Genomic DNA, 144,179 nt, shown 5'->3' on the forward strand with positions numbered 1-144,179 from the left:
CATAATATTCAAGGGTTCAAAAGAGTTTGATAGGTAGACAAAAATATTAAAATATTTTTAAAAAATATTCAACCAAGTTAAACTCTTTCTTAGAGTTTTACAAGAACATCAATCAGTCTCTGACATGGGATGAAACTATTGCTCTCCTTTGGCTAGGGAGTGCTCAATGCTTCTTATCCCTCTGTACTAATTGGTAAAGTTTCAGGATATTAGAGAAGGCCCCTATCATAAAGCCCTTATCTCTGGGTAAGTCAAAGAGATTAAATTTTAGAGGCCCAAAAAGAGATAGTGTCTTTGGATCTGTTTCCTTCATGGATACTGCCCAGATAGATGGTAAGAGACTATTTTTTTAATTCTTGCTCTGTACTCTCTATCTCCAGGTTTTTGTTTGTTTGCTGCGTCTTCTCTCTCACATTTACTAAAGATATCAAAGACATCTGGGAAGAACCTCCTTTTCCCCAGCCTGTCAATCTTCCTGAAAATCTAGTGGTAAAAGAAGAAGACATGAAGAAAGGAGACCTAGGCTTCTCCCTATTTGTGGGTTCCCATGTATCGTTTGCCAAGTTTACTTGGTCTAGAGTTCAAAGCCTTGGTTTGTTTAGATTTGAGTTAAGGTTTAGCTATTGAATGCATATTAATGAAATATAATTTGTTATGAATTTCACAGAGGTAGTGGAAACTAGAAAACTGAATAGAATTATTCCTACATCTATCTCCTCCAGATCCCTTCTTTCAATATCTTTATAACTCCATAAATGTTCTACTGAGACTTCAATTGCTATTATTAAATTTAGAGAAAGAATTTGCATTTCCCATAAAGTTAACAATTTTAATTTAATCCTCAGGTTTCCCATAATGGAGAAGGTTAAAAAAATCATTTTCATAAAGTTTTAATTCAATTCCTTGATAATTTTATTTGCCTCACTCTGTTCCGTCTCCCATTCTAACACTCCCTTTTCTAATCAACAGAGCTAAACTGTAAGAGCCCCTGTGTGTCTGAAACTGTCGATATTACCAAATTATCCATATTGTGTTTTTTTATTCCTACATTACTATTATAAAGTTTAATCTATAAATTAGACATAATAATAGACTGTATTAGGGTTCTCCAGAGGAACAGAATCAACAGGAAGTATAATTACAAAAGGGGGACTTGTGAGGTTGACTTATGCCATCAGAGCTGGATAGTCCACAATGGCCATCTCCAGGTTGGAGGGCTGAACGAACCAGTAGCTGCGCAGTCCAAGAGGCTGAAGCCCCAGTACAAGAGGGGTCAACAGTCCTACCCTAGTTGGAGACCAAAGGCTTCTGGAGAATCACTGGTAGAGTTGGCTTTAGTAAACTGAAGAAGCGAGAGTTTGATATCCTCAGACAAACCCAGCAGCAATCAAGAACCCGGTGGAGAAGAATGGAGCTTGCTGCTTCCTTGTTCTTCCAACTTTTATTACATCCAAGCCGTCCAATCAATTTGACAATTCAAATCAACCATTACATAGACTAATAACAAGAACTAATATATTATTATATGCTTTTAGTTTGTTTGTTTTTGGTATCAAAGATTGAACCCAGAGGGACTTAGCCACTGAGCCACATCCCCAATCCTTTTCTTTTCTTAAATTTAATTTAATTTATATTGAAATACAGTATTGCTACTTTGTTTTGGGCTTCACTAGGTTGCCTGCTGGCTTTGAACTTGCAATCCTCTAGCCTCAGCCTTCAAAGCCACTAAGATTATAGGCATGCACCACTACACCCGGTTTATATACTATTCTTATAGTATATAAAATATACTATAAGTTTTATGTGAATATAATCTTAATTTCAAAGTGTTTCTTTTCGCTGTACTCATCTTTTTTTCCTCTTGTGATGAAGTAAGATAATGCAGTGCCTACATGGTGAGATGTGAGAGGATGACACAGGCATTTTGAGGTAGTGCTGGGCTACCACCAGTGGTATTATGAATTAGGTGTCCCCCAAAACAGACAGTGCAATAAGGTACAGAGGTAAATGATTATATTATGAGAGATATAACCTAGTGGATGCATTAATCCACTGATACAGATTAACTGGGGGTAGGTATTGTAGGCAAGTGAGGTGCAGTAAAGGTACTTCATTGGTGGTGTGCCTTTGGGGCTTATATTTTGTCCCTGATGAGTGGAACTTCCTCTCTCCTTCCTGGATATCAAAAACTGAGTTTTCCTCCTCCACTGCCCTTCAGCTAGGATGTACTGCCTCACCTCAGACCCAGAACTATGGAATCAGCCATCTATGGACTGAACCTCTGAAACCGTGAGCCAAAAGTAATCTTTTCCTCCGTTAAGTTGATCTTGTCAGGTCTTTTGGTTGTAGTGAGAAAACATTGACTAGAATAGATGGGTTAATTAAACACAAGCGCAGTGATACTGTGACACTCTCACTACCTAGAGGGCTACTAAGGATGCATAGCATCTACCTCAGTGGATATGGAATGCTGGGCAAATGAATGATTCAGGTTCTAGGTATGACAGCATATACGTGCAAGATTTCACAATGCTACTCAAAATGGTGAACAACTTAAAACTTTGGAACTGCTTCATTTGGGAATTTCCATTTAATATCTTTAGAACATGGTTGATGGTGGATAACTAGAACTATGGAGACTGAAACCACAGATAAAAGGGACAACTATATATAATTCTGATTGTTCAGAGAAAAGAAACACAAAGAGTTTTACATGTTTGAATACATCATAGTTTTGCCCAAAGGTAAAATATCTTTCAATATGTGAATGTCTATCTTGGTTCGTCTGCAGTACGATACAATTTTTTATTCAGGAGACACAATTAAGAGGTCAAAAATGAAAGATCCATATCATCTTGACTAGAGACACATAAACACAGCCTGAAAATCATGTTTGTAAAATTGCAAAATTTTGAATAGTTCATTTCTTTTTTTTTCAGTGATATTTTAAAGCTATTTTTCAAACCATGCTGTGATTGATGGCTTTCTTGTTGAATACAGCTCATTTTGGAGGTGCTGCTTTTTCTCATTTTACACATTCTGCTATCTCTTAGATGGAACCACTCACAGAGGTCGATGTGTAAATGAAGCATGAAGACAGAAAGCAAATTCTCCACTCTATATTCAAGGGTTTAAATATTCAGGAGAAGAAAATACCGAAAATAACATTCATTTTTGTCTTGGTCTTGCAAACGATCCCAAGAAACTTGGTGTACTGTTCAATACCTACCATGCTTCTCATGTTTGAATCTAAAATAGAACAGAAACTGAAAAAATTATGACGACTTTTATGTGTGTACTTAAATATATACATCTGTTTGAAAATCATACTATTTATTTTATTTTTTTATTGTTTGTTGTTCAAAACATTACATAGTTCTTGATATATCATATTTCACACTTTGATTCAAGTGGGTTATGAACTCCCATTTTTACCCTATATACAGATTGCAGAATCACATCAGTTACACATCCATTGATTTACATATTGCCATACTAGTGTCTGTTGTGTTCTGCTGCCTTTCCTATCCTCTACTATCCCCCCTCCCCTCCCCTTCCATCCTCTCTTCTCTCTCTACCCCCTCTACTGTAATTCATTTCTCCCCCTTGTATTTTTTTCCCTTTCCCCTCACTTCCTCTTGTATGTGATTTTGGAAGGAGACCTGAGGGTCTCCTTCCATTTCCATGCAATTTCCCTTCTCTCTCCCTTTCCCTCCTTTCATCCCTGTTTAATGTTAATCTTCTTCTCATGCTCTTCGTCCCTACTGTGTTCTTAGTTACTCTCCTTATGTCTTCTTTGACATTTGGCATTTGTTTTTTAGGGACTGGCTAGCTTCACTTAGCATAATCTGCTCTAATGCCGACAATGAATTACATTAACAAATCCAAGAAACTATACATACTATGTTAATAATTCTATATGTAGCAAGGATACATCTATATGATTCATATACACTGAATAAGATATTTAAAAAATAATGGTGCCACATAACCAGAGCAGCAGGTTTATCCTACTGATGTATTCCAAAGCAAGAAAATTTCACAACCACTCTAATTCTCCTTTACAAATCATTTATCACTTATGCAAAGAAGTTAAAACAGTCAGGTTAGCTAAGAAAGTGAAGAATAATCCTAGCTCAATTCCAGAAATTACTCCTCTTATCTTCACCATATTTGATGAGGCTGTTAAGGAGGATTCATTAGATCTCAGTAGATGCAAACTGTTTATTCTCAATAAATAAGCACCATGCAATGCTATTAAAGCAGAGACCCAAAAAAGTATTTTCTGAATGAATATGTGAATCAAATAAATTGCCTTAAGATATGAATAGGAAAGAATGGGGCTCTAACTTGTGAATGTTGGCTTTGCAGTAAGATAATAATAAGTACAGAGAGAAGATGATAAAAGTGTAGTCCATTGGAATTTATTAAAACTCTTTTTTTCTATTTTTAATTGATTTTTTAAAAAATGATAGCAGAATGCATTATAATTCTTATTACACATATGCAGCACAATTTTTCATATCTCTGGTTGTATATAAAGTATGTTGACACCAGTTCGTGTCTTCATACCTGTACTTTGGATAATGATGCCTATCACATTCCACCATCCTTGCTAATCCCCGTTTTTGTCTTGGTCGATCCCGAGAAACTTGGTGTACTGTTCAATACCTACCATGCTTCTCATGTTTGAATCTAAAATAGAACAGAAACTGAAATAATTATGAGTTTTATGTGTGTACTTAAATATATACATCTGTTTGAAGATCATCCTTTCCCTCCCACCCCTCTGCCCTATCTAGAATTCATCTATTCCTCCATACTCCCCCTTCCTACCTGACTATATGTCAGCCTCCTTATATTAGAGAAAACATATGGCATTTGATTTTGGGGGATTGAGTTTCCAATCTGGACATGCCTGTGAATGTTGATATGTCCTCGAAGCAAAAGTTCTCTACCATGCATTATCAGAAAACTAACTGGCTACTCTCTGGTAACTTAGATGCTACCTTTGAAAATCTAGAGACTTGTATCACATTGGATATGTCATATCATACTTTGCAGGAATCTGAAAACCAAACTAAAACAAAAAACACTATGGAATCACCAACAGAAGACAGCCAAATGCCATTTGGCTGTCCTTGCACAATGATTTTAAAGGTAACAGCAACTAATGTATTCAATCAGTATGTACCAAATTGGTTCAGGATATATAAAGCACAGGAAATTTCTCTTCATCTTCAAATACCTTGCTAGGACTTTCCATACATAAAGTATATATTTTTTTCAATCAGAAAATTTGATGGGAAACATTTTAAAAATATGCAGGAATATGATTTTATTAATTTGAAAGAGAATAAGTATGATTCTGGAGAAACTTTAACAGAAATATCTATAGCATCTACTGTTGTGTAAAGGAAGATTGGAACCATGTCCCTACCTATTATATTTACCGACAAACTGAATAGCATACCTTGCTGTTCTCAACATTAATACTTCTGAGCTCAGGTATGTTTTTCTGCTTTTTCTTTTATTATTCATCTTCTTGCTCCAGGAGTACTAAGGAAGGTATGAATCTGCATAGGCTAATTATCGGGAATGTCTTGCTTATCAAGACTCAAGATCCTCACCTCGCACACCCAGCTACTCATTTTTTAAATCGTACAATTTCCCCAATGCCAGATAGTTCCTCACCATGTAACATGTTCTTTAAACACATTGAGCCCAGTGTCTAAAAGCACGATAAATTACTTCCCAACTCTCCCCTTTGAGATCTACTCAAGATGTCAAGGTCTGATAAGTTTAGCTTCCCTGTCCAAAAGGCTTTTCTGATGATATTTTGGTGAGTTGATGCTTGACAACCTGAACCTCAAGGTCACAGCAGTGTCCTGTTAAAACAATCTTGTTGTTGCAGTTCAAGATCCTTGATTTAGAAGAGTTCAAAAGTTCAGGTTCTGGAGCCCTTCTGCTCAAGGAGGTCTGTTCCAATATAAACGAGTCTGCATTTGCTCTGAGCTCCAATGTTGCCTCAAGCTCCTAAATGATAAATTTATTTTGTCTTCTAGGAATGAAAAAAAAAATTTATCAATTCTTAGAATATCTTAAGATATTGAAAATTATTATCTTTGATAGAAATTTGCCTTGTCACTCATAGCACTAGGGCTTATATCTTTGTCCTGGCAACTTTTGTTTGTAAGTATGCAAAAGAAATTTCATAACAAAAAGAGGGAAACTACCTATCACTATGGCTCATGTCTGTAATCCCACTCACTTAAGGAACTAAGGCAGGAGGATTCAAAGTTCGAAGCCAGCCACAGCAATTTTGCCAGACACTGTCTCACAAACAAACAAAAAAAAAAGGCCTGGGGAGGTTGGGGAGGTTGCTCATTTGTAAAATTCCCTAGGTTTAATCCCCAGTACCAAAGAAAAAAAGAATAAAAAGTGAATCTAGAGCTAGTGAGTTTATGAAGATTGGCCCTGAGAGCTGACAAAGATCAGCAGTTCTCATCAGAGGGGCATTTTAATGCAACAAATTTTGTGTTGGATCACATTCTCTAACTTTATGAGAACTTCCCTCAGTCTTTCTCATTTTATCTATGACAGGCTTCTTCATGCAGATATATCTCCAAACTCTCCCTCAAGAAGAAAATGTCACTGCAACTTGGAGATGACTATTAGCTTAGGGCCCTTTCATAGGAACATAGTCAACAGAAAATTGCCCTACTCTGAGTTTCATCTTGGTGTGATCTGTGCTCAAATTGGGCCAGATTCCTGGAACTTAAATTATTTTGTGCTAAAATCCATGTGCTTTATTGATCCCATAATGCCATGAAGGGTAATTTAGAGCTATGGTCGCAATTGGACAAATATTGATATGCATAGTATTGTTCATTTAAGGAACTATTCTAATGAAAATGGATTAAAACATCTAAATTTCCCAACCTCTAATATTTTCCATTTTTATTTGAATAAGGACATTTTCAAAACAAATTCAAACAAAACTTTTCTTCATAAAATATTCTTAGCCATTCCACAAACAATTAAAGACACTTTATTTCTCCTTCAGATCATCCCAGCCACAGTCTGAACCTCAGTGCCTTGATCTTGCATCTGTACCCTGACCTTTTGCTCTCATCCATTTCTTCTTCCTTCTGCTAAAAGAAAATCCCAAATTCTCCACTGCCTCTTAGTAATTGAACCTGTTTGGAAAAAAAAAAAAGTATGAATATCACGGGGGTGGAGTTGGATTTAGGCTCATCAATTTGTCTTTTCAAGAAAGAAAAAATAATTAAGAAATTTAAAAAGGAAAAAACAATTTGAGTTCTCTCTTTTCCTTTTTTTGTTGCAATTTTAGGACTGAAAGGGGAAGTTTAGACTTTTTTCTGTTCCCAAGCTTCTCTTTTTAATCTTTTATAATTATCTTGAAAATTAGGGATATTCCTAATGCTATAGTTCAGACTACACTTTGAAAATTAGTAAGTGTAAAAAGTATAAAATACAAAGATAGTCAAAACATGTAATCCTACCACCCAAACAAACACTGATGAACACTTTAATGAATTTCCTTTCAGTTCTTTAATGTGTTTGTGTATGTGTGTGTGTGTGTGTGCGTGCATGTGTGCACACACTCACATCTACCCATACACATACAGGGATCTATAGTCTAGGATCTGTTTCAAGGTGTCACTGTTCTATTGCTGTGCCTGCCAATTCCTATCTCAGGACTAGAGTGCTCCCTTTGCTGTTTCATAATAGATTTTAATTCCTGATGAATTAAATCCTCCATCAGTACTTTTTTTCAACTGTTCAGAAGTCATTTACATCTATTTCTTTTTCCTGATGAATTTCAGATTCATGGTGATAAATAACTAAATAAGCTCATTTTGGATTGCATGTTCATTCAACTTATAGATTAATTGGATAAAACTGGCATCTTTATAACATTCACATTGTCCACCCAGAAATAATGCATGAGGGCTATGGATTTAATCAAATCTTTTTAAAATGTCTTTCAATAAAATTCAAAGTTTCCTTTCAAATGGGTCCTATGCAATCTTGTTGAGGTTTCAAAATATATTTTACTTTTGGGGGACTATTGGAAATTAGGATCTTTTTTCTCTAAATGCTTCTAGTATGAACTATTGATTTGAAAAATACATCCTGCATCTACTATTATCTTACACTAATCTAGTGTTTTCAGCTGATTCCTTCCTTTTTCTGGGAAGATAATTGTACCATATACAATGATAATTGTATCTTCTACTTAACATGCATAATTTTGTTTCATGAATAAATGTACTAATTTTAAAAACAAAACAAAAAAAAAAGACCACTTAACTTCTTCCATGAAAAATTCTGCTTGTAGATTCTAAATGCAGATCATAGTTCCAGTTTCAATTTATATATAATCAGGTATTTTTGAGATAGGTTACACTAGGGGAAAATTTTTGTTTGTACATCCCTGAAGGTCTCTCTTTGATCTTCTCATAATGAAATGCCTTTTTGGCTAATAGCACCACTTCTCATTCTGTGAGTTCTTTGGATTGAAGATGGTTTATTATGTTAGTTATCATAGCCTTATTACAAATTACCACAAACGTAGTGACATAAAACAATATACACTTATTAGCTTATACCATGGCAGCATGCTTCATCAAAGCCAGCGGGGCGGGGGGGGGGTGGAGAATCTGCTAGCAAAAGGGAATTTACAATGTCTTGTAATCTAATCACGGACTGACATCCCTTCAGGATTGATGTATTCTATTGATTAGAAACAAATTACTCAAGGGGAGAAGATTGCTCAGTGTTGTAACTATGAGGCAGGATTTTTGGGGGGAGATATTTTCCAAACTACAAGTTCCGGTACTTGCATTTCTTTGCTAAATGATGATATTCTTGGCTATGACTTATAAATAGTATGTGAATTCTTATCATCTTTCTTATGGTCTTTGACTATGTTGCTTTCCTCAAATGTATAATTTTAAGGACCTTAACTTATATAGTGCAGCTGGTTCCAAATGAGGGTTCAATTGACCAATCAAAGAAGAAAATCTGACACTTCCAGATTGGAACAACTACCATTAGAAACTCCTTCTACAGCCATCACACACATAAAACAGTAGTGATAGATGTATTGATTATGATACCATGTAATAATGATTTATCATTGGCAGATTAAGGTAGGTAAAAATGAGAGAGAGAGATGGATTTGCTAACTGAAATTAACATAATTTCTTTTTTTCTAAGATAAACAATTCAAAACCAAACTAGCATGAGTGTCATGGGTTAAACCGTTCTCAGACTGAACCTTATTTCTATGAGGAGTTTTGAATGAAGCAGAGATTGACACACCGGAGTACTAAAACCAACATATATTTCAGTTGTTGTATTAACATTTGATGACTAAACATACATTACTGTATTTATGCTAAATAATAATGAAAATCAGGCAAAATAAATCAGGCACTTGATCTGACCAAATCTGATCCAAGAAGTGAAGGTTTTGAACCAAGTGGAAAGCATTTTACTTTTTAGCATTAATAAACCACTCAACACTCTCACTTCAAGATCCTCATTTTACAGGGTCCTCTAACTCAATGAAGCCATGGTATAAATTGTACCAAATTGTGGAAATCAATTGCTCACTTTCACAAAATAAAGTAACATCTCTCAGATTAGACTCTAAAACCCGTTTTGCTGACAGGCTTCATGAAGCATGTGACCTGGGTAGCTCCATGTGTGCGTGCTATAATGTTTCATTGTCCTATTTTGAATTTTTAACATCTACAATAATTTTTTTTTACACTGGGCTCAGGAAAATATTGATGATGTCTTCCTTTTAATATCTTCCTTTAATTATTTTATTTTATTGAGGTACTACAAAGACTGAGACTTTTTGAGATGGTATTCTCCCTTCCTATACAAAGTCCAATATTTTTAGCTTTGCTTGCATATTAAGTTATTTTTCCTCTCAATGCTCTTCTGAGCAGGTTATGATTAATATTTCTGTTAGCATATGATGCCTTATCTTTTCTTACTTATAGTAAACTTTGCTTCACATAGCAAGATAAAAGTGTTAAACACTTCCCATGAGGCAGAATTCATGTTCAGTGTAACTACATAATGGAGAAAAGGTTCCTTATTGTCTCCACTTCTTCAGCTCTCATTGTGGTCTCAGTCCAATTCAATGAAGCCTTTGTTTGTGCTGTGTAGTCAGCAGGAGGTAATGCTAACACTCTGGAATGGTGATGTCATAAAGGGATCAGAAGGAAAGCATGCTCAGACTGGATTATATTTATACAGCTGGAACTGTACAGAAAAGCTCTTACTGGAAACAGTCAGAAACTTAACTGTAACAGATTTAGATAGCTTTGAAGTTGGGTACACATCTTAGAGAAAGGAAATTTAATGTAAGCTCAAAAGTTTGCCTCCCATCCACCTCAAGTAAATGCATAGAAATTATTTTGCCAAAAGTGTTGCTGTGAATGTTATTTAAACCAGATAAGCAAAAAAAGCAGGTTTACTTTGTTTTAGTCTCCAGGAAATATTATTTTAGAAATACCTAGGGAACTTTTAAGACAGGGCTTTGTACAGGTTATGTGCTTTTTCTCCTGGCTCTAGAAGACGTGGAGGATAATGCTAGTTAAAATCATATTAGTTTTCATTTAAAGAAACTAGAAATGAGTTAATTTTACCAATTATTTGTCTATTATATCAAGTTTACAATTAACAAATTAATGTAGTACAATATTAACTGAGAACCAAACCAGAGCTTAGAAATAGTGGAAGACTATTGTGAAAATAAAGAATGAGGACAAAGGTCAGTGGGGAGGTGCCAATAACCCCACAAGAGCTCTACAAAATCTGGGATGAGTCAAATAGCACTGTGCAAGCCAGTAGAATAATAAGTGTTTAGTTTTTCTCTATTACTACAGAAAAAAAAAAAATGTTTGGCTAGCTCCTGGAAAGAAAAAAAAAAGAACTATTTTAACATGAATTCTTTCTCTTGTTCTGTACCACACCCTCCATGGCTGAATTCTGTCTCAGAAAACAGCTGTATGTGTCATATCTCACCAGAGGTTTTAGGTATGGAGACCTTCCTTAGAATGACATCTCCCATGGCAATGATAAACCCTGATGACAATACAGGAAAAGAAAGCCAGGTGACCCAAGATGTGGAGGGAAAAAAATGGCGGGGGGGTAATGTACTGTGTGACATAGAGGAAATGAGTAGCTCAGTCCACAAATAAGATGGGAACTTCTAGCTTCAGAAGAAACCTCGGACTGAACTGATTGATATTGCTGTAATGAACCTGATGGTGCATTCACTTGAGGAATATTAGTGTCATTGTGTGTCTCACAAGTACATTTTTCTCCCCCATTCTGTTGTCAGAAACAGGTTTATATGTATAAGATTTTCCCTGAGGAAACTCAACATGTAGCTGAGAAAACAAAGAATTTACATTTGGAGAATAAGTACTCAAGAGCAACTTGGTAATTGTTTAATAAAAGGATTGAAGCAAACATTACTAAAGAAATGTGTAAAACTTTATATGAATTTTTAGTAAAATAGATCACTGGAGAAAAGGAGAAATGTTGTAGGTTTGTAAGGAAAAGTTGTTTTAAGTTAACCACTGTGATGAAAGTTTTTATGGAAAAATGAAGAACTATTTTTTTAAATGTTTGCCATAATGTTTAATTGGTACATTATGATCATACATAATTGTGGGGTTTGTTTAAATATATATACACACACACACACACATAAATGCATACACTATAACAATATAATCTGGCCAATATCATTCCCTAATATTTCCCATTCTCTTTTCCTTCCTCTGGTCCCTTTCCTCTATTCTACTCCCATCTCATGGATTTGCATGAGATTCTCCCCTTCTCTGCAACTTTCTTTGCTAGCTTCCACATATGATAGAAAACATACAACTGTTAACTTTCTGTTGGCTTATTTCTCTTAACCTAATATTTCCAAGTTCCATCCATATTCCTGCAAATGACATAATTTCTTTATAGCTGAATAAAACTCCATTGTGTTATATATAAAACATCTCCTTTATCCATTCATCTGTTGACGGACATGTCAATTGGTTCCATAATTTCACTATTGTAACTAGGCTGCTACAAATATTGATATGCACGCATTGCTGTTGTGTGCTAACTTGACTTTTTAGAATAAATCGCAAGGAGTTATATAGCTGGGTCATAGGGTGTTTCCATTTCAAGTCTTTTGAGGAATCTCCATACTGATTTCCTTAATGGCTGTACTAATTTACAACCCCACCAACAGTGTAAAAATGTTACTTTTTCTCCATATTTAGAAGCTATTTAGATTCATTGAGGAAAGAAGTATTCAGATACAATGAAGGTACAAGTGATACCGAAGGTTATCAGTGAGGAGACCTGATAACCCCACATGTTGAAGTTTTAACATTAGAGAAACATGCTGAGGCAAGCATATGAAGCAGGGTTTATTATAAAGGGGTAACATAGACTTCTCCCGTGAGGGAGAAGGGGCCATAGCTGATATCCTGGTATCACAAGAAGCAAGGTGTTCTGCCCTTTTTATATGTCCTAGGCTTCATTTGTTCTCCTGCTTTCCCCCCCTTATCTTTCTCCTTCCTGCGGGGGAGTAGGCCCAGGAATGTTCGGTGGGATAGCCAAAAGGTGGCAAATAGGTGGGCTGAAGGGGGAAGGGCAGGATGAAGTAGATAAGGACACATTAACCTTACAACTCCCTGTAGGCTGGGGAAATTCCTGGGACAGGTTGCCTTGGCAACAGGTTGGAGCAGGGGCACATTCTTGATAAAAGCCCTCAGGGGACAGTCTCCAACTTCCCAGACTCACTCAAAATTGGCCTCCATGACCGACCTGCCTTGGTTTATCTATGTAATTCTGGCTTCACAAGTATGGATTTTTGGACAGCTTAGGCAGCAAAACCTTCAAAATAATATTTGTTTTAAAAATGCCACTCTGTGAATTGTTAGAAAAAGGAGTTTCTCTTCCTTTGCACTGTCATTTGCAGATCTCATCTTCTCAATATCTGTCCGGGTGAATCAGAGAAGTTAAGATTATGGGAAAGATCCATCATTAGCAGTGTGAAATATTTGCTTTAGATGGAGAGGAAAAGAAAAAAAAAATGAATTCTCTTTATTTGGCTGACTGATGCTTCAAGTAATTAATAGATCTGTCAATTAGCTATATTACTTCTTTTTTTTTCTTTAAAAATTTTACTCATTTGAGAAAAGCAAAAATATTTTGTAGTATTGAATTTTGATTTTTCTGTTTTAAAATGTCTACAGCTTTAAGAGTATCAAGGGAATTTATTTAATATTTGGAAAATGTTAAAATATTAAACAAAATATATTTGTGCATATATCCATAAACTATTCCTTAGTAGTTGTCCTTGCCAATAGAGTGAAATGCTGAACTACAAAATAGAACACCAGCTAAATGTTTTTAAAATACTTAGTACCTGCTACTGAAGGACAGTATCATTGTGGCTAGTGGCTTAGACACCAGGGCCAACCCACTGACTAGGTATGAAACTTTATTGTTTTAAGATCTTTAACCTAGTGTCTTGATTTCTAAAATTAGGACAATGATCATACTTACTTTTGGGGGTAAAGTTGAGGACTGAATTCCTTAATATGTTCAAGATTTTTAGAGTACTCACTGACATAAAATTCAATAAGTATTCTTTTTAATTATTATTACTTGTTATCTACTAAATGAATAATTTATTTTATGCATTTCCAGTCACATAAAAAATCTTACCCAAATAGATGAAATATCACCCTGAAGGAAAAAAAAAAAAAAACTTAGTAAGTTGAGGGATAATTTACTAAGGTTAAATTATAGTTAACAGTATTCTATTTTAATAGCTTCTTTTAATCACCATCAATATTGTAACCATTTTGAACACCAGCACCATCACCATTGTCATGAATTATCATTATAATCATTACCATAGTAACAATTACATTGCCTGAATCTTTACATTGTACCAGATATTCTTCTAAGGGTAAACCCTCTTAATCTTATTTTGTGTGTCTGAAAAGGTATTCTGATTTCCTGTTTCTGTTGTTTTGAGGATTAAATGCATATATTATTAACTCATTTAATTTTTGCATAAATCACTCATTATTGTTGAGAGTACTGGAATATATTAAGTATATTTAATTAGTAAATGAAGAAGCCAGGTTTTCAAATCAGATATTTTGTCTCCGGATCCTATGCTATTATAAATATTTGCATATATATTTACTGCAAGAAAAATCACTGAAATATTAAATATTAAATATTTTACAAAGTGAAAAAATAATATCACATACATGGGGAAATTTTAATATACTTATTATGTAAAATAACTTTAGAAATAAAAAAAATTCACAGATCAACATAATTGATAGAGTCTGAAGGTAGGATCACCAAGGAAAAATGTAAATTATGGATATAGTAGAAAGCTCAATATCATTATAAATATTAGAGATCTTTGCCTGAGTGGTACAAAGAAAATGTTTAATTAATTTGCTTATTTTTTTCTCCCATTTTTCTGAGTTTACTTAACTTAGAAAATAACCAAGACATTCCATTTTACAAAAAATATATGCAGATTCTAGGATGCAAGCTGTTGTCTGAAGTTTATGAGTTTTGTGAAGAATTTAGTGATTGGATACTGATTGAGTACTTTATTTTACAAAAAAAATGGAAGTTTGTTAAAAGTCAAGGGAATTGATCAATATTTTAAGTAGTTTAATTTCAAAGAAGTGGGCTCAAGAAAGAAGTGCTTCAGGAGAGCAGAGAAGATGTTATTACAATGGCCATGGTGTTAGCTATCAATCATATGACCACTAAAATAATAAGGGAAAATTTGAAGAAGCAATGGGCAGAATTTTTTTATTTATATTTTATTTTGACACACTAAATAACACAGATTTATTTGATATAATGTGATATTTTGCTGCATGTTCAGCTTGCACTCTTCTCAATATCCAGGTGAATCAGCTTAAGTGTTCCTCATTGGTAGAATGGATAAAGAAAATGTTGTGTATAGACACAATGGAGTTCTTTCAGCCATTAAAAAAAAAGAATAAAATAATGTAATTTGAGACAAAATATTTTGTAACATTAATGAAAATTTGTTAATCTGAAATTATAAATAGTTTGTGACCACAGCTGATTTTGAATCTAAAGTATTCAATTCAAGGTCTCAATTCTAGAGCTGTGACAACTTTCAATAATGTGTTTTCCTCATTTCTGAAAAAGTGTCCAGGGACCATGACAACAGATGAGGACACTGCATGGCAGTGACAACTTTTCAACATCTTTTTGAGAGTTCTTCTTTTTAATCTATCTTATACATTGGAATTTTACTTGTAAGAAAAACAGGATGGGTTCTGCTGATGTTAAAGTAACAAACATGTGAGTTTTCCAAAAATAAACAGGTGTTCATTCACCCACACACCTACCTTTTATATCTACTTGCTACACTCTGATCTTTAAGTCACTGCTTAAAAATAATGATCTAAAGCAGTCCATACTTAGAAGTGGTCCTTAGGACAGCAGGTATCTTAAAAGGAGGCATGTGGGCTTCTGTGAGGAAGAAACCTAATATAGGAAGAAACAACCAAAACTTTAAATTAGCTAACACTGTACCTGATGTGTCAGATTTTGATTAACTAAATGTTCTATTTCATCCAGTCACGAGATATGATGACATAATTTGTTGAAAAAAAAAAAAACAAAGTTATCTCTGGAAATTTAAGCAATACTCAATTCTAGGGATTTTTTTTTTTTTTTTTTGATAGTGGGGATTGAACTCAGGGTCACTCAGCCACTGAGTCATCTCCCCAGCCATATTTTGTATTTTATTTAGAATTTAGAAACAGAGTTTCACTGAGTTGCTTAGCAGCTTCACTTTTGCTGAGGCTGGCTTTGAACTCACGATTCTCCTGTCTCATCCTCCCAAGCCACTGGGATTTAAGGTGTGCACCACTGTGCCCAGCAGGGATTTTTTTTTTTTTTTTTTTTTAAAGAATGGTGACAGGGAGAAACTGGTAAACTCCATTTGCAATTAAATTGGATGCTACATAGAGTCACACTGTCCACTAGAAATATTATGTAATCCACATAAATGATTTTAGATTGTCTAGTAATCACATTTAAAAAGGCAAACAAGAAATGGCTGGTGTTATTTAATTTAATATATCCAAAATAGCATTATTATAATGTGAAAGCCACATACGCATAATTAATAAGATAGTTAACAAAGCAAATCTTACTTCATATACCTAACTTTCTTTGCAAATACTTGATCTGATATTTAGATTTCATGAAATTTGCCACTGGAAATGTAAATTCACATGCCTAAATCATTCGAAAGATGCTAAATTTTCTAATTATTAAACCTAATACCATATTTTGGATTTATATTAATTGAATAATATGAGTCTTACTCAAATTGAGGTGGGACCAGAAGGGTAATAGATTTCAGTTTTCTTTTTCAGATTGTAGAACATATGCATATATATGCATGTGTTTATATGTATCTTTACATACATATATACACACATATGTATGTGTATACATACGCACACACACAGATGTTTTGGTGATATGATCCAATTCTATACATGAAATTTACTTATGTATCATATATACACCTCATACACTTTGCTTCATGGAAACTAAAAAAAATAATATCTTCAGTAGTTTTGTACTTGAAACAAAATTTGCATACAGTGAAGTACCAGAAAACAAAAGCGTCATCATCTCTAGTCCCCAAATGTGGACAAGCTATTATACGGCATCACTATTATTCTTGCCTCTGAATTTCTATGCTACCATTATACAACAATTTTATTATATTTATTCACCTAAGTATTTAACAGTGAAAAATGACACATCATTAATACAGTGAAAAAAATGACATACTGCTGTGTTTTGACCAAAATATTACTGTACACTGTATTCTTTTTAGGTAAGAAGAAACAGATAACACGAGGGGCCAGGAGGTGAGTCCTCTAGAGATGAGGAGGTATTCTGCTGAATGGCTTTATTAAAAATTAATTAATTTAAATTTGGTATATATGACAGCAGAATGCATTTTGATTTATTGTACAATTGCAGCACAACTTTTCATTTCTCTGATTTTACACAATGTGTGTTTCCTACACATTCATCTGCTTCATTAACAAGTTTTTGTGTTAGAAGTATCTTTGCCTTTAATAAAATAGCATGATTAATTGTTTGTTATGATGTATTTCACTCTGATCCTTCAATAATCCCATCGCACATGTCCAACATGTTGACTATAGGCACTGTTTAAGTGTTAACTATCTCATTGTCATCATCACTTTTAGCAAGATCACCTTGATTTGGAACCATTTCATCTGCATCACCATTGGTCAGTTTATGGACAACTGGTGCCTCATTATCAATGTTAAAATATTCTTTAATATCTACTGTGCCAGCTGATGAACAGGCTCTGAAGTTATATATTTTTGCATATATGAAGAGGCCAGATATTATTTTTTCCTTACTTGATAGGAAATCCTTCAGGGTTACCACTTACTCATCATGGTGGCTGAACATAGTAGCAGGCAAAAGGTAGTAGCAGCAGGAACAACTATGTCTTAAGTTGCTGTTGCAGGACTGGAGACATCATTTATAGCATCCTTCATGGTAAATTCTTTTTGAAAATATTCCATCCAGGCTTCTGTTTCACTCTTCATTGATCTAAGGATACTCTACTTATATGGCTGAATTAATAAAGTCACATTTGGGGGAAAGTATATGGCATAAACATTATTTTCAATAAGAATTTCAGCTGGAAGATGAGCAGAATAGATGTCAAGGAATAACAAAATTTTGCAGTTGTAATCCAGTCATCCTCCCTGCAGGGAGCATAAGACACTGCTACAAAATGCTTGCAGAACCAACCAATCATTTTTTAGCATAATTACTCCTTTAAAAGAGCAAGAATTGCTTATCACAGGAAGTTTACACTCAAGTATGCCTGCTGTATTAGCACATTTCAGCACCATTATTCTCATCTTGGCATCCTTAATGCCCATAGTGTCATTACTTGTAGTCAGTGACTTTCTGAGACAATAGCACAAAATGATTTTGTTTCACCATTATTGTGGACTTTGTAGTCATATAAGGTTTTCTTCACATCAATTAATATCTATACTGTCTCATGATCAGCAGATACTTTATCACCATAATTTTTTTTTTTTTTTTGCAAAATTAATGTTTTTTCTTTACTTAAGCTTCTGCAACCAGATCATTGCATATTCTGGTTCATTTCATGATCAGTATATAATTCATCAGGTTTGGTCAGCAATGCTGACAAATTAATTCTTTTAATGCATGGTGAAGATCTTTATTTTTAGCTATATGCACTGTTTTTCTATTTTTTAATTGATTTTTTGTTCATCATTTTCAGCTTAGAATTTCAACAGTTTATCTCTGTTTCTTCAGGTCATATATGGTGGTTATTCTAACACCAAACTCTCCGTGTAAGACCATTTTCCACTACACTGTTTTCCAGTTTCTACATCAGCATATCTTTTTGTGCTATACATAAATATAAATTCTCTCTCTTTTTATTAACATTGTTACCTATTTTGACAATCTCAGTTTTGTTTTTGTTTTTCATGACAGAGCAGAGAATAAGCAAAAAACACCTGGTCAAATGCGTGGCCTCTTGTGGGCCTTATGGGGACTGCCATAGATGTGTATGATCTGCACAGTGCTATTTTTGCAACACCATGTGGGTATGTTTGTGTGGGTGACATGGGCATGTGTGAAAAAGATATCACAGGTAAAGGGAGGTTTTAGGATCTACTTTTCCTTAGAGATGCTAAATAAACTATGAGTTTTGTGTTTACATTTTGACAATGACCCATAACATAATGTCAAGTATGGAATTTTCCATTTGTGGAAGAATGACAGTGCTCCAGAAGTTCTGGATGTTGGACCATTTTGCATTTTCAGGGTAGAGATGCTGACCTGTACTAAACATTTAATTTTTTAGTAACATTAACAACATTTAAATAGTTAATAGCCTCTTGTATTGAACAACACTAACTTGGAGGCACAAATGTCTGTAGATGTTTGAGTAACAATGATAAAAGAATCTGTAATCGTCAATTTTTTTATGTCAAATGACATAAAGAAAAAGATCTGTAGTTCTTATGCTTATTACTAAAAACATTTTGGATTTGGTGGACTTATTTTTTCTGCCTTGATATAGCCAAAGTCTCAGGAATTTCAAGGAGTTAAATATTTGCATTGTTTAAGGTAGTAACTGGAGATGAAAGGTACATACAAGATTAGGAATAATGAAAAAGTGTCACATATACTTTTATTTGCTTATTTATACCTTTTTTTTTACCTTAGTAAACCTTGAAACTTAGCAAGCTTATTTATCTTTTATTTTTATCTCCAAGAAATAAATAACAGCTAAATCTTTCTGCAGAATGGAGTTGTATGATATTTTTTAATTTCTATTTAAAATATTTCCTCCATAAGTAAAATAATACTTTACTCTGAATTTATAAAGTCCTCTTATTTTTAATGTACTATTAAGGGACACTTTTCTTCCATTCTGTGTCGTGTTATTTGATATAGTATCATTGCAAAAGAAACATGGAGCTCAGATTGGAAGATGGGGATTTTTCCATTTCATTTACTTCTATATGCATTTCAATTTTCCCATGGGCTACTTTTTTTTTTTTTTTTAGGACAAAATGACTAATAGTATTGACCTGTGAACCATAATGTATGATCTCTGCTTTCATACTAACTTCTCTGCCTTGTTAATTGCTACAGAAATTATGGTGCTAGCACAAACTCCTTCCCAAATTCTTGGGTTATTCTTTCAGTTATGAAGATTCTTAAACAACATACATTGTATTTCCTTCTGTGGTTATATTTCTTATAGGTAAAATAACATAGAAAATCAATATTTAATAATAATAGCTGATATTTGGACTTCACATATTATAAGGGAATCACTGTTTAAATGTTTGTCTGAAATAGCTGCTACACTCCTTACAAAAACCCATAAGGGAGGTATCACTAACTATGCAGATGAGGAACAGTGAAATTAATACATTGTCCAATATCACATAGCTGACTAGAAATTGATGGGTTCAGGATTTAAATAGGACCATATAATTGTGGGACTTGCATTATAGACCCCTGTGTTGTTACATAAGTCCTATTATAGACAAAGCCATTCTCTAAATTAACTGAAGATCTCACTGGAAAGAAACCACCAACCTATTCAAAATGAATTTTTTAAACATAAGTGCAGTTAGATTGTATTGTATGGAAATATGGAAATTATAGTAAGTAAACTATAATTTTTTCTATACTTAAAGTAAGTATAAGAAAAAAAGCCTATAAACAAAAGATTTGCATGAAATTCAACCTGTGAGGAGCCAGAAGGATGAGGTAGATCTGATTTCAGGGGAAGGAAAAGATAAAAAATTAATAAAACATATAAATGCATGCCTTTGTGGGTTAATGTGGGAGAATGGCTAATTATATTATAGCAGAGCTATAATTTGGGAAAATGAATATTTTTAAACACTAATTACAATCCAGGTTCCCATAGAACACTTCTTATTGTGAGTATAAAGTAGCATCTATTATGGATTCATTGGATTTTTTTTCTACCTAAGATACTGAAGCAACATTAATGAGAGACATAATAAACAGGTGGACAGGTGGAGGGTGCTGAAATCCCTCATGACCTTTCCCTCTATGATAATATATATTTCTTTACCACTGTCCTTGCTATGTCTTTTTTCTTTTTTTAACCTAAGGGGCTGGCACATTGAATGAAGCTACTTTTAGAAATTATATCAATATAGGTATCCAGTGAATGACAATCTTTCTTCACATTGTATAGTCGAAAGTGGCTAAGGTGGGTGTATCTTTCTAAGGTTATCCAAGCAAGAGCATCCAAAACAAACAGTACACTCAAACTAAAAATGACAGGTTCATTAAATATGAGCTAGTTTTTGAAGGTCTCTTTTTCATAAAAAGGCAATTTTCTAAATCTGCTTGGGAAAATTTACATATATTAAGTTTATAACAAATAATGAAATGAATGAGACAGCTTTTCATAAAACTGATGAAATGCCTGGAATTTAGCATTTTGTGTATCTGATGGGTTTGATACTTGAAATATAATAAAATAGAGCCTATTTAATGAAATTTTAAGAATTACTTATTAGTTGTAGTTGCACATAATACCTTTATTTTATTTATTTTTATGTGGTGCTGAGTATCAAACCCAGGGCCTTGCACGTGTCTAGGTGAGGATTCTACCGCTGAGCCACAACCCAGCCCCCTAATTATGTAATTGTGAGCAACAATCTTATGTCAGTTTTATGCAGAAATCATGCTAATCCCATTCAATAGGAATCCAAATTAGTAGAGGCAGGAATCTGAGAACATTTTGTATATGTGACCTTTAGTAAATAATTTCCATTAAATTTCACTTCCACAAGTTAATTTGAAGGAGCTTAGTTTAGAATGTGTTGTTGAAGAGATGAAAAGTGCTTGCCAGGCTATAGAAAATGACTAGAGGGCAATGCATAAATCAATCACCATGATAAAATGTCAGGGAACACAAGGCAGGCTTTCTATGAATTCAGGTCTTATTTAATGTCTTCATTAAGGCCTTAGAAAAAAGAAAAGTTGATCTGTCTGCACAAAACTATTTAGGTAACAAAAATGTTTGAATTATTGTACATCCATTTATTTTCAAAGTAGGAGAATATTAGAACAACTATTTTGTAAGATATAAGAATGAAGTAGCTGGATTTAAATGCAAGTTTTCAATTTGATGTAAATAAATTTTGATGCTATTCATTTGAACTTTCCAAAGATATTAAAAATAATTCCACGTTGAGGATCCCCCAATACTGCATACATATCTTATTTGATTTGGCAGTCAGGACAATGCTGTGCCTACATTAACTCAAAATCAGTATGAATTTCCTTCAAATACATTTGTCATATGTATCCCTATCTTTGTATTTTATGTACCCTAACCCTGACTCAAAATGAATGATGGAAAAATGGTGAAATTATACAAAACAATTTAAGCACACACTAAACTCTACTTAAAAACAAAACAAACAAATATATAATGATAATAATAATAATAATAATAATAATAATAATAATAATAATAATAAAACAGAACCCACAAAAATAAAATAATTGTTCAGCTAAATAATTTCATTTGATATCTGGAGATTTAATGCCTGCAAACTTTTGGCCTAGGATTAGGTACTGAAAATACAAAGATAGAAGACAATCCTCAACTTATATGAAAATGAATTCATACCTATAGTAAACGAAAAGTGTTCGAAGTTTTTTTTTTTTTTTTCTTTTCCTGTACTGTGGATTGAACCCAGGGGTGCTTAATCACTGCTTTATCACTAAGGTACATCCCCAAACCTTTATAAAAAATATTTTGTTTAGAAACAGGGTCTTGCTGCGTTGCTTGAGCCCTCACTAATTTTCTATGTCTGGCTTTGAACTCAAGATCCTCCTGCCTCAGCCTCCTGAGCTGCTGGGATCACATGTATGCGTCACCACACCTGGTTTCAGAGTCTTCATTAGAGGGATCAGCATTGTAATCTTGACACTTTTGCTCTCTCATGCCCTTTCCAATTAATGACTTCTTTGGAAAGCTAAACTGGTTCCCCAGACTATTCCTTTTGTTCCCTGAAAAGAACATTCTCCTGAGGTATTTCAGATGATATATCTGCAGTTCTCAGGAGTTTATAGTCCAGCGAGGGAGAGAGTTGCCTCTCCTGGGTGACTTAGCTAAATCATCTACATAGTATCAAACAAATTTTCAATTTTTATCTTTGTGTCCAAAGAAAAAATGTGCACAAACATTAATGAATTACAAATAACTGCATAGGTACACCTTCTGCTCTTCAGGACACTAAAAGGACACCAAATTTAACTAGTGCTTTAAAGGTGAGACATTATGGAAATAGTTTGCTTTTTATTCTAGAGAACACAGCCCTCTTTCCTGAACATAAAAAAAAGGAAAAAATAAATAAATAAAGGGTGGGGGATTGATTTGGTTAGCTTTATTGTCATTGTGACCAAAAGACCTGAGGAGAAAACAAAGAGGAGGAAAAATTTATTTTGGCTTACAGTTTCAGAAGCCTCAGTCCACTGATGACCTGTTCTACAGTTCTGGGCCTGAGGTGATGCAGAACATCATGGCAGAAGGGCATGGGGGAGGAAAGCAATTCAGGAAGCAGGAAGTAGAGAGAAAGAGAGCTGCACTCACCAGTAACAAAATGTAAACCCCAAAGTCATATCCCCAGTGACCTACTTCCTCCAGTCACCCCCAACTGCCTACAGTTACTGCCTAGTTAATCCATGTCAGTGGAATTAGTGTATTAATTCACCTATTAGGTTATACCTCTCCTAATCTAATCATTTCACCTCTGACAATTCTTTCATTGTCTGATGTGAGCTTTTGGGGGACATGTCATCTCTAAACCACAATGGCAGACAGTTATAAATCTGAGCTTTAGATTTGGAGAGATTATTTCCACATCTATGTAATTGTTTGCATATTTCATTGCTGGACACGTCAGGAAAAGTCAAATCATTCACATATTCACAGGATAACTTTAAAAATATGCTGTATCTGAGGCAATATTTTAATAAAATTAAAATGGCTAATTTCTCCGGATTGTATAAATGATACAAGTTAATCATTTATAAAACTTAAGTCAAAGCAGATAATTGAGGAAGAATGTAAAAGTTTACTGAAAATCTGTGCACTCAGATAAATACTAGTGCCATTTTTTTGTGTAATCATTCTTTAATAGCTATGTGTAAGCATAGATTCATAGCCAAATCTATAACTTTAACAAGGATCATATTACTCAAGTACCATAGTAATTTACTAATAGTGATTTGTTAGTGCCCTCTTCCTTCCTTCTGCTCTTCCAGCTCATGAAATCCCATAGGCCACACATTCTACATATTCAAAGTTAAAACATCATTCTCCATGACAGTCGTGTTATTTATTTTAATGCTATCATATATTACAATGCACATTTGTTTATTTTTTATTTTTATTTTTTTGGTCTTAAACACAGTTCTGAGAATTTCTTTAGGCTAACTAGTCAAATGCTAATTCTCTATTTTTAACAAATATATAGAGATCTATGATTGGGTATAGTGAGAAGTAGTGTTTCATTTTTAATTCAGTTTCACTTTCCTGGTTTCTAGAGAAAGCTCCACAGCTTTCAGGAGCTATGTTACACACTGCTTTTTCGATAGTTTATTTATGTCTTTCTCTTTATTTTTCTCCCATGTGCCATTTTTCATAATTTTTCAAATCTTTGTAAAATTATTGTTTTTATTATTTGCCATATGCTTCAAAAATATTTTGTATTCTATTATCTGTATTTTTAGTTTCTGATTAACAGACATTGTACAACAAAAGTTTAAATGTTTATAGTCACTAATAATTAGGTTTCTGAAGAAATGTTATTTTCTTAGGGCACTAACACTGGTAAGTGGCCACTCTGGGCAAATGTAGAAATTACAAAGAAAATAATTCAGATACTAGGAAAGCACCATCAGACTTTTATACATATAGATTAGCATAAGCACAACTACAAAATTTGGACAGAATTTCACAAAAATTTGTACAGAAAGGTTGTACAGAGAAAAATAAAGACTCCTTTGAAGTACCTTATGATTGTCTTATGCACAGATTGTAAGACACTGTTGAAATGATTTTGAAGAATTTTAAAGGTCAGAGGCCCATGAGCTTGCATTATAAAATAAAAAATTCCCCATTTTTAAAAACAATACCTACTGTATTTGTAGGTCAATACTTATACAAGAAAGCAATAACCTAATTTAACCCTAAAAGATGTTTTCAAAAGTGTTTCAAAGATATTTTCTAAGCTGTTTTATGCATTAAATTATTTATCATTGTATGATTCATTTATTCCTAAACAATGGCTTATAAACACATGACTAACTAAGCATCATTTTTATAAACTGTTTTCATGTCTTGATGTGTAACATGAAGTAAGTTGAAATAAACAAATATTTGTGAAATTATTGTTACAAATTTTTAAAAATGCAATAAGCATTGAGGCAAGTTGGTGGCTTCAAAGTTGTCATTCTGTGATAAGCAAACTTGAAATTTTAATGTAGTCACATTTACAAATTACCCTTCTAAATGTAGGCAAGGGATATGCACATTTAAAGAATTATGAATTATTGAAAAAGTGCTAAGGGCTAAATTGGCTAAGAGTGCATTCTAAGTGGGCAATCAGGGGCTCTGTCACACAAAATAGCTCAGAGCCAAAGGTAAATTATTTTCGAAAGTGAAACTGAAGAGTCAGTTGAATTGCAGACCATTGTACATCCTGTGCCAACACATTTTTTCATAACTTATAACCTCATGTTGTGAAATGAATAGGTTGCTTTAGGACAATATTAGAAAGTATTTCACCAATAAGATGATGAATCATAGAGTGGACATGATGTTTCTAATGGTGACTTTCTTCTTCTGTTCTTAAAGTTTATCATAAAATAATCAATCTTCTAAGTTTAAAAAGCTACTACAAAAAGTTTGTATTTTTGAACTTACAATGATCAATAGCTATGAACCCTTTTCCAATTAAATTATTTCACGTGTAATTTGAAATTTTCAACCCTGGAGAATGGCATGGGAGTGAAAGAAGTACCAATTAAATTTGCAGTCTAGTGACTTAATCTTCATAAATACCTTTTTAATTGTTTTTAAATTTGATATAGATTCTTTTTGGACTGGGTTGCCAGAGAGTATTGAAGTGAGTACATAACAAAAAGACAGTTAGAAAAACATGGAAAGGTAAGAAATGAAGTTATCTTTAGAAAGATTTAGTCCCAGAAAAGCTTGGAGATCAGCTCAGGTGTTATTTGTATTACTCGAAAGGACATTAACAGGGCTCCGTGTGTGTGTGTGTGTGTGTGTGTGTGTGTGTGTGTGTGTGTGAGAGAGAGAGAGAGAGAGAGAGAGAGAGAGAGAGAGAATTGTGAGGGAAGGGAGTCAGAGAGATGGAAGGCTAAAATGGACACATTTAGTTATCACTAGACCAATCCATTACCACAGTGTCAAAATAATAATGGGTCAGGAGGGAAAATTAATTATTGGAAGCAGGAAGTTTGAAAGCCTGGAAAGTATATTAGTCAGTGGGTTAAATTAGTGAAATAAAGCAAAAATATTCATAAAACTAGGAAAAGACTGTAAAATAGTAGACCTGAAAGTTTGGAACATTATAATAACTCTTCCAAAGACATCCATTATCTGGAATTACTTTGGTGCAAGAGTGACAGTTTCTTAAAGTGACCCCATTGCCTTGGGAAATTAGACCTAAGTAATTACACAAATTCATTCAATGATAGATACTTCATAAGTTTTGCCACAGGTATGTATCTCTGAGACTGAAATTGCCATTAATAAATTCTTACATTAAATTGGTAATCACCAATATTTTCATTAAGTTTAACAGCATGAATTGTTATGCACCTCTTCTGAATTATGTCATTTCTGACACTGAAATATTGAAATTCTTAATTTTCACAACAGTAGTAAACTGCCATAAAAGTTTTCATTTACAAAGAATACTTTGTTTTAGGAACTTTTTTTTTTTAGAGAGAGAGAGAGAGAGGAGAGAGAGAGAATTTTTTAATATATTTATTTTTTATTTTTCGTTGGACACAACATCCTTGTTTGTATATGATGCTGAGGATCGAACCCGGGCCGCACGCATGCCAGGCGAGCACTCTACCGCTTGAGCCACATCCCCAGCCCTGTTTTAGGAACTTTATATACTTTACTTTTTCATAGAAAAACACATTAAAACTTGATAGAACCCTAGTTCAGTCCGAAAAGAATTTATTCCCCAAACTGTATGTTTCTAAGTAGGGTCTTGAGTTTATTGTCCTATAACATCAAAAGTTCAGCAGAGATCCACATTAAAAATAAAAAGAGATTCAGAAAGTGTTGGCATAAGCTCTTAGAGAAGAATGTATAACAAGCAAAAATGGATATGGTAAATCATTCCCAAATTCTGAAACTGATTTTGGGGAATAAAATGACTCCATAACAGGAGCATCAATAAAATGTCCCTTGTTAGTAGCAGTGTTAGAAACTAGCACAGGGAAGAAATGCCTAAATTATTTTTCTCTCTTTTTTTTTCTTTTATTCAAGTTCATCTTTAAAAGTACTAGACTAACCTGTGTTCTGATCCATAATTCTAAGAGAAAAATTCAAAGTATGAATGGATGTCCCGAGGAAAATAAGGCTGACAAACTCATCCTGATATGTCTGGGCCATTCCCTGTTTGCTGAGACTTTTTCTGTTTTAGCACTGAGAGGCCCATCTTCTCAGCACGTCTTTCAGAAAACAAAGTGATTGATCATGCTACCAGAGGAAGGATATTAAGTGTGCAAACGAAAGGCTACAATGTCTAAACAGAAGACAACTCAGAGAGGGGCTATCGGTGCTTTGAAGTTCACAGAGTGCAAACTGCTGACAGTTTACAAATAACATGCAATATCTTTGAGTTAGCATATATTACAATGATGAAGAAAAATAGAAGTACTGTATAAAGAACATTTCAGTTCTGGACTACCAAACACCTATACAGCTCAATCTCTTGTATATACTAAGAAACATCCTGCTGGACCATAAATGTTATGTTTAATAAACAAAGCTTTGTCTATAAGTACCTGAAATTTGAAAAATTTCCCCCATTAGAGTTTTCTGCACATACCCCTTTAAATATACAGCCATTACTCAAGCATGTGATATTATGACTCAGACATTTTTTTTCTTTGAGATGCTATTGGAATGCTTTCTCCATGGCAGAAAAAGCAGACCAAACCTCTAGAGCAAGTTTAGAATGCTGGGAATCTATACAGCAAGGAAAAGCAGAAAGGAAAAAAAATCAGAACAGCGCAAGTCAGTGATGGCATCTGAAGGAATCTTTCAGAAGACAATGATTTTTCCTTATTGGACAAGAATACATTCCTAAATCTTGATGCTTATCCAAAGTGTAAAGATCTGGAGACATAAAAAACTTAGGGGCTAATTTAAAAATCATGAAGAAAAGATAAAAAGCCCATTTACTAGAGACATCACTTTCTTCTCTATTTACATGTTCTGTATGGTATATTGTAGACCATAGAAAGATTAAATAGTTTACTCTCATTAAATCCTGAATTCTAGTGAGCAGGAACTTATTTCATTGTAGAGGGTAGAGCTAGACGCATGCTGTAATTACTGAGTAGTTTCATAGAATCTCAGATACACCAGTTTATACTTAGTAAATATCCATGCAGAATTTGTGTTATCTTTTACAGAAAACAGAATGATTACATCACTAGGAAAAAAGAAAATCTCTCAAGCCATGCACTCTTCAAAGCAATAAATGAGTTTATGTCTTATTCAACAATCATGGCATACCACCTAATAGGGTTATTTGTTTTGGGGGCCTACTTTGTTCACTCAGTAGTGAATCATATTTTTCTTGCATCAATTTATCTGCCTACATATGTACAGAAGAGGGATTAGGTATGTACAGTCTGAATGTCTGGTGGCTTTAAAGCACCACCTGTGACATGTGGTCTTGAATTTAAAGTGACAGCAATTTCCGTGGTTATATTTTTCACCACTTAAATAAATCCATATAAGAGTAAAATATAAAACCTGGATTTAATTAGGGTTATGGTGCTGGCAAGAAATTTGATTAATCGAGAGGAAGGAAAATTCAAGACAACAACCTAGATAACAAAGGAACCAATGTGATTTATCTTGGATTTGAGCTAAATAAATAAAAGATGGAGTATATGAAGATCTATGAACATTTTTCTGATATAGTCATGGGTTATTGTAATCAGGGTCCTGCAATATGAAGGTTGAAATCCTGGAGATGCTACTTGAAGAATAGGATCTATAAAATTGAGATAATGAACCAATTGATAGTATTAATAATGAGATTGTAGGCCTTGTCTGAAGTAGGGTGAAGGATTCAATCCCGGGAAGACATGAGCTCAAGAATGTGAGAAGAATGATCATTGGAAGGATCATTGGATATAAATAGAAATTCCCAGAAATTCAGTAAAACCATGTTAGTATTCATTTACTTTTGCATACGCTCTTCAACAAAACTGAATAACCTGGCTGTGATTATACTGATAGCAGTATTGAGGATAATGTAGTATCTTAGTGCTAATTAAAGGTCTTTTATGAAATACTGAGTAAAAGATTATGGAAAATGTTTAGTAAATTTGTATACATATATCCTGTATAACACATTTTGAAATATATATACATTGTGGAATGGTACAGTAGAAGTAACTAACATATGCAACACACCCCATATTTATCAGTTTTATAATGAGGATATTTAATATCTGCTCAGTAATTTTAAGAATATATTATATTGTTAATTTTAGTCACCATGTTGGGCAATTACTTTCCTGCACAGAAAGAAAGATGCCTCATGATCTCACATTTGGGATTGGTGAAAGTTGACCTCAGAAATAGAGTAGAATGGTGGCTATCCAGGATCAAAGGTTTGGACAGGGAGTGAGAAGATATTGGTTAAAGGGTGCAGAGTCTTTTTAGAATGAATGAAGCCTATAAAAGTCACAAATTTGTCTGCTTTAAAAATGTGCCCAGTGGGACCTGGTGGCCCAAGCCTATAATCCCAGTGGCTCTGGAGGTTTGAGACAGAAGGATGTTAGTGGTTCAAAGCCAGCCTCAGCAAAAGCAAGGCAGTAAGTAACTCAGTGAGACACTGTCTCTCAACAAAATACAAAATAGAGCTGGGGATGTGGCTCATTGTTCAAGTGCCCCTGAGTTCAATTCATGGTATCTCCCCTCCCCCCACAAAAAAAAATGTGCCTGATCCAGTGTCTGTTTAGGTAGTGTTTCTATCTATAGGCTTCATCCCTGATGCCTGATAGCAGAAACCAAGGCCTCAGACGCAGCCTGGAAATTAAGAAGAGGACTTGGTTCTCTTTAAGACAGAGTAGAAATGAGAAAGAAAAGCAACTTAAGACTTCCTTTCTAGAAAAATGAGTAAGAGCTCAGGAGGGTGAGATAAGGAACAAACAAAACTGGGTCCTCAATATAAAGACCTGCACAAAAGTCAGAGCAAAAGAGGACCAAGCCTGCTTGTAGAGGAAGCCCTTTGTTCTTTTTCTTTTTTTTTTAAGCCGTAGATGAACACAATACTTTTATTTATTTATTTTTATGTGGTGCTGAGGATTGAACCCAGTGCCTTATACATGCTAGGCAAGGTCTCTACCACTAAGCCACAATCCCAGTCCCCTCTTTATTCTTTAATAGGCACTGCTTTACTTTAAAATCTGCACAGGAATTCAGGATCCCAACTTCACCATTTTCCACGTGTGCAACCTTGGACACATTATTAAATTACCTAACTTCATATCACTTCTTTTATTTTTAAGATGTGAACCACAGAAGCACCTACACCTTAGACTCACTTTGTATAGAAAGTTAGTTGATTTGCAAGGCTCCCAGATGAGAGCCTGGCATGTATGGATTCTATAAATATTGATTAAATAACCCAGTCAAGCTAAGGACAGAAAATGGTTTAAAAGCTTAAGTCTAGTTTGAAATTAAAAGCACTCTACATCTGAATTTTGATACCATCTTTAACTCCTGCATTATAATTTGGTGTTTTAGTATTCCCAGAGCAAGTTCATTGGTTTAAATAATTTGCAATAAAAAAATTGTTTGTAGATATTTAATGTTACCCCAAAAAGAATTATGTGATTATGACCTCCACTTGGCTATCAGGAAGCAGTGAAATGTCCTCTAAGGATATAAAATGTTTAATAAAGAGACTGCTTATAAGAACTCAAGTGGGTAGAACAGTCAAGGGGAAAAAAAGTCTTTCTTTGAGCTTAGGGGATTTGAGGTGGTAAAGGCAATTCAATTTACCTGTGTTCATGCTGTTACCCGCATTTGAAACTCTAGACAGGTTTTGAATATGAAGTCTGTGGGGACTATGGGTTAAATGGAAAGGTAAATGGATGCTGTGGTCAGGCAGTAAGGACTCAGATTATTTGAATAAGAAGAGAGTAATATTAATTATATTAAGAGAGGCAAAATTTTAAACTGAAGCTATTCAGAATTAGATGAAGGCATGCTGTGTAAGTCAGAAGCAAATGAACAGATTCAAAATTTTCAATAAAGTGGGGGAAGTTTAAGGGTCCATTTTAGCATGGGAATTTGTCTGATTTACAAGCCTAACCAACCATATCAAACTCACACCCATGCTTGGATGAAAGAAAATGATATCAAATTGAACTCTATGCAGAGCCACAGAAAGGATCTGAAGTGCCCCCTGCAAAAAGTCTGCATTTCTTGAATTTACATTCTCATTATTGTTGCAAACCTCCTTCTGACCTCATTATTCAGCTCCCAGGCTTGCTATCTGATTCAGTGCATATTTATATTGCTTGGCTCAAACCAACTTTATGCCTGAAGTTTAAATTTCTCCTGGAGAGAAGATGATCTCAGCCCAGAGGCAGCCGCATTTCCTTTCATACATTAGGAGAAAGCAATATCAGGCATCGGCACAGGGCATACAGGGCAGTGTGCTTCCCTTAAAGTTCACATTTTCATTGATAAGCTCCACTAGTGCTGTACTGGGCTATCACCCAGGCTAGACAAGAAATGTAATAATACGACAGATGGAACCAGAGGACACATCTGATGGGGTCCTGTAGCAAACTCAGTAGAAAGGAGTCAGTTGTAAAAAATCATTCCCACTCTTCACATTTCCCAAAACCACTTGCCTGTGAGGAAAAAGGACAAGAATTTCAAGGCATTAGAAAGCAAGGGCACAGTATAATTACATCAAAATTGATTCTGCTGTCATGTATAACTAAAAAGAACCATAAATAAAATATAAAAAAGAAGCAAGGCACAGTTTTTATAAATAGGAAAGAAAGGAGAATGGTTAAGTTGGAATTAATTCATACTTATATTCATCAAAATACTTCGTTAAGAGAAAGAAAAAGAAAAACCACAGAAAATATTTGCCATACATACCTGGGGGTGTGATTCGTTGTGCATATGAACCTCTTCTGAAAATACTCATATGCAGAATGAAACCCACTCCTATTACACAAAAGGAAAAAGAATAAAATATGAGCAAAAATGTGAAGAGACATTTCTTTCACACAATTATATCCAAATAGTCAATATATGAAAAAGCATTTAACCATATTCATCAGAGAACTATGAATAAAATCAAACTGTGATTATGTAACACATTCATCCAAATAAAATTGAAAAAAGACAATTCTAAGTGTAAAGATTGAAACAACTGGAATTCTTATATCCTGAATGAGGGAATGCAAGAATTTTGGAGAACTGATGAATACTCCTAAAGTTGAATATCCTAGTTATTCCAGCCTTAGGCATAATCTTTGCTAAAAAGCATACATACTTTTATAAAAAGATAGAGACAAGAATAGGTACAATTATATTATTCACAAGTACCCAAACATCCTTTATCAATGAACTGGACCAATATATGGTGATGTAATCAAAACAAGACTCTACAATAATGCCACTTGAATAAGCAAAATAATAATTAAGTCACCTAAGTATTGAGAAAAGGCAAGCATCAAGAGTTCATAGTTCATGACAGCATTTAGAGTATTTTCCAAAGAAAGAAGTAGTAATTGATCACAAAGCTCAGAGTAGTAATCCAAGTGGTGAGCTCCTTTGGCCAGAAGTAGGAGCTGAAGGTTTCAAAGGTGCTGGAAATTTTGTTTGTTGATCTATTACTTAATCTGAGGATGGTAAAAAGGGTTGTACTGTTAACTATGTAATCCATATCTTAATAAAGAAAATTTATTATAAAAAGTTCAAATCAAAAATTCCTAATAGTTCAAAAAGGGAAAGAGGATGTTTAATGATAGTTTAGTTCTACAAATTTAAGCCAATCTCTCATTGTAACTATCTCAGTTTGGCCTTGGCCATTAAATGAAATTGAATACTTCAGGTCAATTTATTTACATTGCTTTGCCATCCATGGTTAGGTAATAAATTGGTCAGTCACAGTAGTAAACTAACCCACTAGTGAACCACATGATAAGTGTCGAGTTACTTATGTCTTGTGACTTCCCTTTTTTATTTATAAAATAAAAGTTTAAACTATAAAATATAATTTGATATAATAGAAGTACAATGTTTTATATAACAGAAATATATTGAATGTAATACTATTCTCTCATTTAAATACCTACTGCATTATAAGATAAATTCTCCCTTCTTTACCTTCTTTATATCTAACAGGAGACTAACTTAGTAGAGTGTGTATGGTGTGGGGAATTTGCAGTCAAATTACACTGGCACATATTAGTAGTCATTAAAGGGTGATTTTGAACACACACAACGTGTTGCCACATCATTCTGAGCTCCGTTTCTACAATTCAGTGGCTTTTTCTTTTGTCTTAAGATTTTAGTAAAGTAGTAAATGACCAGATAAATTTAAGAATTTTTCTTTGTTTTAAGTTTTGAACCTTTTATTGAAAATGAATTTTAAACTTAAAGAATAATAATCATAGCATATCTTTCACTCATTTTCATCTATTTTTGACATGTTGCCTTGACTTGCTGTTTTTCATCTCTTTTCCTCTATGGTGTGTGTGTGTGTGTGTGTGTGTGTGTGTTTCTTCTTAACCAGTGAGAGTAAGTTGCATATATTACAGCCTCTGACCAATAAACACCTGTATGCATCTTTTCTATAAAAATAATGTTATCTTAATCACAGTGCAATTATCACAATAAATTTAAAATTGATCTATTTTTGACCAGTTTATCAGCTTTATTTTACTTTTTTCAATTGCTCCTATAATTTAATTTGTAAGATATTTTTATTCTCCAATACTGGAAGTTTTGAATTTACTTTTCTTGCTTCTTGAGAGTTTTTAAATGTAGAGTATTAATACAACAATTCATTGAGGATTTTGAAGGATATATCACATTACTATTATTATGTTCATTTTTTTTCTGTTGTTTCCTCGTGATTAGATTAAGGTTTTAAATTCATGTCTTTCCAAAGGATATTATTCTAAGAACACTCAATGAATATCTGTCCCTGATTGATGATGTTATTTTGATCATCTGTTCAGGATTATATGTATTTTCCATTGTGAACTTATACTTTGTATCCTTCTAACAAGTAAATAGTAAAGGTGATAGTAGTCTGGGTGTTATTTTTTTGTTTGACACAGGAAATTGACTAAGAAAATATTGCTTTTCTACTTTAAATAATACACATACTTAAAATAACTTCATAAGAATTGGATAAATTTTTGTAGATGTCATTTAGAAATATGAATCTGAATGTAGATTCAAGGGCCTTCCACTGGTAGAGCTCTTTTAAATTGCAAAAAGAGTATGTACACATTATGGTCATAATATTTACACTCTTTAGCGGGGTGCAATGGCACATGCATGTAATTACAACCCCCTTGGGAGGCTGAGGCAGGAGGATCCTGAGTTCAAAGCCAGTCTCAGCAAAAGCAAGGCACTAAGAAACTCAATGATACCCTGTCTCTGAATAAAATACAAAATAGGATTAGGGATGTGGCTCAGTGGTTGAGTGCCCCTGAATTCAATCCCTGGTACCTCCCCTCTCCCCCCAAAAATATTTATACGCCCTAAAAATAATTTATACACAAAAGCCATCACCTCTAAGGTAGTTATAACAGGAGGACTTTTGGAGGTGTTAAATTATGGGGGTGGATCTCTTATACATGGCATTAATACCCTTAAAAAGGGACTTCAGAGAAATCATTTGCCTTCTTTGCCATGTGAGCTTAGAGTGGGATAGCTATCTAAGAGGAAGTAGATCATTAAACACCAGATCTGCTGGCACCTTGATCTTCATCCCAGCCTTCAGGACTGTGAACAATAAATCTTTCCTATTTGTAAGTCAATCCATACATTGTATTTTGTATTAGTAGCCCAAATAAACTAAAACCTCGTATCTGTGATTCAAACTTCAGCAATGGTTATGTGGGCAGGATGGAACTATGCAAGTTTTGCTTCTAAATAACAAGTATAGGTATTACGAGTAGGTTAACAGTGTGTTATGTTAAATCAGATCAAATTGGAATGTATAGCTGCAGTGATGTTACCTGATCAATAACTAATAACTGATTACAGAATATTTGCCCAAAAAGTGAAAAAATGAAAATGAATCTCTGTATCTCATTTATCATTTACAATTCAACCTGAAGTTGTGTCTTAGTTTCCCCCCAAATCCCACAAATGTTTGTCAATGAATCACAAGATTAATCAAATCAGTAAAATCATATTTGGAGCTATGCTCTTGTCTTAGTGTGAGATAAAATATTGTACTTGTGTATTATATCTCAGAATTCTACCAACTGTAGCACTTTATTTACTACTAATCAAAGTATACATGAGTATTAAAATCTATCTACAAAATCAGAGTTTGGAGAGAAGTTTTTCCATCTACAAATGGTTATTAGTTGGACTCTGCCTGAATATAAAGAAATATTTAGCTTACTACCTCTGACATCAGATATGTAGATTAAGTATACCCACCCATATATAACTTTCAATAAAACATCAGTTAGTGGTAAAATAATGAAATTGTGACATACTGAGGGTGTATATTGATGAAAGTGACATTCACGTTATTTCACTTTTGGCATCACTAATAACCACTTCTAAAGCATATGAAAGTGAGCTCATCTCAACGTGTAAAAGTGATTCTGTCAACTTTTGCCAAATTCATATATTTGTTCATCATTTCCATCTGTCCATCTTTCTTCCTTTCTTCCTTTACATTACAGGTCATTAAATAGATTGCATGGATTTACATAAAATTTACTTTGCTCATCACTTTTGTAAATTAAAAAAAAAAACACTAACCACATTTAGAATACCATTAAAGGACAAACGAGTGCGTGGAAGACAAAGGTAGAAGACAAAGTCAAATAAATAAACAAAATAAATAAACAAAAAATAAAATAAACAAAAATAAATAAACAAAAATAAAATTTTTGTTTTTGTTCACAGAATAACTTCAAAGAGTTTAGATAAACATGAGGTTTTTTTTTAGTCAAATCAAATGATACATACTCAAATGCATCCTACAGAGTTGTTCGGTCTATGCTTTATTATATCTCAATTGTGTCAGATACCTAGAATGATTCAGAAGAGATGAAACTTACAGCCTAGACCTTTTCTTTCTTTCTTTCTTTCTTTCTTTCTTTCTTTCTTTCTTTCTTTCTTTCTTTCTTTCTTTCTTTCTTTCTTTCTTTCTTTCTTTCTTTCCTTCCTTCCTTCCTTCCTTCCTTCTTTCTTTCTTTCTTTCTTCTTTCTTTCTTTCTTTCTTTCTTTTGGTTGTTTCTTTGTGGTTGATTTTTGTTTGTTTGTTTTTCCTTTTCTTGGTACCTGCAATTGACTTTATGGCAGCTTAACCACCTAGCCACATCCCCAGCCATTTTTTATTTTATTTGGAGGCAAGACCTAGCAAAGTGGCTTAGGGCCTCACTAAGTTGTTGAGTCTCGCTTTGAAGTTGTGATCCTTCCTCCTGAACCTCCAGAGGTTCTGGGATTATAGGAGTGTGCCACTGTGCCTGGCTAAACATTTCTTGAATAAATTTAAAATAAACTCAACAAGACATTGACTCTAAAAACAAACAAAATGCTTTCACTTTTCAAACAACTTCTTTTTTTTTTTCATTTTTAGACTTAATGGGTGACATGAAGAAGAGTTTGGAGTCGGAGGAGGACAAATATAACATAGCCAAGAAGGATTTTATATAATAGCTATCAACAAAACTAAAGTGAAAGTTGCTTAGAAGAGACTTCCCCCAACTATTGTGCATAGAAGTTTCCACCAGAAGGCACCACCTGTGTAGAACAAAAGAGATGCATAACATCACCATATGCTTACTATGAAAAGACATTTCAAATAACAACCACCACTTACATGAACAAAGGAAAGTCTTTTTTTTTACATATTCTATTTATTTTGCCTCACACCCCCTTCTTGTTGGTGTGATAGCAACTTTACATTTTTAAGTTTCAATCCTAGTACCAACCTTTCTATTTTCCCACATAGATATCTTCTTGTTACCACGAAAACCTATACATGTCACCATTGCATTTGCTCTAGTTTTCAGTTGCAGTTTTTATTCTCAGCTGGAAGCTGGTAAGCTCCCTGCCTAATGACAAACATGTTTACAATGCATATTCTCATAACAGGTACCGTCATACAATAGATGCTCAGCAAATATTTGCTTAATAGATAAAAAGATTCAGTTCTAATACAGACTCTTGTGTTCATTCACTCTTAGGATTTGATAGTATACTCAAGATGAAAGGTGAACATTTTCTTTAGACCAGTCTCAAATGGTGATGCTTTAAAAGGGCCTCTTATTAATTTTTATTTATATATGACAGCAGAACGCGTTACAATTCTTATTACACATATAGAGCACAATTTTTCATATCTCTGGTTGTATACAGAGTATATTCACACTAATTCATGTCTTCATGCATGTACTTTGGATAATAATGTCCATCACATTTATTTCACCATCATTTCTAACCCCATGCCCCCTCCCTTGCACTCCCACCCCTCTGCCCTATCTAGAATTCCTCTATTCCTCCCACATTCTCCCTCCTTACCCCACTATGAATCAGCCTCTTTATATTAGGGAAAACATTCTGCATTTGGTTTTGGGAGATTGGCTAACTTCACTTAGCATTATCTTCTCTAATGCCATCCGTTTACCTGCAAATGCCATGAGTTTATTCTCTTTAATTGCTGAGTAATATTCCATTGTGTATATATACTGCATTTTTTTGTCCATTTATCTATTGAAGGGCATCTAGTTGGTTCCACAGTTTAGTTATTATGAATTGTGCTGCTATAAACATTGATGTGGCTGTGTCCCTGTAGTATGCGGTTTTTAAGTCCTTTGGGTATAGACCTAGGAGAGGGATAACTGGGTCAAATGGTGGTTTCATTTCCAGCTTTCCAAGAAATCTCCACACTGCTTTCCATGTTGGCTGCACCAATTTGCAGTCCCACCAGCAGTGTATGAGTGTACCTTTTTCCCCACATCCTCACCAACACTTATTGTTGTTTGTCTTCATAATAGCTGCCATTCTGACTAGAGTGAGTTGAAATCTTATAGTAGTTTTGATTTGCATTTCTCTAATTGCTAGAGATGCTGAACATTTTTTTATATATTTGTTGATTTATTGTATATCCTCTGCTGAGAAGTGTCTGTTCAGGTCCTTGTTCCATTTATTGTTTGGTTTATTTGTTTTTCATTTATTTGTTTATTTGTTTGCTTGCTTACTTAGCTTTTTGAGTTCTTTAGTGCTCCATCTAATGTGTGAGGGGTAAAGATTTGCTCACAAGATATAAGCTCTCTATTCACCTCACAGATGTTTTTGTTTGTTTGTTTGTTTGTTTGTTTTTGCTGAGAAGAAACTTTGTAGTTTGAGTCCATCCCATTTATTGGTTATTAATTTTAATTCTTGTGCCAAAGGAGTCTTACTCAGGAAGTTGGAGCCTAATCTCACATGAAGGAGATTATGGCCTACTTTTTCTTCTATTAGATGCAGCGTCTCTGGTTTTATTCCCATCCCAGGTCCTTGAGTTGAGTGAGAGATAGGGGTTTAATTTCATTTTGTTGCATATGAAGTTCCAGTTTTACCAGCACCATTTTTTTTGAAGAGGCTATCTTTTCTCCAGTGCATGTTTTTGGCACTTTTATCTAATATACAATAATTGTAATTTTATGGGGCAGTCTCTGTGTCCTCTATTCTGTACCATTGGTCTACCAGTCTGTTTTGGTGCCAATACCATGCTATTTTTGTTACTATTGTTTTGCAGTACAGTTTAAGGTCTATACTTATGCCACCTGCTTCACTCTTCCTGATAAGGATTGCTTTAGCTACTCTGGATCTCTTATTTTTTTCCAGATGAATTTCATGACTGTTTTTTCTATTTCTGTGAGGAATGTTATTGGGATTTTGATCAGAATTGCATTAAATCTGTATAGTGCTTTTGGTAGTATGGTCATTTTGATAATATTAATTCTGTCTATCTAAGAGCAAGGTAGATCTTTCAATCTTCTAAGGTCTTCTTTGATTTCTTTCTTTATTCTGTAATTTTAATTATATAGATCTTTCACCTCTTTTGTTAAGTTGATTCCCAAGTATTTTTTTTTTTTTGAGGCTATTGTAAATGGGGTAGTTTTCCTTTCTGAGGCTTTGTCACTGATATACAGAAATGCCTTTTATTTATGGGTGTTGCTTTTATATCCTGCTACTTTGCTGAATTCATTTACTGTATCTAGACATCTTTTTTTTTTCAAAAATAAAAATTCTTTGGATATATCAACCTACACTTGTTAATACCTAAATGAACAATAGAACAAAGTCTGTTATTTACATATCAGACTGAAATGAAAGAGTCACTAGCTACTTGCCTAATATATTCAGAAACTTACCTGTTTTTTCTATGCTAATATAGTAAAACATAAAATACAGTCCTCCCTACTTAACTTATTTGTTTCCTGCTTTATTTATTATTATTTAAGAATACCTAGTCGTGTCATGGATAGAGTTAATGAGAATCAAAGAGAGGATTTGACTTTGGAAAAGAGTAATTTTTCTGGAAATAAAGTATGAGTATTCATTATGTATATGCTGGCATACAAAATGAACCATTCAGCCCAGGATTATTGTGAAATTGTAAAGTAAAGAGAGGAAGTCTTAAGAGACCAAAGTAGGTAACACCGGTAATCTGGAATGATTCAAAGAATTAAAGGTGACTCACTTTAATATCAGGATGTTAAATTGGGTGGAAAGATGAATATGAAAGATATGCAACTCCTCATCAATTTCAAATATATTATCAGAATTGTCTTATTTATATCAATAAATATATTTCCGGTCTTTAAACGTTAAGTCAGTTTTATTGAGATTCTTGCTCTATCAGCTAATAACCAAATCACAATATTTTTTTTTAGGAAATTGAATGTAACTCCTACCAGGTTAGCAAGTATATTAGAGAAGCCAGTTGTAGATAGGATATTGTAAAAAACAGGTTTGTCAGTTTATTGGTGTAGATTTCAGTTCTTGTGCCATATTATATGAAACAACTATAAAGACAATAATAGCTACTAAAATGTTAAGATTTATTCTTAAATAAAAGTATATGTTATCCAGTCAAATGAGTAAAGATACAGGCAGGTCTAGGCACACACAAAAAAAGCACATTATTCACGCCTGGTTTTAAGGATATTTGCTTCTAGAAAAGCTGAGCTTTGCTATGCTGTTTCCATTTTCTGGGGATACATATACAAACCTGAGCTGAAATGGTGAGCAGAGCCTTCACAACTGCATCAGGAGGCAGTCCCCCTTTAAGAAACTGATGATAGATATAGTCAGGAAGGATGAAGTAAGTAACAAGGAGTATAGAAATCAATGAATAAATATAATAGGAAATTATTGGATGAGAAAAAAATATTCAATCCATGCTCTCTACCTGCGTAAGACCTACATTCAAACCAAATCGCAAGTTATTAACTATCAAACAGTAAAATGTGTGTTCTAATTAAAATGCCAACAAGAAGCTCAAAAACTACCTGCAATTTAATTGTGTATGTGCTGTTTTTGACAGAATCTCTAAGTTCAAAGTTTTCTTCATTTGAAGGCTTAAACAATTATTTCATGTCAACATCAGTGTGTATTTTGATCCTCAGAGAGCAGAAATTTGTCATGCTTAATAATGTAGTGACAATATCTTGGGGATATAAAAAAGGCCATAGACTTGACTTAATCCAGCCTCTCTTATTTGTATAAAGGACTTTCAGGTTGAAAATGTTTGAAGTCCCACATAAAGTCACATAGTTGAGAGGCAGTATTTTAGCTAAGATTCACATCATACTAATTGCCAAAGACTCTTCTTCAAATCAACCTTGTGTCTGACTTACCAGAAAAATAAAACTAATGATATGGAAAATTCAAATTGTGATTAAATCTGTTGTTTGCTCTCTTTCCTCCTGTATTATCTTTCATATTTAAGAGGATAAGCACATTCAAACAGCATTATAACTGACAATACTTACTATGAATCAAACACTTTCTCCATACTTCTTTGTTTGTTTGATTCATGTAAACATATATGCATAATATGGGCATATTATAATAGATCTTTAACACCTGGGAGTTCATCTGACATAAAAGACACAAAACTTTATTTCTGCTAATTTGATATAACAGTGTACAGCATGTTTCTGTAATTAATCTGAGCTATAAGATAAATACAAACTAATTTTTTTGAAATGATAGTAGAATGTTTCCAATAATAAAAAACTGGATTTCCACATTTTGTTTTATTTTATTATATTACTAATGCAAAATTATAATTCAGGGAGCACAGTCATTAAATTGTTTCTTTCTGCCTTAAAACTACAAGGTATTCATATTAGGCAGGGTTAACTTTTAATGATTTAAAGCTAGAAATAAAAGCAGTACAAGAGCCTTCATATGAAGGAGAAAAGACATTCACACATTTTCTAAAGATTAAATTCAACTTTAAAGAATTTTATTTTTATGCATTACATTTGATTACTATATTTGAAATTTTAATACTACAAAGAGACTTACTTAGAGGGTATAATCCAAATCTCCTGGAAGATTACTGTATGAAATGGTGCTTAAGAGAATAATGATGTTTAATCATTGATCAAACTCACTCTGATGATTATACATGACTCTAAGTTAAAAAGTAAATGGTGGCAAAAGGTTGTCAACATCCAGTCTTGATAAATGACCTCTTCAGACAACTCAAATATTAAAATCAGAAACATTAGGCATGACAAAACACATTTGCATAATTTCTAGAAAGAAATGGTCTAGACTACATTGCTTCTTGTATGTTTGACTCAAGACAATCATTTCATGTGATTAACATACTTGTTATTATGAGTATGATAAACATGTTAGTTTTTACTTCCTACTTCATTCCTTACATACTCACCATAATGATGTCAAATGTCAATCTAACTTTGTTCTTATTTGTATGGGGTGTCCAATAAAGCCTGGGCCCATACTTGGGTGTAGAGTGATTTATCATAACTGGGTTTATTGGATAATAAAACTGAAAGCAAAGCAGTTTTTCCACTATCATCCATATTCCTTGAAAGTGTGATATGTAAGATATTTTTTATCTACTGTCTTTCACTACTTTTATAATTCCCATAATCCTTTTTAAAAACATACTTTAATTAAATTCAGACCCCAAGGATCATTAAAAGAGATGCTGGTCTTAGAAGTAGGTTAAAATATGATGCTGAAGTTTGATCAGTTAAACAGGTCAATATATTATACTATGCCCTAGAATAAATAGGGGTTCAGAAATATACCAATGCCCTAATCCCCAGAATTTATGAATGTTGCCTTATATGGAAAAATGATTTGGGAGGTCTGTAAGCTAAAGATCTTGAGATGGGGAAAGTGTTGCACATTATTCTACTAGTCCCAGTGTAGTCATAATGGTTCTGATAAAGTGAATGAGTAGGGGTCACTCTCAGAGAGAGCAGGGTTTGGAATGTGTCAGCTACAATCCCAGGAATATAAAACACTGGAAAACAAAATCAAGACACATCATTCCTGGGATACATAGAAAGAAACAGCTTTGAAAATATATTAATTTTTAAGCCCATGAAACTCATTTCAGACTTTTGACTCTAGAATTGGAAGATAATAAATTTAGTGGCTTTGAGCCACCATATTGTGATAATTTTCTCTGTACCAAGCTAACTAATGAAACCATCAGTGTGCCTCTTTATTCCTTCAAATTCAAATCTGAATTATAAGCCTCTGGATTTGCATCCTCTGGGGATTCCCTTATCTTGTTAGCCTTTCCCATGGACAGCCTAAGATCATTCTAGCATGTCTGCCTCTTTCTCCCCTCATAAGTCACCCCATCCTGAACAAACGCCCATTATCCTAGATCATCCCCTTGCTTGGACATAGGTTGTAGCTCCAAGAAGAGAAAGAGATGACAAACTCCAAGGCTAGGGCCATTTCAGAGTTTCCACTGTGCACTCTGTTTAATGATATCAAATCTCTTTCTCTCTCTTTCTTTCTCACTCACTCATGCACACACTCCACCAAACTCCAACACATATAGACAGTTTATAGGATCTTTTGGTAAAATGTTTTTATTTTTGCATATTTTATCAACAGTTGGGTTTCAGATATAAACTACCAAGAACAATAAAATGTAATTACCAAATAGCTTAATTTCCCACACTTAAACACTAACCCTCCTTACAAACCAAGGCAAACCATAGATTCAGAATTGATAGTTCTAAATGTGAGGCAGGAACTCTGCTAACTTGTTGCTGCCTTGACTAGAGTATAAAAATATTCTAGGTCCATAATTATGGTCTCCTTAGAATGAACAGAGTGGTCTAAAGAATATCAAAATAAAAAGAAATTGGGAAAGAAACATTAGGTGTAGTCCATGTTATTTTTTTTTAATTGGGAATGGTGTTTGGACAATTCTCTAGCACAAGTTTTCCTAAATATATACCAAAGTACTGGTCATATTAGAATAACTTTGAGATATATTTATACATGTAAGTTTCCAAAGTCCAGAACCGCATATGCTATTATGTAAGCTGCTAGGATATTTTTGTGTTAAATCACCCTTGGCAACTTTGAAACTTAGTAACATTTGAAAGAAATCAGTTCTCTGGAATGATAACTTTCTCTGTATGGCAATGTTCAAGAGACATCTATATAAACAAACCCTTATTTTGGTTCAGTATAAACATGAATATATAAAAAATAGAATCAATTTTGTAAGTCTGTGCTTGAAGTTTTCACTCATCTCAACCTATTGATCCATATTTACATCACAGCATTTTTAATGAATTCCTCTATAAAATTTATCTTATAAAATAGTTTCTGCTAAGACTTCTATGAATTTCTGACTATTCTAAACACATATCATTAACAAGAAGAGATCATATAAGCATGGAGTTTGATGGATATAAAATTCCCAATGGTTTTAGGAGCTCAGTGAGTGCTGCATTTAAAATCTATTCATCCTCTTTACTGACTCTGATAATTCTCTCCCTTTCTTGGGTTAGCTTGTGAAACAAAGAGAAGAGATACATTTTTTTTCTCTTGAAGTCATACAAGTTTCTAACCTTTTTTTTTTGACATCTGCTCTACTCACACTGACTTCCTGCCCTATCTCAACAAATGGTGGACGTTTCTCCCAAGATCTCGCCTTAGTCATAGAAAGTACATAGTTTTGTCCCAGTCCATTTTCAGCTTCTTTAAGAATACTTGAGACTGGCAAGGTATGGTGGTGCAGGCCTGTAATCCTACCAGCTCAGGAGGCTGAGACTGTAGGGTGGTGAGTTCAAAGCCAGCCTCAGCAACAGCAAAGTGTTAAGCAACTCAGTGAGAACCCTGTCTCTTAATAAAATACAAAAAAGGGCTGCGAATGTGGCTCAGTGGTCAAGGGCCCCTGAGTTCAATCCCCTGAGTTCAATCCCACCCCACCTCCCACCCCCCCAGAAAGAATACCTGAGACAAGATAATTTATTTTTAAAGTATAGAAATTATTGTTCTGAAGCTTAGAGAATCCAAGGTCAAGGAGCTATATCTAATGAAAGCCTTCTTGCTGATGGAAACTCTATCCAGAGTGCCAAGAAGACATGAGGTGTCTTACATAGCAAGACAGGACAAGAGTGCCAGACTCACTTTAATAACATGCATGGAAATCCATTAATGCCATTAATCTATAATTAAGGGTGGAACCTTCATGACCCAATCAACTTACAAAGTCCCCACATTCAAACAACACTAACATGCAACTTTGGGGCTGATGTTTCCAAACTACAAATTTTAGGGGAAAAACACTCAAACCACTGCATTTCTTCTCTTCCATTTTCTCTTCAGGCAGTGTTACCATCAGTCCCTTCTCCAAGGAATGGAAAATTATTACAACATAAGACACTGATACTTAGCTCTAATATTTCTTCATGTTGCATGCAGACAATTGTATCTAAAGCTTATTTTCAACAACCATTTGAAGAGTTGATATCTGTAGTATATATTTTACTCCCACAAAAATCTTTGCAAATAAAGTATCTTGTTATCAGTTCTACAGAGAGATCACTTCCTTCAAGTTTATAAATGATGAAATAAAAATATTTTGCTGAATTCCACACAATTTTTTAAAATAATTATAGCCATAATTAAGCAGCATGCCTTATACTGAAGTCAATGCTATTTTTCTACCTTTGCTCCCAAAGGGCTAATGCATCTGTTTCCTCATATCTAACTTCAACCTCTCTCCTCTGCAGTCAAGGAAATAAAATTCAAGCCTTAATTTAAAAAATGTTGTATATTCTGGGTTGTAGGGGTAGTTTACTTGTACAGAACTTGCCTAGGATGTGTGAGGCCCTATATTCAATTGCCAATGGTGTACAAATTTTTAAAAAATAAAATGAAACTCACAAAAGTTTTGAGTTTTGTGAAGGAGAATGGTCTACAACTTATTAATGAGAAATCAGAGCTTGATCTCTTGTCTATCTATGATTTGTAAAATTGACATAGTGGGAGAAATCACTGAATTATCTGTGCAAACAATGGTTTGATTCTCTGGCCAATATAATCTTTCTTCCCTTCTCAGGCTCTGTTTTTCACTTATATCTATTGCTCATCTGGAATTCTGATGTTGCTGCAGGATGTTTTAATATAATGCAATGCATATTCTAGCAAACCTATAATAGTTTAGAGGAAATAAGACTTTCCAGCAAATATTGGTTCTCCGTGCGAAGCAGAATATTTGTTTCTGGAAAAAACAGACTCTGTGACATTAAGACAGCTCTACCCTGGCTCTTTGAGTATCAGGCTGCCAGCTGATCTCTTACCGGTACTTAGTCAAACTTCCATTTAATGAAATAGCATTTGTCTTACCTAGGCAAACATGTGAGATGGATTATTGAAAAGTAAATATCCCAAGAATATTTTAAAGGGTTTCATTTTGTTAACTTCATTCTATAAAGTAGAAAAAGAAATAAACTACTTCCAAGTGTCAAATTTTCTATTCTCTTCTTGAAACTATTGGGTGCATTTTTTAAATAAACATTTGTATCTGGTTTTCATTAATCACTTTTTTTTTAATCATTCAAAGGCTGACTGATAGAGTTTTCCAGAGATTTGGAGAAAGTGGCTAACTTTGAACTTGAACAAATGGAATTGTTTCATCTCATGAACCAAACCCTTTTCATCCAGATCGGAAATGTGTTAGGCATCTTGCTCCTTGTTCTTTTTTTGGAAGCAGGGGAAAAGTCTCTCCTAGCTGACAAACAAGAATAAGAGGGACATAGGAAATGCTTGGCTCTCTCCTTTTTTGTTTGTGCTCTATCCAATCAAAAACATCAATACTAGGGAGAAGAACCCTGTGCATAATCATTGCAGATATAAGACTGACTATTTTCTATTGAGTGCAAGGGGGTCTAATTTCTAATAAATTCATATTAATACCATAAGAATAATCCAACCTAGTCTTGACCAAGACCACCTTCACCCTGACTGATTTTCAGGTCATGGTCTTGAACTCCAGCGTGAATCAGAATAGACACCAAGTAGGTACAGAAATCTGAACTTTCAATCAGTGCCCACAGAGGCTCTGTTACAGAAGGTATGTCTTAAAGAACAAGAATAAACACCCCAAGGTCAGCAGATACTGCACAAATTTGCATTAATAACATGACCTATGTGAGATATACTCTAATACCTACATTGCATTCATTATATGTAAGATTCTAGGTTAATTGGATGGCATATGAAACCATATATTCCTTGAACTCATCAAGCAGGAACTATTTATTACTATTCATACTCTATAGAAAAAAATGTTTTTTTCAAGGTATTAAAGATTAAGAAATTTATCTTATTTCACTTGGTTATTCCAAAATGAAATTTAACCCAGTCAACCTGTCTGTGGGGAACATTCTCTTGCTGATTACATTATAGTGTCACTAGTATACCACCCACTGCACCTGGCCATATGAGCCTTGACTGTTTTCAACCTAATTCCCTTTTTCTATGGGTGCTTTGCCCCAATACATTTCATGATATCTTGCAGTATCATTTCATAAATGATATTGATCCTTACTGCCTTTAACTCTGTATTTGGTGCCCCAGGAGATCCATTCTTTCATAGACAAGGACTCATAGGACACACCTGGGATGGAGAGAGGTGGGTCAGGACATTTTCCCAAACTCTAAGGGATGACAGTCTGGTGGGAGGTTTATTTAACATGCATCATCCATGAACCTGAAACTAAAAGCTGGTCATATTTTCCATTGGAAGGGATAGATAGAAACAACTTTATCATAGATGAAAAAATGGAAAGAGTGAGATGATTCTAGGCAAATGGTGGAATCACTAAAAATGATCAAGTGATCCATCAGGTGTGAAAGAAAATCTCTCATGTATCTGCAATAATAGCTAAAGTATAAGCCAAAAGAAAAAGAAAATAAACATATTAGATGAAAATATGAATGAAAAATATTAACCAAAGGTAAATATATGATAGTTCCTGAAATAAACTAAGTGATTTTTTAAAATTTACTTTTTTATTCTTAAAAAGTAAGTTAGGGGCTGGAGTTGTGGCTCAGGGGTAGAGCACTTGCCCATAATGTATGAGTCTCTGGGTTCCATCCTCAGCACTGCATATAAATAAATAAAATAAAAGATCCATTGACAACAAAAAAATATTTAAAAAAAGTAAAGCTAGAGGCCAGGTGTGGTGGTATACGCCTATAATCCCAGCAGCTTGGGAGGCTCAGACAGGAGAGTCTCGGGTTAAAAGCCAGCTTCAGCAATAACTAGAAGCTAAGCAACTCAGTGAGACCCTGTTTCTAAATAAAAAGGAAAGTTAGAGATGAGAAGGTCTAGTTTGTGCTAACATCAGTCAGTGGGTATGACAGAAAACCAAAGCACTTACTTTTTCAGTATTACTGCCTTCATATTTATGATAACAAAAGCTATTTATCTTCCATTTCAGTGCTTTTCCAGACAGTGAATCATATTTATTAAAAAAATTTACTATCATATTGCCTATAGTAAATCTATGGTTCTTAAGTAGAGAATATCTCCAAATAAAGGATAGAAATATGAAAGTGATCAATTACTTTATATCAAGGATCTTTATCAAATTTTAATAAAATTGAAAGAAACTCACAACTCAAAGAACATATGGCCTCATCATTTAAGGAATTACATGAATAAATAAGGACATTTACATGATCATGCATAAATCAGTAACTAATCACCAATTAAATTGGATACATTTAAACTCTTATAAACTCAAGGCCTTTTGAGTTTTACTTAGAATAGAAGGCCTTTGATTGGTTGATCATCTTAACAGGCAGAATAGGTCACTAACAGACAATTTGGAAGCTTGGTAGGCATGTGATCAGACTACAGTGGTACATGAAACATTGCCACAAAAAAGTGGTTGAATGGGGTTCAACATCAGATAAAGGATATTTCAACATGATATCTGGAGTTTTGGCACCAATGGATAGTTACCATCTTGCTAAGGAGTTAAACAAAGAATCAGAAGTCAAAACTTGTATTTTGGGGAGCTTAAAAGGGAATGTATAATTAGAATAGCTTGAAGCAGAATAAAAATAAGAATAAAGCAGACAATGAATATTATGGATGTTTTCTACTGGGGATTTTACAGAAAACAGAGGAACAGGTTAGATTTAAAAACTCTTCCTGTCCTGTAATTATACCTCACCTATCATTAGGTCCTTCATAAAAGTGAGCGTAGATAGAACACAATGTTTCCTCCCAAAGCTGCTTTGACCTCTTTGCAAGTAGATGAGTTTGGATAGACAAAATGGCTACTTTGTTTTGTTGACATAGAAAAAAAATAGTATAAACATTATGTATTTGATAAGGCTTTTCTTTTTAATTTTTTTGGTAACTTTTTTATGTGACCCATTGTAATAGCTATCATTTCCCAACCCAGAAAAACAAGATAGTTAAGAAGACTTTTTCCCACAGGACAGGACTTTCTCTCTTATCATTATCATCTTTCCTTATTGGTGTTTTCAAGATGCTATCTCCTCATTATTATACTGGCATAGCTTCCAGATTGCCTATAGGATCGAACAATAACAAAGTCAAAAGAGAATCAATAACCATCTATAAAAATTGGAAGAGTTATGTGGTCATTTGACTCAATTAACTTAATTAATGATTTTTTCCCTATCAACGACTATCAGTTTTATTTCTGGTGTCTTTGTATGTTAATTGATTATTACTTACTCATTCAACTCATGTGAACTGCTTTATCTTTTCATTTCAATAAGACATATAAGTACTTAAACTTACCCAATTTCATGAGCATGAGAAAAAAACAGAAGTTGGTCTAAAGACCACCTCAAACCAATCTATGTGTGCATTTCTGCAAAATTTTTACAGGCATGTTAAATGATGGTCTGGTATTGTCTGGCTGAGAACCAGCTACCTGGAATATTGAAAGCCCACTCTGCTGCAGTTGTCTCTTGAACATAAAATGCACATAAAATGGGAGTGCACAATTTATAAATAATGAGATTTTTCCTTCAGAGAAATTGGCAATGTGTGTATGTGTCTTTTAATTTTTATTTAGTAATCACTAGCGAATGCACTAAAAAAATTAAATGCTAGTAAGGATAAAAATGCTTACATAATTTATAGAATAGTCACAGTTTGAAACAAGATAGGCTTGAAAAGAATAATTTTGAATTACATGGCCCTAAAAAGATGCACAGATATAATAATTTTGAAAAGCAATTTGTGGAACATTATTAGTTTGTTAATAATCAAAGGATATAAACAAAAGGCAGATGTACATCCTAAATGGAAAAAGGATTATATACCTGGGATGGGAATGACTGAATTTTAATAATTTTAAAAAGTTGAGGGAGGAAATCACTCATACACTTACATGTATGTATGTGTGCAAGACAATATTTTTCTAAAGTTAGTATACAGCTGTTACCTAATAAACTTACTCACATGCATAGGAACACAGCCAGATATAAGTATATAAGTGAACACAGCCAGATATAAGTATATATGTATGTATCTATATGTATGGACAGTCTTCCAGGTTAGGTAGGAACTTTATGAAACTTGTATGATTTGCATTGAGGTTTTATCTAAAATTAGGGATGCAGGCCTGTAATTCCAGCAACTCTGGAGGTTAAGAAAAGAGGATCATGAGGTCAAAGCCAGTCTCAGCAAAAATGAGGCACAAAACAACTCAAGTGAGACTCTGTCTCTAAATAAAATACAAAATAGGGCTGGGGATATGACTCAGTGGTCAAGTGTCCCTGAGTTCAATCCTCAGTACCTACCCCCCAAATAAATAAATACAAAAATAAAATTAAAGGTGAAATAAATACATAAATAAAATTAAAGGTGAAATAATTTTTGTTTCTGAGTTTAGGAATGCATCTCATTCTCTTAAGGAATGTAAGTAGAACTCTCAATGAATGCCAGCTAACATATTTTGCAAAAAGGTTTCATATGTATGCCCTGTCATCAATCTATAATTACTTACTAGTTCCAATGTGAGTGTTTTACATAATGGACTCTTGGAAACTGGTAGCTTTGCAGATGTTTCTGCTGTCCCTGTAGGGGCTTGAGTTCCATCAGGGAGCCTTAATGCTTTAAAAAAAATTCTCCCTTGTGGTTTTAGCTGATTTGAGTGAAAAATCAAGCACTTGCATCAAAATGATTACTAATTAAGAATTCTATTATTCAGTCTTTTGCTGTGACACAAACCCACACATATCTTTTTTATAGTGAGTATTGCAAATTAAAGGTGTTCTCTTGCAGAGTTTGCCTGAGGAAAAAATTATAATAACAATCACTTATTGAATATTGAGTTCATTTAAAGCTTTTTATGGTTGTTATCACTAATTTTCTTAACAACCCTGTGACTAAGATATTTGTTAAAAGCTGTTTCTTCCTTCCTCCCCTCCTTCAACCCCTCCTCTCTCCTTCTCTTCCTTCTTTACATAGATTTTCTCTTAATTTAGCATTCTCTTAGCATCTCTGAATATAGTTATTTTTTAGATTGCAGTCTGTAATGATTTTAGTTGTCTACACCACACATTTGACAAAGTGCGCTGACTATTTTATGAAGTTCTTAAACTCTTTGATTGAACTGCCCTTTTCTTCATATTCTGTTATATAACTTCAAGTATTGTGGCCTTTTTATTTAATTTATACATTTTTATTTATTCTGTAATATTCTATTTGCATTTTAAGTTGTACATGAGTTTTAAAGTCTCTTGTCATGTATTAGTATGTTTCATTTTGATAACAACAAAAAATCTATGAAGTAGTTTTCAATATACATTTGAGAAGATATTCAGAGATTAAGTCAGGCTCACCCAGAAGCATTTGCAATAAGATGCAAACACCTGCCCTATCATAACTTCTAATAAAATAATGCTAAATTTTAGTTGTGAATTATTGTTTGTATTGAAATTTACATATACATCTTTGTTTTCTTTGAACAAACGGGTGTGTATTATATAAGGGTTGCTAATTTACTTTTCCTAATAGTGCCTATTATATTTAAATATATATAATCATCAATAATTACAATAATCAATACTATTATTTAACCATGCAGAAGTTCACAACATGTGAAGAGCTGTCATGAAACAAAATGGCTCTCCTTTGTAATTTTACAGTTTTATTTTGTGCATTTAAGAATGTACAAAATAAAGTGAAGTCTCTAAGCTTTACTAATTCTAAGCAAGCTATGAGGCAAAAAAAAATAATGGGGGCCAGAGGCTATGACCCCCATTGCTTTACAACATTTATAGCACTGAACATTCAAATAAATATATTTGAAATATATACATGCATGGTTTTATCTGTATTTATATATTAAGACAAATTACCTATCTTATTAAAACTTTTGTTTTATTTTAAAATAAATCTTTTTTATCTGATCAGGGAAATTTATGTTTTAATAAATTATTTACACCTTTCTCTTTCCATGTACCATTTGAGCAAGGTGAGTTCACATTCAAGGCAGGTCATATTCACTGGGAAGAGAGAGAGGGTTTGCTCAGAAGGCTGCAGTCCTGGCTTTGGGGGTATGTCTCCTGAGGAAAACACTTAACTCTTTTAAGTTCACCTTCCATATAGCTGACACAGGAATCCATTTATCCCTTCCAACAACAAATATTTATTAATAATTGCCTATTATATGTCATGAGTCGTGCTAATGGGGCATAATAATGCTTTGCCTTTCATGAGGTTGTCCTGAGAATCAAACGACAATGTACATGAAAGTACCTAATAAAATTTAATAGGCTACAAATATAAGAAACATTTCTAATGCCCTGAAAGATTTTAAATTGCTTTCTGAAATAGAGAAGATGAAATTATATTCAGCAGAGCTTTAATATTCAGGAAATTTTATTGAATTATAATTCTTGGAAATTGCTTTATATTGTAGCTTTCTTTGGAATGTATTATCCATTTTATCAGACTACCAGATTCAGTACCACTGTGTAATAAAAATCCTCTATTAAAAGTTTTGCATACTCTGTGTGTGTGTTTGAAATCAGAGATGTTCTAGCTATCACATTAGCATTTTTGGTTGAGAGAACCTCTATTTTGAAGCTGACTTTTATCTAAATATATACAAATTTTTATGATTCTCTTATTATTCATATGTCATCATTCAATTCAATATTATGTCCTTTCACTTGGTGTTTGATAGTTACAATTGACCTGCCTCTGGTCTTTATGCTGTTTCTACAGAAGATATTTATAAACAGATACTGGCTCTTAGTTATCCATGCTTTTCCTATCTTATCTGATATGAAGACCTCATAGAATTATTTCCAGTCTAACTTCCATATGAGTGCTGTATGATATATAGCTCTTACACTTTTTAGGATAAATACAAATTGTGTAAATAAATATTTAAATATACATTTATTGAGCTTTCAGTTTTTGTCCAGAACTATGCAAAGAGCCATTTATTAAAATATAAATAACACATAGCTGTATTTGATAGAAACTGGTAAGCCACATTGTAATTAGACTGACAAGCACTGAGTGGGATCAATTCTCATTGTCTTCCTTATTCAAGGAGACAGAACTGAACTGTCCTCTAAACATGTTAGTGTTAGGATAAGTAATGCAATAGATTATATGGATATTTGATATTTTTCATTTTGATATTTTTCATAAATATTAATTCATTTTAACTTAGAAAACAATTGTAATTCCTGTCCTTCTCTCTAATTGTGGTCATTAGATTGTGTCTGATTAGCAAAATGTGGGAAAATAGTGTTAGTTTCAAAGGAAAATTTTTAGAACTAGTACATACGATCTCATGGTTTCCTTTCCCATTTGTCATGAGAGGGGCAAGGCAGCAGAAGAAGGATCCTTCTGAATTTTGATTTCCAAATCAGTTTGTATTTGCTTTAGAGAATGTATGGAGTAGAGAGAGCATTGACCCACCCTGCCCATGTACCTTGGGCAAGAAACAAACATTTGCTATTGTTAGCCATGTACCACTATGGCATAATATAGTCTAATGAGTGATACCAGCAAATGGATTTCTTGGGGGCTTTTAATGGCATTTCCATCTTCTTTTCTAGTACTGACCCATAGGTGGTGCTCATTTACTATTGGATGAATTAAAAATGCGCACTGATTTTAAGGGAAACATGTACTAACTGCTGGGAATGCAAATTAAGAAAATAAAACCACAGCGATCCTTAAATTATTCTTTATTGCCCTAGCAATAAGATTATATATATATGTGTGTGTGTATTTAAAATATGATGTGATAAGTGGAGTAACAGAGGGCTATAAAGAGAAAGTATCTAAAATATCTAAAAAAGAAAGAAAAAAAGTGGTGCTTGATTCAGAATGGAGACAGTTATAGAGGAAAGTCTTAGAGGAAAAGTCCTTTGATCATTTGTCCATCTACTTACCAGTTCCCCTCTTTGCTTTCCTCTTTCATTTTCAAGGAAAGAGATGCCTACAGCTTGATTGGTGTACTGTACTCATTTTTGTTGTTTCTGTAACCAATGACTCTAAGTTTAGTGGTCAACATAACAAAAAGTGTATTATATTACAGTTCTTTATATTGGAAGGTCAAACAAGATCTGGTAGGGCTGCATTCCTTTCCATGGTCTAAGAGGAGAATCCACTGTCATTCAAGGTTTTTAAAGTCTGCCCTCACATCTTGCAGGAATGACCCCTTGCCTCTACCTTCAAAACTAGGTTCAGAAAGTCACCTTTCTCTGGCAGTGTATCACTGTCCTCTCACTATTTATCACTCGGTCCTTTTGTTTTGTTTCCTTTTTCCAATTATAAGAACCCTGGTGATTATATTTATTCAATAGGTAATCCAGAATAACTACCCTATTTCAGTGTCGGCTGATGGTAGCCTCTGTCTCCAACTCGTTTCCTTTGGCCAGGTTAAGTAACAGATTTACAGATTGTATGAATTGGAATATAGCTATCTTTGAGGGAGAGTATTATTCTATCAACTACAATTAATCAATGTCATAGACCCAAATATGGTTGATAAGTAAGTTTATATCTTAAAATATAAGACTGCCCTCTCTGAATTCTGACTCAGACATGTGTCAGGGTAGCCCAATTCTCTAGATTTTGCTTCATAACAACAACAAAAAAAGTGGATTCAGGGATATCCTTGGAGCAAGTACTTATTTTTCTCGCATCTAAGCAGTTCCCAAAACATAGACCTTGTGAAAAAAATCTGAATCACAACTCAGGATTAATACCTAAGTGACATTCCTCAATTTTCCATTTATCAGTGTTAAATTGGTAAATTTGGCCCAAGCCTGTTCCCTTAATTGGACAATAAAATTGACCAAAAACAGTTTCCTTACTGAGAAAATTGCACTCTCCCTTGATGTGTAAACACATTGTAATCCAACCTACAATTATACCCTTATTGAGTCTCAGCCTATCACAGTAGCTGAATCTCCCACCAATCAGAGGCTGAGAGATGCCAAAATATGTCCATGAAAAAAAAAAAAAAGCCAGCTAGTAGCTAATCATGGTATTTCTGTTTGTCACTTTTTTCTTCTGTCTATAAATACAACATTCAAAAGTGGTGGATGGAGAATTTTTTTTAATATCAAATTATAATTTATTTTTAATTGTATTTGTTTATTTTTATTTTAATTTGTTATATATAATAGCAAAATGCATTACAATTCATATTACACATATACCCTCGAAATGTTTCATATCTCTGGTTGTACACAAAGTAGAGTCACAGATTCATGTCTTAATACATGTACTTAGGGTAATGATGTCCATCTCATTCCACAGTCTTTCCTGCCTCTTCCCTTCCCTTCTCTCCTCTTTGCCCTATCTAGAGTTCATCTAATCCTCCCATGTGTCCCCCACCCCAAACCACATTATGAATCAGCATCCTTAAATGAGAGAAAACGTTCGTTCGGCATTTGTTTTTTGGGGTGGATTGGCTAACTTCACTTAGCATTACATTCTCCAACTATATTCATTCACCTGCAAATGCAATGATTATATTCTGTCTTAATGCTGAATAATATTCCATTGTGTATATATACCACATTTTCTTTATCCATTCCTCTACTGATACTAGATACTAGGTTGGTTCCACAGTTTAGCTATTGTAAATTGTGCTGCTATAAACATTGATGTGGCTGTGTCCCTGTATTAGGCTGTTTACCTAGAAGATCCAAAAAAGGTCACCGGAAAACTTCTAATGAATTAAGCAAAGTAGCAGGATATAAAATCAACACCCATAAATCAAAGGCATTTCTGTATATCATTGACAAATCCTCTGAAAGGGAAATGAAGAAAACTACCCCATTTACAATAGCCTCAAAAAAAAAATGGGGAATCAACAAAGAGGCGAAAGATCTCTACAATGAAAACTATAGAATGCTAAAGAAAGAAATTTGGGTGGGAAAATTTGAAAACTGCTCAGTCCTAGAACATTTTCTAACTCCAATATACTTTGTTTAATTTAACTCATGTCTGTTTTTTTTTTTTTTTAAATGTAACATTAGAGCTCTGTAATGTTGATTGGCAATTCAAGATCAGTTATATAAAATGGTAATTTGTGTCCAGTGCTTCTATTGTGTCCTGAAAGTCAATTCTTTGGGAACATTAGGTCATGAAACCCCAGCAGTGAGATTAGTAAAAACAGAAGGCTGGTTCATGCTCTTCTTGTTCCAGGGATGAATATGCCATTTTCAGTTCATCCTGTAAGGGCACTTACTTGATTTGAAAGACAGGGTCAGATGAAAGGATACAATTTATAGATTCCTACCAGTTCCAAAATGGATTGTAGCAGACATTTAGTGGTTTTATAATGTCAATTAAAACTGAAGTTGGGCCATTTTAGTCAGCACATAAATTCTCATAATTAGGACCAAATTAGTTACAGGGCCTCTAATACATCATTCTGATTTTGGTATGACTAGATAAGTTATCCACATACACTATATTGATTGTTTGTATTTGCTGGCTCTTTGAAACATCACCCAAGTAACCTGTTGATAAACAAATTTCAGTTTACCACTTATGATTACAAAAAAAGAACTCTTCTTTGCTAGGGTCTATTGGGGAGGATAAGTCAGAATATTTATTGAGTTTTGAGTATTCAATCTACTAACACTTTTCAGAGCTTGGGCTTGTTTAGGGTTGGCAAAATATCATGATACAATAGTTTAGTGGTAGTGAGCAGAGGAAGGAAAGGATTTTGAAACAATGGGCTCAAAGACATTTGACATAAATTGTAATTTGATGTTCTCTGTTGAATAAAGAGTTCCTGGAATGTACTTGTGGTTCCTAATTCCTGGACAAGAAAGTAATATTGATGAAGAGAGAGGAAGAACAGCATCATGTTGCATCAATTGTAAACTATGTGGATGATCCCAGTTCTCACAATGAATCATTGCATAACAAACTTCGGTATATATGGAGATACTCAATAAAATGTTGACTCAGGAGGGCTATCAGTATTACACAAGATACAAGATGACTTCCAGTGACTACTACATCATCAGTGTTCCACTCAATACCTTGTCGCTTGAGCTGTATACTAGATATAAAGATATTTGATGTGGATATATCTTCAAGATGGCAGACCAGCGGGAGGCAGTATTCTGTTTTGCTCTGTGATCCAGATCTCACCTAGTCAAAATACTGCATCTCTGAGAGTATTAGAGGACCTCTATACAGCAGCTTTCTGCTTAATCATCAGAGCTGTGACACAGCACAGGGCTCCAGGCCTCAGTGTTCGAGTAGGATGCCCGGCATTCAAGCAGCACCCAAAGCTCGAAGGTTCAGTCCATGCAAGACTTGGCAAGCGCCTTAGCGGAATCACCTATCAATATATCTGCAGACCACCAAGACTTCGCTCTACTCCCATGCAGGTCACTCAGCTGCTACCTAAACACAGCACAATGCCATCACCCAGCTCCTTCAACCTCACTAGACACCCTGGCACTGGAAGGAAGCAGACCGACTCCATCTTGGAAAACCTTCCTCGACATTTTTTGGTGGGCATGGCTATTAGATTGGATTGCAATTTGAGCAGGCACCTGATTTCCAGCCCCCTCTCCCCCCCCACACCCATCAACATTAACTTGACACAGTGACCACCCAACACAAACAGCTCTCAGTTAGACAGGAGTGCAGTGCAAACAGGGCACCTCCCACCTGGTGTGAGCCTAAGAGTGACAGGTTCTGCAGTTGAAACCTGATAAATAAGAGAGATGGGGAGACTAAAGTCTGGAGCATAACAGAGAGATTAGGTTTGGGAAATATCCAGGCAAGAGAAGGAGACAATACAAGGGACTCAAGTCAGATGAATGGTCACAAAAAAATACCCAACTCTGAGGTGCTATTTTTCTGCTGGGACTGGTGGATGGCACTTCCCGCTTCCAGATGCACCACACCAGGTGCAGTCTTCACACCTTGGTTACCTATACTATCCTGAAGGCAGAGACACCTACTGGATGAGACAACTCCACCTACTGGGTGAGAAGAGAAAGAAACAGATCTTTAAGAGGCTTTTTTTTCCCTCTCTCTCTTCTTCTTTCTCTTCTGTCCTCTGGCCCTCACATCCCCAACATATGTAAAACCAAGAATTTTGCATGAAATAGGTCCTTGAGGACTAAGTCACCGAGTAATATAATATAGAGGAATTGCATAAGCCCCCTCCTTTTTAAATTTTCTTCTCTTTTTTCTTTTTTTCTCTTTCTTCTTCCTTCACCCTCCAAATTATATGATTTTAACATCCTGTATTTTTCTAAAAACACATATATGTGTGTTTTATATAGTCTATGGTCTTCCCACATAATTGTCTACCCCAAATTCCTCCTATATATTCTCCTGCTACTAACCCTCTTCACTAGATTTCTCCTTCACATTTTCAAAGATATAGTAACTCTATAGCCTCACATCTTCTCCCCTCAACATCTCAAAATTTCGTCCTACACCTGATCCCCAGTTCATTGTCCACCGTCAGAAACTGTAAACCTTTTTATGAAACTACTTAATACATTTTAAATAATAATTAAATCCAACATTTCTGGACATTGAAACTAAACTGTAAATGTCTTAATTATCAACAATTTGTTTATAGGTGATGTATTGTTGATATTGTGATTGTCTGTTAACATTGTCCTTCCCCACAAAGAGAGATCTTAGAACCCTATAAGAGCATGAAAAATCTATAGGGTAAAAAGAATAACACACAAGATCCACAGAGCTAGAAAGGAAAACACATAAGCAATATGAACAGATAAGGGAAGAAAGTACCAGAAACAAATCAAGACAACACATCATTAGAAACATTGAGAGCTACAGCAGAAAAAAATGACAGTAAAAGATTTCAGGATATACATGGCTAAAATGTTTTGGGATCTCAAAAAATTTATAAGAGAACAAATACAGGCAGTGAAAGATCACTTCAACAACAAACTACAAAAACAAATCCAAGAAGCAAAAGATCACCTCAACAGGGAGATAGAGGTTCTACAAAAAAAAAACAAAAACAAAAAACAAAAAACAAAACAAAAAAAAACAGAAATCTTTAAAATGAAAGAAATAATAAAGGAAATTAAAAACTCAAATGAAAGCATCACCAACAGAGTGGGCCACTTAGAAGATAGGACATCAGACAATGAAGATCAAATAAATCACCTTGAAGAGAATATAGACCACATAGCGAAAATGATAAGAAACAAGGAGCATAACATTCAAGAAATATGGGATAGCATAAAAAAAAAAAAAATTAAGAGTTATTGGGATAGAGGAAGGCATAGTGGTCCAAACCAAAGGAATGAACAATCTATTCAATGAAATAATATCAGAAAACTTTCCAAACATGAAAAATGAATTGGAATTCCAAATTCAAGAAGCCTACAGGATGCCAAATGTACAAAATCACAACAGACCCACACCAAGGCACATTATAATGAAAATGCCCAACATAAAAGAATACGGAGAGAATTTTAAAAGCCACAAGAGAAAGGACTCAGATCACATACAAGGGAAAACGGTTAGGATGATGGCAGATTTTTTAACACAGACCCTGAAAATTAGAATATCCTGGAACAAACAATATATATCAAGCTCTGAAAGATAATGGATGCCAACCAAGGGTCTTGTATCCAGCAAAATTAAGCTTTAGATTTGAAGATGAAGTAAAAACCTTCCACAATAAAAAAAAAAAAGTTAAAAGAATTTATTGCTAGAAAACCAACCACACTACAAAACATCCTTGTCAAAATATTTCATGAAGGGAAACTAAAAAACAGCAATGAAAATCAGCAGAGTGAGATAGTACACTAAAGGAAAAAATTAGTCAAGAGGAAAACCAATTCAATTAAAATAAAATTAAAAAAATAAACAAATATGGCTGGAAATACAAACCAAGTCTTAATAGTAACCCTAAATGTTAATGGCTTAAACTCTCCAATCAAAAGACATAGGCTTGCAGATTGGATTTTTTTTTTTAAAGAGCCAATATGATGCCTCTAGGAGACTCACAGACTGAAGGTGAAAAGTTGGGAAAAATCATACCACTAACATAGACTGTGGAAGCTAGCAGGTATTTCCATACTCATATCAAATAAAGTAGACTTTAAGCCAGGGTTAATCAAAGGGATAAATATGGACATTACATACTGCTCAAGGGAACCATACACCAACAAGATACAACAATCATAAATATATATGCCCTAAACAATGGTGCAACTATGTTCATCAAACAAACTCTTCTCAAGTCAAATTGACCAGAACACAATAATCTTAGGTGACTTTAACACACTCCTCCCACCACTGGATAGATTTTCTAAAAAAAACTTGAATAAAGAAACTATAGAACTTAATAATACACTCAATAACTTAGAGCTAACTGACATATATTGAATATTTCAATCTCCATCAAATGGATACACTTTCTTTTCAGCAGCACATAGATCCTTCTCTAAAATAAACTATATACTATTCCACAAAGCAACTCTTAACAAATACAAAAAAGTAGAGATACTACCATGCATTTTCTCAGATAATAATGGAATGGAATTGGAAATCAATGACAAAATAAAAAAATAAAAATTTCTTCATTACCTGGAGACTAAACAATATGCTACTGAATGAACAATGAGTCATAGAAGACATCAAGTAGATTAAAAAATTCTTAGATGTAAATGAGAACATAGACAAAACATCAAAATCTCTGGGACACTATGAAACAGTACTAAGTGTGGAAAATTCATTGCATGGAGTTCATTCCTTAAAAAAAGAAAAAGTCAACAAATAAATGACCTCATACTACATCTCAAAGCCTAGAAAAAGAAGAACAAACCAGTAGCAAAAGCAGCAGAAGGCAAGAAATAGTTAAAATTAGAGCTAAAATCAATTAAATTGAAACAAAAGGAACAATTGAAAAAAATTGACAAAATAAAAGTTGTTTTTTTAAAAAAAAATAAGTAAAATTGACAGACCCTTAGCTACGCTAATGAAGACAAGAAGAGAAAGAACTCAAATTATCAGCCTATGTGATGAAAAAGGTAATATCACAACAGACACTACAGAAATACAGAGGATAATTAGAAATTATCTTGAAATCTTATCTTTACTCCAGTAAAATAGAAGACATTAAAGGAATCAACAAATTTCTTAAGTCATATTATTTGTCCAGATTGAGTCAGAAAGATATACATAATTTAAACAGACCAATATCAAATGAGAAAATAGAAGAAGCCATCAAAAACTTACCAACCAAGAAAAGCCCAACCCAGATGGATACACAGCAGAGTTCTACTATGCCTTTAAAGAAGAACTAATGCCAATACTCTTCAATTTATTTGAGGAAATAGAAGACAGTAATTCCAAAGGCATTCTATGAGGCACATATCACCCTGATCGCAAAAAGTCACATCAAATAAAGAAAGCTTCAGACAATATCTCTAATGAACATAGATGCAAAAATTCTCAATAAAATTCTGGCAAATCAAATACAAAAATGTATCAAATGATCATGCATCATGACCAGTGGGATTCATCCCAGGGATGCAAGGTTGGTACAACATATGGAAATCAATAAATGTAATTCATCACATCAATAGACTTAAATTTAAGAATCATATGATCATCTCAATAGATGCAGAAAAAGAATTTGACAAAATACAGTACCCCTTTATGTTAAAAACACTAGAAAAACTAGGGATCACAGGAACATATCTCAACATTGTAAAGGCTATCTACGCTAAGACTCAACCCAACATCATTATAAATGGAGAAAAATTGAAGGCATTACTTCTAAAAACTGAAACAAGACAGGGTTGCCCTCTTTCAGCACTTCTATTCAATATGGTTCTTGAAACACTGGCCAGAGCAATTAGACAGATTAGATAAATCAAAGGGATATGTATAGAAAAAGAAGAACTTAAATTAGCACTATTTGCTGATGATGTGATTCTATACTAGAAGACCCAAGAGATTCCACCAGAAAACTTCTAGAACTAGTAAAAGAATTCAGCAAATTAGCAGGATATCAAAACAACACCCATAAGTCAAAGGCATTTCAGTATATCAGTGACAAATCCTCTGGGAAGAAGATGAGAAAAACTACCCATTTGTAATAACCTCAATAAAAAAAAAAAGATACTTGGTAATCAACTTAAAGAGGCAAAAGATCTATACAATGAAAACAACATAACCATAAAGAGAGAAATCAAAGAAGACCTTGGAAGATGGAAAGATCTACCTTGCTCTTGGATAGGCAGAATTAATATTATCAAAATGACCATACTACCAAAAACACTATACAGATTTAATGCAATTCCAATCAAAATCCCAGTGGCATTCCTCATAGAAATAAAAAGCATCATGAAATTCATCCTGAAAAATAAGAGACCCAGTATAGCTAAACAAATCCTTAGCAGGAAGAGCGAAACAGGTTCCACTGCTATATCAGACCTTAAACTATACTACAGAGCAATAGTAACAAAAACAGCATAGTATTGGCACCAAAACAGACTGGTAGACCAATGATACAGAATAGAGGACACAGAGACTAACCCACAAAATTACAGTTATTTTATATTAGACAAAGGTGCCAAAAACATGCACTGGAGTAAAGAGCCTCCTCAAAAAATGGTGCTGGGAGAACTGGGACTCCATATGCAACAAAATGAAATTAAACCCATATCTCTCCCCATGCACAAAACTTAACTCAAAATGGATCAAGAACCTAGGAATTAATCCAGAGACCAATAGAACAAAAAGTAGGTTCTAATCTTTATCATGTGGGATTAGGCCCCAACTTCCTTAATAAGACTCCTATAGCACAAGAATTAAAACCAAGAATCAATAAATGGGATGGAATCAAACTAATTTTTTTTTTATCAGCAAAATAAACAATCTGTGAGGTTGAACAGAGAGCCTACATCCTGGGAGAAAATCTTTACCCCCTCACACATCAGATAGAGAACTAATCTCTAGGGTATATAATGAATTCAAAAAGCTAAGCACCAAAAATTCAAATAACCCAATCAACAAGTGGGCCAAGGACCTTAACAGACACTTCTTAGAAGAGGATATACAATCAATCAACAAATATATGAAAAAATTCTCATCATTTCTAGCCCAGGTTGGATCCTCAGCACCACATACAAACAAAGATGTTGTGTCCACCCAAAACTGAAAAATAAATATTAAAAAATTATCTCTCTCTCTCTCTCTCTCTCTCTCTCTCTCAAAAATGTGGTATATATACACAATAGAAATTTACTCAGCAATAAAAGAGAATAAAATCATGGCATTTACAGGTAAATGGATGGCGCTGGGAAGATAATGCTATGTGAATTTAGCCAATCCCCAAACAACAAATTCTGAGTGTTTTCCCTGATATAAGGAGGCTGACTCATAGTGGGGTAGTGAGGGGAAACATGGGAGGAACAGATGAATTCTAAATAGGGAAGAGGGGAGGGAGGGAAAGGGAGGAGGCAGGGGATTAGCAAGCAAGGATTGTTGAATGTGATGGACATCATTATCCAAAGTACATGTATGAAGACACGGATTGAGTGTCGATGTACTTTATATACAAACAGAGATATGAAAAATTGTGGTATATATGTGTAATCAGAATTGTAATGTAAGAAAAACAGAAATAAAGTACATGTATAAAGATATGAATTTGTGTGAACATACTTTATATACAAAGATATGAAAAATTGTGCTCTATACGTGTAATAAGAATTGTAATGCATCCCACTGTCATGTATTTAAAAAAATAAACTCATTTAAAAAGAAAGGAAATTTGATGTGATGTGGATTTCTGGAACATAAAATGGGATGAAAATATTGGAGTAAAGTGAGTCTCTGATATAACTCACTCACATAGTTTTCCAGCCTTTTCAAAGACAACCTTATCCCACTTTTCTGAAAAGAGAAAGCCCCAAGAATTATAGAGAAGCCACCTTTGGGGATCTTAATGATAAAGTACTAACTCTGACAGAAAGATAATTTTCTAACTCACCTGGCATTGTTTTGAACTAATAAAAAAGTCAGTTTCGCATGATAATGTTCAGATCAGCATTAGTGTACAAACCTCTAGGAATTATTGCTGATCGAACCCTTCAGTTATCAAAAGATAAGCTTCCCCAAAGTATAAACCCAGGAAATGCTAATGTGCTATGAAAAGATGTTCAGAAGACATTTATGATCCAGTTGAGAGTGAATTACAGGTTTTGATGGACATTAAATTGGACATTTGGTGTTGCACTTCTACCTGTTCTTTTCCTGGTTGTTTATATTTTTATTTTTTTATCTGTCACAACCTACATGACTATAGTGAGAAAAGCTATAGTGAAACACAAATTGCCATCTCTGAGCCACCATTAAATAATCCAAAGAAAAGACTGTGGCATAATTTCCATCATTTAGGATTTGTCACTGAAAATGTTGAACGTAGAATCTAGAAAATGAAGCTTACATATGTCCAATTGCTGAAGTTTAAGGATTTAAATAATATCAATTTCAAATGTTGGGTAAGCAAAAAAGTATATATCTTGAAGTTACAGAAGCAAATTTGATCAAAAAGAAATAGCAATATTATATATCTAGATCAGTGTTTTTTCAACCTGTTAAAATGAATTTCTGGGGCCCAATTCAAGAGCTTATCTAGCATAAATGTGGCAAGGCTGAAGATGTTCATATCTTACAAGTCATTCTGATGCTGCTGGTCCAAAGACCACAACAATCTAAAACCCCTCTTATAGAATGAAGTGGAGAAGAGGGAGAGGAAAAAATATATTTGGTATCAGCAATCTACACAAGTATGATTTCTTTTCTATATTCAAGTACTTAAATAGTTCAGGAACAGTGATTTAAAGTTGAAGAGAAGGTCTACACAAGGAAGACTAATGGAATTCTAAAAAAAAAAAATGTTTGGTTTTAAATGACTAAAAATTAGGCAATATTTTTTAAACTGAGGGGCTGGAAATTCAGTATATCCAGCTTCCATTAATCAAACCCCTAAGATAACAGCCAAATATATATACTTGTCTTGTCATCCCTGATTTAAAGGAAATGTCAATATGCTAAATATGGTAAAAGGGATACGATTGTTGAGTTCCTTAATAGCAATATATTTGACAGTTGTGGAATAGCTCATATATAAAATAAAACATTTCATAATATTTTTAAATATCTGTCCTCAAGATAAAATTTGAGGCCAGAGTTAAACATAATTTATATAAGTATCAGAAAATGTCAACATCAAGGGCATTGAGAAATAACACAATTTTCATAAAAAAATTGACCTTTATGGCTAAAATATTTAGAATCAAATCCCAGCAATGTCACTTTTCATTATATAAAATTCATTTAAATAATGGGGTTTGAGTAACTCCATTTGGATTGCTTGAAATAATTGCACTGTGCAGAAAACACCCACACAAATAAGCACTCTGTTGTTCTTTATTTTACAGTAAAGAACACACTGAAATTTGGTAATACACTGTTTAAGAGAACCACATATGGAGGATCTGCTATAACTGCATTGCATGGCTTACAACTAGGCTAAATTATTCCTTAAACATTATTTAATTCTTTGTTAGTACATTTTGAGACTTTCTTCCCTGTGTATTTACTGTACCTACAATGTCAAAATTAAGAGGAAAAAAATCCATTAATTTACATTAGATAATCCTGCATTTTTATCTTTAGCAAAAAAGCAGAGAAACTGGTCAGACTAATAAACCAATCGATTAGACCAACCTAAATAGGCACCCTTTAAAAAATGGCCAATGTGACACGATTTGGTGTATTATCTATATGCAGTTCTCTAATTATAAACCAATTTTCTACCTATTACAAAATTATTGTAATTCTATTGTATGATATTAAATTATATTAGTATAGTTTAATGTGATATTATTATGGTAGTTTTAATGAACAATGATGGAAACATTTTATGCCAAGAAATTAAAAAGACAATAAAATGTCATAAAATGATACTAATTAATTGTAAATAGAAAAAATCTTCATGTCCCTGATAATCAGAAACTATTTAGGTTATGACAAAAATCGTCTTTCTTCCCTTAGCAAACACAATTATTTTGAGGTATTTTACAAAAAAAAATTCTTATAGACTTTAGATTGCAGTGTTGTGCTTTAAGAAATGGAAGCCCATGTACCTACTATCACAAATAAGATTTTTAAGAATACTCAGAAAACCTCTGAATTATCTTTGATAGATTTTTTTATAAATATAAAAACTTTTTTGTTTACTTACATCTTAAAATTTTCTCTACTCCTAATAATTGCAAAAAATTCAGGATTCCATGGAATATTTTCTTCCTGCCTCAAGGAATGTCTCTAACATTCTTTGGAGGTCAGATCTGATAGTAATGAATTCTCTCAGCTCTTGTTCAGGAAACTATTTATTTCACTTTACCTCTGAAAAATAGTTTTACTGGGTATAAAATTCTAATTTGACATTTTATACTTCTAGTTCTTTAAAGATGTTCTTCTTCTGTCTTTTTGCTCATGTTTTTCTGTAGCCAGAAATATCCTGTCATTGTCTTCATTCCCCATATGTATGTGTCCTTTCTGGCTACTTTCAAAGTTGTCTCTTTATTATTAATTTTGAGAAATTTTATTATGATATGTATTGAAGGAGTTTTCTTCATCTCTTTGTGTTTCTGTTTGTTTTGTTGAACTTCTTGAATCTTTGAGAACATATTTTTTAGTAAATTGGACACAATTGAGCCACTATTTCTCAAAGATGCCTCTGACTCATCATTCTTCTCCTTTGGAGTCTCCAGTGACATGCATACTAAGTCAGTGAAAGTTGTCACTGAAATGATGTTAATTGACTTCAGTGTTTCTTCTTCCTTTTGTCCAATGTGTGTTTCATTTTGGATATTGTCTATTGCTATAATCTCACTTCTACAATATGTTTCCTACTGTTAAGACAATACAGGGTATTTTATATTTCAGATTATTTTCTTCTTCTTTAGTAAATATTTAACTGTTCATTTTACATTTTTTTCTCTTCTCTATTAATATTACAATACTTTCTTTATGTGGTAGAACATACTGAGAATAGTAAATATTTACTGTATCAGTGATAACCTCTCTATTGGGTCTGGGCCTGTATTTGTTTTTTAATTGATCTTTCTACTTATAATAAGTCATGTTGTCTTTCTTCTTTCTATGTATAGTAATTGTTTTTTGGATACCACATGTTGTAAATGTTATTATGTTTTGTGGCACATATTTATGTTCTCTTTATTTATGTCTGAGTTTTGGTCTGGAACATAATCAAGCTACTAGAAATAGTTTGATATTCCCAGCTATTTCTTTTAAACTTACTTTTAGACAGCTATTGGTCGAGGACTAATTTTTCTACACTACTGAGATAAAACTTTTTTGAGTATTTAATGTTGAGTCTACTATAAGCCTTTATGGTTTTAGCAGGTAGAAACAAACTATAGCACTATTCAAGCCCTGATAATTTTTCTCCGTGTTCTTTTTTATATAAAATATATATATAAAGATTTACAGTGTGGATAATTTGAGGTACTTATCTTGATACACAAACATACACATACACTTATACACACACACATACACACAAATAATTGTGGTGAATCAAATGATCTGGCCTACTGCTACAGTTGGATCTTGAGTGTCCCCTGAAGGCACATGTGTTAAGGGCTTGGATTCCAGCCCTTAGTACTATTGGGAGTTGGTGGAAACTTTATGATGTGGAGCCCAGTGAAAAATTTCAAGCCTTTTTAGTTGTGTCCTCAAAATGGATTGTGGGGACTGAATTCTATTCCTCCCTTTCTCTTATACCTAGCCACAAGGCAAACAGTTTTCTCCTTTTCATGCTTCCTGTCCTGATGTGCTATATCACCACAGGCCCAGCAAAAGAGGGCCAATAGATTCTATAATGAAACCTCTAAAACCATGAGCCAAAATATACCTTCCTGTTTGTAAACTGGTTAATCTGAGATATTTGTTGCCTCCCTCCCTCTTCTTTCTTTCTTTCCCTCCCTCCCTCCCTCCCTTCCTTCCTTCCTTCCTTCCTTTCTTTCTGGATGAAGGATGTGATGAGCCAGTAAATCCATGAGCAGAAGCTCATGGTTGTTCTTTATTGTTGTGGAGTGAGTTCCTTGATCAGAAGCTATGGTGTGTGGAGTGACGTCATGGGTGAATAAGTCATTGTATAAGTCCACAGGTGACTGTTTTGGCAGAGGCATCCTATGCACAGAATGCAAATATGCATCCGGAGTGTTTATTTCAGGAAGTATCAAAGGATGCCTCTCGAGAATGGAAGTGGTCCAATGTATTCAACCCGGTAGTCAGCTGACCACCTTGGAGAAAAGTGCCATGTTGTAGTAGGGTCAGTGTTGTTCTCTGCAGCTCCCATGATGTATACAGACATTTGTGAAATGCTGACGTGATACACTGCCTTAAGTTTTATCTTGAAAGTCATGCTCCAAACCCATGTTGTTACCAGAGTAATTATCCACTCTCTAATTTTAAGTTCGACACTAAAGAAAACTTAGTAACTCTTTTCATGCAGTTAGATTGCTTAGTGTCCTCTGTCTTCATTAGTAATTCTAAAAATGTTATGTATAATTTCAGAGAAAAAGAAAGTATTCCAGCCAAAAGAGCAGAGATTCTAATGATCATTCCCTCCTTTACACTCCATGGGTAAGAGTGTTTGGATAGTTTTCTTGAATTGAAACTTTATGTAAAATGTTTATATATTATGAAAACTAGGATGGAGAAGTCCTATGGCATTACAGTTGGACCCTGTTAGTGCTCTCAGTCAGACCATCTTTCACATGTAGTTTTAAGTAGCATGTTCATACAGGAGTTTGCTAAAGTAGTGACAGGGTTTGTGTAAGGTCTGCAACATTAGCAACTTTAAGCATTTAAACTTTGAAGGGATCTGATAATTTCTTGATCAATGGTGGCCTCTCTTCCCCACCACCATGGTACTGGGGATTGAATGTGAACATGAGAACTATACCACTGAGCTATATGCCTTGCACTTTTACATTTTTATTTTGAGTGAGTGTCTCACTAAATTCTCCAGACTGGGTCTCTTGAACTTGAGATCCTCCTGTCCCAGTCTACAAAGTTACTGGGATTACAGGCATGCCCCAATGCACCAAAAATATTATCCTTCATTTTCTTTCTTTTGCTGTTATTGTTTTCTTTCTTTCTCTCATGGATCTTCTAGAGTTTTTCCTGGGGTGGGGACAGGGCTATTCATAAATTATCTCTTAATTGTCTCAACAAAGCAGTGAGAATATCATCAGAAGACTTCATGTCCGTTTTCTATTAAGAGCTTGGCTTTTAAAAAATACAGATGTACAAAAGTTCTTTCCATGTTACATATACCTTCTTGTATATATAATATTAGTCCTTTCTTACATGAGTTGCTACCATTTTTTCCCATTTGTTTTTTGACTTTGCTTTTTGTTTATTTTCCCCTATGAAAATTATTTCTTTTATATTTACATTAGTTTCCTAGGACTAATGTAACAAATGAGCACAAATGGGGTTACTGAACAGGAGACATCTCTTCTCTTACAGTGATGGAGGCGACACATGCAAACCCTGGGTGTTGGCAGGTGTGTGCTCCATGCAAGCCACTGAGAAGAAACTTCCCTGCCTCTTCTGGCTTCTGTTGATCCCAGCAGTCCCACTTCCAGGAGCTCCACCCCCAAGACCAACCCTCCACATTTCTTTTTAATCAATATTGAACTGAAGATTTGAGGAAACTCTGTACAGTTCTTCAGTGGTCTGTATGGAACTACTTTCATTCATACAATTCTCTACTCAGTCCTTCAAATTTTACCTGGCTTCCCAAGATTCTCTATATTCTCTCCACAAAATGGTACTAGGTATGAATTACCCATCTATTCATAGTACCTCAGAAATTCTTGGTAGGTAATAAGGTTGGGTAGGATCAGGGCTATTTTGTTTGGTTGTTTTTTGTGTTAACTACTCTATGCTACTGTTGGCCAATCTCTGACAATTTTGTTGTTAACATTGCAGTAATGACAAACCTCAAAAAAAAAGTATGCAAACATATATCCATTTTCCTTAATTTGCCTTTAGGATTACCATCATTATCATGGAAGGAGTGGAGAATGTCATACCATCAATGTAGTAAAATCTCAGGAAAGACACACACTTCCATGTGGAATGAAAGGGGGTTACTCCCTCTGGGCTTAAAACACTGACATGACTTAGACATGTATTCCAAAAACAGAAAGCTTGTTGGAAATACAGCTTTTATTCAGTATTTCTGGAAATACTTTCTTTCATCAAATGACTACTTTAATCCATATCAGAAACTAATTTGTTCTAAAAGTTCAAAGAAACTTGGAGCACACTTCTGACTCTGTAGTTCATTAAAGAATAACATACAATAAATATAATACTGATTTGGAAATTTGGTTCTACACTGATCTCTAAAGTTTTAAAGAAAGTGTATGGATAGATAGATTCTTCTGAAAGGCTGAAACAAAGAGATTATTTCAAAATAAATTAAAGGATGTAATCAACTCTACCTCCCAATTATATCACTGGTATGTCTGTGCATAATTTGTAAACCAAGTACTAACTTTGTGCATATTAAATCCGAAGTTTCAAAAATTTATTTGTACTTGAAATGCTACCAATGTGAATTTTAGCTATTAGGATAATTTGTTTCACAAGTAAACTGACTTCCAGTCTACACCAGTCTGGTGTTAAATATGGAGTCCAAATAATTTTATGTATTATTCAGAATTTCATTGGTTTTTTTTGCTTCGTAAGTCATCCCACCACCCTCTACTCTGTGGCAAACTCTTCAGAGGCCCATGGAAAATCTCTGCCCTATTTAGTCATGTGGCAGTTACTTTTTGGTTCTTTTATTTCTTCTCTCTATAGTAATTCTACTGTTGAGATTTCTATAACTTGTGAGAACTTTATATTGTTATTGACAATGCTAGTTATATATATCAGTAAAAGTCAGTGATATCTTCACTGAGGTTTGATAAAGATTTTTCTCTCAACCCTTTTCTGCTCTGAATGGTTTAGTCCCTGTTTGAACTTGTGTATCTCTTCCTCTATACTCCTCACATGCTGTAACAGAAACCCCAAATGGAGAACATATCCCTACATATACTCTCTTCAAAATGATTTTAACATTCACTTACACTGGCAGTGATTTTATGTTCCAAATATCTTGCAGAGTTTGAATTTTATTTAATGCCCCAATGGTCTCCAAAAGTTAGCCATTATTAAAAATCAAACATGGTTTCACAAATGAGCATGATCTTTTAAACCTCATAGGGTTGTTTCTGTGCATATTATTATTGCTCTAGAAACTTTATACTCTCTTAAACATATGCAATTTTTGTTCAGCTTCCAATACTATGAACAGAGACTCTAATTTGACTATGTGGAATGGAAAAGTCTTCCTCCTGAAAATGTATAGAAAGTTTTAAAAACCTCCAAATAAATTATTTTCCTACATATTGTTTTTAATTTGGATAATTCCATTAATCTTCATGTATCAATAAAGTGATAATTGCAAATGCATTTTATATGATATGATATGAAAATAGATAAATTTCCTTAGTTCTGGTATTGGAGATAGTAGGTTATGAGTTCTACTACATAATATTTGATTTGTGCTGACCTTGTACTAATAGATACAAGTGCTACTACAATATTATGTACATACATAAATGAATATATATGCATATATATGTGTGTATGTGTGTGTGTATTGTGTGTGAGTATGTATGTGTGTGTATATCTATATCTATATCTATATCTATATCTATATCTATATCTCACATCAGCAATCTCATCCTAGATGTTCTTACAGATTCATGTTAAAGAACCTATTTAGTCTAGCTAATGAAGTTAAAGGAAGGAGTGATACACGAAGGAAAGAAGGAAGGAAGAGAGAAACACCAACTGCAGAGCATTCATGAGCTGGCGATTTCTTCTGACTTCTTGTGTCTCTTCACATCATCTTTAATCCTCTTCCTCAAAACAGTTGTCTAGGGCTTCTCCATCTGTATAGTACAACCCCATCAAACTTCCAGATTTTAAATCTCTTTCATTTTTACTATCAGTGAGAAACAGCCCAGTTGGTCTCTGAATCCCAATCTATAGTCTCCCCCACGCTTGCGCAGTCCATGGAATATGGGTTTCCTGGGCGTGATGTGGGATGGCTGCGAATATGGCTAAGAGAGGAATGTGGTGAAAAATCAAAGGACACATAAAATAGTTTTAAAGAGCAGGGACAGGACGGCTCTTCCACCTTAAGAGTCCAGCTTCCACGCTGGGAAGAGAGCGAGCTAGCCTGTGTTGCCTTTATTTATACAGGGGGCCAGTCCAAGCCCAGTGGGTAACACCCAAGTCTGGAGCTATGAGAAAGTGGGCTTCCTAGCCCAGCAAAGACAGAGATCACGTGTGCATCACACAGAGTGCCAGGAGCCACGGTGCAATGCCAGATCAAAACCTTCTTTGCTCTAGGCCCAGTGAAGATGCTGTAACAGCCCAGGGGTGGCTTCCCCACCACTGAGTCTTTAAAAAATCTGGATCTTCTGTCCACTCCTGGCCCAAGCGACAGGACAAAAGACAGGCAGAACTGCCCAAATGTGTTTTTCATATATGAATCTCAATGAAGATCAGACTGATCAACATGGAGAATTTTAACAAAGTAACCATGCTGATTTCTGAATAATAAAAAGAAAGAAAAATCACAATCACACTGGATCCTATGTAGATTATCCTTTTTTTTCTTTTTATTACTTTTTTATATTTATATGAAAAACCAAATGCCGAATGTTTTCTGTGTACATTATTCTTATTGCACCCCGCTGTGAACCTTCTGCTCAACCTAATTTTTGACTGATTCTTTCCTGTTTTAATCATTCTATTTCTCAATTTTATTCTTCTATTCAGGTTTCCCTTGTTATTTTGTATTATTCTAAAGCTACTAATTTTCCATAAAGACCTTTAAAAGTTTCAATTTCATTTCATATCATCATGCATTATATACATTATTCATATATTATGATATTGTTATGTTTTCTCCTGTAATAAGCTTGTCTCTCTACTTTTCTTAATAGCAAAGATTGTACCATATAGAATGCTTTTGGTGCCTAAAGATGCTCAAATATAGTAGAGACCCCTTTTAGAACTTCGACAAATTTACTTTAAGAAATATTTATTAATCATCCTTATAAGTAAGAATGCATGATAAACCTCATGAAATCCAGATGTCAGAAAGCATCAGAGTGTTTTCCATTTTTTCTCTCTTCCCTTAGGGATTTAAGTGCATAAGGAGATAAAAATAACATTAAAGTACAACTTAACTTTTACAAAGTCAGTTTGATAAAAAGTTATGCCTAATTCATTTGAGGTTAAAATTTGCAAAGAGAAAAGTGTGAATTTGTAATTCTGCCTTGAAATTACTCTCTTCATCCACAAAGCCGGGCATTACACTTGGAATTAGGCATGGTTTTTTTCTCTTTGTATCAAGTCCAAATATAAAGTCATTCCTAATTTTAGTTAATATGCATATGCATATTTCAAGAATTTTAAAAGGATTTAAAAGGATTAATTTCAAGCCAATAAGTGAAATTGGAGATTTAGTATGAAACCTTTAAGTGCCAACTTTTAAAGGAAAGGTGAAAATATTTTAGTAACATTAACTGAGCTTTATCTATGTAAAGAAATACAGTCAAACTCTTTGTTAATGTAGGATCAAAAGCTTGTTGGTTAGTTTTTTCAGAATTCTGCCATTTGCTCCTTATTTCTGCAATGTCAAATGCTCAGCAATACTGTTGTTAGTTTCAATTACAGAACTAGTTACTGACAGGAAAACATGATGGAAATTTCTGTAACTCTAGAGTTATCACATAGCTGAAGGTACATTAAGGCATTTCACAGCTTGACTACTGTGAATAACTGCAATAAACTGCAATGAGACTCTGATTTCAGTTTGTCTAGATAACTATCCAGATAGGAACTGCTGGATCATATGGTAGTTTTATTTTTAAATAAAAGACATGACTTGACTCAGTAAGTTTAGGACAATGAACAAAATTTTTTGTATTTTTATAATCTCCCTACTGTTTTCTGTAGGGTCTGCTATCATTTTGCACTTCCACCAGCATTGTAAGAATTCAAATTTCTATGTCACCAACTTCTATTGTCTTTTGTTGTTTTGCTTTTGTTTTTGAATATTTATCCTGACAAGTGTGAGGTGATATATATCATTGTGTTTTTTATTTCAATTTCACTGATGATTGGGGATAATGTAGAGAACTAAGAAAAAGAAACTACACATTTATCGCCAACTAATTTTTGATGAGGGTGCCAAGGATAACCAATTGGAAAAAGATCTTTACTAAAACAAACATTACTTGGAAACAGGGAAATCTACATGCAAAAGTATGGTTTGAATTCTTAAATGACATACAAATATCAACTCAAAATAGATTGAAAACTTAGAAAAAACATAGTAGAGTAAACATGATGTTTTGATACATGTGAAAATTCTGGAAGATCTAAATCAAGCTAACAAATGAATTTATTGCCTCATATTTTTAATTTTTTGTGGTGATGATACTTACAAATCTACTTTTTTAACAGTTGTAAAACATACAATGCATTGTTGTTAACTAGTGTCAGTTTGTACAACCTCGCTCTTGAAATTTGTTCCTCATTGAAATGCTTTATTCTCTGACCAACATATTCCTATTCGTTTTCCAGCCATAAATATATACAATTTTTGTGAACCAGAAAATTTTAAAGATGTGTTCAAGTTCAAATATCCAAATTTAATAAAAACTGAGAAATAAAAAGAAAAAATTTCATGACCTATGATTTGTCAATAGTTTCATGTATGTGAAAAAATAACACAGCAAAAGAAAAGAAACAGTCTTCTGCACAATACAGTAAACAATCAATAGAATGATAAATTATCTAAGGGAATGAAGAAATATTTTCAGACAATACATCTGATGAGGAGTTAATCTCCAAAGTATAAAAGAAACATTTACAACTCAAAAATATATAAAGGATTTCTACAACTCAGTAGTGTAACATACATATACACATACAAACAGAAAAAAGACATATAAATAATAATAATAATAACCTAATTGAAAAATGAGCTACATATTTGAACATTTCACCAGAAATGACATACCAATTATCAATAGGTATAGATATTTGGAAAATAGTACATAAAAGAATTAACAAGCAGGATTTTCTGATGAAGACATGACTTGACTCAATAAGTTTAGGGCAATGAACACTGCATTTAAATACTCAACAGAGATTTTACTCTTCAAACAGAGCCTCATCTGGCCAAAAAATTTTGAGCTAATCCCAAATGTGAGAGGCACAGAAAAATGACAGATAGTTTGGGTTTACAAATATTAATATAAATATCTACCATTTTTTATCAGTTCATATCCAGTTGTATTGCATCAAAATTTTAGACTAAAGGCAGACATCTGAAATTCATAATCTCTAACATATAAGTATTAGAAACTGTGGACACGGACAAGTAAATGATAACAGAGTGAGCACATAGAGGGGCCGCATGCAATTGTGAGTTATTGCTAGGAGGGTTTTCTTACAATTAAAACTGGTAAAATATGGAGTGCACTATCTGTTACTTGCAGAGTTTAGATTATGGTTGGAACTGATAGTTTAGGGAATTATTTACTGAAGAACTCTATGTAGAAATGGCTAAGTGATAAGGATTTTCATAGGAAGGCAGAGATTATACGATGGGAATAGAGTAGGCCTAGAATACACTTTAAATTTTAATCCTAGTGTACTCTGTAATTGAATAATTTTATAAATACTTCATTAGATCCATATAGTTTTGATTCTTGACCCCACATTAGACAGTACTATAACCTGAAAAATGTCTTCAGCAATTTGAATAATGGTTTCTTATTTTCAAAAATGAATGGAATACCTACTGTCAATTATGGTCAGGAGATTATAGGTATGGTCAAAATCCTCAAGACCCCAAATCTAGGAGATTGGCTATGATTTGTGGGATTCTGCTTACAGTTATATGAGGTATACAATTTATTATAGCAATTTAGTAAGGATGTGTAGCCACAGCATAAGGAAGAAAAGCAGGTGCTGCTTGTGAGAGTCTATGTGCAGGGTTTTTATTTACGCTGTCCCCCTCCCAGGAGAAGTTACAGAGAACCCACTGTTCCCCAGCACCATAAATGAAGCAATATGTGTAGTTTGTTTCTTCTGAGAGAAGCTCATTAGAGACTTTGTGTTGAGAGCCACAGCCGAATGGGCCCCAGCAAACTTTCAGACTGCCAGCTGATGATTGGCTCACAGTGGCCCCAGCAACTTCTAGCTGATTGGCTCCTCTGCGGTGATGCTCATTGGGTTGTTTCCTTGCCCTTTCAGACCACGGAGCTGCTCATTGGGGGACTTTTTTGGCTCCGCCCACGCGACCCAGCCAATCGGCCTTTTTTTTTTTTTTTTCAAAAGAAACGAACTTTATTTTTAGAACCACACGCCAAACAAAACAGCTCCTCAGGAAAAACCCTCAGAGCCCAACTGCCACCACCAGCTTCCCACAAGCCTCTCAACCTCCCCCCCTCCTCCTGCTCTTGAGGCCGATTGGTTGGGTCGTGTGGGCGGAGCCAAAAAAGTCCCCCAATGAGCAGCTCCGTGGTCTGAAAGGGCAGGGAAACAGCCCAATGAGCATCACCGCAGAGGAGCCAATCAGCTAGAAGTTGCTGGGGCCACTGTGAGCCAATCATCAGCTGGCAGTCTGAAAGTTTGCTGGGGCCCCTTGGCTGTGGCTCTCAACATCTCCCCCCTCTCTGTTTAAACAACAAGCATGTGGCTTAGGGACCGTGCCTGCCTTAGGTTGTCCAATAGTACATATGGTCCTTACCCGTTATCGGATGAGCTGACCTCAAGGCGTCAGCCTCCTGTCTTAGGTTGGTACCATTGCAATTGGATCTTACCTGCCACTGACTACCGGTCCAGTATACAGCCACACCTGTGGATAGGTCTTTGTATCAGCGGGGGGAGGGGGGGGTGAGGTTCTTTGCCTCACCTCTGTAGGTTGAGAGGCTTGTGGGAAGTCGGTGGCGGCAGTTGGGCTCTGAGGGTTTTTCCTGAGGAGCTTTTTTGTTTGGCGTGTGTGGTTCTAAAAAAAAGTTCGTTTCTTTTGACAAGTGGCTCCTGAATTGTGCCCAGCCAGACTGCGGCAACTTTGTATGTAGTATTTTTCTTGGAGGCTCTCTAGTTGGAATCCTCTATCTAGCATTATAACAAATTTATAGAGTTCTAGAAGAGAAGCAGGAATTCAGCAAAAAACTCATTATTATACGCATTCTGGGTATAAATAGTGTGCCACTCAGAGAGTGAGTGGTAAGAATGCTTTTAAAACCCAGGTTTGCAGATGGATATGGATAAATTTGCTAGCAAGACTTTTCAGGATAAGTTTCAGGGACACCATATTAAGACTTTGCATAAACATGTATTAAGTGTGTTTTCTTGTACCTTCCTGATTTGCTGATCATTCATGCTAGCTTACTCAGAAGCACAGGTTAGCAAACCCACACACGTTACCTTTACCTTTACCTACAGGAGTAAAGGACTCCATGGAAGCCATTAGTGTACTTTACTTGATACTCTAGAATGGCAATACTGCTGCCTCTCTTGCCACCTATGGTTTTCCCTGTATCATTAACCCCAAATGAAAATCCCAGGCTTGGCTTTGGTGCCTAAGTTTCAGAGAAGGCTCTAGAAGTATGTATCTGCCATTTTCTGATTTTTATAAAAGGAGTTTATTGAGGAAGGCAGATAAAGTAGGGGATTCTCCACCAAATATAATCAAAGGCCCAGATTTGCCTAAACATAAACATATATTCATTGTAATAATTTTCTCATCCTAGACTATTATGTGTTTTAAATACAGGGGTTACTTGAGTTTGTGAGAATAAAATTCTAAATATAGTTGGCAGGTGTTCTCATAAAGAATTCTGGTGAGGGTTTGTCTTAGAATATATTTACTTGAAGTACCTACAGGTTTCTGGAGAAACTCAAGATTCTATCATAGCTTCTTAAATATAATACTTTCAGCTAATAAAACATGGTTGAGCCATGTTAGACTCCCTATTCATGGAAACTATAAAAGGTGAATTCTGACAGTATTATCTAATGCTTATCTGACTGAAAAAGAATCAACTCCCAATCTCATTCACTTTGTTGACAGAGGTGTTTTAGTGCAATTAGGAATAAGATCACCAGTTGCTTGTGAGATATCAACCAGAGCCACTGTTATCTCCTAGAAGCTATTCAAATTTCTGTGCTGTGGTCATCCAGGACCCTTCTACTACGTCACAATTTACTTCTTCAAGATCAGCAGCTGTATTCCTCTGATTGAATGGCTCTTTCATTTTGAGCCTCTCAGGCTTTCTTTTCTACCATCAGGCAGAGAAAACTGTTTTTAAGGACTCATGTGTTTCCTGGCTCATCCTGATAAGCTCCTTATCTTAATATCATCTAATTAATAATTTTAACTGCATCTGTAATATACTTTTTGCCATGTAACTTTCAGTCATAAAAGTGACATCAGGTTGCAAAGGGCATGGGGCTTATGCCGAAATTCTGTATATTATAGTTAATTCTTAACATACTTGCACCTGAAAGAATAACAAACATATTATGGAGTTATGAGATTATATCTTTAGAGACTATATAAAGTTTTGCATATAAATCTTTATATTAATCAATACTTCTTAAATGCTTTCAGATATTCTCTCTGCTTTATATGTGTAATTTGTTTGTTACAAAGTAATAAATTAAATTATTCATTTGCTGGATATAACTCATAAATTATGATTAGATTAAATGAGGAAATAATGACACACAACTTCAATGTGATCCCAGAATGCGAGGGACAAGTTTTGGTGATAAAATAAGATGAATTTATTAATCAAAAAGGCTATAAAATCCAAATTATGATTTAGTTCCAATTTGTATAGAGATATATTTATACATGTATAATATATATAAAACATGTATTAAATATCAAGCTTTTGAGTCAATATATTTTAAAATTTTAATGTAATACAGCAATTTAAAAATATCTAAACGTCTTCAGAAAATTGATATAAGGGGAAAAAATGGTACAAAGTGCTTGTGTGAGAACTGATTGAGAGCACTAGAAGTATATGAATATTCAAGACAACATTTCAATTTCAGAATAGAAAATAAATGATTATAGCAACTAAGATAAAGCATATTCATTTTACTGTCAGAAAGCATTTTTTAGATGCTGAGATATATTATAGTGCTCTGCTATTTCTTAAAGGAAATAATTGAAATCACTTCTTGATTCAGATAGAACAAGATATGAAATTATATATTAGAGAATAGTACTTTGATGTACAGACAAGTCTCACATGTTTGTATGAGGAATATCTCTACATTGAAACCTATCAAACACAAATCTAATTTTTGGAATTTGATGTTTTACTTGCTCAAGATTTTTAAATTTTGTAGATTATTACTTTATATTTAAATTTTATTAGAAAAAAGCTAATATGTAATTCTTTGAAAACAGCACATTAGTGTCATTTACTTTACTTTGTCAACAGCAATTTATATAAAATTCTACAAGTAAATTTGCTTTGAATTTAGTTAAAAAAATTATACTGTCCATAAGTAATAGTTTCTCAGATTTTGATTTCTAAACACTCCTTTCTACAAAAACCAAACTAAAACAAGAAGTTCTTAGAGAAATGGCTAAGATTTAGGGGGAAAAAAAACAAAGTAATACTATATAATAGAATTTTGCCATAATGAGAGGAATAGTAAAATATTTGTTGGTATATGTTTAAAGAATGTAGGATAAAATTTAAATGTGCTTGCAGTCCAAGTTTGGATCAATTAGGGCATAAAAGATTATCCTACAATAGAAATTAAGATGATATTATAAAAATCAATCAGTGTTTTGCAAACATTATAGTAACAATAGATAAAGGTGAGTACCACTGATGAATACTGACATTTGTAATTAGAAGATTGAGCCACAAGAATCAACATATGAAGTCCTTAAAAGCAGGAACTTTAGATAAGTGTCCTAATGTTATATCTGAGCATTACTCATTACTCAGTATCTGTATGACCTTGGGCCAGTTACCTCTGTTTTATCATTAATGTCATTATTAATGTTAAGTAACATTAATTATTGCACTTATCTCGGGTTTGTTAGGAGACTGGAATGGATTAACCTGTATGAAAAGCCTACGAAAATCCAGGAAAAGGCTAGCACTATGTATTTACTAGATAAAAATGAGTCTATTAAAGCTGTTGTGAAATTTATTGATATACTGAGACAGCATTAGCCTCATGATATCAGGTGGCATAGACTCAAAATTTGGAGGTCTTCATCATGAGATTTGTGAACAAACATAACGTTTATTTGCATTGACTTTTCTTATATGTTTAAAGGGGAAAATAATTATTGACCTTCCTATTTTATACAATGATTGTGATACTTATTTAGCTAAAGAATTCGAAGGTGCTTTAAATAAAAGATGAAAGCATTGTGCAAAGTATTTGAAAAAATTAAGTACCCCATAGGTAGAATAGGGTCAATGTATAATTGTATACATTGTATACAAAGTATAATCAATACATACGTTAGTATTTAACTAATTGGACATTAGTTTAAAGGGGGCATCTGCAAACATTTTCTGTAAAGATCCACACAGTACATATTCTAGACTTCACCCTTATACATTGGGCTAAACTCGGCCATTCTAGTGAGGAAAGGAACCATAGACAGTTATTGACTGATTAAGGCTCTGTTATAATAGAAGTTTATAAATTTTTTCTCATTACTGAGTTAGAGGATGAATGGTGAAGACTGGGTAAAGACTGACCAGATTTTAGTAATACCTTTGCCATTTAATGAATGACATGCCTTTAGGAAAGTTACTTAACAAGTCTGTGCCTGTACTTACTCCTTCAAAAAAAAAAAAAAAGGAATTGAAGTCATACTTTCTACTTTGGCTATGTTGAGCATTAAAATGATGTAAACAAGCAGAGAATTTACCTGACTTTTGGCACATATGAATATGCAAGTGTGTAATCTTGCTAAAGAGTGATGCAAAGTTTAAGGACAATTAGAATTTTGGAAGACATCCACATAGATGTTTTAAACTCATATTCCTCCACAACCTGAACCAAGGAGTTTCTGGAAAAATTATTTGCCTGTTCTAATATCCAGACTGATTAATTCAAATAAACTACTAGGCACTGTGTTTAGAATCAAATAACCAGTTTTTTTACTGCTTTAATTTTTAATTTATTGGTTCTTTTTAATTATACGTAATATTGAAGTTAATTTAGACTTTTATAATTATAAAAGCATGGAATATAATTTGCTCTAATTCAGTCCCCAGTACTTCCTCTGTCCTTTTTCTACTTCCTCCCCCTGTTCTCTTTCCTCTATTCTACCATCTTTTTGCCATTTACTTAAGAGATTTTAAAAATTATTATCTTGTACATATACATGATGGTGAGATTCACTGTTGTATATTCATATATGTACATAGAAAAGTTAGGTCAGATTCATTCCATTGACTTTCCTTATTCTCTCCCTTTTCCCTCTAACTCTATTCATCTCTCCAGTTCACAGATCGTTCTTCTCTTTGGATGGAATTCCCTCCCTTTCTCCTCACCTGTCTTTCTCTCTCCTCCTTATTTTGAATTAGCTTCCACATATCAGAGAAAATATTTGTCCTTTGGATTTCTGAGTATGGCTTATTTGACTTAGCATCATTGTTGACTATTTACTAGCAAATATCATAATTTCCTTAATAATATTCTTTTGTGCTTATATACCACGTTTTCTTTATCCATTCAGCTTTAAAGGGCACCTAGATGGGTTGCATAGCTTGCTTATCCTGAACTGTGCTGTAAACATCTATGTGGCAATGTCCCTATAGTGTGCTAATTTTAGATCTCACTGAGGAGTGAAATAGCTGGGTCATGGGGTGATTCCATTCCTAGCTTTTTGAGGAATATCCATAATATTTTCTAAAATGGTTGCCCTACTTTGCAGTCACAACAAAAATGTATAAGTATACCATTGTTCCATATCCTCACCAACACTTTTTCTGAAGAGCAATGGTATAGAAGACACAGAGACAATCCCATATAAATACAGGTATCTCATAACAGACAAAAGTGCCAAAGACACATACTGGAGAAAAGATAGCTTTTTTAACAGATGGTGCTGGGAAAACAGAAAATCCTTATATAGCAGAATAAAATTAACCCCTATCTCTTGCCCTGTACAAAAGCCAACTCAAAGTAGATCAATGACCTAGGAATTTTATCAGAGACTGCAACATTTAGAAAAATTGTAGGCCCAGCACTCCAAAATACTGGCAAAGGAAATGACTTCCTTAAAAAGACTCCTAACGTCCCAGAAGTAAAATTTTAAAAAATCATAAGGATAGCATCAAATTCTGCATAACAAAGGAAACAATTAAGAATGTGAAGAGAGCCTACAGAATGGGAGAAGATCTTTGCCTCCAGCTCTTCAGATAGGGCATGAATATTCAGAATGTATAAAGAACTCAAAAAACTTACCACCACAAAAACAAATAAACCATTTAATAAATGGGAAAAAGAATAATACAGATGCTTCTCAAAAGAAGAAATTCAAATGGCCAACAAATACACACAAAAAAATTTCAACATCTTTAGCAATCAGGGAATTGCAAATCAAAACTACACTGAGATATCATCTCACCAGTCAAATGGTAATTGTCAAACCATTGTCAAACCATTACTCTAGGACATATTATCAATGTTAAAGATTACTTCTCCTCTCTGTTTACTGAGATTTGAAAAGAACTTAAAATGGAAGGTTTCTTTGGAAAAAACGCAAATGTGTGAAATTGCTTTTCAAATATTAGTTACTACTAATTGAGAAGTTTGTTTCCTGCTAATGAGAACTCCATCAGTTCATGTACAACTGCATTGTGTTTATTGCATAGGTAATTACTGGAGATACAAGATTAATACATTTAATATACAATGAATTCATAAAAGTAAGGGTACATCTTGTGACTTTGACTAGAAGGTGTTGCAGATTGCCAGGGAGAAATGTGAAAAGTGGAATTGATAGGGAAGAGTTCATAAAGGAGAAGCTTATGAAGGAGGAAAACTGACTTGGGGTTTGAAGAGTGGTTGAAATTTTAATGCCAGTGATATCTGACCCTGACAAGCAATTAGCATCTCCTTCAGAGCTTCAGAAAATACTAAAGTCAAGAACTTTTCTCATATTCCAATTGTGTTTTTAAAAAGTCTCCAGATATTGCAAGCATTCAGCTATATTAAAAACCACTCTCTAACAAGCTCAGAATTGCCACTGCACATTACCTGAGAGTTTGTTAAAAATGCAGAATCTTGGGATAAATTCAAGACTCATTGAATCACAATGTGCCCATTAAAATTATAAAAAAAAAAAAAAACTGGATAAAAATCACAACTGAATATAGCAAGCCAAAGCACCATCAGGAATAAATATAAGACTTTAATTCCAATGCCTCTTCAAACATTGGACATCCCAGTGGGACTATTTCTTATTCTACATTCTAAAATTTGAAGTAGCCATCTGATCAAAATTATGTAGATTAAGAACTACACAAATATTTATCATAGTTCTTGAACTTCAAAAAATACCACAAGCAGTTATGAGACAGAAAATTAAATTTTGATCACCACTTCCTTATATTTAAAATCTTTTTTTTGTTGTTGTTGTTTTTTGGTACCGGGGCTCAAACCCAGGGGCAAACCACTGAGCCACATCCCCAGCCCCAGCCCCTTTTAATAATTTATTTAAAGACAGAGCTTTGCCAATTTGCTTAGGGTATTGCTAAATTTTAGAGGCTGGTGTGGAACTCACAATCCTTCTGTCTCAGCCTCCTGAGCCACTGGTACAAGCATGTGCTACTGTGCCTGGTTAAAATCTTATTACAATTTTTTTTTTTCTCAAAAGTTAAGGATTTTACAGATGATAGGTATGTTTATAGCATAGATTGTGTTGATGGTTCAGATAAATTCTTATCTTCAAACACATCAAGTTATACATATTAAAATATGGTACTTTTTGTATGTCAGTCATATTTCAAAAAATCAACAGGAAAAAAAAAAGAAAGATTTAAGAGGAACAGAAGTCTTGGATAGGACTTGGTGGATGACTCATTATGAATCCCTGGACTTTTCCATCTCTCCATGCTATTTTTTTTAATTGCCAAAAAAGCAGCTATTAATTTTGGAGGTCATACCAGTCAAGACAATATTGACCAAAAACCAAACCAAACCAAAAAAAAAAAAAATCAAAGTGGTATGTACTGTAATACAAATTAAATATATGTCTGTATTATAATGTAACCTTATGCTCCAAGATAAGGGTATTGAAAATAATGAAAAGGAGTCATCTGAAGTGTTTATTTTTTTTTTAAAAAATAGCTCTTTGTACTCTATATAACTTAGCAAAAGATACTATCTTCCTCATACAAAATGCCAGAGATCCTAATGTCATTTCCAATTGAGGGAAACACAGAAGCTCCAACTTAATATTTATTAAAACACTGCATCAGCAAGAAAAAAAAAAAAAACAATATTCAGCATTCTACTTGCACACACTCACACGAGTTCTTTTTTTCTCTTTTTTATTTATTCTTTTTAGATATGCATGACAGTAGAGTATTTATTGACATATTATACATACGTGGAGTATAACTTGTTCCAATTAAGATCCCATTCTTGGGGCTGTACATGATGTTACACTAGTTCTTTAACTCCATGTCTACATCATAGTATCAATATCATCCCACAGTGTAGTCTGGCTTCCCGAAAAATCCTCTGTGCTACATTTTGATCTCTCATGTCACAGAGTTGAAACATCCAGCATGTAGCCTTTCCATCTTGGTTTTTAACATAGTGTTTTTAATATGAAGAAAAAAACAATATGCAAATCCATGTAATTATATATTACTTAGAAAATTCAAAGAAAAGTCATAAGTTGTAATGATTAAATTTGAAACCTAGCTATGAAAAAAGTAAAATACAGATACAGAATTTGTATGAATTGTAGAAAAAGTTAATATTTTACTATATGCCGAAGTGCTTGAAATTTTAATGAATAGACACTTTAGGAAATTTTAAGTAATCAAAATTAAAATGATACAATCAAAAATAAATCTTGTCAAGATTTCAATTACAGTCAAAGCTATAAAGACATGATTTCTATATAAACCATTATAAAGAACTATTATAAAACAACTAAATTTTATTGGAACATCATATAGAATAGATTGAATGAGAAAATATGAACTACCTTCCCATTTTTTTCTTTTTTGACACATAATTTTTTATAGCACAACAAGAAAGTTATGAAATTTAACATGTTTTTATGTCCTTCCATGTGCTTGTAAGAAAAATACTGAAATAGGTTTTGCTTTTAAAAACATTGAACATATAAAAATGGATACAGAATTATAGATACATTCATATTTGTCTTTATTTCTCTGTGTGTTTATCTCTCAATCACTAAAATCTTACCAAAGCTATTTAAAATAAGAACACTAATATTTTAATATATATTTAACTCTTTTTGAAATATAATATATAAATCAAAATCCTTCATTATACTAGATTGCTTCTAAGTCTCTCTGTTCTCTCGTCTTCCATCTATAAATATAAAGTTTAAAATATTTAGGATAGCACACAGAATACTCACTTAGAATGATAAAGTGTTAAAAATCTGATTATAAATAGTCTTTAAGCTTTATGCTTTCTATATAACTCCTTTGCATTTAAATTATTTCACTTTGTCTTTAATTAAACACTGACGATGACAGAAAAATATATTATCTCCAAAGGAAACTCAACGCAATTATATTAGAGAACTTCCCTTTTCTAACTTTTAGACCAAATTTTAATCCTTCATTTACCCAGAGCATTCAGAATTCAGAACTAAGGCTCTTTTATTCTGCTGAGTGGTCTATTTCCTTCAGTAATTTACCACATAACAATGTAAACACTCTCCCTACCCATATAACCCTCATTAGGAAATGATAGTTTATCTGGTTCATTTTCAATATCCATGCTCAGAACAAAAAGCCATTTGAGGTGGGAATGAACCACTACTGAATGCTATGAAGTCAGCCAAGTAGGGGATTGAAGTTGGTCCAACCTGACTGCTCTAGCTTCTTAATAACTGAGCACTTGATCATATTGCCTCAAAATCTACCACAGTAGACAAGATGCAGGAAATAGTAAATCTAGGTTTCTCGTTTGCTGAGAACCCAATCTTGTTATGAAATCTCTCCTTTAATCTTCAGTTGTGCATACTATGAGGTTATATTCCTTTAGGTAGCAAAGAATATAGATGGACTCGGTACTTCATCAAATGATCTGACTTGGATGAAAAGGAGAGGATGATGCTTGTGGAGGATAGTAATGGCATGGGTCTGCAAGTAGTTATGAGGATAACGTTGGTCAGCCAGGTCATGTGGAGGCTGGACAGTCTCCCAGATTAAGTGCTTATTCACATATTCTGGCTCCTATTCATTAACTCAAGATGTGTTTGAGTGTCTATTAGGTTGTGTAGTCAGCAATTTTAGCTGGAACACTAAAGGATTATACCCTCTAACGTGCTAAACTGCCACACTTGGGATCTCTTTCTGCTTTGACCTCTTTGTTATTGCTAATATGCAGTAAAAGTCACTTTTTTTCTAGTACAAAATCTAAATTTGCTGTATGTTCATGGATAAAACGTATTTCTACATATTTCTTTTGAAAATATGACTCAAAAATAATAGTACCTAACTTATGTTGCATTGTGAAGATTAAATAGAAAATAAACTGAGCAAATGATGTACCAAATTACATGACACATTCTAGGTGCTTAATATATGATTAGTATATAGATGGCCATTTTACATGATATCCTACTTTTATACATATTTTATGATATAAAAATCAAGACAATAAGTTAATACTATAAATGAATTATATTCAGCATCAGAATTAAATTAAGAGATAAATCTAGTTTATCTAGTTATTGAGTAGAAAAGCAATGATAAGGAAATAGGTAACAAATAAATTAAAACCTTTGGATATAGTTTGAAAAGTAGACATTGCCTTCTTTATTGTATCTTTCCTTTGTATGTTTACAGGACTATCTAATATCATGTTTAAAATAAACTGCAATGGTCCAGGATACCATCCTTAATGTTCGTGAAAGATGTAATGAAATTGAAAGTGTTTAGTGCCACCAGCCTAATTTGAGTAAAGATAATGGAAACTAGCTTACTAAATAATAGTATGATAAAAAATAATAGTATGATAAAACTTTCATGTGTATATAAACTCTATGTGCCAGAAAAATGTAAAGAATTGTAGGTTCACAAAAACACTGGAAAAACAGCACAATAATAGTTGATTTCTGGTTAACCACCTTAAAGTGGAAGATGGCTTCAGAAGACACAGGAAGTTTCAGAGACCTAACAGCACTTGTTTAGGAGGTCCTGAGAAAACAGTGTTCTCCAGATCTCTATTAATTTTAAGTTTTATGAACATTTGTCTTTGCAGAGGCTGAAGGGAAAGAATCCATTCCATGAACCTTATCTGTTCCTCTGCCTATAAACTCAAAAAACTAAACCTTTCTTGTTCAATTACAGTTACCCCTTCCTGGAAAACTGGCATTATAGCAATTTATTTCTAATCAGATAGACACTGTATTCTGAAAAGTTATTTAAAATTTATTGGATAATACATATATTGAAGTAGAAACATATATAACTATGAAGTCTTATCATTTTTCATATTCTAGAGAATATGATAGACATCATCTAGTTCAACATGCCCCAAACCTAGTTGCCCATCAGAGTTACCTATAGAGATTATCCAAAACCATGAACACTGTCTTTTCAAAGGTTGGATCATAAGAACTCTAGTGACATTGCCTTGGAATGTGTATTCTCAAAAGACTGCTAAATGATTGGACAAAGCAGAACCACAGAACAAAGATGTTACACAAGCAATTTCATCCAAGATTTTCAAAAGAGTAAAGTGATAACCATGATCACTGGCCTTGATTCTCAAGTTTTAATGTTTCTGAATCATTTGAGGATATTTTAAAATTTTAAAACAGATTTAGTAGTAGGTGTGAGATGGAGCTCAAGAATTTGTAATCACAACAAGCTCTTTGGTGATAACCATGTTCACAACTTATTTTCAGTATAAACAACAGATGATTGTGATAGAATGTGAATCAGAACCCAGGATTCAGAGGATGTTTATCAAATGAGGTATTCTATTCATACACCAATATTATTAAACTTCAATAGTATCCTCAAAAATAGACTCAAGTGAAAAATCTCTCATAAATAATATTTGATTCTCAACATTTTCAATCCTACTGATCACTGAGGAATGAACTTTATTTTGTCTCCTTTTCTTACTTCATAAGACATTATCTCTTAATTTAGTGCCTGGATTTTAGAGGTACAGAAGTGGTCAGAGAGCTCTGAATTGTTCCATTAATTTTAAGAAATAATGTCAGTACCTGAATGTTTGATATTCTCAAAAGTCCCAATTTCTGAGCTTTTTATAATTTCACCCACTACAATTCTCATCTAAAATTAAACAGGATTTAACCATAGGCAGGACTTCAGAAAAGGAGGGAAGTCATACACCAGAATTAGTTTGTTTTGTTTATATCAATACTTTAGTATTTTGACTCTCATGTGAGTGAAAAATTAAGAGTGAGTTTTAACACAACTCAGAAATAGTTGAATGTTATTTTAAATTTCACATCTTAGGAGTATTTCAGTTTTCCATTTAGGCATCAATATAACCAAGTGTAAAGGCTTATGTATTTATCTACCTACAAAGAAACAAACACATTCCATAAATGTTTTCTGATTTAAGCAAACATATGTATGTTTGGGGAAAACCTGATGATGGCCTGCCTAGGAATTAGGAGAAAAGCATTAACTGAGAGGCTTTGCAACAAATAGGCCATTGGCTCAGTTGTTGGCATGATTTCTTTCCCTTGGTGCACATATTATATGTAATTTCCTTTGCTTGTGAACAAGATGTATGAACAGGATGGAATATTGCTCCTGTGATTAAATCACATTGCATTCTGAAGAAGTAATTAAACTCCTGATCAGTTGACTTTTCAGTAATTACAAGGTAGGTAAGCTGGGAGGGCTATATCTCATCAGGCAAGCCTTTTATGGAGGGCATTTAAAGAAGCAACAGGAGGTAGTCTGTTGGCCTCCTATAAGCCAATATGGAAAGGGTCATGTGGCTGGGAATCATAGGTAGCCTCTAAAAGCTAAGGGTCCCTTTCCTACAACTGCAAAGTCCTGAATTCTTGTGGGCCTGGAGTAACATTTCAATGAAATTTTACACAGCAAACACACTCATGACAAACTTGTCAGAGTTTGAGCAGAGGACCTATTTAAATTGTGCCCTGTGTTCTGATCTTAAGACTCTGTGAAAAAGTAAATGCATGCCATCTCAAGCCATTATGTTTGTGGACATTTCTTTTGCAACATAAAAGCCCCTGAAAATCTCTCTTTATTGAGCCAAGTTTGAGAGATGACCGAAATCCTCCCCATCTCTGAAGTACCTCATTCACAACCCTTTAGTTCCGTAATCAGGCTCAAAATTATTTTTTAAAGTCTTTGTATTATCACAATAATATTTGAATCTCCATACTCAGAGGGAAATTTAACGGAAAAGGGAAATATAAAAATACAAGTAGTCTTGTGCCTGTGCATCAAATGAATTAGTATTATGAAAATGTTTATTCTACCAAAAACAATGTGAAGATTCTATGAAATACCTATCATAAATCAAATGGCATTTTTGCAGAAACAAAACAAAAAAGTCTGAAATTCATATGAAATCTCAAATGGCCTCAAATATCAAAAATAATATAGGAATAAAAGAACAAAGTTGGAAGTCTCATACTTTCATTTTCAAAACATTTTACAAAGCACTCACATATAGATAACATGGTATTGGTATAAAGGCAATTATATAGATCAATAAAACAGAACACAGAGACTGAAAATAACACATGGCATATATGCCCAAATGATTTTCCATAAGGTACCAAGACTACATAGTGGGAAGGATAATTTCAACAACTAAATTTGGGAAAGCTGAATATCCATACACAAAATTATGAAATTGGAGCTTCAAATATATCAAATTTAAAAAGTTACATGAGGTGCATTAATTAATACAAAAATTGTAAAAATTCTAAAAGAAAACCAAGGAGAAATGCTTCAGGGCATTGAATTTGGAGATGATTTCTTGAATGTGACTCCCAAATCATAGGCAACAAAAGCAAACAGAAATAAACAAATGAGACTAAATTGAACTCAAAAACTTCGGTGCATCAAAGGAAACAAAATAAAAAGGCAACCTAGAAAACATTTTTAAATTATATATCCAATAAGAGGTCAATACCATATAAAGAATGTTTATAACTCAACAGTAACAATAACAAAACATCATCTTAAAAAATGGTCAAAGATGTGAATAGACAGTTCTATAAGTAAGATATACAAATGACCCATAAGTATATATAAAGATACTCAATATACCTAATTTTATGACAAATCAAAAACCACAAGAGAAACTATTTCACATCCATTATGGCAAGCCACTCTCAAAGGAATGGAAAAGAACAAGTTTTGGCAAGGATAGAGAGAAATTGGAATCCTTGCACACTTGTGTGGGAATAAAAATGGTGCATCCATTATTGCAAACAATATAAAAGTTACTTTAAATTGTCATATCATCTAACATTTCCAATTCTGGGTATATATGCAAAAGAATTCAAAGTAGGATATTGAAGAAATATTTGCACATCCATATTTTGCAGCATTATTTACAATACCAAAATAGTAACTCAATCCAAAATTCTATCAGTAGATGAATGGATAAAGAAAATAGGCTATCATGACATTAGATCCATCATGACATTAGTGAATTTATAGTACATTATGATAAGTGAAATAAGCCAGTCACATAATGGACAAATACTGTATAGTTTCACTTGTGCCAAGTGTCTGAAGTTGTCAAAATCATACAAACAGAAAAAAGGTAGAGGGGATATTATTGTTTAATCAGTATAGTTTTAGTGTTGCAAGACAGAAAAGGTCCAGAAATCTGTTGCATAATAATACTCTTTAACACTTCAGAATTGTTTACTTATAAAGTAGTCATGATGATAAAGTTAATGTTATGGCTTTTTTAACACAATAAAAAGTTTAAACAAGTAAATTGAGACATTTTGGAAATAAATACACCAATACATACCACAATTTTCAAAAATAAATACGTTCAACCCATCAATTCTGTGAATATTGTCTTTAGCAGAGCTTAAGCTACTGCTGATCAAAAACACTCAATATATCAAAGATATAAAAAGATCAAAAGAAAAATGACACTATACACTTCAGAAAATTGACACAGTGGGATCATTTGGCAAAAAAAAAGTTTTTACATACTTTTTAAGTGAATGTTTCTGGCATTTCGTTTGAACATATTTCTTGATGTTAAGAAAAAAGCAGCTTAATTCAGCCATTAGAGTTTAAGAATATAATTAGATAATTACCTGCTATTCTTTATGAGATGAATCCTAATTCAAATAGCAAAAAGTAAAGTTGCTTAGATGTCTAGCTTTCTTTATATTCCTGAGTGGCAACATTTATTTGCTGTCATGACAGATTCACAGCTTTCTAATTGGAGGAGGGATATTTTCTCTGAATTTTCCAGACAGCATAACTTGTTAATTATATTAAAATAGTTTTATATATGAAGAAAACAGTAAAATTCAATACTGATAGAAGTAACCTATTAGTTTTTGGAAAATCTGTGGTCTAGACAGAATTTTTTATGGTGGTCATATCCTATGCTCAATGATAGCTTTTCTCACTACCATTAATTCTCCCTTGCAAAGATGAGTCACTGTGATAATTCAACATGTGATACATAGATTGAGTATCCTTTATTTAAAATGTTTGGGACCAAAAGTGTTTCAGATTTTGAATTATTTTTAAATTGGACTATTTTCATATTTATAATAGGATATTTTGTGGATGGATGGCTAAAAAATAATTGTTTCATATATACCTTATAAACGTAGTCTCAAGACAATTTTACACAATAGATTTAGTGCATCTGTATTTTGACTATAACCTATCACATGAGGTCCATTTGTGGAGTAGAAAAGGGAGACTTGATAGTTCTCAAAGTTTCAGATTTTAAGCCAGCTCAGATTTGAGATTTTCAGATAGGGATGCTCAATTATTACAAAGAAAATGCTTGGCAAAATAGAGAAGCTTATAAAATGTATGATATCATCACAATTTCAGACTTGTCATACTTTTCTTTAGCACTGACAGTGGGTCCTAGTTAGACCTGACAAATTATGTTCTTAACAAGTTTTAGGTTTGAGGATAATTCCCAAATTATACAATTTTTGCTATTATTATTTGATATAAAAATTATAGATAATATTGTGGGACAATACAGGAAAATTTGAATTATTCAAAGTAAGAGATAGTTATACATTTGTTAAGGAAGTATGATTTTTCAATTTTTTCCCCAAAGGCTCTAGGATACATTTTTTTGAAAAGAAATACATCTTTATTGCAACTTGCCTAATTATTCATCTTGATTAGTTCTTACACTTTTAGAAAAATTTTCTTCTGCCTCTAGTGCTCTGTAAAAATTTGTTTTTCCTTTTGAAATTAACAAAAATCATATGGATTAATGGTACACAACCTGATGTTTTGAACTAAATGCATACGATGGAATTCTTTATATGAACTAATTAATATGTGCATTATATCATATATTTATTTTTTGTAGTAAGAACACTTAAAACCACTTAGAACTTTTCAAGTGCATAATACTGTATTATTAATTATATTCATCCTACTGTACAATAGTTCATATAAGAGCGCTTCTGGTTTAAATGAAATTTTGTCCTGGGACTACTCCTTAGTACTAATCTCCTCTTCTCAGTCACTTGCAACCACATTCTACCGGGTGCTTCTATAGATCCAGATTATTTTGGTTACACAGAAAAGTGAGATCATCTGGCATTTGCCCTTCTGTGCCAGGATTACAGGGAGAAACATTTTTTTTAATTCGAGTTTATTATTGTTTTATCACTCCTGAGGTGGGCAGTCACCTCTAGAAGCACACAGAGGCCTGTTAGATTTCACCTCCACTGCCACCACCATCTGCACTTATCCTGTAAACTCTTTGAAGGAAGAGGTTATGTCTTTTCCATCACTATATATCAGTACCTGGTACAGTTAACTGATACAGAGTACATGGAGTAAATATTATTGAAATAAAAAAAATCTACTTGTCTCAAATCCTATTGAACTCAAAATCATCAGTAAAAGAGAAATGGAAGGAAGAAAAAAATGGAGAACAGGTCCAGAAAAAAAGGGAAAAATATATATAATTTTATATATATAATTTTTTGTCTGTTTTCCTATCCTGGTGACATGTGTGTAAGTAGGCTTGTTCTGTGAAACAGGCTTCCTGGACTTATTATAAATAGACTTGTGCAACACTCTGTTCATTAATCACGCTGTTCATTTTACCATTACTTCATAATTTTGCTTGTTTTAATTTACTTTTGTATCCTGGTTACATGCTCAATCATTCACACAGTTCCTGATTTCTTTGTTTATAGTTATTTATTAAACAGGTATTTATTTATTGATTACATGACTGCCTGGCAATTCAATAGTGGTAAAGTCTGTCTTTTCCAAATTTTCTGGTAGATGGAGATAGATAGAAAAATACATATGTGGAAGGGCATATTTTTACTCTTTGGTGAATAATGACAAATATGGTAGCACTAATTTGTATATAATATTTAGGAAAAACCTTATGGTGGTGATATTTGAAAAGAGATCTTCATTTAGAGAAAAAGCCATGGAGTTTCCTTTAGGAAAACCATCCTAGTCAGTGACAGTAGGGTATGCAAGTTCCCATTGTTTATTATGATTAAAAATCATCAAGTAGGTCTGCAAGGTGAGAGTTTGACGAGAAAGCAATAGAGGATGAGGTCACAGAGCTGCTGTATGACCAATAATATCGAACCTTATAGGTCATGATAAATTTGCATTTTATTCAACATCTAGAAAAGCCATTGAAAATCTTTGAACAGATAATTGATTTAATATTCATTTTATTTAGCAGAAATTCTGGATTCTGTGTTAAAAAAATGATAAGTAGGGGCATGAGGCAAATTCAAGAGGACAAAGATATTCTGGGGAAGAGACAATAGTGCTATGCTATGAAGATGAAGAAAACTTCAGATTCTCAGTGTGTTTCGAGTGCAGAGGCAATATGATTCTAGATTTGCCAGTAAATTAGACACAGGTAGTGCCTATCTTCCCCTCTCAATTTCTTTTACCATTCTTTAGAAATTTTCTTATCTCACTACCTAGAAAAACAAGGCTTTCTAGGCACTGACTTTTTTTAAAAAATTATTACCCCAATATATAGTTAATGTACAGAAGTAAGTTGCTTTACTATACATCAGAAATGGACAAATGAAATTTGAAATTAAAAACACATCATCATTTAGCTAATAAAACATAGGTAAAGATCGAAATACTCACATACAAAGCTAACAAAATGTGTTAAAGTTCTATATGAGAAAAATGCCAAATTAAAAATTCAAGAACCAAAAAAATGAAGAGATATTCCATATTTATAGTAAGCTTCAATATTTTTCCTGTTGTTTTAATGTCTATAGATTATTTTGCTGTTTTGTGGCTCACAAACATTTCTTTATTATTTATTTTTATTTATTTTTTGGTACACAGGGATGGAACTCAGGGACAGCCCTATTTTGCATTTTATTTAGAGACAGTGACTTGCTGAGTTGCTTAGTGACTCACTTTTATTGAGGCTGGCTTTGGACTCTCAGTCCTCCAACCTCAGCTTCCCGAGGTGGCACCGGGATTACAGGTGTGCTCCATGTTAGAGACTGGAGCTCACTTCACTACAGGTTTGACTTGGATGGATTAATTCTGTATGTACCTTGGAATATTCCATTTTTTTGACAAGTGGAATAGAGTTACCATATTGTTTTATTGCCCTTGTGTTCTAATTCTAATGTCTGCTAATTCTGGGAAAGTTTTTATTTGGTTTTTCTTTTCATTATGGTTGTATTTCCCTGCTGATTTCTACACATGGTAATAATTAACTCTAGATATTGTAAAATTTAACTTGATAGATGCTGAATATTTTTTAAAATTCCTGTAAACAATCCTGAGTTGTGTTACAGACCACAATTAAATTATTTTTAAAAAGTTTGATCTCTTCAGGGATAGCTCTTTTAAAAATGAGATGTGTAATCCCTGCTTGATGCACATGCCTATAATCTCAGGTGGCTAAGGCAGAGGGTCCCAAGTTCAAGGCAAGCCTCAGAAATTTAATGAGACCCTAAGCAAGTTAGCAAGACCCTGTCTCAAAATAAAAAATAAAAAAGAGTTAGGGATGTGGCTCTGTAGTTAAGTGCCAATTCTTGGTATCAAAAAAAAAAAAGAAATACATACTTTATATACCACAAAATGCATACTTTTAAGGTACACAACTTAGCAGTTTTTTCCTGTATTCAAATTTTTTGAGACTGTAACTATGAACCTAGTAATTAATTGAAGAATATTTTCATTGGCCCCAAAGAATTCTCAGGTAGCCTTTACGAGTAATTTATAATCTTACACTTAGCATAGTAACACAACACATTTATCTACTTTCTGTATATAGAATTCCCTATGCTTTTATACAAATAGAATTATAAAATAGGTAACCTTCTGCATCTGGTCTTCTTAATTTAGCACAATGTTTTCAAGATTCATCAATATTTGAACATAGGTCAGTAATGCATTCCTTTTTATGGCTGAATAATACATTTCATGGATTAAATTAATTTGCTAATTGATGAACAGTTAGTTTGTTTTTAAATTTTGGCTACTATAAATAAATACTATATGGAAATGCACTAAGCCTCACCTTTTTAAAAGTTCTACCAACTAATGGATTCTGCACCAGGTAGCATAATTTTAGTGGCTTTAGTTCCTTATTGAACTCTAATGATTAATTTCAACGATCAATTTCATCATTTTCCCGGATACTGATTCTACCTTTTTTGATCAGTAGGTTCTCTCCCAGAAAAAAAAAAACAAACAAACAAAAGAGTAATTCAGTAAGTAATTCACATGAAATAAATGGAGTAATCCAAATTTTCTGGCCTTTCTACTAATTTCTGCCTCCTGCACAAATAAAAGTAGAAGAGGGGGTGTGGGGCCAGCATCGATATTATTAGCTCCTTGAATCCTGCCAACAACCTTGTGTTTTGCCTCCAAGAGTGGACAGAAACAGCCATTCCTGTTAGCATTCACTCTGCTTACTTAATTTTTCCATGTGCAGAAGTCATATCACTTTTCAAAAGCCAAAGGATATTGAAAGAACTTTATAACAACCCTTCAACTGTGGATAGAGAATGACCACAAAGGAAGAGAAGTGACTGATTGTTACGTATCATTTCTTTATAATCACAGTGACTGTCTCATTTCTTGAATTTCTTAAATATTAATTCTCATATAATTCGGAGGCATCTGATGTAATCCAAAGAGCAGTTTCTTCTCTTTCTCCTTCTTGTTCTCTTCCTCCTCCTCCATTCACCCCTTTTCATCTTCTTCACCATCAATTTAAAAATTTTTTCAATTTAATCTTAAAAATTAACATTTCTTAGGAAAATTTTATATTTTGAGATGATTTTTTTAAATAAGTTGTTGTTGCTTTCAGGGAAGGATTCACAGACCAAAAAAAGTGCTAATTAAATGCATGATTCCCAAACATACAAAAACGGGAATTACATACAGCATAATTGTGTCTGTTTGCAAAAAGCGTTTTACCCTGGTTTCCTAAAAATGTCTCAGATAAACAAGATCTGCATAGTCTCAGGCCCAACTTCAAAATTACTATTGTAGAATCCCAGGTCTAACGTAGAAATCCAGGTAAAATTTATATACAGATTAAGTTGATAAACTCACGATGAGAACAAGGCAGAGATTTTATGAATCCCTTTGCTCAGGTAACACCACAGTTTCATTAATCTGAATCTCTGAATCATAACTCAGGTACCTTTGTTAAACTTCCATGTGATTCTGAAGTTGAAACGATTTAGGAAAACATTGTCTAGAAAGAGGTTCTTTTCTTTTCTAAACTTCGAAATGATTATTTTCACATTCAACTTCATAATTAAGATAGTTTTCAAGACTAGTAAGTTCAAATGGTTCTGAAGTACAATGGTTGAAGCCAATGCTTTTTTTCTTCTTTTTAAAAAAATTCTCTCTCTCTCTCTCTCTCTCTCTCTCCCTCTCTCTCTCTCTCTATATATATATATATATAGATATAGATATAGATATAGATATATAGATATATAGATATATAGATACAGATATAGATATGAACCGTAGAATGTATTTTGACATATTATACATAAACGGAGTATAATTGATTGTAAATAAAATCTCATGCTTGTGGTTGAACATGATGTGGAGTTACACTGGTGGTATATTCATATATCAACACAGGAAAGTTATGTCCGATTCATTCTACTGTCTTTTGTATTCCCATTTTCCTCCCTTTCCTTCATTCTCCTTTGTCTAATCCAATGAACTTCTATTCTTTTCCCTCAACCCTGCTCCTTTACTGTGTGTTAGCATCCACATATCAGACAGAGCATTGGGCCTTTGGTTTTTTTTTTTTTTTGATTTGCTTATTTCACTTAGCTCAATATTCTGCAGTTACATCCATTTACCGCAAATGCCATAATTTCATTCTTCCTTAAAGGCGAGTCATATTTCTTTGTGCATATATACCATACTTTTTTTAACCATTCAGTTGTTAAAGGACATCTGGGTTGGTTCTATAGCTTAGTTATTGGGAATTGAGCTGAGACAAACACTGATGTGGCTGTGCCACTGTAGTATGCTGATTTTAAGTCCTTTGGGTATATACTAAGGAGTGGGATACTTTGGTCAATCAATTGTTGGTTCCATTCCAAGCTTTCTGGGGAATCTCATCAGCAATCCCATCAGCAATGTATAAATGAAACTTTGCCCCACCCAACATCCTCACCAACATTTATTATTACTTGTATTCTTGATAATTGTTGTTGTGATTGGAGTGAGATGGAATCTTAGTATAGTTTCAATTTGCATTTCTTTAATTGTTAAGGATGTTGAATATTTTTTCATATACTTATTGGACATTCATATTTATTTTTTCTGCGAAGTGCCTATTCATTTTATTTGCTCATTTATTGATTAGTTCTCTCTCTCTCTCTCTCTCTCTCTCTCTCTCTCTCGGTGCTAATTTTCTTATTTATATTTTTTAAGTTCTTTATATATACTGGAGATTAATACTCTATTTGAGGTGCAAGTGGCAAAGATTTTCTTCCATTCTGATGTCTCTCTTTATGTTCTTCATTGTTTCCTTTACTGTGAAGAAGTGAGGGTCAATCTTTTAATCCTGGATGATTTATTGCATGATATATGGAGAAATCTCTCATGTGGATTAAGAAAATAAACAATTAAAAATGAACTCATATAGTGACCCCCCATATTACAAAGAAAATCTAATCCTAAAACCTTCTCATGATTTACACAAAATTACTCAACGATTTCTGTAGGAGAGTAGTACAGTTGGCCCCACCTTCTTCATGTTCCAAGATCCCCACTGGATGCCTGAAACTATGATTAGTACCATGTTGTATATATACTCTCTTTTTCTCTCTCTCTCTCTATATGACTATGGACAGATAGATCATGCACAATTCCTTCTCTTAGAGAAAAAGACTCAGTATTTGTTATATATTCCTCCAGGTTATTTTTCCTAGAGAAATAAAGCACATAATTGAAGAAAAACAGTTTTTCTCCAAAGGATCTTTGCTCTTATTTTCTTGCTGCACTAATTATCCCAACTAATGTTCTAGTATCTATGTTTTCACTTTAAAAAAAAGAAAAAAAATAGCTCCTTCTTCTTAAATTATCAAAATGCTGAAGACCTGTCCATAAGGGAAGTGGTGGCAGGGATTATGAGTTTCCCAGCACTCTCTCCCCATACTAGCCTTCTTGCTTCCTCTTCCTCTTTTCATTCAAGCTTTCATAAACTATAAAAGCCTTTTTCTCCTTATCTTTACTTCCTATTCCCAATGTATTCAATAACTTCATCTGGCTTCCATCTTCACCACTTCTCTTCCTAGTCATTGATGACTACCAATGCCAAATACAAGGAAAGTTTGCATTTAGCATCATTTTTTCCTTTTCTTTTTATCAGCATTTAACACAATCTAGAAGTTTCTTTTGGTTCTTCTCCTTTCTTCCCTTCATTCCCCTTTGTCTAATCTACTGAGTTCCCATTCTATTCTTCCTCGTCCTTATTGTGGGTTAGTGTCCACATATCAGGGAAAACATTTGGATTTTGGCTCTTGGGGACTGGCTTATGGAAATATTTCTGACTGTGTATTTCACATTTAAATTCTATGTAAGTGTGAATGAACATATTTGTATGATATGAAATAGAAATTTAGGTTTCAACTTAATATCTAGCTATTCAAAAACTATTAAAAAATATTCTCCTTGGTCCACTAATTTGTTTTCATTGCAGAAAAAGAAAAATGAACTGATCACAGAAAAGTGGTTGTTTCTGGAATTTTTATTATTTCTATTGATGTACGTGTTGATCTTTATGCAAATATCACACTGTTTGGAAATCAGGTAGAGTAATTATGATTTCATTTCTGTTTTTTAAGATTGCTTTGGATATTTTACTCCCTTTGCATTTTTATTTAAATTTTATATCTGACATGTCAATTTCTATAAAGGATTCACCTATTTTGATATTATTTGGGATTTGTTGAATCTATGTATCAATTGGGAAAGGTGAATGAATGAATATATTTTCCTGATTATCTCAACTTCTCTAATTTTCTTTAGCTATATTTTATAATAATCAATTTAGAGTTCTTAAGCAACTTTATGTATTTATTCTTCAATATTCATATTTGTGTTTAAATTTTTAATATTATGACAAAGAGAATTTTCTTTTTTGCTATTTCCATTTGTTTTGTTTCTAGTATCTGTAATATGATTTTTAGTAACATCAATCTCAAATACTGTGACATTTATAAAATCAAATTTTGAGTCCCACAGGGTTTTTATCATTGTTTTTGTGTTATGTGTGTGTGTGTGTATGTGTGTATTTCTTAGGAGTTCTATAGCCCACTCATGTCACATTCAATTATAAATGTTTTTTTTTTTTTTTGATTGTCTGACTACATTGTTTAATTTTTATAAGATGCTGAAATTGTATAATGAAAGTGGATATTTAGAAATAAATATTTTATATATTTGAGTGTCATATTATTATCTGAGTGCCATATTATTAAAGTTGGATAAATTTTCTTTAATATTTCTTGTAGGGCAAATCTTTTCACTACAAGTTTTCTTAGTTTTTTTTGTTTTTGTTTTTTTGTTTTCTGTCAACTAGTTTTTCTTTAATTTGAAAGGATATTTTTCTAGATTTCAAATTCCACTCTGACAACTTATTTAACGTCACTGCCTTTAATGAATACATGATTCTTAAACTTTCCTAGTCAGATGAGAAGCCAATGGTAACTTAAAGCATTATTTCCCCAGATGAACTTTATTTGTTATCTTAGTTTCTTTCAAAATTTTCCATTCATATTTTGTTTTCAGTCATTTAAATATGTATATAGATGTTTTTGATTTATTTAGCTTTGACTTGCTGAGCTAATTATATATATATATATATATATATCTCACCTAATTTGGAAAACTTTATGCCTTCTTTCTTTTTGTTCTGTGACATTCTCACCCTCCTTAGCACTTGGGAATCAAATTTAGCATATTTTATACTTTTTGATATTTCTTTTTCTGCACAGTTACTGAGAACCTGATTGTTTTTCTAACTTATTATGACTTTATGAACTCTGTGATTTAGCAAAGAAGTAGCTAATACACATGAAACTAAAGATAATGTAATTGCTGAACAAATAAAAATCAGAATATTATAGAATATTTGATATGATCAATAATGCTGTTTGCTGCTGTATTTGCTTTATTCTCAGCTTTTTTTCCATTGCTGTCTTAATGAACTTACATTTTGATACATTTTAAGGAAAGAAGACATAAAAAATGTTTTATTAATGGGACAGGGACTACCACTACAAGGATGTGTATGTATGTATGTATGTGTGTGTGTGTGTGTGTACACACAGTGTGTGTATATATCTATATACACACACATATATAAATATATATATAGTAAAATTTTGGCATATTTGATATACATATTTATACATATATATGTATATACATATATATTTGGCCAAAATTTTTATAATATTTTAACCAATTTACCCACCGATAAATCATTTTAAAATGTCTTAATTATTATTAATTAAAAAGGTAAATTAAAAAAAAAAAAAAAAAACTACTGTTTTTTTGACCTTATCTTGCCAGACAAATCATGCCAGTGTTTTTTCCATCCATTTATTCAGAGGCTCATACAGCTCCTATCTTATTCAAATCACAATGGCTTGTTTTGTACTAATTGTTAGAACAGTTTCAGGATATTAAGTTATTCTGTAAACAGTATTTTCATCCCTGCATTTTAGCTTGTTCATGAACTGAGAATAGCCTTTCTGGTTTACAGATATGCTGTGCATGAACAAAGCTAATTCTTAATGGGATGGTACTATCATCAGTAGGCTGCTAGCATGAAGAGGTGTTTGCTGTTTTTGAGGAAAAATGCCATATTCAATTGGTAGAAGTGTACACAGCTGTGTTTGGGTTCATCCAACATCTCACAGTAAACATCTGAGGTTTGCTAAATTTCCAAATGTGTTTTGCCACGTGCATTTTTCCTTCTTTTTACAACATGAAGGGAGTTTCAGAAGTTGTCATTTCATCTGTTTATCAAAATAGAAACATAAGTAGGCTGTGCTGTCAATAAAGTATTTTGAATGGGTTTATGGCTTGTTTTTGTCTCTCCCCCATATAACAAGACAGCATAGAAATAAACAATTCAAAGCCAGAGAGAGGACTCAGGCATCAATGCCAGGATTTTCATGCATCCTGAAATAATGTGCTTCTGTTTGCCAAATGTTGGCAACTTTTCTTGGGCACCAAATCAAGTCAGTCTCCTAGTTGTATCATATGGCTTCAGCTCTTCTCTGTTTAGATTATACTGTTGTTGTTTTTTTAACCAAAATTTCCAGAGAGAAAACAAATTGTTTTTTGAAGGCTATCTTCTAAATCTGTAAATTGAGTTGTTATGGATCATTGATATAATGTCTTACCTAATCTTCAGTCATGATCATAAAGTATCTAAGACTTTAGATGCATTACTTAATCTTTCATTATGGTCTTTTTATTAGTGCATTATAGTTATACATGTTAGTTGGGTTCATTTGACATAATCTTTCAAGCATGGAATATAATCTGCTCCACTTCCGTCCCCATTATTTCTCCCTTTCCTTCTCTGCTCTGTCCCTGTGTTTCTCTTCCTATGCTGTATTGGTCTTCACTTTACTTATTTATATATTTATAAATTAGTGCTTTATAGATATGCATAAAGGTGAAAGTCACTGTGGTACATTAATATATGTACATAAGACAGTTTGGTCAATTTATTCCACCATTTTATTTTCCTGTTCTTCCTCCCTCCCTCTCAATCCCTTTCCTTTGCTTCATTAATCTCTCTTGTTTCTCCCTTCTATTTTCCCGGTATTCCCACTCCAACACATATCTCTGTACCTCTTACCGCTCTTATTTTGGTGTAGCTTCAGACAACAGAAAACATTTGACCCTTGACTTTCTGAGTCTTGCTTATTTCATTTAGTCCTATGTTCTCCACTTCCATCCACTTACTAGCAAATGCTATAATATATTCTTTTTTCTTTTTTTTTAATGGCTGACTTGTGTAGAAATACAATATTTTTATGGTCTTTTAATGTTCTTGTAATTATTAACTCTTGAATAACAACTGATATTCAACTAATTATTCAGAAATGTCACTTGTGTTGAGTTTGTTTCACTTTAATTTTTTCACTGGACCTAGTAGTGGGGCGTTATTCTATGAATGCCCTTGCTTTTAAATTAGACACTTATGATACAGTGTTAAACTATATCATATGTTGTTTTTGTTGTTTTTTGTTTCTTATATGCCTAATTCCTCATTTTTAAATAGAGATGCAAACGGTAATCCTTCAGCAGTATTATGAAAATCAAATAAGTAATTAATATAAAAGTCAGTAGAATTGGTATGAATTGGAAAAGAGACAACAAACAATCTTCATTTCTTTAAACATTTCCTGTAAACTTAAAATAAGTTGAATCAAAAAATAGTTTCATTTAAAAAAAAATTTGTTTATACTTAGGAGTGAACCTCTGAGCTATATCTCTAGCCCTTTTAACTTTGAGACAGGATTTCACTACGTAGCCTAGGTTAGCCTTTAACCATTATACCTGGCCAGAAAATAACTTTAAATGGGAAAGTTGAGATTTAGAATTTAGATTCTGCAATGTTAAACCCTTCATTATAGAAAACTAAAAGTAAGTCCACGTGTAAGGAATTAGCAAATTTGCTGCAAAAATTTCATGCACAGCCGGGCACAGTGGCACTTGCCTGTAATCCTCGGGAGGCTGAGACAGGAGGAATGCAAGTTCAAAGTCAGCCTCAGCAAAAGCGAGGTGCTAAGTTATTCAGTGAGACCCTATCTCTAAATAAAATAGGAAATAGGGCTGGGGATGTGGCTCAGTGTCAAGTTCAGTTCTTGGTACCCAAAAACGAAAAAATAAATCATGCAATAGATGAGTTGAACAATATAAAGAACTAATAAATATACCCCAAAACACATTCTTGAAAAATATCAATAAAAGTATGAAGAAGCTATTAAACTCTTCACCTGCCTGAAGCAGATCCAGATATAGCTGCTTTCAAATCTGTTTTTAAAACTGTACAGAAAATTATAATTACTAATCTGTTCAACTTTTTCCAAATTCAGTAGAAAAAAAAATGATTGACTTGCAACATTATTTTACCAACTAAAATTAAACCAGACACTCAGTGCACAAAAATGCACTCAGTCAGTTAGATGAGAGGTGCACACCTGTAATCCCTGGGAGGCTGAGACAGGAGGATCACAAGTTCAAAGCCAATCTCAGCAATTTATGGAAGCTCTAAGCAATTTAGTAAGACTCAGTCTCAAAGTAAAAAACAGAAAGGACTGAGTTGTAACTCAAAGGTAAAAGTGTCCCTGGGTTGAATCCCGGAACAACAACAACAACAACAACAACAATTTAGATTCTGCCATGTTAAACACAGTAAAACAATGTGATAGCAGAACCATTCATTAAGAACAAAAAGGACAACTAAGATCTGTTTTTTGTTAGAAAACATATTTTAACTTGAAACACCAATAGATTGAGGAAAGTCAGTGTACTAAGGCTTATAATAATTCTGGCAAAGCTCTACATTTATTCTTAATTAAAAGTACTCTTGATAAAAACGTAAAAGAAAGAAATGGAGACCTATTAGTAGGAAAACAAAACCAGCAGCAACCGTTTGCTATTAGCTTAGAATACCTATCCAATACAGGAAAAATAAGTGAGAGACCCCAGCCCAATAACTTTAGGCCCAGTTACAAAATCATCAGGGCTTGCTTTTGCACCTGCACAGGCGTCAGATGTGTTTTTCAGATAATCAGTTAAGTGTAACCGATTAAAAAAGAAAAGAAAAACAGGATGGTTGGGAAAGAACCGGCACGGTTGAGCAAACAGAAACATACAGTGAAAAACAAGTGGTTTTTATGTGGGTTTTCCAGGAACCTATAGTGAAAAACAAGTTTACCTATATGCTGGATTCAAAAGAGCCAATGAGATACCTGCTACTGTGCTAGGCGGGAAACTGACCATTGTACCCTATAAAAGATCTGTACCCCAAAGCCCGGTGTGCCAGTTCACCTAAGCTCCGGCTGAGGTGTTGCTGAGCACCCGCAGGCGCCTGTGTATTAATAAACTTGCCTCTTGCTTTTGCAGCCAGTGTTTCATGTGGTTCACTTTGGACAGGGACTCTGAGGGTCTTTCATAAGAAGTAAACTATGCAATTATTAAAAAGGAAAAAATGTCAGTATCTGGTTATATTATATATCACCTTAGACTAAAAAAAATACTAACACAATAAACAGAACAATGCTGGAATAAGAAATTGAAATGTTGGTAAATTTTAAAAATACATGTATTAAATATAATATTTTTCTATATGCCAGCAAATACTTTGAGGAGATAGACAAAATAATCTCCAACAAGAGAAAAGGAAAATACAAACTACTTAAAAGTAAAGATTAAATGACATATAACATTTAGATTAAGGAAATCACATAGGACTGGGAATGTAGCTCAGTGGTACAAGACCCTGGGTTGAATGACCTCAGCACTGAGAATAAGAAAGAGAGAAAGAGAAAGGGGGAGGGAGGGAACAGAGAAAAACAAATATGAGAAGATATAAAACTATGAATAAATGGAAATTACTAGTCTGTGCCTGGGAAAAGCATTAATAATGGAAATATATCTGGAATTTTCTATTAAATCTAAGCTTAGTGTAGTTTTATTAAAAAACATTGACAAAATTGGAAGAATTAAAATGTAGTTTTTAAGGTTTATTTACAGAAATGACTGGAAAATTAATATACATAAAGAGAAAAAAACATTATTCTTACAGTTTTTTTATTAAAACATTACTAAAATAATTTTAAAATTAATAGTGTTAAAATGACATTTCAGTTACTTCATCATACTTTACAGTTACAATCATTTAAGTTCTAAAGTTATCAATATTGATATTTTAAACAAAATCATAAAATTTCTATGTTAAAGCACTGTCAAATGAATATCACTTAAATAGAGATCTAAAATCCATCATCAACACTGACAAAATACATGGACATTTATAATTTAATTTATTTATTTATTTATTTATTTCTAAAGTCAAAGCACTTAACATTCACATTATTCTTGTTTTATTTTTTTCCTCCATCTCCCCCACAATTTTTTTTTTTTTTTGTTTTGCTTTGGGGGTGGAATCCAGGACTTTACATGTGCAAGGCACACAGTAACTGGCCCACATCCCTTGCCACTTCATACAAACATTAGTTTATTATTGATCTAATATGATACATAGTAACAAAAATATGTATAGCTAAATACATGTGTGTATAAAATGTACATATTTATGTTCATATTCTTATACAAATAATATTATAAATAAAATATAATAATAAAGTTAGTATATATTTTTTTCATATTTATTAGATTCCAAATTCTAAAATATGTTACTGGATTTTGTTATTATATTTAACATTTGATTGAAATTATCATTTTGAAAAAATATTGATATAAGATGTTAGATTTTATCTAATGTCTTTTAATGATACATTCTTAGATGACTATTATGTCATACTACAGTGAAAAATCTTTAATATCAATTTGACTGTTTTGATTAATTCGATTTCCTTCAGAAAAAAAAAATTGATTACTTAAATAAGTAGAAGATGAAAAATATTTCTAAAGTCAAAGCACTTAACATTCAAACTTTTTATAACACATGTGACAAATATCTCATAGGTCATTAAATTTAATTAAGCTAAAAACTTTATTAAGAAACCTTGAGCTTTATAAAAAGAAAAATAATCACACATCCAACATGGTCTGTTTCTCAGTTCTAAGAAACATTCTTAATTTTGGGGAAGAATAATAGTAATGCCTCAGCAAGTATTAAGCACTTTTCAAATTAATTAGCTTATAATTTTATAAAACAAAATTTTCACAGCTCAAAAGTTTACAATATGTTTATGTAGAAACTATTTAAGCAAAACTTATACCTATGAATATTATTTAAATTTTGATTTTTATAAATAAAACACAAATGAAAGAAAATGAGTCATAATATTAAATGATGATTAATTTACTGCCTGTTCAAACTAGCTCTATTTCTGCATTCTTAACTCTAATTTAGGGCATTGGCTAATAAAGCCAATCCTTCCATCACTTAAAAAAAAAAAAAGCAAAAATTTAGATGTTGAAGAGATGAGACCAAATGCAGAAAAATAATGACGAAACTCTTACAGCAATTAATGCCTCTTCATGAGTTGTTTTTAAACTGCAGTTTCCATAACACATTAATGGATTTTTAAAAATAGCTTTGTAGACACAAACATTATAAAATGAATTAATCAATAAAAAGGAATATAATTATTTTAATCTATTTAATTTAGAGTAGAATATACAATATATAGCATGGGTAAGGATAATTTTGTGAATTGGTTTTTTTTTTCAGATTTTATGTATGCATTCTTGAGTGTGATGTAATATCCTTAGAGCATTTTTCAAACAAGATCATAAGGCATTGACTGAAACTTAGAACACACATCCTAAATAACTGTGCAGTCAGAATCACTCATCACTACCAGATTCTGTTTCACTGAGATTTGCCTTTGAATTTTTATCAAAAATTCATCTTAGCCAAAAGGCTTCCCAATTAATTATTTTAAAACTATATTTATTTGAAGAAGCACTGTGTGTTTTGTAATGTAAGAATCACACATTGCAAGTCTGGGCAAAGTCTAAACAATCCTGGACTTTTAGGTGTCACACAACTCAAAACCGATTAGTTTATAAAGATAAGTAAATAAATAAAAATTAAAAAGCAACTCAAAAGTTTGCACTGGTTAACGCAACATGGACAAAATCACTTCACAGGAATTGCTGTTACCAGGTACTCTGCCAATGCGCAGTCCCATGAAAGGTGAGTGAAAATGTAGATGTACGCTCTGATTACCTAATTATGCAAATTCTTTATCATCATAACCATTTTAATGGAAACCAGCTAATCACTTTTTATCTCATATTCTCTTCTGGGTTCTGCTATAAGGATTTTTTACTCAAGTAAGTTTCGAGATAAGAAAACTGAAGCCTGGACAGTTAAAACTGGCTTTTTTCATGTCAACTGATCCAAAGAAAGAATCAAAAAGACAATAGCTTACTTTTTTATTTTATTTGGTCTTTTTAGTTATACATAACAATGTAGTTTGACATATTTATAGAAATGTGCTGTACGTTTTATGCTGATTAATACTCCAGTCTTGTGGTTGTACATGATGTGGAGATTCACAAAGGGAAGTTATGTCAGACTTATTACATTGTTTTTCCTATTCCTGTCCCTCCTCCCTTCTCTTCATTACCCTTTGTCTAATCTCCTGAATTTCTATTCTTCCTCTCCCCAATTGGTAAGTATTAGCATCCACATGTCAGAGAGAACATTGGACACTTGGTTTTGGTGGGTTTGGATTATTTCGCTTATTATTACTTGCAAAAAAATTGTCATCTTTTTATGGCTGAGTAATATTCCATTGTGTGTATATTCCACATTGTTTTTATTCATTCATCTGTTGAAGGGCAACCAGGTTGGTTCCATGGCTTAGTTATTGTGAATTGAGCTGCTATAAACATTGATGTGGCTGCATCACTGTAGTATGCTGATTTTAAGTCTTTTTGGTATATGTCAAGGAGTGGGATAATTGGGTCAAACGGTTTTTCCATTCAAGTTTTCTGAGGAATCTTAATACTGCTTTCTATAGTGGTTACACCAATTTGCAGACCCACCAGCAACGTATGAGTGAATGTTTTTCCCCACATCCTCACCAAAATTCACTGTTACTTACATTCTTGAGTGTTTTCATTCTCTCTGGAGTGAGATGAGAATAGCTTTTTTGATTGCCCTTTTAAAAATAGTTTTTAATCTAACAAAGAATGCTTTGTAGTACCAAAGAAGTTAAAATCTTCAAATTATAAATTCATGCCAGTTTTACCCTGCTGTTCTTTCCACTTCAAAAGATTTTTTTTGGTTGCTTCCTCCTGGTTCCACAATTCCATTTACTTGAAATATTCACAACAGTAAAATAAGTAAGAGATAAGAAGAGAGATATTCACCTCAGGCGTATGTCTCACATCTAACATTGTTCAGCTACAAAGAGGGGAATAACCTTTAATTATTTTACACTTCTCCTATCATTATGTCTCTGGACAATAACACTCTCAATAATAATAAATGCAAATATCTTGATAAACTAAGGAAGGGAAACATTGTGATACTTCAAAACCCTGTTTCAACACCATAAAAATCACGGATAATAGTTTTTGGTCCATCTTGATAATGTCATTTCTATTTAGGAAAAAAAAAAGAAAAACATATTATCTGTATTTTTTCTTTTACTTCTGCAGACTAAACCAGGACCTGATGTGTGCTAGGCAGACGCTCCCTCACTGAGCTATACTCCAAGCCCTTAAATTATCTTTACATCATTCTTCTATGTTTTCAAATACTGCAGTTAAATAGATAATCCCAATCACATGCTATTAGAATTAAATACATTGGACCATTTGGAAGAAGTACTAACTCTATCGGATTTACCTGTGACTGTGAAGGAAACTACATTTGAAAAAACTAATAAAAAATGCACTTAATGGATTTTTAAAAATTTACGCACTGTTAAAAATGATTACCAAACATTATCTTTGTATTTTGCTAAGTACTAGAGGAGATACAAAGATAGTGTTCTTTCCTCAACTTAGATTTTGTGTAGTCGAATAACAATAATATTTAACTAAAAATAGTGAAGAAGGCTTATTTTTCCATCAATATTTTAGGCCTCTGAGGCCAGTTCTTTTCACTGACTGAATTTCCAGACAGAATGGGAGAGGTACCAAAGAAATATTGGAAGGCAAAATCCTGCAACAGTGTAAAACTGGTCAGAGATTAACACATGAACTGATGAAAGATATTTTAAAATTTCAAGGATGCACAAGAATTCCAAATAGTACAAATGTATAGTTAAAGTTTTCTTATAGCAACAGTGACAAACACCAAAAATAGGGAACAGATTTTATAAGCTGCTGGAAATAAAAGTTTACCTTCAAAGGGGTTACAATTGATAGATGACTCTTTTCTGTCACAATGGATGTCAGAAGACAGAACTATGATAATGTCAATATACTGTAAGAGGAATAACTGTCAGCTAGACCATTGTAATTACTGAAGGCATCTTTCAAAATGGAAGTGATACAAAGGCATTTTATGAGAAAAGTTGGCATGGCATGCCACCTACAGATACTTTCTAAAGAAAATTCTAAAAGTTACACCAAAGGAAGATCTGAGCATAAAGGAAGAAGAAAAGCCACTTAGTATACAGATTATGAAATGTATTTTATAGCATAAAACAATGATACTGTCTTGCAAAGTCTAAATTAAAAAATAAAAGAGTCAAGATACAAATTATAGTGTCACATAATTACTAGGTAAACCAGTCATTGCAATGATCAAAAGGTCAAATTACCATGATTATGTAAATGTTCTAAAAGTACATTCACTTAATAATTTACCTTTAAATTGTGCAAAGCAAAAAAAAAGTATAAATATCAGAGAGTATATTTCAACATACTTTTCTTAGAAATTGATAGAACCAAATGACTAAAATAAGAGTTATAGACTATTTAAATAAGCTTAAGAACGTTATCTAGTATCTATATATAGAACGCAAAACAAAGAACCTGAAGAATTTTTATTTTTCCAGAGAAAACATTTTTTAATTGCTTGTGGACAGGGCCTTTAAGCATGCAGGGAAACTGCCTGGGTTCTGATTACAGATGTATTAAACTAGAAATGAAAAGATTCAGCATAATTATAAAATCCTCATGGGTTTGAAAATTAATAAAAGTACCATTAAAATAACTTTTGGGTAAAAGTTAAAATCTCAGTGGCGATTAGAAAGGATTTCTAACTGAATGATCATTAATGTATTGCATATCCAAATGTTTGGGATAAAAATAATATGGTGCTAAAATGATATGTAAAATTTTAAATGAATAGACCTTAAAAGAAAAATTGCTAAAAATTAGATGACTTGGCATGCATGAAAAATCCAAACTATAATGCAAATAACAGATAAGAACCCAACATTAACTACATGTGAAATAAACATAAGATAGAGAGGAGAGAATAATTAAAACTAAATTTGGATTTTTGAAAAATTAAAACATTTAACAAATTGGTGGCAAGACTGAGAGCAGATGGTGGATTGGAAAGAAGGTGTGTGTCACACACATCCATACACCCGAAATGAGAAACAGTTCCTAGTTACATAAACTAAAGACACTAAAGATAGTAAAAAAGTTTAGACAATTCAGGTCAAATATTCAATTTCAAAAATCTATTGCAAAAAAAGTAGAAAAATTATTTTCTTTATAAATAATAAAGGCTTGACTGTATAGTTAAAGTCTTCTAATAAAATTTCAAACCTGGTTGATTTCGTTTAACAAATGATAAATTTTCAAGGAACAAAAATTCCATATTTTTACATTGTATTCCCAAGCATAAAGTGTAAGGAAACTTTACAGAGTACTTCAACAAAATAGCATGACTTAAAATTAAACTGGGCAAAGAGGAAGTTAGAAAAATAATTATATTTCACTCTAGATAAAAAGTGTTGAAACATATTAAGAAATATATAAATGTACATTAAAGGATAATTCACCATATTTTAGCCAAATGTACTAAATTTTTTGCTTAAATGTTGTGATGAAGAATAAAATACATATATAAAAACATAAAATTATAGACATGAAAAGAAAATCATTTCATAACATGCATGCACCCAATTCGAAAGTTTTTGTGACAAAAAAACTAAATATTGCAAGCACAGAAGAAACTCATTCCTTTTCCTAATGATGACTATTGCTTCTCTAAATATAATCATTATTGTGATGTTTAACAGTAAAAATTATGTTTGTATGCCTCTAAACATTATATAGAGTGATCTAAATTCATGGACTTCACTGTATTTGGCTTCTTTGCTACATATTTATTTTATTTCATTCACTCATGTTGCTGTCAATAGATTTATCTTATTTATTCCCATTTCTGTATAGTATTTCTTTGTTTGATAATATACACAATTCATTTGCCTATTCTAATTTGAATGAATGTTTGGAGTTATTTCATTTTTTTTTTTTGGCTAACAAGAATATTAATGGAACATAAAATCTTGTAGATGTTCCTGTTGCTTCTAAAATGTGAAGTGGATCAGTAGGTTATATAATACAACTAGAATAGAATTTGTAGTATTTGCCCTAGAGTTTTCCTTGCTCTTCTATAGTTAGGAAATTAAAGTTCAGATTGTTATATACAGCAACACGTGGAATTGTCTGATATTTTAAATTTTAGATAATATGACATATTTGTACTACTCACTGATTTGAATTCGTATATTACTGTTGAATTGTGACATTGAAAATATGCTCATGTTAAATGAAGAGCTTTTTATCTTTGTGGTCTGTGTGAAATAGTTGTTTAAATATTTGTAAGTAGTATTTGTAATATTTCACACCTACTTACATACCTCAAAATGTAAAATCTATTAAGAGATTATAAAAAAAATATAGAGAGTGTACAACTTTGGAATAGTAGGGAAGCAAGAAATATCAGACCCCTCAAATCACCTGTGAGCAAAAACAGGGAAAAGAGGAAATACCATAAGGGTTATTTTCAGGCTTCTATTACTGCAAAACTGTGAACAGGGAGATTTAAAATATCCCATACAAAGGAGAAAAATAGGATCAGAAGGACAATCACATCATCCCCTCCAAACAAAAGCAGAATGATGATAAATGTCAAAATACTGAACATAGAAGGAAATGTGGTGATTTTTAAAACTAGCTGCAGGAAAATGGCTTTAAAGAGTGTGACGGTGGATATGCAGCCTTTGAGTAACATGTTCTTGGAGGCAATCAACTATATAAGGAAGGAAGTGACATGTTTACAGATAACTCTTTAAAGGAAATTAATATTTTGTGATAACCAAAGAGCATGCAGAAATGAAAGAGAAACAAGACAAGACAAGCCTTCACTTCTGTTTTACCACCATTAGTGCCACAGAAAACAATCTGCAAAAGAAGAAAATGGATAGAAGAGGGAAATCAAACCAAGAATTTTGTTAATGAAATGAACAGAATGAGAAAATGTAGAACACATTTACACAAAATGACTGTAAAACAATACAATTAAAATGATTCTGCTGTTGAAAAATCTTTCTAAAAATCTGAACATGAAGCTAAAAAAATGTAAAGCAATACTTGAAATTGAATGAAATATCCTCATAAATCACTAAAGAGTACTGTTAAAATAAGTGAATATACAATACAAAAAACCCTCAAAAATTAATATATAGGAAAATGAGGAAGAAATGCAATATAATCAAACTCAAGACAAAACAAGATTACATTATGTCAGGAAAAAACTGCTGAATGTCATTGAAGACAAAGAAAAATAAAAGAAATAAAAAAGGTGCTAATGAAAGAGAGAGAGAGAGAGAGAGAGAGAGAGAGAGAAGAGTAGAGAAGAGAAAGTTGTTGTAGTGTACATCTTTTAAAAAAATGTTTTTTAATATGTGGAAAATACCAAAATTTCCAGAAGTAGAGATTTCCAGATATGGCAAGCTTAGCCTCAGAGAACTGTAGGGCCTTGTAGCCATGACCTCCTAGGATGAACTCCTCAGGCTCACCCATACCTGCCGCAGTTGACTCATCATGTTCTGCTGGGATCTCCGGACTACAGTCAATCTCCGTGGGACTGGAGCCTGTCCTCAGCCTTGCCAAACAACACAGTCATGAGGAAGCCGAAGCCCAGAGTGAATCAGCTGAGTGGCAAATCCTCCTGGCCCTGACAGAGCAGTCTAGGGATGTGGAGATAGTGCTGGCCTATGCTACTATGATCCTCACACCTCTTCATCCACCTTTAGCCTGCTCAGGATCACCTCAAATAGGTATAGTGTAACCATATACCAGCAATAGTGTAGCCAAAATGCCAGCAACCCTCACACTCTGGAGATAATGTTATGCCTAGAGAGGCTGGCCACCAGCACAAGCTCTCTGACTGAGCTTCCCCTGAGGCTGATGTGGATCCCCATAGACATGGGGCAGCCCCTCTGGTGCTGTACAGGGATCAGTTTAAGGAGGCTTAGGCCCACTGCCATATGTCCTTCTATGAAGAAAAGCATCCAAGATGGGCTGTTCTTATCCACACAGAGAAGCAGGACATGATCCAGAATCACATGGAAAGTGCAGTGCAAGTGGCCCACCATGCAGCAGTTTGGGGCCTCAAAGATGTGGGTGCTGTCATGGTGGATGGGGTCTCTGGGCACAGGCCATGACTGCAAGTACATAAGCAGTCCCCTTCTGTGGACGGCCATCCTGTAGTATGGACCTTGTGGCCCAGAGTCCAAACAAGAAGTTTGCCATACTTCTTACAGGTGTAAGCCAGTGCTCAGTAGTTGGCCAAATCAAGGTCACATACACTAAGTTTTCCATAAAAACATAGTTTCTGAGCCTTCCACCATTTTAGAGTATGATTAGAGATTCCTCCAGAAAGATGGGGAAATGGATTATTCACTGATGTCCACACCAGAGAAAATTTAATATTATATCCAGTGCCTACAAGTATGATGGATATTGAAATTTATTACTGATGGATTATTGTTACATCTGACTCCTAGATACGTCTTAGAAAGAAATAAAATATCTTCTATTAAAAATGAAAACTATGTGAAAAATAAGAAAGCAGGAAAACTATTTAAAATTATTTGAATTTTGATAAAATGACCTTGGGTATTTTAATTGCCAAGCACAGTTTTAAATGAAATGGCATTAAATTTTAAGTAGATTAACTGGGTGGTAATAAATATTTATGAATAATTGAGCAAATGGATTTAGGTGAAACAGCTTGGTTGCTCCAAATGGATTGATGAACTCCAGTTGTAGGATATGAATTTGTATTTATTGTTATCAATGACTTGAATGAAAACAATAATAATGATGATGATAATGATGGCTACTTAAATACCTGTCCTTAGGATAGAAATTGCGTTAAGCACTTTATGTAATTAATTTTAATCCTCACAAGAATGCCATGAATTGAGTGACTATTTTACCAGTGATGAAGAAATGAAGTTCAAAGGCTCAGATGACATAATTAGTAAGAGATGAGGTGTGAATTTGATTTCTGATCTGAGTCTGGAGCATTCATCTATTCTTTCAGTTTCTCAAGTTTGTGAACAAGAACAGGCGAGGGAGACTGTTAGTAACTTGGACTTTCACAGATGCAAAGGACAGATGCATTAGAATACATCTAATGCATGAACTGGAGTCTACATTTAATGGAAAAAAGATGGGTTATAATTTATTAAATCAGATAATTATATAATATTACTTTAATGTGTCCATGTATCAAAAATACATCAAGTCTTAGACATCAGGAAATACAATTTGAGTAATTTTATATTGTAATTTCAAAGTCTGACACAATCAGAGACTGCCTGAAGACAAATATTATGTCTAAAGTGTGTAGCACAAAAATACAGTACTTTGCTCTTATGATTCTATATCTGTTCTATTGAACTTAGCTCTGGATATCACATTTTAAATCATGACATTGACAGACTGGAATGTGTTCCGGGGGAGTAATCAGCATAGAAAAGAAATCAATACATTACATATAAAAAAGTTTTTATTGATTAAAGAAGATTCATGGGGAAATTTATTTTTACATCATCTAAGTTTTATTATTTGGAAGAAAGATTTTGCCTTTCATCTATATCTCTCCAGAGTTTTTGGACTGATAGTTTAAGGATAAAAGGAAGGAGATGTCTGTCTGGTATAACAAAGAAATCTCTAACAATCAAGTTTTCCAAATACACACAGAAACATGGGGAATATAAGCCTATATTTTCTTGGGGTTTTTATTCAGAGGAAATACATTTTCTTTTAGGGAAATTTATATAGGGGTTTGAGCACCAGTCATTATTCCAATTCTTTTTCTTTTCTTTGCTGTTCATTTGTTTTTTGTGTGTGTGAGCTTACATTTTCAGGATTTACCAATGAATCATAATTAAATGACAAAGAATCCTCTAAAAATAGATGAAAAATAAAGCATCTCAACCTCTCAGTAATTCACCATTTTTTTAAGTTGATCAATCTAGAATACGAAATTGAGTTTTACTAGCTGCTAGACCTTCTAGAGGAATCTAAATTGAGGATATCTAATGCAGATAAAATGAGTGTAATGTTAGGAAAGTTGTTGAATTAAGATTAATTTGTGCTTCATTAGCATTTTATCTAATATTGTCTTTGTATTTTGGGGTGTTCTTTATCTTCCTGCATCCTGGATATTTTATGATTAATCATAACAACTATTGAAAGTCTATCGTAGCTGCCTAATGCCTATTCTCTTTGGGTTCCCTTTACATCTTTTAGAATCTAAATAAACTATCAGCAAAAGTGATTGCCTTGAGAATACCAACATGTAAATTATTACTAATTAATGTAGCATCACTTCCATATCTGTGGGTGTCTTTAAAAGGCAACTTTTAATCATTTACTTTTGGTACAAAAAGAATAAGCTACAATGAAAATTTAGATACAGTATAATGCTAATTGTTAAGACAAAATCTTTTGAGTTGGTAAGATCTAATCTTGAAGTGATCTTGTCTAATACCCTGACAAGTAAAACCCAAATGATGACTAACAATTGATTCTGTTAAGCACGGGAAAGAGACAAATATTCTTATCCCCGCTTTCCAATGCCTGTTTCCTTACACGTTTTATGGTTACTTAAGCAACCTCAAGTGCCAAGTTGGAACTAACATTCAGAATCTTTATCAAGGTTAATGTTGCTGGGCTGAAGAAGTTGTCTTCAGTCAACTGTTCAGGACTCGTTTCCAGTCTGTTTAATTCCAAGAAATTTTATTTATAATGACCATTTGACCTTTGGAATCAGACATTTTTTTTAATTGATTCACAGAAGGTAACCCTCCCAACCTTCTGGCCCTAAATTAGTGCTTAACAATGGGGAAACAGTGGAAGCAGGAGCAAAGCAGAAGAGATTTGTCTTGCTTTCCTGTTCACCTAATAAACATAATGTCTGCAGATTTTCAGGAGCCCAGTCTGAATGCTCAGTTGGAAATGCCAGCTCCTTATCTTTTTTGAAAACCAAGGTCTGTTTTAGCACGATGACCCTGTCATTGTAAGAACTTTAATTAGTATTGAATGGAGCCTGGCAGAATCCTAAGTATCTGTGAGGCTACATTAGTTCTAGGATTCTCGTGCTCCAGTGACTATGAATTAAGGGCAATATCAACTTCAAGGTTCTTTCTACTTCTAACTTTTCAAGATAGCCATTAGCTAGATTAATATTTTTTTCTTAACTGCTATCTTTGTCTTTTTCCCCTCAAATCATGTTTCTCAAATGAGAAGTATTTCATCTTGACTTGAATAGGGAAAAGATGCTCCTCTTCCAACAATATTTATGACTTGTCTAAGCCTAATTTATTCTCAAAATGTAGTACTTCATGGCATTTATTAGGACTGTGCTGAATATCTGCTTCATTATTATGTTTCTGTGCCTATAATGATGTTTTTAAATTACCAAAAGATCTTTCTGCAAGCCAGAGGGTACAGAACACAATGCATTAAATAAGTTTGATATTAATCTAGCTAGAGAGCTCCTCTGTGATTGTACACCATTTTATACTCATTGCAGTGTTTATGGGGATGATTTGCAATACTCTATATATGTTTAATAATAATCTAGCAAAAACAGTATCTATATATGGTTGCATAAATGTGTTTCTTCTCCATAAAATCTCTATTTATGTGAACCCTCTTTTAGAATGATTTAGGAATAAAAATTTCTACCTTGACTTCTGCGTTAAAACGGGGAGAGTGGGTATGGAATATCTATTCAACAACAACAACAAAGAAAACACAACCCAGGCATGTTTGACATGTTTAGCTGAGTATCAATCATTGTAGTTCCTGATGAACTGACATGATGCTCATATATAGACACAAATGTCCGTTCTTCTGGGCATCATGATTAGCATTCCCTTTCAGCGATTTGAAGAGTAACTCTTCTCTAGGATATAACTCTTTTAGTTTCTCACTTAAAAGCCTGTTCTATTTCCTGCTTCTCCATCTGAGGGGTGATAAAAAGGAAAGCAAATTATTTTCAGGAAATATGAAGCACACAATGAGTATTCCTATGCAGTTCAGTGAAAAGGGCAGCTTAGATTCTATCTAAAGTCCAATTTTAAGTGTTTTTTTTTTTTTCTGATATAAGTTATTTCCTGGTGCTGTGCATCACTATTTGCAAATTTACACCATGAATAACTTGAATCTAGTTCTACCTTGTGTTATCTTGAGCAGCAAAACTCCCTACTCACCTTTCAGACCCAACAGGCACCCACAGATATAGCCCATTATCATCAACACTGTCACATAAAATTTTATTCTTGCTGGGTGCTGTGACACACTGTAATCATACTGGCTCGGGAGGCTGAGGCAGCAGGATCACAAGTTCAAAGCCAACCCCAGCAAAAGCAGTCACTAAAAAACTCAGTGAGACCCTGCCTCTAAATAAAATACAAAATAGGGTTGGGGATGTGGCTAAGTGATCACGCGCCCCTAAGTTCAATCCTCATACACCCAAAAAATAAAAAATGAAATAAAATTTTCTTATTCTTATCATGTATCTTAATGATATAACACTTTCTCTAAGGTATATTCCAATTAAACAAACATTTGTCCATCTTTGAAGTTTCTCAAATGTATGCAAAAGAAACACAGATATCAATCCCACAAAAATTGTATGTTTAAAGGAGGTAAAAATACCCTGAAGAAATAGGTGTGAGACACACAAAATGGTACACAAAATTCAGTTTTTACTCTGTTCCAATTATGGCTCCATCATTTACTAATTGTATTGTCTGTGAAGAAGTATATGTGTGTGTGTGTGTGTGTGTGTATATACACACACACACACACACACATATATATATATATATACATATATATGTATATATACATGCACATACATATATACATATATTGTATATATATATATTTATGTATACATGTATATGTACATATGTATTCACATTCACACACACATATATATTCCTAAAAAGTGTCTAACATAACGTTTTGCAAATGATTATCATTTGATAGGGTTTCATGTGGAAATAAAAAACAAGAAGCTAAAACACAAAACTGCACTGATACAAAAACACAAGAGTTTTATTTTCTGGAGATTGCATTTTAGCTTGCTCTTAAAGAATAGTTGAGGGAAAGCAAATGAGATTCCAGGTTAAGAGGGAAGTGGTGTCATTAGAAATGAGGAATAAAATCAAATGGACAGTTGAAGGATGGTAAGAAGTTCTGTGGGCTTGCAGATGAGCCTCAATGAATATCAAATTGATTTATCTTGTATAAAAACAATATGGCTCTTCTAAAGTCCAAATGCACATTTCCAGTGAAATTCTATGGGAAATTTAGGTTGGACTCATCAGTAGTTCTGAGTGAACGTAGTATTTATAAGCTAAAATAAAACTGAGGTGACATAAATTGGTTAGCTCATTTAGAAGAGGGAATCCTAATGAAACCCTAGCATCACATTGTATAAATAGTATGACTTCAGAAGGATTTGACTAACTCGTTAAATTTTCTAAGAAGAATATTTATAAACAAATAATCTGCAGACCATTCCATGGACTTGCTCATGTTTGCAATGTATGGGTACCAGCACTACTTATTGTTGTCTCCCCAGAAACTACAGACATCTTTATTCTTCTCTATAACTTTTATAAGTTACCTGTAAGGACAATAGAAGCCAAGTCAGGGACTAATATCTTCACTTAGCTGAGTGAGATGATTGTGGGTTCATTACATTCAACTGTAATTCATAGCATCACCTAGAAATACTCTTGGGAATTCAATCCCCTCTCATTCACGCCTTTATAATGAAAACAGTGCAAGGATCTCAGAGCATTGTCCTACTAGTTTGCAAATTGGTATTGATTTCTTATGGAGATGAACATGTAAAACATGGAGTCATAAAATGTCAATACTGGTTGTTACTGTCTCTCTGAGAATTTCAGCAAGTGTCTGAAACCTTAAGTGTCTAGTTTACCCAAATATCATATGGCAAAATCAATCTTACCTCTGTATTGTTGATCTTATACAGGAATTATGAATATGCTTTAAAAAGATAAAAATCATCAAGTTTTGCATTATATTTTTATTGTATTAGTATAACAAATACTCCCCTTACAAATTGATCTTTAGTTATTCCATTTTATACTGTTGTCCTAAAGTGTAGGTAGTATATGAAGTCTTGGGGAAGAGGATCAACCTAACCTCAGACTCAGTTCATACTTTGAATATTGATTCTTCAAAGGTATGTGAAAATAATGCAATGCTTATTTGGGGATAAAATTGTTGAAAATAACCTGGGGTAGTGGCAGTACTCATAGTTCCAGCAACTGAAGAGACTGAGGTAGGAGGATCTCAAGTTCAAAGCAGGCTGCCTTGGCAAATCCCATCTCAAAATGAAAAATTTTAAAAGATCTGGGTTTTACTCAACCATAGTATGTCCCTGGGTTCACTCCCCAGAACTACACACACACACACACACACACACACACACAGTGTTGACAATACTGAAAATGCCAACCTGAGAGTAAGATAAAATGGATTTCATGGCCTGTGTGTTTAAAGGAAAAAAAATTATGAACATGAAAACACAGACAATATTATCTTGAATACATCCCTAGTCACCAATTTAAATGAGGGAAAGTTAGTTCAATTGTAGACTCTAATGCCCCCTTTCCAATCAACACAGTCAACCCAAACAAAGCAAAACAAATTAACAACAAAGATAATGGCATCCTTCTTGTTGTTTCTTTTAACAGGAAACTCAAAGTGTCCATAAAAAGACATGATTTTTCTTTTATCATGAATCACATTAGCATCACTTCAAATCTGCCAAACTTGATTACCAGCTTCTCTGCATTTGAAATAGGTTCTAAGTTGCCCCTCTGTACCCCATTAACCTGGTTCATGAGCCGTGTTTTTGGTTGGATACCAGAAGTCCTCAAAACCTCCTGCCCACCTCTAGGAATGTTGGAGGTAAAATGATTGGATTGTGAGGGTTGTAACTGAATCAATACATTGTAAATTTGAAGGGACTATGAGGTGTGACTGGAGGAGGTATGCCACTAGGGGTATGACCTGTAGGGCTTACTTCTTGTAGCTCCTTCCCCTCTCTCTGCTTTCTGGCTGCCATGAGGGGAGTAGATTCCCTTTGTTATACTCTTCTACCATGATTTGCTACCTTACCTTGTGCCTAGAGGAATGGACCCAGCAGACCATGGACTAAATGTCTAGAACCATGAGCCAAAATAAATTTTCCCTGTTCTAGATTTTTTCTTTATGAGTATTGTAGTCACAGTGCAAAAAAGCTTGCTAACAAAGGCCATATTCTACTGGTGAGTCCAGTGAAATCTGAACATATTTTATTTCCAGCTTAATAATGTTATTTTACATTTCCACTAGGTGTTGCTGATGTGTGATTACTATTTGCAGAAGTAATGAATTGTTTACCATTTGTTCTTTCAAACCAGGGCTGCCAGATAATTTTTCAATACTGTTGTCTGCCCTGGTAAAATTGTTCCCCATAGGAAGGAACAAAATTTTGTATTTAGTTTCAAATATAGTTTAATAAGACTATTTTTCACAATTTTTTCAAGAGTATGAAGATTGCAGAGAAGAAATCTTTACTTACTTGGGTCATTGACACCAACGTAGGCAACCGTCATTACTTCCCTCCAAAAGGATCACTAATAGAAAAATTTCATTTCTAATAAAAAAATGAATGAAAGATCTACACCAAAAGTTATGGTATGCAAATGTGTAAATAAACACACAGACACACAATGTGTATTTGCCACATAATTGAAACACATTTGAAAATTACAGGAGAGATTTGTATCAGACTATTAGGATTTAAATATTGGTGCCTCTATTGTCTTGCAATGTTCTCTTCAATAAATTCTATAACATCTCTGAAGTTTTTTTTTTCATTCATTTTCTAATAATGATAAAGTATATGTCTTCTATCATTTTTTCATAATGTTATTTTTTTCAGGATGTAAAAAATTAAAAAATATGTTTATCAATTCCCCATAGACTGAAAACATTATATATAGTCAACCCAAACAAAGCAAAACAAATTAACAACAAAGATAATGGCATCATTCTTTTTAAGAATTCTTTTTAAGAATTCTACATGAGAGTTTTCTCCACTGATTTCCTGTGGCATTCCAAATACAACTTGATTGGAATTTCTTCTTTTTCCTCTTCCCTCTACTGGTTTTATGCTGTTACTCTGCAAAAACAACAAAATTTCTAGTTTGCTTCTAGGTATCAATATTATGTTCCTAGTTGGCAATTTGAGTGTGTATTTGCTTCTACCTTGAAGGTTTGACTGCTTTTAATTTTTCCATGAACTCTTAGGAAATATGTTGATAGTTTGGTATTTTCAATATTCTTTTACACAAGCTGACTGCTTACCAATAGTTCTTTCTAATGTAGGCAATAAGAAGCAGGACCCTTACTGCTAATAGAGTCATCCTAAGCCTAAATTAACACCACCATTCCTTCATGTTGGAAGCTCTGGTCTTTTTCCTCCATATTTTTTTTTTTATGTTTGACTCCTTTCCTCCTTTCAGACCCATTGACAAAAGCTATGATGGGTTGCCATTGCACACATCAAAACAATTTCCTGGGACCACTGTTATTTTAGTGTATTAACCAAGGCTATAATTAAATTGTGACATTTCACTACTTTTCTTCAGACTTAAAGACAAAGATGTTGACTTTAAGTCAGCTGTGGAGCTGATCTTTTTAGAGCTGGTTAACTGGAAAGATTCCTTTCCTTCCCAGGATCCTCAGATTTAACATCTTTAAATAATCCATGGAAGCATTTGCCAATATTAGGCTATAAAATGCAGTCACTTTCACTTAGTTTGATCCCTGGATCATATTACACTTATCACTTGCTTTGAAACATTAAAACTCTATCAGCCTTCCTCTCTAATCAATGGTAATTATTTCAAGCAGATTTTAATAGATAATTCCATTATAAGACCTTGATGGACCTGGTACATTTTAGATGCAATAAAAACAAAGAGTTGGGAAAAAAAACCTAAAAGAAAAAGGACCCATAAAGAGCCATAGTGGAGGCAGGATTGGAAAAAATTATGAGTTTGAAAACTTTTCTCATCATTTGAGAATTTGAATAAGATTTATGCAAATGTTGACTTAATAGGGGCTCTGGCTTTCATTTTCTCTCAGAACTCAGAACTGAAATTTGCTTTGTTATATCATAGATGCAAATAATAATAATAATAAATAAATAGTCAGATATTTAAATCTTCAAATAATACTCAGATTTAAATTTTAATTTAGTAAATATTTCAGAGATTGAGCAATGACTGCATAATGTACGAACACATATGTGATAATTAATAGTTGAAAATATTTTTTATTACTAGTGCCAACTTGTCTTAATATGCATTTCTTTAAGCTAAGAAATAAAGGTCATAGCATAACATATAATAATACAGTTGGCAATTTGAGTGTGTACTTGTTTTTTTTTTTTTTTGCCACATGTCAGTAATCAGTACAGCAAAAGGAATGGATTAATTAGCTTGGCAAAAACAACATCATTCCTACCTATTAAGAGCTGGGAATTCTGGGGAAAGACCTCTCTGGATTATCTGGCCCTGGGTCTCTGTAGAGGTTACAATCAAACTGTCATTTTGGGCTGCAGTTTTGTCTGAAGGTTTATTTGGGAAAGATCCATTTTCAAGTTAACTCACATGATGGTTGGTACCATGTTTGCATCTCTCATAGTCTGTTAGAATTAGGTCCTCAGTCCTCGGTCCACCTAGGCTGTTCTTAGTTTCTTTTCACCTATGACCTCTCCTTTGGGCAGGTAATGACATGGTAGGTTGCTTCTGGAGACCAAGTAAGGATTAGAGAACAGGAGGGAGAGAGAAAAGTATAAGAAGGCAAGAGATGGAGGAAAATGGAAAAATAAAAAAATGTTCAATGTTTGTGGAACTAATCTTGAAAACGATAAACTATTATTTTTTTTCCATATTCTACTTCTTAGAAGCAAATCACTAGGTCTTTTCCCCAAAGTATTTCACACATTTAGTTATCACTGGGATTATTTTAGAAGGATTTGTAGAAAAAAATGAGAAATTAAGTTTTTATTTCTTTCAGCTTATAAGATAAAAATGTTTTTCTTTTTTTTTTTTTTTTTGGAGGGGGGTGGTACCAGGAAATGAACTCAGCAGCACTTGCCCACTGAGCCACATCCCCAGCCCTATTTTGTATTTATTTAGAGACAGGGTCTCATTGAGTTGCTTTAGTGCCTTGCTTTTGCTGAGGCTGGCTTTGAACTTAGGATGTGCCACCTGTCTCAGCAAGTTTTTCATTTTGATTGACCTTTAGAGTAGTATATAAGGATAGAGATATGTTTATCTATATATATGCAGTGACCATTTCGTCTTACATGGATAAAGCAGAAAAAAATGTCTTAAGTAGTTAGGAGTTAACTGAAATATTAACTTATAATTTTTCTGCTTAGAGACAAAAGTATTCTATATTACCAAAAGAGAACTTTAGTTTTATAATTTTGTGTATTTTTAATATAATCTTGACAACCATTTCAAATACATTCATTATTTGAATATTGACCAGAAGCTCACATTCATGTAACAAATTCACCAGTAGTAGTTACTGCATCACATCATAAGAAACACTGAATAATGCTTTTGGTAGTATGGCCATTTTGACAATATTAATTTTTCCTAATCAAGAACATGGGAGATCTTTCCACCTTCTAAGGTCTTCTTGAATGTATTTCTTTACTGTTCTGTAGTTTTCATTGTATAGGCCTTTCACCTCTTTTTTTAGATAGATTCCAAAGTACTTTATTTTTTCTTTGAGGCTATTATGAATGGGGTAGTTATCCTAATTTCTCTTTCTGAGTGCATCATTGATATATACAGAAAAGCATTTGATTTATGGGTGTTGATTTTATATCCTGCTACTTTGCTGTATTCATTTATTAATTCTACAAGTTTTCTGGTGGAGTTGTTCAAATCTTCTAAATAAAGAATTATGCTGTTGCAAATAGTGATAGTTTCAGTTCTTCTATTTCTTTTTTATTATCTTTTCAATTTAAAAGTTTTTTTATTGATTTTATAATTTTTTTAATTTTTTTTTTGGTTGTTCAAAACATTACAAAGCTCTTGACATATCATATTTCATACATTAGATTCAAGTGGGTTATGAACTCCCATTTTTACCCCAAATACAGATTGCAGAATCACATCGGTTACACATCCACATTTTCACATAATGCCATATTAGTAACTGTTGTATTCTGCTACCTTTCCTATTCCCTACTATCCCCCCTCCCCTCCCTCCCCTCCCCACCCCTCCCCTCCCCTCCCATCTTCTCTCTCTACCTCATCTACTGTAATTCATTTCTCTCCTTGTTTTTTTCCCCCATTCCCCTCACAACCTCTTACATGTAATTTTGTATAACAATGAGGGTCTCCTTCCATTTCCATGCAATTTCCCTTTTCTCTCCCTTTCCCTCCCACCTCATGTCTCTGTTTAATGTTAATCTTTATAATTTTTTAAAATACACAATGACAGTGGAATGCATTACAATCCTTATTACACTTATACAGCACATTTTTTTTTGTATTTCTATTTGTATTCTTTTAATTGCTTTTGTCTGTCTAATTGCTCTGGATAGAGTTTCAAGGACTATTTTGAATAGGAGTGGTAAGAGAGGGCATCCTGTCTTGTTCCAGTTCTTAGAGGAAACGCTTTGAATCTGTCTCCACTTAGATTAATATTGGCCTTGGACTTAGCATAGATAGCTTTTACAATGTTGAAGTACATTCTACTATCCCTAGTTTTTCTAGTGTTCTTAACATTAAAAGGTATTGTATTTTATTGATTGCTTTTTCTGCAACTATTGAAATGATCATCTGATTTTTACCTTTAAGTCTAGATGAATTACGTTTATTGATATCCATATGTTGAACCAATTTTGCATCACTGGGATGAACCCCAGTTGATCATGGTATGCTATTTTTTAATATGCCTTTTTATGTAATTTGCTAGAATTTTATTTAGGATTTTTGCCAATAAATTAAATTAATTAAATATTCAACTTAAAGTCACATTGATATAATGTATTTGGCATATTATGTCTCTGAAAGTGATCTTTCAGTATTTGTTCTGTGAAAGTACCCATTTCAGGTTTTTACCATGACAGAAATCTGTAATTTTTTTTTTTTTTTCACCAGAGATTGAACTCAGGGGCACTTAATCACTGAACCACATCCTCAGACCTTTTAAAAAATATTTTGTTTAGAGACAGGAACTCACTGAGTTATTTAGGGCATCACTAAGTTGCTAAAGCTGGCTTTGTCCTTATGATCTTCCTGCCTCAGCCTCCTGAGCTGCTGAGATTGCAGGTGTGTGCCACCATGCTTGGCTGTGATTTTTTTAATTATTATTATTAGCTAGGACAGTACACTTGGATTGGAGTAAAGAAATTTTGTTAATTATTAAATAAGCATTCTTATACAGGAAGTCCCTACAGTTGACTTTGAAAGAGCCCTTAAGAAAGCCCCATATTTTTAGTTTACTTGCAAATTTAAACAAATGTAAATAAAAGAAGCTCGAAAGAATAAATAAATCCACATGTCCAAGTTCTTCAGCAGGTTGTTATAGATCTCGGGCAAGAATCAGTTCATTTGATCATCAGTTTAGTGTTTATTCCCAAACTGTATATTTACACTCATTCTCATGAACCAGGTAGGAAAACTAAAAGACTATAAGGCATAGGATACCTGTTTATTTGTCTTCTTATCCTTTTATTTTATTAAAAGTATGAATGAGAAAGATTGAGATGAATGTACTTTAAAGAAATTAGGAGAACGATACACTTTGAAAAAGTTCAAAAAATGCATTTAAAAGAAAATACTAAACTCACAAGTGTACTTGATTCGGTAAAATAAGCGCTCAAATAATAGGCGTCAAAAAAAATCTTCTAAAATGCATGACCAAGTTTGAATTAAACTTTTTTTCTGAAAATTTAAATACTGCCTTCCTTGAATGCTGTGCTATTATGCAGATTAGAGTCAATATTTCACTGTAGGCTTTCCCTTAATTGCTGCATCTTGAATGCCAGCACTTGAACAGTTACTGTTCTGCAAACATGAGCGGCCTACCACTGTTATGGCCACCATGGAATTGATTCTCCATTAGCCTAACCCCTTCTTGTGTAATTGTTGGGCTTATACTTATTCACCCCTGAAGAAAGGCAATATGGGAAATTGAGTACCTGAGCTCATCATCTTTTATCCTGGATATAGGCTGCTCTTCTGAACCACATTCACTGGGTGAGGAATTCCCTGAGCACTTGCTGAAGCACTGTAATATAAAAATCAATAAGAGAAGGGATCTTTATTGATAGTGAGACTCCTATATGACTAGAAAAATGCTGGGAGATTAAAATGTTTTCTTACTAATAATCATGTCACTTCTATAAACAATTCTTTATCCTGTGTTATTTATGAGAGAAGTCAGAATTAAGGGAATTAAGCTGCTTACCAACATCCTAGGAAATAGTACCAGTTAATTTAGTGAGTTAATTAAGTTCTTTTGGCCTCCAAAATCAGTGCTGTTTCTATTGTCTGTACCTATTTGATGTCATTGATTATGGGGGAAAAATGACATAGAAGGAATTAAAGTAATTTTACATAGAATTAAACTACTATTTGAAACAACAAGGGACACAAATGAAGAGCAAGCAGTACTTAAAAAATGAGGAAGTTCAAGTAGAGTTGTTTAAAAATGAGTTAAGTGTATTTTACTTTGATTACTCAAGTAGGTAATACTAAACTACGAGTAGAACTAGTAGTAGTATCTAGACAATCACATGACAGGAATTTTTTTTATGTCTTTCAATAGATGTGGAGTTAAGACTAGATGATTTTAAAAATCCTTCACAATCCCAGGAAATCATAATACAACACGTGTCTTAGTGATTGGAAAATCAAAACAGTCAATATCTCAATGAGGCATATAATGGAACATGATGTACTTTATTTTCTGAACTTGAGATCCATTTACTTTTATAAATATACTAGATTGAATGTTAGATTATGAAAACAGTAGCACTGACTAAATCTGTGGAGAATTTGATATAAACACATATGACTAACTGAAGTTTAAGAATTTTAAAAGATGTCCAATTGCAATTTTTCCCTCCAGTGGTGCCTATAAAAACTAGGCCCTCTTCATATGACTTTATTTCAGTTACAAGTGCTATCAATAAAATACTTTAAGTAATTTTATTGTCTCACTTATTATTCTTTTCCTCACTGAATCTGAGAGAAACTGATTGAATGTGATAAGTTGAGATGAGAAGAGATACACAGGCTAAAGTGGTGATGGAGGTTCCATTATGAAGATGAGAACCTCAATTCACAAGGCACTGAATTCTGCCAGCAATCACGTGGCTGAGTCTCCCCCAGGTGACGCTTTAGAGGAACCCACAATCCCAGCTGATGTCATGATTGAAAACTTGTCTGTTGGTCCAGCTATGTTATGGCTGGATTTCTGGCCCAGAGATCAAGAGATAATAAAATGTTTTTCTTGGGGTAATTTGTTAGGCAGCAATAGATAACTAATTGTATTAGTTATCTAAATTAGAATAGGAGGAGTAGTGTTGAATATCATGAGACATGACTTTGTCATTACTGAGAGAAATTAACAAATAAAGAAAACTCCTAAATTTTAGAGAGGAGAACGGTTGATGCGTCATACTCATGTTAAAGAGCTAACACTGTTTTTTCCTCTGGGCATGGCCACCACTCCCTCTGATGCTACCTCTGATGTAGCTGCCACTTATGCTGGGAGGTCTCTTCTTCAAGCAGTCTACACTACTACCGCCATTGCCCCTGCCTCTGATATTGCTGTTGCCAACCCCAACATCACCTGGAGGTCTTCTTTCTGGGTGCTACTGCCAATGCAGCTGCAGCCACCACTGCTGCTACCAAAGACACCACTGCTGTCCCCAAGAGATCGCCTGGTGACTCTGCGCCCACAGCTGCAGTTCACTACTGCAGCTGCCACTGACACTGTTTCACTATCCCTACTGCTGCCACCAACCACCACCACTACTGCTGCTAACACTGCCTACAGGTCTGCAGCAGGGGAGATTCCAGGTTTGATGGCATATGACCACACCCATTTTGGGAAGCCAGCCAAGGCCTGTGGCCCAGGTGCCAGCAAGTTTACCACCACAAGAGCCTCTGTCTAAGGACTCCAGCCAGAACCTACAGGTCCAGTGTGGGGGTACCTGGAGGTTTGGAGGCACTGGAGTCTACTTGTTGGGAAGTGTTGGTAGCCCTTGTCTTGCTGCTGAATCTCAGGTTGCTTCTTTGCATGAGTGTATCCCTGGTAGTCTCTCTGCAAGTAGTAGAAGCATTGTGATCTTAGGAATTCAGCATGGCTAAGCCTGAGATATCTAAGACATGATCAGTGGGTTAGTAACGGGGTCTGCAAGGGCTTATCTGGGCCTGGTGATCCTGAAAAACATCAGAGACAGGCTGAGAAACTTTTGAATGCTGACAGAGACAGTTCAACTTTCCATCAATATTTATTTTATTTAATTTTTTGATTCACTTACATCTTTACCATATTTGGAACAGGGTGTTTTTTTATGCATCAGTGTGTGGAGGACAATGATATATGAATGGTGTTTTGCAGTTTTGTTGTACTCTTATGTCTTTGTTTCTCTTTGTATTTTTCCTCTCACTTGGCTGTTTTCTTTGATTGTCTTTCATCTTTTCTCCAACCAACAGCCAATCTCTGTCAGCTCCTCTTCTACGCTTCCTATAATTTTTGCTTCTAATTTCTCTCTTTCTTCTGTGCAATCATCATGTACTAAGCTACTTCTGACTAACACAGAAAATAAAGATAAACTCTTAAAGGTTGTGAGAGAAAAAAAATCAAATTACATATGGGAGAAAACCAATTTGGATTACAATGAATTCTCAACCCAGACCCTCAAAGCTAGGAGGTCCTGGGATAATATATTTCAATCTCTGAAAGAGCTTGAACAGATGCCAACCAAGAATTTTATATCCAGCAAAATTAGTTTCAGATTTGAAGATGAAATTAAAACCTTCCATGATAAACAAAAATTAAAATAATTCACAATAGAGAGTCTACTATCAGAACATTCTCAACAAAATATCCCATGAGGATGAAGTGAAAAAAAAAAAGTGAAAACCAGCAAAGGGAAGATCTACACTAAAAAAATATTCAACCAAAGGAAAAACTAAGTCAACTTTCAAACCAGAAATAAATCAAAATGACAGGAAATACAAATCATATCTCAATAATAACCCTGAATGTTAATAGCCAAAACTCATCAATCAAAAGACATAGATTGACAGATTGCATTAAAAAGCAAGATCCAACAATGTGCTGTCTTCAAGAGACTCACCTCATGGGCAAAGACATCCATAGGCTGAAGGTGAAAGGATGGGGAAAAACTTACCACCCATGTGGGTTGTGTAAACAAGCAGTGGTTTCCATCCTCATCTCAGATGAAGTAGACTTCAAACCAAAGTAAATAAGAAACAACAAAGAAAGACATTTCATACTTCTTAAGGGAAGTATATATCAGCAGGAAGTAACAAATATAAATCTTTATGCCCCAAACAATGGAGCATCTATGTGAATCAACAAACCCTTCTCAATTTCAAGAGTTAAATAGACCCCAACACAATAATACTGAGACTTTAACACACCTCTCTCACTACTAGATAGGTCTTCAAAAAACAAAAACAAAACCTAAATAAAAATCTATAGAACTAAATAATACAATCAATATATAGAATATTTCATCCATCAATGAGTGGATATAGTTTCTTCTCAGTAGCACATGGCTCCTTCTCTAGAATAGACCATACCTTATGTCATAAAGCAATTCTTAATAAATACAAAAAGAAACAGAGAATAATACCTTGGATTCTGTCAAATCGCAATGCAATGAAATTAGAAATCAATGACAATTTTTTTTTAAAAAAAATAGAAGATACTATAACAATGGAGACATACACTATTGAATTATGAATGAATAATAGAACAAATCAAGGATGAAAAATATTAGAGGTAAATGAGAACACTGATACAATACACTATTGAATTATGAATGAATAATAGAACAAATCAAGGATGAAAAATATCAGAGGTAAATGAGAACACAGATACACTATATCAAAATCTCTGGGACACTATAAAGGCAGTAATAAGAGGAAAGTTTATTGCATTGAGCACATTCATTAAAAGAATAAAAAGTCAACAAATAAATGACCTAACACTACATCTCAAAGTCAAAGAAAAAGAAGAAATCAACACCAAAAGCAGTAGAAGACAGAAAATAATTAAAATCACTGCTGAAATTAATGAAATTGAAACAAAAGAAACAATTGAAACAAAAATGACAAAACAAAATGTTGGCTCTTTGAAAAAATTAATAAAATAGATAAACCCCTAGCAATGCTAACAAAGATAAAAGAGAGAACACTCAATTTACTAGAATATAAGATGAAGAAGGAAATATCACAAAGGACATGTCTGAAATACAGAAGATAATTAGAAACTATTTTTCATATTTATACTCCAATAAAATAGAAAATATAAGAGACCTCAACAAATTTCTAGAGACATATGACCTACCCAAAGTGAATGAAGAGGTCATTTATGATTTAAACAGATAAATTTCAAGTAATGAAATATAAAACACAATTAAAAGCTTACAAACCAAGAAAAGCCCAGGACCAGATGGATTCTCAGCCAAGTTCTACAAGACTTTCAAAGAAGAATTAACACAAATACTCCTTAAAGTATTCCATGAAATAGAAAAGTAGGGAAACTTTCCAAACTCGTGAGGCTAATATCATCCTGATACCCAAATCAGACAAAGACACATCAAGCAGAGAAAACTTCAGACCAATATCCCTGTTGAACAAAGATGCAAAAACTCTCAATAAAATTATGGGAAATCGCAAACAAAAGCATATTAAAAAGATAGTGCACCATGATCAAGTGGGCTTCATCTTAGGGGTGCAGAATTGGTTCAACATAAAGAAATCAATAAATGTAATTCATCATATTACTAGACTTAAAAACAAGAATCATATGATTATCTCAATAGATGCAGAAAAAGCATTTGACAAAATAAAGCACACTTTCATGTTCAAATCACTAGAAAAACTAGGGATAATAGGAATATACATCAACACTGTAAAAGCTATATATGCTAAACCCAAGGCCAGCATCATTCTAAATGGAGAAAGATTTAAAGCATTTCCTCTAAAAATTGGAACAAGGCAAAGATGGCGTCTTTCACCACTTTATTCAACATCACCCTTGAAACTCTAGCCAGAAAATTAGAAGAAATAAAGGGATACAAATAGGTAAAGAAGAACTCAAACTATTACTATTTTCTGATGACATAATTCTATATCTAGAAGATCCAAATAATTCCACCAGAAAATTTCTAGAACTAATAAATGAATTAAGCAAAGTAGCTGGATATAAAATCAACATCCATAAATTAAACACATTCCCATACATCAGCAATGAATCCACTGAAAGAGAAATTAGGAAAACTACCCCATTCACAATAGCCTAAAAAAAAGCAATCAATCTAACAAAAGAGGTGAAATATCTCCTCCAGAAAACTATAGAAAACTAAAGAAAGAAATTAAAGAAAACCTCAGAAGATGGAAAGATCTTCCATGTTCCTGGATAGGCAGAATAAATATTGTCAAAATGGCCATACTACTAAAAGCGTTATACGGATTTCATGCAATTCCTTTTAAAATCCCAATGACATTCTTTATAGAAATAGAAAAAGTAATCATAAAATTTATTTGGAAAAAATAAGAGACCCAGAAAAGCTAAAGCAATCCTTAGCAAGAAAAGTGAAGCCGGAGGCATCACAATACAAGACCTTAAACTATACTACAGAGCTATAGTAACAAAAATGGTATGGTATTGGCACCAAAACAGGCTTGTAGACCAATGGTACAGAATAGAGGACACAGAGACAAACCCACATAAATACAGCTATGTCATACTAGACAACAGTGCCAAAAACATTCACTGGAGAAAAGATAGTCTATTCAAAAAATGGTGCTGGCAAAACTCTAAAGCCACATGTAGCAAAATAAAATTAAATCTCTATATCTCACCCTGCACAATAAACAACTTAAAGTGGAACAGAGACCCTGTGGCTAATAGAAGAAAAATTAGGCCCAAATCTTCACGGTGTCAGCCTAGGATCTGACTTCCTTAAAAAGACTCCTGAAGTGCAAAAAGTAAAATCAAGAATAAATAAATCGGATGGATTTTAAATTAAAAAGCTTCTTCTCAGAAAAGGAAACAATAATGTGAGGAGAGAGCCTACCAATTGGGAGAAAATCTTTACCACATGCAAATTTGATAAAGCATTAATCTCTAGGATATTTAAAGAACTAAAAAACAAAACAAAACAAAAAACCTTAACACCAAAACAAAACAAAAAACCCCACAAATACACAATTAATAAATGGGCTAAGTAAATGCACAGACACTTCACAGAATAAGAAACACAATTGATCAACAAACATATGAAAAAGTGTTCAATATCTCTAGCAATTCGAAAACTGCAGATCAAAACTACTACAGTAAGATTTCATCTCACTCCTGTCAGAATGGCAATCATGAAGAATACAGGCAGCAACAATAAATGTTGGCAAGGATGTGGGGGAAAAAGTACACTCATACTGGTGGTACTGAAAATTGACACAACCACTATGGAAAGCACTATGGGTTTTCCTCAGAAAACTTGGAATGGAACCACGATTTGACTCAGCTATCCCACTCCTTGGTCTATACCCAAAGGACTTAAAATCAGTATACTACAGTAATGCAGCTATGTCAATGTTTGTAGAAGCTCAATTCACAATAGTTAAACTATGGAACCAACCTAGGTGTCCTTCAATAGATAAATGGACAAAGAAAATGTGATATATATATATATTTCCCCCAAGGGAATATTTCTCAGCTTTAAAGAAGGATGAAATTGCAGCATTTGCCAGTAAATAGATGGAGTTGGAAAACATCATTCTAAGCAATATAAGCCAATCCCCCCCAAAATATGCAGATGCTAATTCACAATAAGACAGGGGGCACTAGAGAAGAATAGAGTTACTTAGATTAAGTAGAGGGAAATAAAGGGATGGGATGTGGTGATAGGAAGGATAGTAGAGTAAAATAGACATTATTGCTGTATGTATATATGTGACTGCATGAAAAATGAGAAAAAATATATCCCATCTATATATGATATATCAAAGTGCATAAATGCATCCTACTGTCATTAAAACAAATAAAATCATTTTTAAAAACAGCAAACACTGTAATTGAATTTTATTATTTAAACAATATAATTTTTACATTTTAATTATAATTTTTTAGACACATATAAGTTTTGGGTCCTTGCTCTTATTTTTTGGGAATTAGAGTTTCATCTGTACATAACCTTCTCTACAGCTCTGGTTAAGTTATAATTCTTATCCATGTCCATTTGTAAAATTTCTGTAAAATTTTGTTTGTGTTGTAGGTCATTAAATGATTTCTACACAGAACAATTCTTTATCATTTATTTTTTTATTTCATGAAGAATAATGCTATTATTTTTTTAATTTGGGGAGCATGTGATTAACACTGAAAAAAAATCAGATTTATTTCTCAGTATTTTAATAAGATTTTGGAGGTATGGTGTCCACAAAACTTCACAGTGAATACCTCTGGATTTCATATGCAGAATGAGATCAGGAAGAAGAGTATCTCTCTCTCTCTCTCACTCTCTCTCTCTCTCTCTCTCTCTCTCTCTCTCTCTCACTCACACACACACACACACTTACACACACACACACTTACACACACACATTATACACTGTAGTTATCTAAAACACACAGATATCATAGACTAGTGTAGTTTAAACAAAATAGATATTGTTTTGTTCTAGTTCATCAAGTAGATTTTAAGTTGTATTAAACAATTAATATGTTCTATTCATTATCTGTAGAATTGTGCTAAGGAAGATTTTTACCTAGCTCATGTTCACTGTAAAAATAATAATCAGTTAATTATGTTAGTTCAGAAGAACAGGGTGCATACACTGTTCCCTGTATGGAACACCCTGTACACACACACACACACACACACACTCAAATACACACTAGTGCTGATTCATCTTCTTGTGGATTTTTGCCGTGGTAGGTAACAATTTTGATATAAAATCTGCTGTCTTGACTCACTAATTCCAGTTTTTCTCACTGGTAAAATACAACTTTAATTATATGCCATCTCTTTATTGATTCTCTTTCCTATAATTTGAAGTATAATTCTAAAGCCCTTCTAAAATTCTATTCTCATCAACTATACTTTCTATAATTTTCCATTGTGACATGATTTCTTGGATACTCATTTTTTGTTTAATTGTGAATTCTAGTTATCCAAGTTCTCTGTCATGAGCCATATCAACTTTCTAAACATGTATTATTAACACATTGAAGCAGGAAAAATTGTGAAATATAGACATATCATAGTTTTTCTTATATTTAGCAAATGAAGATAATGAGTTTCTCAGAAGTCAACTGACTTGTTTATGATAACCTTGATATTTAAATGGCAGAAAACTGACAAAAACTCAGATTTTTCTGAATTCAGGTCTAGTTTTATGAAGTTATCAGTACCTTTACATCATCTTTGGTAATTTGTTCATGGTCCCCATTTTGCTTTCTCCTGATCTCTGTCTTGAAGAGTCAGGATCTCTCAATAGAGGCTCCCCCTAATCTACCCAGGTCCTCGAACTTTTCTTGAATTTTCTTTCCTTTTTCATCAAGACACGCCAATGCAAATACTTCTTCCCAAGATGCTGTGTTTACAGAACTGTGCAGATAACTTAGAAGAATTCTCTCGCTGTGTAGGCATTGATGAGTCCCTCTGCAATCTCAAAGCCTTTATAGAGGAAGATTGTGGAGTGACACAAGCATAGATGACTGAAAATTGATACTTCGAAGGGATTATTGGCTTTTAAGGGTTTTCGCAACACAGAGCCCATCAAATCACACCTCAGAGTCAAGCCTTGTAAAATGTAGGATTCAGTCCATTGCTGGCTCATGAAATAGCTTTTCTTTTTGGATTACAATGTTATGTTTTCAAAATGAAATCACAGACTAGAGTTAGAAGGAGTTTATAAGGGTACATCAGACCTAGTTAGTTTGGACATTTTTCTCTCTCTCACATTTTTATCTTTTAAACTACATGTGTGTCTTGTGTGTGTGAATGTCAGTGAATATTTGTTAGTAAGAGAAAAATATATTCATCTTTTAGACAGGAGTCAAAATATTTCGAAGAGTGTGAATGAGAGAGTGACCTCACTTCTCACTCCTTATGCAAACTCATTCTATGACAGAATCAGTGAAAATTTAAAAGACCAACTTAAGAGCAATATATTGTTTAATTATTACATTAATTTAACATTTATATGTTGGTTTCCTGTGTAGTGGTGTTCAGAATTTAATTCATGATATCTTTAGGACTAACAATTGGACCTAAGAATAGTTGGTGCCCTGGTGAAGCTCAGCTCTCTCTGAGATCCTTGCTTTCAATGTGCGAAAAAATAAATAAAATTAAATTACAGAAACAACAGCTGTCATACTAGAAAGTGCTGTGGTCACATGCAGCCTTTTTGCTCCATAAATTGTCCCATTGTTTGAGGATAAGGCTATTAAGGAATTCACCACTGGAAACAGAATAGAAGTTAGCAGATGACAAGGACATTTTCAAAGGGAGTGTCTTCCAAGCCACATGCATCCCAAGCTATATATGAAGTCACAGAGGGTGATTAGGAGTTGCTCTCCTGAAGGCCTGATAAACCCAACACCTGCCTGCATTTAGAACTGTGGGTACTACCTCACTACCTCCACCGAAGCCCATGTAAGGAGCAAAATTGTTGGAGATTGAAGAAAAACTATCATCTGGGGGTAAAATGAAAATTATACTTTTGACAATCAAAGAAGTTGGAGGTCAGAGATGTAAGTGGTCTACAGAAGTAGAGTATGTATTCAAATGCTGGCTCAAACATTTTCCGTAGCTTATTATACTGAGCCTCATAGAATTTCAGAATGAGAGGGAAGGATGCCTTTATTTTCTGCAGGACACATAACAGGGAACACTTGATTGGTAGATTATGCACTAATTATGCTTTCTTAATACTAGTGTTTTTCAGTGAGGTTGCTGACTCAGGCTCCTTGGTATTTAAGCCCTTGAGAAAGTTGTCCTAGTGAATTTGATACACACTTATAATTAATGACATGTGTTCCTTATAACATCATAATCATTATAAATAAATAGGTTACTTCTTCCCCTATTTCCACCCAGTGTCTCATCAATCATACTTGATAATTATGGAAAATATACATTGTAGACCCAGTGGGTGTAATTAGAATAAATTACAAGTTTTGATCTTGTTCATTCAACCTAGCTACTGTAACAGCTTAGTTCCTCTTCTCACCAAAAACAAAGACCAGATTCAAATTCAGCATGCTCATCAGGGTGAATTAAGCCTTGTTTTTAAACAAGCCAAGTAGCAAATTTTTCAGTGCATATCACATTTTTTAATGAATTTATATTGATTAATTGTGTGCTCTTAGGAATCTTTTAAATTGATTTTTCTGAGGTTAATCTCTTACTTCCTAAAAGATCATCAGCAGTTGAAGTCTTTAGTGGCATTCCTTTAATTTCCTCACATTCAGTGCTTAGCACAGGGCTTCACACTTTCAACTGTAACTGTAAATATTACAGAGAATGAGATCCTGCTGCAGCTTTAGGAAAAACTCTAGCTGTGTTAAGAAGGTGGAAACTATCACAACTTTATGACTTTGTTTCATAAATATGTTTTAGCTTTTGGGGTCTTGCAGTTATTTTCTAGGCTAGTGTGTCATGCTGAGTGGCTTCTGATTTAGAACAAACACATGTATTTAGCTCTTGTCTATTTCTCATAAAATGTCTTATGATGTTTCACAAAGTTCTCTGTAAGGATTCAGTGGCTTCCACCTGAACAAATGGTTCACAGCTGTGAGATCACTAACTATGGGAAAGTATATAGTTGCTGTCTTTTGTGGAAAACCCAAATCAACTGGCTTTTCAAACATGCACTCAGCTTAATTTTTGGTGTATATTCAAATGATGATTAGAAAGAATTGATACTGACGCAATAACCATTTGTCACAGGCTTATTCTACACTATGTATTTGTTCCGTACATATTGAATATTGTATCTTATGTCATTTTTATTTCACACAAAATAATTGTGAGAATTGTTTTGCCATTTTAAAGAGAGGCAAAATAAGATTCATAGGATCAAACAACTAACAAGTAACAGAACTGACTCATTAGCTTTCTTAATCAGAGAACAATGTTCCTACATATTCAGAGAGCACAATAAAATCTAAGAAGTTGTTCAGTATTCATTTTCAACTTTCCATCAAAGATAATTTTTTTCTCAATTGAGGAATACTGTGTTTACTTTTTAGCACTGAAGTATCTTGTGAACTATCACTTGATAAAAATATTAATGTTTGGCATTTTTAATGTTATCTAATCTAGAAATATAAGGTAGCGCAGAGAGAGACAAAGATAAAGGAGGGGGAGTAGAAAAGGGTGGAAAAAAAAAGAGCAACAGATATAGGGAACACACTTAGATAAATTTATCCGTGTGGCCCTACCACCAGACATGAAATTTCAATTTATATTTTCAGTCTGTACCACTCATTACTCCTCAGGATAATAATTTCCATAAATTTACTTTCAAGGTACAGTGAAACCTGTTTTATTTACCTTGAAATGGTCTCTTTCAAAGTTTTTAAGGGGAGAGTGCTCTAGTTTGGGTACTCTGGGGTGTGGGAACACATTCAGTGTTCCCAAGTCCTTGATTATTTTTTTTATTTTTATAGACTTGGGTTATAACCCTTTTATTTTTCCTATTTCTAGAGTGAAGGAAATCATTGTTATATGTCTTCTGTATTTACTGAACTTATAATTATTCTGGATCTTGGGCCAGGCTGTTATAGCAGAAATCAGACCACATTTTATAGTTCTGGGATGTGATAGGGATTTCTAATACACTTCTGAAAGCCTAGGAGTGTCTCAAGTTGTGACTTGAACAGTATCATTTACCTAGTATTTCCTATAAACAAATGCCTTTAAGATAATCTTTCCTTTAACAATGACTTAACAATTGTATGCCCAGAGTACAGAAATTTGTTTCTCTCTTCCAACTTCATTTTTGTACTATTTACTCTAAACATCTTCAAGATACTCTCTTTCACTTGCCCTATAAACAGCTGCTGATCTCCTCTACAATGAACAGAGTATCTGTGGTTGCTCCTCAATTATATGTTGCTATGATTTGAATATGGTTTGTCTCTACCAAAACTCAACATAAGATTTGGATTCCAACATGGCTACATTGGAAGGTGGTGCTTTTTAGAGGTGATTAAATCATTAAAAGGAATTAATGCTTTTGTGTTTGCATGTGTGTGGCCTTCAGGTAGTTCACCTGGGTCTGAATTAGTTACCATGGGAGTGGGACACTATAACGCTGATAAGCCTTCTCTCTGACTCTCTTTCTCTCACATACACAAACACGCATACACACATTCTCTGTGTTTCTCTCTGCATTCACCTGTTTCCCTTCTGCTTCTCCTCCATGAGTTAATGCAGCATGAAGCCCTCAGTAGATATTAGTTCCATGCTCTTGGACATTCAGAAATACGAGAGGGATATACCTCTTTTCTTTACAGATTTTTCAGCCTCAAGTATTTTCTTATATCAACAGAATGTGGACTAAGACTTACATATCGCTTGGATTTTCACCACTATATCAATAACTGGTATGTCAGAAAATGACTTTAGATGAGTTACCTCTCATTGAAAAGCTTATGGGAAATGATATGATCTGTCCTATTACCTAGTTGGACTAGTGGGATATTAATTGTGGATGGACAAAGTGGGAGAAGGTAATGACCTGGAAAATGTTAATGGAAAGGGATTCCTAAGAAAAAGTATATGAAGAGTATGCATACAGGTCTTAGACCTTTCCAAATGTGATGAATATGTAGGAAAAAATAGACCAAGGATTTCTGTGATAAAAGGAAGTATTGTAATGGAGATTGGGAGTATAGTTGGAGTTGTCGTATTTTTAATCTTGAGTTTATGTATCATTATGCTAAATGCATTGTACATACATTCACATTTCCTTTAGTGACAACCTGAGATAAACACTACTATTTCAATTTATGGGTGAAGAATATGAAATGTAGTGAGCTTAAGAAATTTATTTAAAACGATAATATTCTAAGTGGGAAATTTGGGACTTGAATTCAGTTGGTTTTGTTTTAATCTAAAATATCTTGTTAAGCTGTGCATGATAGAACTAAGAGACAAGGGTAAATAGATTTACTTCACATGTGAGCTGTGAACATTTATAAATAATGTAAATCAATAAGTGGTAGATATCTATAACTGGTCATTGTGACTAAAAAAATCATTTAAAAACCCAGTAAGCTTTTCTGCATGGTCTATTAAGCAATGAAACTTACTGCTACCCAAGAGCTTGGTAAACACATGCAGCTGGTAGTTTACCCTCAAATATGCTTATAGATATTTGCTCAGACAAGCTGAATATTAAGCTCATCAAGATTGATTTTGTTTTTCCAACCCCATTCATTTTAGGTATATCAGCTTTTATATTTACATAATCTAATTAAATATTGCATCAATCTAATTATGATTGTCAAAAAAGAGTTATTTCCATAAAAAATTTCTTGAGTGCTTTTTATTTAAATGACTAGCAAAATTTTAGCAACTTGGTTTGCTTCTATTTGGAAGCAGAAATTGACTGGGAATATACACAACAATAAGATTTTTTGCAAAAATCCTTAATTTGTGTCTCAAACCTAGTGGTAAAATCCTATAAATATTATTTTTGGATCTGATCTAAGCATTTAGAAAAAAACCTGGAGAATTCTGATTAATGGACACATATAAAGCCAAACTTGACACTACAGAAATAAAGGTCAATAGATGTGTATGTGTTTGTATTTGCAAGTGTGCATACATGTATGCTTTTAGAAAATGTGTTTTCATAAAAGTTTGCAAAATCTGTGTTTTGTAATACAGTTATAGAAAGCAAAATTTCATTGCTATAAATCATTACATGTTTCACAAACAACAAAGAAAGGAGAATGTAAAAATTAGGATCATATTTTAACTATACTCATCCAAAAGGTTACCTTTTCATTTATTAACTTAAAGATGGGTTTTCAATGATTTTCTCACTCATTTTCGGACTAGTGATGTTCAATGGTCACTACATAATCATGAGAAAAACCATTCCTTTAACATTTTAATTGTTATTATATTGTCTAGTGCTTTGTTCAAAACAGCTTTAATAATTACTTTGCCTTTGGATGCACCTTTCACTGACTCTTCTTAAGTCTTTCATTTCTACCATTTCAGAATGTTCTGGGATTACCGCTTTCTATTCTTTAGAATCTACTTCAATTTTGGAATGCCTCCAGTATCTGCAGCCTGTTTTTTTGTCTTCTCCCAATTAGCTTTTTTTCCTGGCATCATCTCCTCTATCTCCATCTTCATGGTACCTTCAACCTGACTTTTCCTCTTCTGTTTTTCTCCCTTTCTGCACCCTTGACCTTGAGTACTTCTTCACCTTATTTATGGCTGACCCTCAGCCTCCTGTCACTTCTTGTGTTTATTGGGCTGACACTGTATTTTCTTTGACTTTTCTAATTGTAATCCCTTTTGTTCCGTTTTCCTATTCTTCTGCCACTCTTCCTTTCTTTCTGGGTTACTCTACTTTCACCTCTTCTTGCTCTTTGTGCTTTCATTCGCTTTGGAGGATGGAGCCTTGGCAGAGATTTCTGCCAGTGTGGTTTTCCAGTTGGTGGCGTGACTGCTTATCTTCCTTCTCACGGTTTTTTTTTTCTCCTGCACAAGAAGGGAATCTTCTGTTTTGAAAGCTTTCAGCTCATCTCTTCACATAAATGAAGGCACAAAGAAGGAATATAACTGCAAGATTCAAAAAAATATATCCCAAACCTGCTCCAACAGAGATTCCTTATGAATTTCTGTCCCATTCTGAAAGGTTGCCTTTTCCCCTGGAGCATTCTCAAACCACTATTTGTTCTGAAAGTTCTCTCACTTTACACTAACTATTTTTTTTTTCAATTCATGACTGCTCTTTAATATCACCTTAACAGAGTCTGCTTTCATAATCTTTGCTAATATGCCTAGATCTTCTCTTAAGGATTTCACATGGAGCAGTAGCTAGCCCACCCCCCACACCTCCTCAGTGGTAGTGTTTCTTTCCAGGATAGAGAGGAGGAGCTTCTCATATTTAACTAAGTTTCTATTTTTATCTGGTCATCAAACAAAACCAAATACAAACACACATGCAACACATACATACACACACATACAATTAGTATGAACAAGAAAAAATAGGATATGAAATATATCCTGGAAATATAAAATGAGGAAGTGTGATCAGGGAAGGCTTCTCTGGGGAGATTGTTTGGAGTTTACAATGAGATAGAACCAAACATGAAAAAGTTATTAAATGAATATTTTGAGTAGAAGAAATAGTGGGGGAAAGGAGCCTGGGATTGAAGTAGTCTCTGTTCATTTAGAAAATGCAAAGCAGGGGCTGGGGTTGTGGCTCAGTGGTACAGTGCTTGCCTAGCATGTACTAGATGCTGGGTTCGATCCTCAGCACCACATAAAAATAAATAAATAAAATAAAGGTATTGTGTCCAACTAATATATATAAACACATACATACATATATAGGGAGGGGGGTGTTCTGGGTGTGACTGAAGAGAAATAGGCTTCTTGGGAGAAGATGGAATGAGCATAGATCAACTGGGGCAATAAATCCATTATAGTCATTTTGCCATGTATATCAGGGTAGTTTACACATCAAGTGAAAAAATGAGCTACTTCATCACAGTTCAGCTGGACACTAGCTCAATTAAATACTTATTTTGGAGGAGACCTTTGCTTCTTGGTGTATGAGTTCTCTGGGAATTCTCTGCCAGATACAGATTGTCAGTAGTGATTTAGGGAACTCTATATTGTGGTGTACCCAAACTGAAAGATTCTCAAAATCCTATATACATCCTCCCACTGAATCTTTGAACTTATATCTTTGTGTGCCTTTAAAATTGTGAGGCACAGAAAAAGGAAGTTTCTCAAATTCATTTGCCAGTCATGGTGAGGGTACAAACTTTTCAACATTCCAATTGTAACTCTGGGCAACAAGAAGTGTTCTTATATCTGACTCAAATAATCAAAGCACAAATCTCCCCAGAATTTTCTCTTCTGAACAAAATAGTTTTTTTCTTATTCCATATT

This window comes from Marmota monax, unplaced genomic scaffold (assembly GCF_021218885.2).
Source record: "Marmota monax isolate L192 unplaced genomic scaffold, Marmota_monax_Labrador192_F-V1.1 WCK01_AAM20220418_F8-fsc00443, whole genome shotgun sequence".
Lineage (NCBI taxonomy): Eukaryota > Metazoa > Chordata > Mammalia > Rodentia > Sciuridae > Marmota > Marmota monax.